We start from the raw sequence: 144179 nt of genomic DNA, 5'->3' as shown, positions 1-144179 counted from the left end.
TCTCACTTTTGCGAATTTTTCTGTTCATATAGAACCCTATCAAATTGGTCCCTAACTTTGATTTTGTGTACCTTGCAAGCTTCCTACTTTCAATTGTAATCAAGACTTTAATAAATAACAATACATTTATTCATTCTTGACATCACAAGACACAAAAAATACCTAAAGAAGAGTACCCAAACATTTTTATTTGACAAACGCTTTCACTAATATGCTGTCTATGGTGAACAAATTGATTAGCTGGGGATCAACATAAGGCACTAACCAGAACACTAAACGCTTTATCTGACTTCATACGTGTGAATCAGTGGTATGGCCCAAAAAACTACGCTACAGTCATGTATCTACACTCTACTATTCCATAAAGAAAAACATGGTTCCAAAGAACGCTAAGGACAACAAACACACCCATGCCCGAGGAGGGACTCGAACCTCCGACATGGGAAGCCGCGTGAACCGTGGCTAGACGCCTGAGACCGCACGGCTACCCCTCGCGGCATTATAAACATACTGCTGGATTTAGAACTGTATATTTAAATATTGGTTTATTATTAGATATTCTGTACCTAAACAAGCTACCAGACTGCTTATCCCCGAGCAAGAATCGATAGGAAAATGCTGCACGTTCAAGCTTAGCGATAACTACTTCGTTAACAATGGTAACTGCATGTAAGTGACATAATAAAATGTGTACGATGGGTATGTCGTTCGGTTTCGTCACATATCCGATTTGTCCAGAACACTTCATGTCGACTTCCCTGGTTTATCTCTTCTGCAAATGCCAGCAACGTAGCAGCTGTAATGCCAAAATTCCGTGATGAAGATAAAACGTTGCAGTTTCTGCTGGTGCAGATTACGTCAGCATTTCGCCTCATACACTGGTGTCCAAAATTAAAGCAAAAAGGTGCTGTTTACCCATCCTGTGTCCAGTTCACGATATAATCATACAAACTACCAACAGATGTCGTTACGATCATGTTCTGCGCGGAAGATGGCATCCCAATCAACGAATAACCACACCAGAAATGAGGTCAGGGCACCTTTCAAGTGGGGTAGCGTTTACAGGGAAGTCCTACATCCACAATCGCTGTGTACCCAGTCACAGATGGTGCACTACGGCACAGAAAAGACGCGTACAGATATTTTACTGTGGAGCGCCATAGGAAGAATAGAAGCGAGAGAGTCGCAAACTGATGTGGCCCGATGGCTTAACGTGAATCATTCTGTTGTTTCTCGGATGAGGTGAAGTTTATACCGACCGAAACTGTATCCAGGAGACCAGTACAGGGCCGACCATGTGTGACAGCAGAAAGAGTGGACCATTATTTGGCTGCGCTGCAACTGGCGTCTGACATCGCAGCATCCCCTTGACGTGTTGTAACGAGGCAAACGGTGTACAGAAGGCTCCAGCACAGTAGCCTTTATTATTGAAGACCTGTTATCTGTTTACCTCTGGCGTCTCGTTACAGATGGGAACGTCTAGAATGAAGGCGTCAACATACCACCTGGACAGTCGATCCGTGGGCCAATATTCTTTTCACAGATGAGTCCCTATTTGGTCTGAAGAGTGATTCTCCACGGATTCGCATCGAAAGGGCACGTGGAACACGATTTCGGGACCCAAAAACTGTGGAAAGAGACCGATATCGAGGACGATCCCTAATGGTGTGGGGAGGGATTATGTTGCTCACTCGAACACCTCTTCATGAAACTGTATGGGTGAATCTGCAAGATTTAACTGCTGTCAGGTACCGTGAGGAGATCTTAGGGCCTCATTTGCGGTTGTTGCGAGGAGCTGTGGGTCCAGACTTCTTACTGATGGACGATAATTTTTTTTTGAAACGGAAGATATTGCGCGCCTAGCGTGGCCTGCTCGCTCTCTCAATTTGAATCCCATAGAGCATGTTTCGGATGCATTAGGGAGAAGGGTTGCATCACGTCAGCGTCCACCAAACACTCTCCACGACTTCGAGCAGCTCTGCAGGAAGAATGGACGTTGTTGCCTCAACATGAGGTTGATGACATCATTCACAGCGTGTCCCGTCGTTGTCACCCCTGTATTGGTGCCAGAGGTGGTCACATCCCATACGGGCACATAAACCATTTGTCAGAATGCGTGTGCAAATCAGTTAAGTTGAAAAAAAACGAAGAACATTTTTGTCTACCATTATGCATGTTGCAGTTGATTACGTGCTGTATTCTTTGTATTATTTCTACTTTGCTAGCACCTGTTTAAACTATTTTTTGGGAAAATAAACGCAACTTTGTAAAATTTCCGTTTGTTGTTTCAATTTTGCGTTAATTCTTTTTAACGCACCTGGTTAGCTATTTCTTCACATCGGTAATTTCGTTATTCTATTCACACCGCCACCCCCAGTATAATCGGACTTCTTTTTTGTCCCACCTGTACTTGCTTCACACAGTTAAAGAGAAAGACTGGACATGATGAAAGCTGTAAAAGCAGTCAAATTCCTTCACACAGTGAAAGTAAAATTATGTTCTACGATTTCAAATGAACAATTTCAAATATTTTCCCGAAAATTGCGAAAAAATGTAATATAAAATAAAAATATCTACATTCAATATTGCAGTTTCGGTATCTATAGGTGAATAAATAACGCCGGTACATACGGATATTATTTGGAAGAAATATCGATATGTCGATATTTTATCAACAGCACTATTTGTATGTAGGATTTACAGCGATTATCTCGTTACTAAAAGCAATGATAGAAGTCTACTGGCTGAATCGTGTTCAAAATTAGTTACAATTCCGCTCGAATGGAATCAAAACGCCGCTACGTCAACTTCAGTTTCATTTTCGGGTGAAGATGTAATCGCAAGGACATAGGTCAGGTGAGCAGAGTGGATGGGGGACAAATGTCATGTTGTACCTTTGCAAAGAATTCCATTACAATAATAGAGATTTATGCAGGTGCATTGTAATGAAGCAGCAACTAGTCTCACATCCGTTACTCCATTTGCATCTAACATCTGCCCTAAATATCCTCGAAGCAGCGCAGCAGAACTCCTCTATGACACATGGAAGAAAATAATTATAGACTATTCCATGAATATATAGAGGAGTATCAGCAGCAACGATCACACCAGTGCACTTACAATGCCACCGAATGGCAGAGTGGCTGTTAAAACACTCAGTTAGAGGTGGCTAGCAGCGGAAGTTTGTACCGTCGATTGTTTGGGAGTCTTTTACAGATACTTGAAAAGTTTGCGTCCCACCTCGTAACATGGTTTGAAACAATGCCAAACGGTCATCTGAACACGCTTTAGATTAGATTAGATTAGTACTTGTTCCATAGATCATGAATACGACACTTTGTAATGATGTGGAACGTGTCAGGTTGATAAAAGGTGTCTATACAAGATATTACATTACACAAAATATTACATGACACTTAATATTTTCAATTTTTTGTGGGGGTTGGGGAAATTACCCACTTATTATATCCAAAAATTCGTCTAATGAGTAGAAGGAGTTGCCATTAAGAAATTCTTTTAATTTCCTGTTAAATGCTATATGGATATCTGTCAGACTTTTGATGCTATTAGGTAAGTGAACAAAGACTTTCGTCACAGCATAATTTACCCCCTTCTGAGCCAAAGTTAGATTTAACTTTGAGTAGTGAAGATCATCCTTTCTCCTAGTGTTGTAGCTATGTACACTGCTATTACTTTTGAATTCGTTCGGATTGTTAAAAACAAATTTCATAAGTGAATATATATATTGTGAAGCTAAAGTGAATATCTCTAGCTCTTTAAATAAGTATCTGCAGGATGATCTTGGATGAGCTCCAGCAATTATTCTGATTACATGCTTTTGTGCAATGAACACTCTTTTACTCAATGATAAGTTACCCCAGAATATGATGCCATAGGAAAGCAGAAAATGAAAATAGGCATGGTAAGCTAATTTACTCAGATGTATATCGCCAAAATTTGCAATGACCCTAATAGCATAAGTAGCTGAACTCAAACGTTTCAGCAGATCCTCAGTGTGTTTCTTCCAGTTCAACCCCTCATCAATGCATACACCTAGAAATTTTGAATATTCCACTTAGCTACCGATTTCTGATCGAATTCTATATTTATCAATGGTGTCATTCCATTTACTGTGTGGAACTGTATATACTGTGTTTTGTCAAAGTTTAATGAGAGCCTATTTGCAGAGAACCACTTAATGATTTTCTGAAAAACATCGTTTACAATTTCACCAGTTAATTCTTGTCTGTTGGGTGTGATCGCTATACTTGTATCATCGGCAATAAGTACCAGCTTTGCATCTTCGTGAATACAGAATGGCAAGTCATTAATATATATTAAGAACAGCAGAGGACCCAAGACTGAACCTTGTGGTACCCCATTCTTGATTGTTCCTCAGTTTGAGAAATCACCAGTTTTTTGCATATTATATGTACCGCTTATTTCAGCTTTCTGCACTCTTCCAGTTAGGTATGATTTAAACCATTGGAGCACTGTCCCATTCATACCACGGTACTTGAACTTATCTAGAAATATTCCATGATTTACACAATCAAAAGCCTTTGATAGATCACAAAAAATCCTAACAGGTGACTTCCGGTTACTCAGAGCATTTAATATTTCATTAGTGAAAATATATACAGCATTTTCCGTTGAAAAATCCTTTTGGAAACCAAACTGACATTTTGTTAAAACTTCAGTTTTACAAAGGTGTGAAGCTACTCTACAATACATTACTTTTTCAAAAATTTTGGATAAGGCAGTCAGAAGAGACATCAGATGTACCCCCTTTTTTTATGCAGTGGTTTAAGAATGACATACTTCACTCTATCTGGGAACATATCCTGCTTCAGAGAGCTATTATATATGTGGCTAAGAATCCCACTTATTTCTTGGGGAGAAGCTTTTATTATCCTGCTGGAAATGCCATCAATTCCATGTGAGCTTTTATTCTTGAGGGAGTTTATTATCTTCCTAATTTCAGCAGGAGAGGTGGATGGAATTTCAATTGTATCAAATGGTGTGGGTAAGGCCTCTTCCATTAACTGCCTTGCTTCTTCTAATCAACATTTAGATCCTATTTTCTCTACAACATTTAAAAAATAATTATTCAAAATGTTTTCGAATTCCGGCTTGTTGTTTATCAAGTTTCCATTCGCTTTGATGGTGATGCCATCATCCTGTACTCTTACTTGCGCTGTCTCCCTTGTAATAATATTCCAAATTGTTTTGATTTTGTTATCAGAGGTATTAATCTCAGACATGATGCACATGTTTCTGGACTTTTTAATAACCTTTCTTAATGTAGCACAGTAGTTTTTATAATATTTGGCTGTTTCTGGGTCATTACTCTTTCTTGTTGTTAGATACAGTTCCCTTTCGTGGTTACAAGATATTTTTATTCCTTTAGTAAGCCAAGCTTTTTTCCATGGTTACTTATAATTTGATTTAACTACTTTCTTGAGGAAACAGTTTTCAAATTCTCTTACAAGTGTATCATGAAATAAGTTATATTTTAAATTAGCATCGGGTTCCTTGTACACCACATCCCAGTCTAACTGCTGAAGATTTTCTCTGAAATTTCTAATTCTTGAGTCATTAATTGAACGCACAACTTTGGAGGGTAGTTTTGAATTACTGAATGGAGCTAAGTCATATACTGTAACTAGCTGAGCATCGTGATCAGATAGCCCATTCTCAACAGGACAAGAATTTATGTTTTTAAACCTGTCTTGGTCTATAAAAGTGTTATCTATCAATGTGCTGCTGTCCTTTAGTACTCGAGTAGGAAAATTAATGACAGATATCAAATTGAAAGAACCGAGCAAGACTTCCAGATCATTCTTCCTATTACATTCTTTCAGTGAATCAACACTGAAGTCCCCACAAATAATAATTTGCTTTCCCCTATCTGACAGATAGCACAAGAAGGCATCCAAGTTTTCCAGGAATAAATGAAAATTCCCTGAAGGGGACCTATATACTGTTACAATTATAAAAGAGCCCTCCTTCAGTTTAAGTTGACAGGCACATGCTTCTGTTGCTCTAGACAAAACATTTTTGTATCTAAGCTTTCTACACAGTGATAACTTTTGACATATATGGCAACTCCTCCTCTCACCTTATTCTCTCTACTCATATGTGCAGCTAGTTTATAACCACTGATATTTTACCTTTTCCATATCAGACACAATGTGATGAACTGAGTCTAGAGATTTCTCAAACTCTTTGAATTCCATGCAGAATGTTAACACAGTGCCATTGCTACATTTTATAATTTTGTTCACGACTTGCTGATGCTCCCGTGTGCTAATTCTGCTTCTCAAACCAGCTTACTACTTTGTTTAAAACGCATTTTTTGTGTGGTGGATGATAATATTAGTAAATACGCTGTACTTTACAGAGAGCTGGTTGAAACTCTGAAGGTTTTTGTGTCACATCCGTCTCCTTTCTTATGAAATAGACAGGTTAAAACATGTTTCCGGTTTTGAAGAATTATCTTCATTCAGAGTCGTTCTTATAATTCTGAAAGATAATTTTGTATTATTTTTCTCCAACTTTACTCATCTCTATTGTAACACCATAATCTTTGTCCAATCTTTTTCTATTTATGTGAGTTTTCTTTTGTTCATAACACTTAAACAGGTGTAACTCAACACATACTGAAAAGTGAACAAACGTTCATCGGATTAATGTCTCTTTAAATGGTCACATTCTCTCCGTCTGTGTTATGACGGTTTGTGTTGAACAAATAACGCCACAAGTTATAGAGGGGTGGTACCACAGAGATACATTATGTATAAATGTAATGTAATCTGAAGATAAAACAGAATTTGATGCAGGGAACTGATGTTTGATCCAAAACACGAGAAATTTAAGGTATTTTGCAAAGGCAGACCAAGATCTCTGAATTGCAAGATCGCTGGACAAAAATAATCTCCTCTTTGGTAATGACGTATAAAACCACGATGACGTCTGGAAAACCATGGGTAAAGACAGTCAAGCAGACACAATATTTCTTGACTTCCGAAAAGCGCTTGACTCAGTAACTCATATACGTTTACTATCGAAAGTATTACCTTGTGGGATGTTAAACGAAATTTGTGATAGGATTGAGGATTTCGCTGCATATTGTCTTAGATGGAGTGTTATAGAAAAAATGTAGAAGTAACTTCAGGAGTATCCCAGGTAAATGTGCCAGGTCCTTGCTATTCATGTTGTACTCGTATATTGATAACCTTGAAGCGAATGTAAAAAATAACCTCAGACGTTTCACAGATGATGCCTTTATCTATGATGTACTGTCGGAAAATTTTGCGTTTTGTGACTCGGAGAAAGTAGTGTCCTGTGGCTACAATATTAGTGAGTCACAGTTGGAATCAGTCAACGCATACAAATACCAAAGAGTAACAATTTGTAAGAATATTAAATGGCACGATCACACAGGCTCAGTCATGGGTAAAGTAGGTGACAGACTTTGGTACATTGCTAGAATACTACGGAAATACAATTAGGCTACAAAGCAATTGCTTACAAAACACTCGTGCGGCCCATTTCTGAACATTGCTCAAGTGTGTGGGATCCGCACCAGGAAGGACTAACAGGAACATTGAACGTATACAACACGAATGTTTATAGGTGTTTTTGACCCATGGAGAGCGTCACGGAGATGCCGAACAGTTTAAGATAGACTCAAGCTACACCATGAAATCTTACCCAGTAAGTTTCAAGAATGATGTATCTAGGAATACAAATACTTCCCCACAGGTGTCGCTCCCGTAGGGATCGTGAAGATAAGATGAGACGAATTACGGTGCGCACAGAGGCGTTTATGCAATCATTCTTCCCGCACAACACACGTGAATAGAACGTGAAAAGGCCCTAATAATTGGGATGTACCCTCTGAGAGGCACTTCAGAGTGGTTTGCAGAGTATGAATATAGATGTAGGAGACAAATGATTCTTACGGCACGCCAAGGACCTTATGATGTTCCTGGCATGGTGAACATCGATAGTCAACCCTTACTAACTCATTTCGGGCAGACTACGTCGGTCACGACTGACTTCTGACATTGTGTTCCAGGCGGCTCAAATCAAGGTACCTTGCGGGTCAGTGAAGTGTTATTGTCCTTGAAAATTGTTAAGTAACTAAATTTATTCTTTGGATACAAGTATTGCTATGTGAAAGACAGGGGTGACAATAAGGCCGTTTCCTTGCACTCTTTCGGCGTTTACGCTACATTAATTGAGTGAGACAACTTAAAAAAAGTATGCCGGTCTGGAAATGGCGTCTAGGAAATTTAGTGGGCCTCTTAAGCAAGACTCATGAACAAAGTCAAAGATTATTCAACGTATACTAAGCCTAGAGTACGAGAATTCGTTGCAACAATCCTGTGTATGAACCACATTTCTCACCATACCCTCTCACTCAGAGGGACTGAAAGTTCGTGCTGCATAGCTGCTATTATGCAAGGTATATGTCATGTACGAGAGACCTTCAATAAGTAATGTAACACTTTTCTTCTGTAAACATGTTGGTTTTATTCAACATTCTAATACACCATGTTATGCCGCACTCTTTTGGCTACAGAATCCTATTCTTTAATAGTCTCACTTCAATGCGATGGTTTTATGCTGTCTTACTGGAGAGAATCTACAAGTCCGCATTGTACCACACTAGTCGATGTCGGAGCCAGCATCTCGCTGCATCAATAGCCTTTCCATCACCGGCGAACTGCTTCGCTCGGACTGCATCCGTCATGGTGCGAGATCCGATGGGTGAAGAAGAACGGCCCAGTGAAGTTGTGTCAGCTCGTCTTGGGTGCGCAGACTTGTGTGAGGCCTTGCGTTCTCGCGGAGAAAGCGAAGTTAGTTTGTATTTTTGTGGCGACGAGCACGCTGAAGTCGTTTTGGAAAGTTCGGAAATTTGTAGTAAGTTCCTGTGGGACCAAACTGCCGAGGCCATCGGTCCTAAGGCTTGCACACTTCTAACTTAAACTAGCTTGCACTAAAGCCGTCGGCACACGGACCGTGCTGTCGAACGTCAACGTTGAGTGTACTAAATTCAACGTGCTGCTGAACGCTCAGAAACGATGCGACTTGTGCATAAGGTACGTGGGCCCCAACGTGGTACACGCGATCGCAGCGCACTCCGGCGGCAGTTGCGGGAAGTTTCTAGTTCGCAAATCACACTGATTACTGAACGGGCGCGCGTAAAATTCCCACGTTAGCTCTATTAAAACGCACATTTCTTCCATTGTCCACGAAAAGGAAAGTACCATGTCCAATCAATAAGGACACAGGCTTATAAAATTTCCATTACAAACAGTGCGACACAAATTTTCAACACTTCTTCACATAAGACAAACATTATTTCATCATTCCCACACTTCAGTAAAACCCCAAGGTCAGTCTTATTTGATCACTGTTCCTACCCAGTAGCAGAATCTTTGCAACACCTGAATTACGAAGCGTAAAAGAAAAAGGACCAAAATAGCTTAACACAAGTAGCGCAAGGTGTCCAGTAGATCAAGCCAATCGAAGAAGCCAATCAAAGAAAGGTGAACTTATATTTACATAACATCAAAAATTATAGTATATACTTACATTAAACTAATAATAAAGTAATAGAACCTATTAAAAACGCAAATGTTAGGAAAGAAATTTATGTACTGGCGAGTCGTGTACCACCACCCAAACATAAAATTTCATTAATCAATAATACTACTCACCACGCTAAACCAACATCATGAATTTGATTGCTATTCCTAGAATCTTAGCACTTGCCGAAAGCTTTAATCGTAGCTATGTTACTAACTACAATTTAATTATTACAAGTTGTACCAAGAACAATGAGTTTTGGGTGCATCCTCAGTGTATTGCTGCCTTCAGATAGCATACTCTCGTAATACGCAAGTTACAATAATTCTTTTGCCACGAATATGATGTTTCTCATTATTATTTTTTTTTTGCAACGGGTCACACAGTTAACAACGGGTTTTCCAGTGATTCTCAATTTGCTAGTGCTCAGAAACGGCATATATACGTATAGGCTTCAAATGAATGCCAATATGGCGCCCCACAACTTCGTGCTGAATTTGCATGTGACGCAGGTGGCGTTGTGTCATGTCATTGGTCAAGGTTTAGACGCACGCTCTGAATATCTGACATGCTAGATATTGCTCTGCACGTTCGGAAACACTCCCGAACGTGCTATTCCACGCTACGACGTCAGAAACTCGACACGCTCAACGCTCAACGTTCGGATCCACGGTCCGTGTGCCGACGGCTTAAGGACAGTACACACGCCCATGCCCGAAAGAGGGGGGGGGGGGGGGAGACGCGTCAACCGTGGCAAGATGCCCAAGACCGAGCGGATACCCCCGCGCGGCTCTGAAGTCGGCTTCTTCAATTTCCTGAGGATAGCTCAATACACTTTAGTGTTGATCGGTACACCATGAGGCAGGACATCAAACAGAATAACACCTTCAGGGTCCCAGTAGACCATGGCCGTGACCTGATTGGTTGAGGATGCGGTTTGTACTCTTTCTTTCGAAGAGAGGTGGTGGCGACACTCCATGGATATCCTTTTTGTTTCCAATTCTACGTGCTGGATCCATATTTTATCGCCTGTGACGATGTTCGGCAAAAACCTGTCACGATGAGGCTCGTAACGCGCAAGAAACTCCGCACAGCTGGTCCTTCGTAGCTCTTGATGGTCTTGTGTTGGGCGACAAGGAACTCAGCATCGAAGCTGGTGGGTGAGTGTGTCAGCACTACCAACAGAGACCTCAAATTGTGCAACGAGGTGTTTGTTTGTCATTCGTCGATCACTTCGAATGAGAGTGCCTGCATGATCCAACATTGCAGGTGCCACAACCGTGTGCGGCCGGCCGGCGCGCAGGAGGTCGGACAGTTTCGGACGACCTTGTTGACATGGTGACACGCGCCTCGCCCAACTATTCACCGTACTTTTGCTCACTGTCTGGTCTCCGTAGACATTCTGCAAGCGGCTATTAATATCTGCGATGCTCTGGTGTTCCGCCAAAAGAAAGTCAATGACAGCTCTCTGGTTGGAATGCTCTTCCTTTACAGGCGCCATTTTGGAGGCTTTTTATAGCGCCACAACCTATCGGAACTTCATGAAACTATGTGGGTTGAAGCGAGAATATTCCACGATACCACACAATAAATTCCACGCCAAGTAGGGCGAGAAAAATAAATGCGTTGTATTACATATTGGACGTCTGTCGCCAGCCGTGGTGGCCGTGCGGTTCTAGGCGCTAAAGTCTGGAACCGCGTGACCGCTACGGTCGCAGGTTCGAATCCTGCCTTGGGCATGGATGTGTGTGATGTCCTTAGGTTAGTTAGGTTTAAGTAGTTCTAAGTTCTAGGGGACTGATGACCTTAGTGCTCAGAGCCATTTTGAACGTCTGTCATAAAACGAAGTGCCCTATTTCACATATTTAAAATATCCGTAGAACACCACACAGCGTCGTCTAGCTAATCCCATTTCTGCATGTAGTCTCATTTTCGGAAGGCTTCTTGAGGTCAGATATAGGAAAAAATGATTAACGGCGTGTCTTGCCCTTCGATAATTAGGCAGGAATGATCGAGAGTCAAATGCGTATGGTTCTGTTCCAAACAACACTCCGCATGTCGCTGGCAGAATGGAACAGCTCATCTCCACTTTATCAATGAGCTGCGCCATTGTCTTTTGGCTCCTGAACCGGTGCACTACGGTACTCTGGCGTGTGAATTTCGATGTGTACAATGACTTCTCACACGTACCTTCAGACACAAACTTACAAATAATTAATTACGTAACTTTATAGTTTCTGGGTGTAATTAAAGCTTTGTGACCGCCCTTGGTAAACTTAGCAAGTCACAGCACAGTGCTGCACACTGTAGCGCATTTTTACGTAAGGCTCATAGATTCGAAGCTTAAGCACACTTACACCTTGCACAAGAATCGCTTGCACAACACGGTAAAAATAGCGGAAAATACAATCAGGAAATATTTTTAATAGGTAATCGTAAAAGGCCAAATGATATTAGTGCTCTTGACTCCGCACTGTAACGTGGCTTGAACGCTATAAACATCTCGGATTAGGCGTAATTTTAGGTAGAGAAATTATCAGCTGATAAATGCCCCCATCAGAGCACAAAAAAAGAAACGAAAATGTTCCCGGTTAATAGGCTCTGACTGAGAAATGGGGTACCAGCTGCCTCAGTCTACCTTCTTCAGCATTTTTAAAAATTTTACCAAAAAATTTGGCATGTCAACTTATTCGCACTCTTTGTAATATGCAATTCACCTCCCACTCCCACACACTCTCCTAACTGTGAGTCACTCACACGCATTAGTCCACTGCTGTCAGTCTCTCATGCCCATCCATTGCCACTTTTCCATTCTCAATCACTCATTCAGCCCAACTCATTGTCACTATTTCTTTGTGGCTCTCTGTCACTGTCTTCTGTGTCGCAGACCAGTTCCCTTCATTCTGTTCTACTACTACAGTCTCCTCTCACTGTCTCTTTCTCTCTCTGCTAATATCTCATCCCTTATTTCCTACTTCTCCTATCTTTTTTCGCTGTCACTGTCTCTGTCTTCTTCGTTATCATTATCATGGGCTCTGTCTCATTGTCACTGGCTCTCACCCACTTCCACTTTTTCCTTCTCCTTCTCCAGTGTTCTGTCACTGTCAACTACGTTGCACTGCCACTGTACCCCTCTCTTTCTCTGACACTGGCATTGCCTCCTTCGCTTTTTCTGTGCCATAACCATTGTCTCATATCTTTCAGTATTTATTACTTTTCTGTCTCTCTCTCGCTGTCACTGTCTTGTCCTCTCTCAGCGTAAAAAAGCGTGAATATGTTCGCAACCCAAATTTTTTTGGGAAAATTTTGAAAGGTGCTAACGAGGAAAGAAAGGAAACTGGTATCCCATTTTCCAACCCGTCTTTTAAACAGGAGCGTATTCGTCTTTTTTGTCCTCCAATAGGAGTATTTTTCCTCTGCCACAGCAGGGAATGTCTCTCATATGAAAAGAACTTTATGGATCAGTAAAATTTTGATAGTTCAACTATGTGAAATTAAGATAACACAAAATTAATTTTACACCTTATACCGGATTCTATGCGCACAAAAATTTTGCATGTGCTTCATTACAACAACATGGAGATTTCAGAAACGACCTGATGGGAACGGAGACACGTTACAGCATATTTCCGCCACTTCACAAACTACATTTTCGCGTCATACCGGATTTTACTTGTAGAACTAGCGTACTTTTGAAGGTCTTTATCACTGAACCCGATAAAGATACCAAAAAGTTTTTCAAATTTTTTTTAAGATCTGGTTCCTAAGGTTGTATAGTAAAAATTTAGCCATTTCCTGTGCATAGCTGTCTTGCAATTCGTAACTCCGTTTTGCATCGAAAAAATGGTAAAAAAACTGTTTGAGCATTGCTAAGAAACTGCCCATGAACTAATTGTGGCTCCAAGGGCTATCCAAAACACTTGTCCTTACCGTTATATCGCCAACAGAACCCGAGATATGAACCCCGGAAAAATACCGTATTTATACGCGACGTTTTGCATGATAAGTCTGTCGCAAGCGTACCGACCCTAACAGGTGGAACAAACATCACAGAATGAGAAGAATAGGAATATAGAAGTTGTTCACAAATAACAAAAATCCCTATTTTATACTATTTTCGGCCATGGCAGTGTATATTTCGGAGATAAAGAGCGTAAAGCCCACAAAAAGATTTGCTTCCCTGAGAATTTTATCAAGAATGGCGAATTTAAACTATGAACAAAACTTACTCAATCGACTAATACTACTAATACATCTTCTGACAAACGCACCTGTTTTCATTTTTCGCCTTCAAGATATTTGTTATGAAATTTTTGTAAGAGATGTCGTCTGAATTCTTCTCTGACAGCCAAACAGGACGAATTATGGGTGACACGTCGACTTGAATTACGACTGTCTCGCAGCTCCCGTTTAACGCGCACTTGTCTGCCCTGGTGTCGCTCGTGCTCTCGCGAGATATTTATCGCTGTTTCAACACAGATACCTCTCCGGTATTTGGTTTCACCAGAGCCGAAATACGTGCCTTTCCATTCTGGTGGCTTCTATCTATGTTTGCCTGGTACATAACATCAGCTATTTTTGAATAAACATTTTGCGTAGAGTTCTTCTATTTTATGCATTTTTTTACAAAAACCCAGTAATTTCTCTTACAGTGAGTAGATAATGACTTGGCAATTTCATTTATACATAGAGATATGTACCATCAAAGATATATACCATCAAATGAACCAAAAATATCTTTTTTTTAAATTTATTACCGCCTCTTAGGTATCACCAATACAGCCCGCCTCAGACCATAAAGAACAACAATTATCTGTTACATCCATTTAAGCTGAACAAACCACTTAAGTAAATTAACATATTTAGTATATTAGAATGTACATTAGTTCTTTCTAGATTTTAATTTGACCCTTTGTTATAAAATAGTATAGGAGCTTGTACACTTTTGAAGCTTCTGTCGCTGAAAGGATTTTAATGTTTATAGGCAAGGCATTTCCAGAGGTCATCAGATGCTGTATAGTATAGTTTCTTGAAGCCTTCTGTGGCAGCCAAAGGATTAATATCTCCGTCGCAGCCATTTTCAAATGAAATGTGACTATGTTGAGATGGTGAATGCAGTTTCTGTTGTATCTGTAATTTCGAAAATATTTTAAAATACCACACATTTATTCGTTGATATATTACGAACTAATATGTATGGTCTTTAATATGTTAAACTAATACGCAGTTCAATATTTTTATGGTGATGAGGCAATTAGATATGAGCAGTTGCCTTAGCTCAGTGATCGACATAATTATTCTTGTTTTTGCAAACTGCCAGAATTCAGTATTTACTATTTCAGGAATTACTTTTCGATTTGTAGCAAACCACTGAACCAAACAAAGCCAGTGATATTATTTTCTTGAAAATAAAAGAATCAATTTCGTTCATTAGAAACATCTAGAGTATATTACTTCAGGAGTTAATATTCGAGCAAGGCACAGCTTGGGAGATTAAATACCGGCAGAAAATCTGAAAAGGGAATTGCAAAGGCTCAATATAGATATAGTGGAGGTCAGCAAAGTGAATTGGAAAGGACCTAAGGATTTCTAGTCGGATGAGTATAGGGTAACATCAACAGCTTCAGAAAATGCTATAACGGAAGTAGCATACGTTATAAATGGGAAGTTAGGGCCGAATTTACATTATTCTGAACAGTTCAATCACAGGGCTGTTCTCAACCCAGTCGACAGCAAACTGACGCCGACAACAATAGTTTAGGTATACATGCCGACATCGCAAGCAGGAGATGAAGAGATAGATAAAGTATATTAGGACATTAAACGGACAATTCAATAAGTACAGGGAAATGAAAATCTAATAACTGTGGGAGATTGGAAGGTGATTATAGGGGAAGGACTTGAAGAAAGGGCTACTAAAGAATATGGGCTTGATTGTAGGAGTTCTGCAAGTAATACCGAATGCTCTGTTCAAGAATCACAAGAGGAAATGTCGAAAAGGCCTGAAGACACGGGAACGTTCCAGCCGGACTATCAGACAGAGATTACGAAATCAGATATCTGATTGTAAGGCGTACCGAGGAGCAGATGCAGCCTCAGATCACAATTTATAAATCATGAAGAGCAGCCTGTAGTTTAAGAGAGAATCAGTTTGGTTCAAATAGTTCAAATGGATCTGAGCACTATAGGTCTTAACTTTCGAGGTCATCAGTCCCCTAGAACTTAGAACTACTTAAGCCTAACTGAGGACATCACACACATTCATGCCCGAGGCAGGATTCGAACCTGCGACCATAGCTGTCGCGCGGTTCCAGACTGTAGCGCCTAGAGCCGCTCGGCCACTCCGGCCCGGCTGAATCAGTTTGAAGAAAGTGGATACTTAACTACTGAGGAATGATGAGACGTGTTTGAAGTTCGCTGAGGATGTGGTTACAGCGATAGGAATAACACAATGGGGAGTTGAACTGAAGAGGAGTGGTCGTCTCTAAAAAGAGCAATTACAGATGCAGGAAAGACCAACTTAGGCATTAGAAAGATAAATGCGAAGAAACCTTGGGTAACAGAAGAAATTGATCGACGAAAGAAAGAAGTAGAAAAATGGTTAGTAAAGACGGAAGAACACCAATATAAATCATTTAGGAATGAAATAAACAGGAGGTGCAGGGAAGCTAAGGCGAAATGGCTGCGGGGAAACTGTGAAGAAATAGAAAAAGAAATGATCATCAGAAGGACTGACTCAGCATAAGGAAAAACAAAACAACCTTCGGTGAAATTAAAATCAAGAATTGTCAACATTAAGAATGCAATGGGACCTCCACTGTTCAATGCAGGTGAGAGAGAGGATATGTGGAAAGAGTACATTGAAATCCTCCAAGAGGGGGAGGAATTATCTGATGACAGTACAGAAGAAGAAATTGGAGTCAATGTAGAAGAGATAGGGGATCCAGTTGGAGTTTGTAAGACTTGAGATTAAATGAGGCAGAAAAGACGTACAACATTCCATCGGGATTTCTAAAACCAGTGGGAGAAGTAGGAACCAAACGACTATTTAAATTGGTGTGTAGAATATATAAGATTGGTGATATACCATCAAACTTTTACAAACTATCATTCATTCCGTTTTTAACATAGCAAGAGCCGATAAGTGAGAGAATTATCGCACAATCGGCCTAACAGCTAATGCAGACAGGCTGCTAAGAGGAAGGATATTTGGAAGAATGGAAAAGAAAATTCAGAAACCGTGTATACGACTGCCAGTTTGGATTTAGTAAAGCTAAGGCACGAGAGAGGCAGTTCTGAGGTTGCTGTTGATAATGGAAACAAGACGAAAGAGAAGTCAAGACACGCTTATAGGGTTTGTCGACCTGAAAAAGGATTTGACATTGTAAAATGATGCAAAATGCTCGAAACTGTGAGAAAAATAGGAGTGAGCTACAGGGAAAGATGTGTTATATACAGTAAGTACAAGAACCAAGAGGCAACAACAACACTGCAAGACCGAGAACGAAGTGCTCGGGTTAAAGGTACACAGTTTTCTTCTCTACTTTTCAACCTATGCGTCAAAGAAGCAATGACGAAAATAAGAGAAAGGGTCAAGAGTGGAATAAAAATTCAGGGTGAAAGGGTATCAACAGAAAGATTCGCTGATGATACTACCATCCTCAGTGGAAGTGAAGAACAGTTACGGGATCTATGGAGTGGAATGAAGTTCTTATGAGTACAGAACACGGATTGAGAATAAACTGAGAAAGACAAAATTAATGAGGAGCAGTGTCAATGGAAACAGCGACAAACTTAACGTCACACCTGGTGATCACGAAGTACAAGATGTTAAGGAATTCTGCTACCTTGGAAGAAAAATAGCCTATGGCATAGTGTGTGTTGAGTTATCGTGACAGACCGTCTTTGAAGAGGATTGTGATGAAACTTAAAGGAATGACAGTGGCAAAAGTCACAGAAGAACTGAATGTCGATCTCACAAATCCTACCAGAACCAAAGCAACACGAAAGGAGCTTCATAAGAAGAGGGAATTTCAGGGCGAGCTGGAATTCCAAAACCATTCAGTGATGCAAATGGCCCTAAGCGGAAAATGTGGCACAAAAGCCATAAAACGTGGACTATTGATCAGTGGAAGAAATCCATGTGGTCAGATGGGTCTTGATCCCCCACTGTTTCGAACTTCTGACCGAGTTTACGTCCAATGAGTGAAACATGGCGGTGGTTCGGTAATGATTTGGGCAACCATGTCGTGGTATTCGGTTCCCGTCAGATCACCGACGTTAAGCGCTGTCGGGCTGGGCTAGCACCTGGATGGGTGTGCATCCGATCTGCCGACCGCTGTTGGCAATCAGGGTGCACAATAACGATATGGTTACGTAATGTGTATACATAAACATACAGTTATAAATGTCCCCGTTCGTAGTCGCTAATTTTAACAATATGTTTACTTTTGTGCTCTGACATATAGCTATAATCAGCGGTGGAAATATATTTGCGAACGCCGACCGTGTGCAGCTGTTTCATGTTGGATCGTCTGATCAGTCGGAAGTTGCATTGCAGAGGAGAGTAAATGCCTATTCAACATATAATTATTTTTGGATAGCTCAACATGAATTTCCTAAGGGACCGTAGTTTATCATGTATTTACCAGTAGAATATGGCGCGGAGAAAATATTTCGCCGCATGCAACTTCCGTCCGATTTCGACGAAAGAATTCGTGACTGTGAACTCTCTATTTGGCAGAAACATAAAGAAAATTAAATAACTTCATGAAGGAGTGAGACATAGATTCTATATTAAATAAATAGTCCATACATCAGTTCCATTTAACTCTGAATTTATGGCAATTAATAGATGAACTTACACTGCAATGAAGGATTTAACATGGATGCCGTTTTGACTGGCACTTCTCTTCTCGTAATGAAAATAAGTCCTTTGACGTTTTCACATCGTGGTCGTGCGGTAGCGTTCTCGCTTCCCACTCCCGGGTTCCCGGGTTCGATTCCCGGCGGGGTCAGGGATTTTCTATGCCTCGTGATGGCTGGGTGTTGTGTGCTGTCCTTAGGTTAGTTAGGTTTAAGTAGTTCTAAGTTCTAGGGGACTGATGACCATAGATGTTAAGTCCCATAGTGCTCAGAGCCATTTGAACCATTTTGAACGTTTTCACATACACATCGGACAATAAATTTACTGCTATGCACTATTGCACTTTTAGTATTGCACTTTTACTTTACACTAAAATAATATTATTTTTAACGATAATAATACGGCGGCAAGACATGCGCGTCCGACACAAGATACAAGAGACAAGAGAAGAATGAGTAACTGTTCATCGAGAATATCTCGTACATAAAAAAAAAGTGTAAAAGTTTTCTTCTTCTGTCCGTTTTTCGCGCCGCGGTTATCAAAGTCAGTAACTCACTGCATCTCTGACGGCGCTTCGACAATAAACAAGTTGCGTCACAGGTCGTTTACCTTGTACATTCTCGCAACATTATTTGCTAACTGCAGCTGTTGCCGAGCGACTGCTCAGTTAGTGAATGATTTAAAATGATAAGGCAGTCACATAATGTTACATCACTCAGCTCTTGTGAGGCAAACTGAGGAGCTACGTGACTGAGAAGTAGCGGCTCGGGTCTCGTAAACTGACATACGACCGGGAGAACGGTGTGCTGACCACGTGTCCCTCCATATCCGCATCCAGTCACACCCGTGGGCTGAGGGTGACAAGGCGGCCGGTCGTAACCGTTGGACCTTCCAACGCCTGTTCGGACGGAGTTAGTTTAGTATGTCGTGGTATTCCATAGGCCCCATGGTTACTCTGCAAGCTCACATTAACGCCAAGGATTATGCGACCATTTTGGTGATTATTTCCATCCCATGATATACCATCTGTTCGCCAATTGTGATTCTGTGTTTCAAGACAGGGTCCCTGACACACAACTCGCACTGTCCAGGATTGATTTTGTGAGCACGAGGATGAATTGTTGCATTTCCCCTGATCACCACAACCACCAAATCTCAATATTATTGAGCCATTACGGTCTACATTTTAAATAAACGGGAGCATATTCGCAGTTTTTGTGCTCCGATAGGAACATTTCTCCTCTGGTTCCCTTCTTCCCCCCGCTGCAGCAGGGCATGTAACTAATATCAAAAGGGAGGTATTAGTTAGTAAAATTTATATGTAATCGAAATAAATACAAAACTAATTTTGCACCTCAGATCAGATGTTATGTGCAAAAGAATTTTGTATGTTCTTCAGTACTGCAACATGGGGTTCCCAGATGATAACAGAGACATTCTACAGCATATTTCTCTGTTTTATGTTGCTTTATAAACTACGATTCCGCGTCACATCGCTTTTTACGTGCGTGTTTTATGTGTACAAGTAGGGTAACTTCGAATCTGAGGATCTCGCAAACGGCTAAAGATATGAAGAAAATTTTCCAAGTTGTTAGAGATCGGGATCTGAGTAATACACCATAGAACTTACAGCCATTTGCAGTGCACAGCCTTCTTGACATCCTCGGCTGGGTTTTGATTTACTGGTGACGGCGAAAATATAATAAAAACCCTTTTTTCGCGGTTTACCGAGGAACCGCCCACGAACTAATGGAGCCTCTAAAAGCCCATTAAGCGCAACGCAGACCACATCAAATGCGAAAAGAAGCAAGCGATTTGCTCCGTTTGCTTAAGCTGGGGGAAGTGTGTAATATTCATACTTTGACTGTGTATTGTGGGATAGTGACATGAAGACGATCCTTCTGTACGGTATAAAAATGGTTCCTAGCCCAAGGGCTACCCAAAACACTTGACCCTACCTTTTTATCACCAATAGAAGCCAAAGTATGAGCAGCGAAAAACCTTGTTTGTATGCGCGGAGCTTTGGAACATATTAGGTACGCGTGGAGTTACGTGCATACTGTTGAGGCTGTACATGTTGTGAGTTGCAAAGACATTTAATGCATAGTTTTACCTCCAACACAATGTGCTTTACTGCTAATATCAGTTTCGCAGGATTAATACTTCATCTTCATTCAGCCGTCGAATGGAATTATGTAATTGAATTAGTCAAGTTGTTAGTTAATTGAAAGTAGTTTAAAATTAATACTATACAGTTGAAAAAAGTCTCAAGTTGTGGTATCAATTTAAATTTTAATTACTTTCGGTTGATTCTGCATCTATTTACTTCTATATTCCGCAACTCACCTTATGCTGTGTGTGTGTGTGTGTGGGGGGGGGGGTAAATTGTGTACCTTATCCTGTTCCCCCCTCCCCTCCCCCTTTCTCCTCTTCAACTCGCGAAAGGTGCGCAGGAAGAACTGTTATCAGTAAATTTCTGTGTGAGCTCGACTCTGTTTTCTTTTATCTCATGGTCTTAAGTGATGTAGCCGGTATATCTGGTCATATCACAATCAGAAATGTTGCATCGTGTTTCAGTACACGTGCTTCCCATATCTGAGGTCGCTAATAGACAGTTTTGCGCTGGGGCGGGAACCAGAGCTAACTGGTTCCAATCCTGGCGGTGGAATAAATTTTCGCAGCCTGTATTTGGGAGGTAAAATAAGGAGAAATGATGATGTAAGGTTTCTGATCGCCAGACGTCACGTTGATGTCTTGTATTAAATTCCTAGCCTCCACACAGTGGCCTTTCCTCTCGTCTGACGTCTGGGAGCTCCCGTAGCGTGTGACGATGACCCCCACCCGTTGGCGCGGCTAGAAGCACCGTGTGATGTGCGAGGCAGATTACGCAGCGTATTACTCTGTCCTCCGAAACGTTTCTTGTTAACGTTCAGTTAAACATAACGAAGTCCTAACTCAACCTGATTCCTATCACCTGAAAACCTCCTTAAGAGCTACGATCCGTACTCACCAAGCGTTCACCGAGGACTGCCCCTATCTCTTTCCAGATTACTTAGCTCCTCGTGCAGCGGAAGCTACCAGGGGGGTAGCCCTCCGTCACCAACCTCAAACACAAAAACAGCCTTCGACACAGCCCACGACTAAGATGGGTAAACCTCTCTGTTCAGGTACTGGAAACCTAAGTTGGTCATCCTGTGCTCTCCTTTGAACGAGGAGCAACTTCGTGTGCTTCCAGCAGACGATGACCAATTCAGCGATTCCCACAAAACAAAACCGAAACCCACATTAAAACCCATATATAATAATCAATAGGCCTTATTTTAGTGCTTAGTCTTCCTGGAAGAGTTCATGAATTGAGCTAAAATCAGGTAGTAAAGTGAATAGGTTCTACCGAATTCGACAAGCGTCTTATGGAACGACTTCACAGAGACGTTTCAATTGGTACAAAGAAATGGTAAGGAGAGGTGAAGTACAGAGTGGTGTGGCAATTGTTGTCATAGGAAAACTGGAAAGGAGCAGAAATGATTAGTGAACAATTAACACTGCAAAAAGAAGCTTTTCATAAATTGTATTTCTCCAAATGCACGAACACAATGATGTAAAAAGAAATAGAGTCCAGCTATTGACATCACAAGGAAGAAGCACAAACAAAGGTGTTATAGCGTCGTGGCTCCAAGCCCAAGTGGGGCGACTGTCTGCTACGAGCAGCGGCAGAGGCAGAGGGCGCTTGTGGTACCAAGCCACTGGAGGTGTGACTCAGTGGGTGTGCATCGTTGGGTGTGCCAGATCCCACGCTATCGCCATCGGCGTTAACAGAAACTTAGTTATGTTGGTATGACGCGTGCCGGGTGGTATCGATACGTGATACCACAATAACAGACTCAAGGGATAAGCACACACACGCAAACACCACGAGTTTCAACTGGAATCAATGGAACTTATCGTTTTGTACAAGACCGCGCCAGTTCTGCCTAGTTGTTCTCAGATACAACCTCCAACTAGCTGATGTCCCCACGTTTCAATATCAGACCTCCGCCCATCTAGCAAATGCTCGCTCATTAAGTCGATCCCTTCCTCACAAAAAGCAGATAATATTTGTATTGCTCACTGAGGCTCACTCACTCCCGCAACACTTTTAAAACCTCGTCTCTGCTCCATTGGGCCCGTCAGTCCTGTCCTACCTTCCAGATGTCTTCTGATTAACTCCCCAATTCGCAAACTGCAAAGCCACTCCACGAACCTGCAGATACGGTCGCAGGCTCGAATCCTGCCTCGGGCATGGATATGGGTGATGTCCTTAGGTTAGTTAGGTTTAAATAATTTTGAGTTCTAGGGGACTGATGACCTCAGAAGTTAAGTTCCATTATGCTCAGAGCCATTTGAACCATTTGAAAATAGAGGAACTCCGACTAAGCAGCCTCCATAACAGAATGTGGGCAACGCAATTAGCCTTCCCTGCTAACACTCATGGAGTTCATTGTACGGGGCCATTTCCTGTCAATCCAGTGAGAAGTTTCTTTCCGAAAGTGTGTTAGAAAACACCGGCCACCACCACCATTTACTTGGATTGTAGGAAGGCCAGCCCACTACCTCCATTCTGGAATACGGCCCATGTTGCCCGAAAACCGACGCTAGCATTCACAGCGACTACCCGCCCCGATAGCTGAGTGGTCAGCGTGACGTCCTACGGGCCCGGGTTCGATTCCCGGCTGGGTTGGAGATTTTCTCCGCTCAGGGACTGGGTGTTGCGTAGTCTTCCTCATCATTTCATCCCCATCCGTCGAATGTAATAAGACCTGCACCAAGGCGGCCGGACCTGCCCCGCAAGGGGCCTCCCGGCAAATGACGCCAAACGCTCATTTCCATATTTCCACAGCAGCGACCACCACCAGCCGACGGGCGCGGCCAGGAATTGATACGTTGCAATGGAGTGAGGATGTGTGACACGGCTGGTGTGGTCCATCTGGCGGACGCCGACGAATAGCGGAGTGGCTCTCTTGTTGCTGTCGGAGAGGAGCGGGCTTTGTTCTAGCACCGAGAAACAAGTCGGGCTAGGTCACCCAGTGGTAAAGCGCCGGTCTGGAAAACGATAGACTGCCGGACGGACCATGCCATTTTTGTCTGTGTTCCGTGTCAATAATGTGAGGAGATGCCATGTGGTTAGGAATCCACGTTTCGTCAGTCGTCGGACTGGTTTGATGCAGCCGGCCACGAATTCCTCTTATGTGCAAATCTTTTCATCTCAGAGTGTCAGCTGCAACCTATGTCCACAATTATTTGCTCGATATATTCGAGGCTGTGTCCTCCTCTACTGGTTTTACCCTCTACAGCTGCCAACACTATGGAAGTTACTCCCTGTTGCTTTAATACTTGACCTATCATCCTGTCCTCCAAAAAAATGTTCAAATGCGTGTGAAATCTTACGGGTCTTAACTGCTAAGGTCATTAGTCCCTACGCTTACAAGCTACTTAACCTAAATTATCCTAAGGACAAACACACACACACCCATGCCTCCGCCGGGAGCAGCCGCACAGTGCATGACTGCAGCGCCTCAGACCGCTCGGTCCTGTCCTCCATTCTTGACAGTATCTTGCATATAATACTTTCCTCGTCGATTCTGCGGAGAGCCTCCTCATTCCTTTTCTTATCAGTCCATCTAATTTTCAACATTCGTCTTTAGCAGCATGTCTCAAATGCTTCGATTCTTCTCTTTTCCTGTTTTCTCACAGTCTATATTTCACTACTATACAACGGTGTGCTGCAAATGTACATTCCCATAAATTTCTTTCTCAAATTAAGGCCTATGTTTGATATTAGTAGACTTCTCTTGGCAAATAATGTCATTTTCGCCAGTGTTAGACTGTCATGTCCCTGTTGCTCTGACTGTCACGGATTAGTTTGGTGCCTAGGTAACGGAATTCCTTAACTTGGTCCGCTTGGTGATCTCCGACTCTGATTTTGAGTTTCTCGGTGTTCTCATTTAGGCTACTTATATTTACTTTCGCCTTTCTTCGGTTTAGTATGAATCCATTTTCTGTACTCATTAGACTGTTCATTCGATTCAGCAGCTCATGTAATTCTTCTACACTTTCACTCAGGGTTGCAATGTTGACAGTGAATCGTATCATTGATCTCGTTTCACCTTGAATTTTTCTTTTATTTCCGTCATTGCTTCTCCTGTGAATAGATTGAACAGTAGGGGCGAAAGACTACATTCCTGTCTTACACCCCTTCGTTCTTGGTCTGCTGGTCTTATTGTTCCCTCTTAATTCTTGAACAGATTGTGTATTATCCGTCTTTCCCTACAGCTTACCCTTATTGTTCTCAGAATTTTGAACGTCTTGCACCATTATACATGGTGGAACGGTATTTCAAGGTCGACAAATCCTATGAACTTGTCTTGATTTTTCTTTTATCTAAAGCCTTTCTTGCATTATCAACCGCATCATCAGAATTGCCTCTCTAATGCCTTTACCTTTTACCTGAACCTCCTTTAACAGATCCTCATTTTTCTTTTACATTCTTCTGTATATTATTCTTGTCAGCATCCTGGATGCAAGAGCTGTTTAACTGATTACGCGATAATTCTCTCATTTTCCGGCTCTAGTTATCTTCGGAATTGTGTGGATGATATTCTTCCAAGACTCAGATGCCATATCACCGGTGTCATACATTCTACAGACCAGGTTGGATAGTCGTTCTGTTGCCACTTCCCCAATGATTTAAGAAATTCTGATGGAATGTTATTGATAACTTCTGCCTTATTTGGTCTTCAGTCGCCAAAAGCTCTTTTAAATTCTGATGCTAATACTGGATACCTTGTCTCTTCCTTATCGAATCCTGTTTCTTCTTTTATCACGCCACCAGACAAGTCTTCCCCGTCACAGGGGCCTTCAATGTAATCTTTTCACCTATCCGCACTCTCCTCTGCATTTAAGAGTGGAATTCCCATTGCTCTCTTAATGTTACCGCCCTTGTTTGTAACTAAGTTTGTTTTGACTTTTCTGTATGCTGTGTCAGTCATTCCGACAGTCATTTCTTTTTCGATTTCTTCAAATTTTTCATGCAGCCATTTCATCTTTGCTTACCTGCACTTTCTTTATTTTATTACTATGTGCCTTGTATTTCTGTACTCCTGAATTTCTCTGAACATTTTTGTTCATCCTTCTTTCGTCGGTCTTCTGTTACCAACTGTTTCTTGGCAATTACCTTTCTTGTGCCTATAGTTCTTTTTCCAACTTCTGCGATTGTGCTTTTTGGATTTGTCTATTAAAAAAAAATCGGCTCTAAGCACTATGGGACTTAACATCTGAAGTCATCAGTCCCCTAGACTTAGAACTAGTTAAAGCTAACTGACGTAATGATTTCACATACAGCCATGCCCGAGGCAGGATTCGAACCTGCGACCGTAGCAGCAGCGCGGTTCCGGACTGAAGCTCCTAGAACTGCTTGGCCACAGCGGCCGGCCCTTTGTACATTCCTCTTCAACTGTACTGCCTACTGCACTGTGCGTTATCGTAGTATCTATAGCCTCAGGTAATTCCAAGTGTATCTCTTCATTACTTAGTGTGCCGTGCCCCTGTTCTTTGGACATTGATTATTCATGACTAGCGTCTTAATCTTCAGCCTACTCTTTATCGTTACTAAATTCTGATATGAGTCTATATTTGATCTTGAGTATGTCTTACCATCCAGTATCTGATATCGGAATCTCTGCCTGACGATGATGTAATCTAACTAGAATCTTCTCGTATCTCCCGGGCTTTTCCAAGTATACTTCCTCCTCTTGTGATTCTTGAACAGAATATTAGCGATTACTACCTGAAGTTTACTGCAGAACTTCATTGGTGTTCCTCCGCTCTCATTGCTATTTTTTTTTTTTTTTTTTTTTTTTTTTTCAGTCTACTGACTGGTTTGATGCGGCCCGCCACGAATTCCTTTCCTGTGCTAACCTCTTCATCTCAGAGTAGCACTTGCAACCTACGTCCTCAATTATTTGCTTCACGTATTCCAATCTCTGTCTTCCTCTACGGTTTTTGCCCTCTACAGCTCCCTCTAGTACCATGGAAGTCATTCCCTCATGTCTTAGCAGATGTCCTATCATCCTGTCCCTTCTCTTTATCAGTGTTTTCCACCTATTCCTTTCCGCTCCGATTCTGCGTAGAACCTCCTCATTCCTTACCTTATCAGCCCACCTAATTTTCAACATTCGTCTGTAGCACCACATCTCAAATGCTTCGATTCTCTTCTGTTCCGGTTTTCCCACAGTCCATGTTTCACTACCATACAATGCTGTACTCCAGACGTACATCCTCAGAAATTTCTTCCTCAAATTAAGGCCGGTATTTGATATTAGTAGACTTCTCTTGGCCAGAAATGCCGTTTTTGCCATAGCGAGTCTGCTTTTGATGTCCTCCTTGCTCCGTCCGTCATTGGTTATTTTACTGCCTAGGTAGCAGAATTCCTTAACTTCATTGACTTCGTGACCATCAATCCTGATGTTAAGTTTCTCGCTGTTCTCATTTCTACTACTCATTACCTTCGTCTTTCTCCGATTTACTCTCAAACCATACTGTGTACTCATTAGACTGTTCATTCCGTTCAGCAGATCATTTAATTCTTCTTCACTTTCACTCAGGACAGCAATGTCATCAGCGAATCGTATCATTGAAATCCTTTCACCTTGTATCTTAATTCCACTCCTGAACCTTTCTTTTATTTCCATCATTGCTTCCTCGATGTACAGATTGAAGAATAGGGGCGAAAGGCTACAGCCTTGTCTTACACCCTTCTTAATACGAGCACTTCGTTCTTTATCGTCCACTCTTATTATTCCCTCTTGGTTGTTGTACATATTGTATATGACCCGTCTCTCCCTATGGCTTACCCCTACTTTTTTCAGAATCTCGAACAGGTTGCACCATTTTATATTGTCGAACGCTTTTTCCAGGTCGACAAATCCTATGAAAGTGTCTTTTTTTTCTTTAGCCTTGCTTCCGTTACTAGCCGTAACGTCAGAATTGCCTCTCTCGTCCCTTTACTTTTCCTAAAGCCAAACTGATCGTCACCTAGCGCATTCTCAATTTTCTTTTCCATTCTTCTGTATATTATTCTTGTAAGCAGCTTCGATGCATGAGCTTTTAAGCTGATTGTGCGATAATTCTCGTACTTGTCAGCTCTTGCCGTCTTCGGAATTGTGTGGATGATGCTTTTCCGAAAGTCAGATGGTATATCGCCAGACTCATATATTCTACACACCAACGTGAATAGTCGTTTTGTTGCCACTTCCCCCCAATGATTTTAGAAATTCTGATGGAATGTTATCTATCCCTTCTGCCTTATTTGACCGTAAGTTCTCCAAAGATCTTTTAAATTCCGATTCTAATACTGGATCCCCTATCTCTTCTAAATCGACTCTTCTTCTATCACATCAGACAAATCTTCACCCTCATAGAGGCTATCAATGTATTCTTTCCACCTATCTGGTCTCTCCTCTGCATTTAACAGTGAAATTCCCGTTGCCCTCTTAATGTTACCACCGTTGCTTTTAATGTCACCAAAGGATGTTTTGACTTTCCTGTATGCTGAGTCTGTCCTTCCGACAATCATATCATTTTCGATGTCTTCACATTTTTCAAAAAATGGTTCAAATGGCTCTGAGCACTATGGGACTCAACTGCTGAGGTCATTAGTCCCCTAGAACTTAGAACTAGTTAAACCTAACTAACCTAAGGACATCACAAACATCCATGCCCGAGGCAGGACTCGAACCTGCGACCGTAGCGGTCTTGCGGTTCCAGACTGCAGCGCCTTTAACCGCACGGCCACTTCGGCCGGCTCTTCACATTTTTCCTGCAGCCATTTCGTCTTAGCTTCCCTGCACTTCCTATTTATTTCACTCCTCAGCGACTTGTATTTCTGTATTCCTGATTTTCCCGGAACATGTTTGTACTTCCTCCTTTCATCAATCAACTGAAGTACACTCCTGGAAATGGAAAAAAGAACACATTGACACCGGTGTGTCAGACCCACCATACTTGCTCCGGACACTGCGAGAGGACTGTACAAGCAATGATCACACGCGCGGCACAGCGGACACACCAGGAACCGCGGTGTTGGCCGTCGAATGGCGCTAGCTGCGCAGCATTTGTGCACCGCCGCCGTCAGTGTCAGCCAGTTTGCCGTGGCATACGGAGCTCCATCGCAGTCTTTAACACTGGTAGCATGCCGCGACAGCGTGGACGTGAACCGTATGTGCAGTTGACGGACTTTGAGCGAGGGCGTATAGTGGGCATGCGGGAGGCCGGGTGGACGTACCGCCGAATTGCTCAACACGTGGGGCGTGAGGTCTCCACAGTACATCGATGTTGTCGCCAGTGGTCGGCGGAAGGTGCACGTGCCCGTCGACCTGGGACCGGACCGCAGCGACGCACGGATGCACGCCAAGACCATAGGATCCTACGCAGTGCCGTAGGGGACCGCACCGCCACTTCCCAGCAAATTAGGGACACTGTTGCTCCTGGGGTATCGGCGAGGACCATTCGCAACCGTCTCCATGAAGCTGGGCTACGGTCCCGCACACCGTTAGGCCGTCTTCCGCTCACGCCCCAACATCGTGCAGCCCGCCTCCAGTGGTGTCGCGACAGGCGTGAATGGAGGGACGAATGGAGACGTGTCGTCTTCAGCGATGAGAGTCGCTTCTGCCTTGGTGCCAATGATGGTCGTATGCGTGTTTGGCGCCGTGCAGGTTGCGCCACAATCAGGACTGCATACGACCGAGGCACACAGGGCCAACACCCGGCATCATGGTGTGGGGAGCGATCTCCTACACTGGTCGTACACCACTGGCGATCGTCGAGGGGACACTGAATAGTGCACGGTACATCCAAACCGTCATCGAACCCATCGTTCTACCATTCCTAGACCGGCACGGGAACTTGCTGTTCCAACAGGACAATGCACGTCCGCATGTATCCCGTGCCACCCAACGTGCTCTAGAAGGTGTAAGTCAACTACCCTGGCCAGCAAGATCTCCGGATCTGTCCCCCATTGAGCATGTTTGGGACTGGATGAAGCGTCGTCTCACGCGGTCTGCACGTCCAGCACGATCGCTGGTCCAACTGAGGCGCCAGGTGGAAATGGCATGGCAAGCCGTTCCACAGGACTACATCCAGCATCTCTACGATCGTCTCCATGGGAGAATAGCAGCCTGGATTGCTGCGAAAGGTGGATATACACTGTACTAGTGCCGACATTGTGCATGCTCTGTTGCCTGTGTCTATGTGCCTGTGGTTCTGTCAGTGTGATCATGTGATGTATCTGACCCCAGGAATGTGTCAATAAAGTTTCCCCTTCCTGGGACAATGAATTCACGGTGTTCTTATTTCAATTTCCAGGAGTGTATTTCTTCTGTTACCCATGGTTTTTTCGCAGCTACCTTCTTTGTACTATGTTTTCCTTCCCAACTTCTGTGATGGCCCTTTTTAGAGATGTCCATTCCTCTTCAACTGTACTGCCTACTGCGCTATTCCTTATTGCTGTATCTATAGCGTTAGCGAACTTCAAACGTATCTCGTCATTCCTTTGTACTTCCGTATCCCACTTCTTTGCGTATTGATTCTTCCTGACTAATGTCTTGAACTTCAGCCTACTCTTCATCACTACTATATTGTGATCTGAGTCTATATCTGCTCCTGGGTACGCCTTACAATCCAGTATCTGATTTCGGAATCTCTGTCTGATCATGATGTAATCTAATTGAAATCTTCCCGTATCTCCCGGCCTTTTCCAAGTATACCTCCTCCACTTGTGATTCTTGAACAGGGTATTCGCTATTACTAGCTGAAACTTGTTACAGAACTCAATTAGTCTTTCTCCTCTTTCATTCCTAGTCCCAAGCCCATATTCTCCTGTAACCTTTTCTTCTACTCCTTCCCCTACAACTGCATTCCAGTCGCCCATGACTATTAGATTTTCGTCCCCCTTTACATACTGCATTACCCTTTCAATATCTTCATACACTTTCTCTATCTGTTCATCTTCAGCTTGCGACGTCGGCATGTATACCTGAACTATCGTTGTCGGTGTTGGTCTGGCGTCGATTCTGATTAGAACAACCCGGTCACTGAACTGTTCACAGTAACACACCCTCTGCCCTACGTTCCTATTCATAACGAATACTACACCTGTTATACCATTTTCTGCTGCTGTTGATATTATCCGATACTCATCTGACCAGAAATCCATGTCTTCCTTCCACTTCACTTCACTGACCCCTACTATGTCTAGATTGAGCCTTTGCATTTCCTTTTTCAGATTTTCTAGTTTCCCTACCACGTTCAAGCTTCTGACATTCCACGCCCCGACTCGTAGAACGTTATCCTTTCGTTGATTATTTAATCTTTTTCTCATGGTAACCTCCCCCTTGGCAGTCCCCTCCCGGAAATCCGAATGGGGGACTATTCCAGAATCTTTTGCCAATGGAGAGGTCATCATGACAGTTCTTGAATTACAGGCCACATGTCCTGTGGATACACGTTGCGTGTCTATAATGCAGTGGTTTCCATTGCCTTCTGCATCCTCATGTCGTTGACGTATGCTGATCCTTGGGTATGGACCGTAGTTTATTCAATATTTCTTTGTCAAGTAGAAGAGAGGCGATTCTTAAATTCCGTGTTGATAATTCGGTTTTTATGTTTTGATCGCGCCAAAAAAAAAAAAAAAAAAAAAACAAAAAAAAAATTGTCGTGACGACAGACAGAAAATAAAATAATTATGATCACTTCTGATTGTAAAAAAAATTGGTCTTATAGGTGTGTTTGAGCACCTCCCGCCCTTTTCGGCTCTTTTACCTGCTGACCAAGTCTCGATGTTCAAACAGGGGGATTGGTGGACCTATATTTCGAACTTTTCTGGCCGCAAATTTCGCCGCGCGCAGTTAACTGGGTACCGTCGCAGAAGTGACGCCTAGTTGAAAGACTTTGTGCCGGCCACTGATCCAAACGAAATTATTAATACGAGGTGTGCTCAGAAGGTAAGTTTCGATCGGTTGCGAAATGGAATCCACAGTGAAAATGCGGTGTAACTTTGGTCAGTGTCTCTGTTACGCCTGTTTATCGCTCGCGTTACGTCGCACTTTGTGCAGTTCTGAGCGCACAGTGAGCACGTAAAGATGCCTAGAAAATAGTGTCTCCCGCCAAGTATGGGTGCCTGATTTCGTGCGACTCCACGTAACGCAACAGCCGTGCATTTCCTTCTTCATAACAAATCTCGACCGCACACTGCAGTGGTAATGAGGACGGCCCTGCAAAGTTTTCGATGGGAAGTGTTTAACAAACAACCTTAAGGTCCGTGCGTGGCTCTCTCTGATTTTCATCTCTGGTCACATGAACCGTTCGCTGTAAAGACAGAATTTTGCACAGACAACGAACTGCAGACCAGCGTCGTGAATTGGCGGAAAGCACAAGCGGCTGTCCTTTATGACGAGGGTATTGGAAAGTTGGTGCAACGCTACGACAGATGTTTAAGTCAGAGTGGCGACTATGTACAGAAGTAGCTGGAAGGTGTAGCTAACTGTTGCAAATAAAATACTCGTATTTCTGATTTTCACAATGGTTTCCGTTTCGCAACCGATCAGGTTTTTCTTTCTTGATAACCGTCGTACAAACATGACGTATACGCTGGGCTGACAGAAGTCATAGAATCCCTCCTAATATCGTGTCGGACCTCCATTTGCCCGGTGCAGTGTTGCAACTCGATGTGGCGTGGACTAAACAAGTCGGAAGTCTTCTGTAGAAATATTGATTCATGCTGCCTCTGTAGCCGTCCATAATTTCGAAAGTGTTCCCGGAACAGTGCTTTGTGCACGAACTGACTTCTCGAGTTTTCGGATGTCCATCCTTCTGACAAAGTCTTTGGGACGACGGCCGTCTACGAATGTAAAGAAATATAAAACGCCTACAGCCTTCTCGAGCGTTCTCCTGTTCGATGGGATTCACGTCGGGAGATATGGGTGGCCAAATTATTCTCGCGAATTGTCCAGAATGTTCATCATACCAATCGCGAACGATTTTGACTTAGTGATATTGTAAGGGGTTCATTACTATTCGCTAGCGCACTTGAGCAGATGTAATTTCGATGGACTGCTCACGCGCTGCATGCGATATGGAATATCTGTGCTACAACAGAATCGCAGGTCAGAGCAGCGTTGGCAGTAAGTCGAGTTTAGTAGCTCGCAGAGAGCAGTCGTGTTTTGTAGCTCGCACAGAGCACTTGAGTTATGGAGTTCGGACAGAGCAGTCCAGCGGTTGACTTGTGTTCGGTCGGTCGTGAAGAACGATGGCAGTGCCTGAGCGATGTAGTATAAGGTAATAAGGTAAAAAAAAGTATTATTGTTCTTTGTTGCCAAGCGGATTTGTTAATTGCCAAAACTGATTTAACCACAATTGTAATGTTAAAGTCCTATGTAATTCCTTGCAGGAATGTTTCAATAATAACTTTTGTTATGAAGAAAACTTTTTCCAGTCATTTATCTGAGTTTAAAGATTTTACGAATTTTTCCTGTGCATACTCATGTTGATTATGCAAAAGAAAATCTGTTGTTTTCCTACAAATGAAAATCTAGTGCCCAGCATTGCACTGGGCTGCGCCAAAAATTTCTTATAGGAGCAGAAATCTAGATAGTGTTATCCGCGCGACATCATTGTGAGGTAAGAATTTTTCAGTTTATTCAGGATGTTTTCACAGGACCATGACGCAGCGCTGCTGACGTCAAAACTTATTAATCTCGATATGCAGTCAATCTTTAATGGAAGGTCACATTAAAACTTGAATTTTTATTACTAGAAAGAAATTTTTCTATTGGGAATTTAAACGAGATTTTTCTGTTGGGAGGTTACAGTAAATGTGAATATCATAATTACTTTTTTCTGTTGGGAAGTTACAATATGTCGCATTGTTATCCATAAAAATTCTATCGTTGTGTGGGAATATGAAGTCCACGAATGTCTGAAAATAAACATTTCTGGTCAATGATCGGTTCAGTTGGATCAAAGGACCCAGTACATTCCATGTAACTATAGCATTATGGAACAATCACCAGCTTGCACAGAGCCTTGTTGACAACGTGGATCCATGAGTTTATGGGGTCTAAGCCACACTCGAACCCTACCATCAGCTCTCATGAACTGACATTGTGCCTCATCTGACCATACCACGGTTCTCCAGTAGTCTAGGGTTCAACCGATACGGTCACAAGTCCAGGAGAAGCCCTGGAGAGGCGCTGCAGGCGGTGTCGTGCTGTTAGCAAAGTCATTCGCGTCGGTCGTCTGCTGCCCATAACGCCAAATTCCGCGGCAGTATCCTAACGGATACGTTCGTCGTACGTTCCGCAGTGATTTCTGTGGTTATTTTTCGCAGTTGTGTCTGTTAACACTGACACCTCAATGCAAACGCGCTGTTCTCGGTCGTTAAGTGCGTTGTTCGTGGTGAAAGGTAAAGTCTGACACTGTGGACCTTGGAATACTGAATTTCCTAAAGATTTACAAAACGGAATGACCCAGGCCTCTAGCTCCAACTACCATTCCTCGTTTAATGTCTCTTAATTTCCATCGTGCGGTCATAATCACCTTTTCACATGAATCACCTGAGTACAAATGACACTGCCGTTTAATACCTGGAGTACGCGATATTACCGCCATTTGTTTATTATCATATCACTAATCCACCTCAATGTATTCTGATTCTCGGGTATGAACCAGAGTTTAGAGGGTACGAGAGGTACAGTTACTACATTCCTTGTTTTTCTACATCTACATCTACATGGATACTCTGCAAATCACATTTAAGTGCCTGGCAGAGGGTTCATCGGACCACCTTTACAATTTTCTGTTATTCCAATCTCGTATAGCGCACGGAAAGAATGAACACCTATACTTTTCCGTACGAGCTCTGATATCCCTCATTTTATCGTCGCGATCATTCCGCCCTATGTAGGTCGGTGTCAACAAAATATTTTCTCAGTCGGAAGAGAAAGTTGGTGATTGGAATAGAGGACGGACAAGCGTAGTGCGGGCATTCTCCTTAGTAGGTCTGTTACATTTTCTAAATGTCCTGTCAATAAAACGCAGCCTTTGGTTAGCCTTCCACACAATTTTTTCTATGTGTTCTTTCCAATTTAAGTTGTTCGTAATTGTAATACCTAGGTATTTAGTTGAATTTACGGCTTTTAGATTAGACTGATTTATCGTGTAACCGAAGTTTAACGAGTTCCTTTTCGCACTCATGTGGATGACCTCCCACTTTTCGTTATTTAGGGTCAACTGCCACTTTTAGCACCATTAGATATTTTTTCCAAATCGATTTGCAGTTTTTCAGATTGTTTCCCAAATTGTTTATATAGATAAGGAACAGCAAAGGGCCTGTAACACTACCTTTGGGAACGCCTCAAATCACTTCTGTTTTTCTCGATGACTTTCCGTCAGTTACTACGAACTGTGACCTCTCTGACAGGAAACTGCAAATCCAGTCACATAACTGAGACGATATTCCATTAGCAAGCAATTTTACTACAGTGTCAAAAGCCTTCCGGCTTAATTTGGTTTTTATGTTTTTTATTGTATTTTCTGAAGATTCGATCTAAAGTGCAAAATCTTGTAATGGCGACGGACAGAAAGTAAAACGAGAACTTTTAACACTGCAGCGCGTCACCAATCGTGAATAATTTAATGATTATAAAGAATCCGTCTCGACTGCAAATAGAAACCGGATGTTGACCTAGGTTTCGGCGCGGATAACCACGTCTTCTTCGGAACACTACTAACTGCCTAAAGAGGTAATGCAATGATGTTTTTAATTACAAGTCCGAGCTCTGGCCTAAAAATTAGGAAATAAATCCTTAACCTTTTTTAAAAAACGTTGAAGTGACGTTGTACATCTCTTCACGCAAATACACATAACTTTTCATACCATTTTGGTAACACCTGGTATCACCTTGACGTCTGTCGGTCAATAAGGGGGATGAAAGCGACGTTGTACGTCCTTTCACGCATGTATATTAAACCAGTTACATTATTTAACCTTCCACGTCAACAGCTATTAGAACGTAAAGGTAGTTTGTCTGGTCCACGCTATATGGGTTCACAGACCTCACTTGATTAAGCTTCATGGTTCAGTACCTCAAGTACCTGATTTTGAGAAACTAGTTTAGCTTTAGGTTCTTTTTACAATATTTTGATACATATCCGATGCACTATTCAAAATGACCTCTGTCTGTCATTAGATATTAAGGGCGCTGAAGGCGACATTGTACGTCCTTTCACGCAATTACATTAAGACTGTCATACTAATTTGACCTTTTCTGGCCAATAGCGCTTAGTATTTAATATAGTACATTTACACGCTTATCCAAGCGTAGTCATCAAATACTATCACCGACCCCAAGTAATTGAAAAATGGGTTATTCGTCCCCCATATTTTTAGCCTGCTTCTAGCTGATTTTTGCCTGTCCTGCGTGCATGCGTTTTGACCATCCGTGGAATTTGCTATCCCACATGTATAGTTTCAGGCTATCCACGTTCTATAGTTCTATAAAATCGTCCTCGAGCTAGGACATTATATATACATACACATTAACTTCCTGCGCCTTTGACCCGGTCATCAGATCACATACGTAACACATTTTATGCCAATCACATGGAAGAAGACGATTTCTCAATTTTCGCATGAGCGTTCCTTTCTGACATTCTCACAGCCTAGTTTACCTGAGAGCCCGCAGCCCACCGAACGTTGGCTGGGGTGAGGAAGCACGCTTCAGACGTTTGAGTTAAGTACAGCTATTGACATGGTACACACGTACCGTTTATTTTACATTTTATGCGAGCCTTTTGCCCTTTTGAGAATACTGTATGAATGTTGGACCATGCCTCTTTAGGCAGTTTGTAGTTTTAGTGTGTCCCGAAGAAGGCGTGGTTATCTGCGCCGAAACCTAGGTCGACATCCAGTTTCTATTTGCAATCGAGGCGGATTGTTTATTATCATAAAATAAAATAAATTATGATCACGTCTGATGGTAAAAATTTGGCATTACAGTTCTTGTTCGAGAGTCTCCAGCCCTTTTCATGAGTACACTACATAAGAATGGTAGGCTCTTCTGCCTACCGGCCAAGTGTCGGAGTTCAAACAGGACGATAAGTGGACTCTTCCCCAACTGTTCTGGTCGCAAATATCGCTGGGCGCGGTTAACAGGACACCGTCGCTGAAATGACGCCCAGTTGATGGAAGGAATTGCGTCCGGCTACTGAACTACTGTAACGTTGTTGGTTTAATTTGTGGTGTAAGCGGTGCTGATAGACAATAAAAGCGGGTTAAAAGCTGTGAGCTATCTGAGGAAGTTAACCTTGCATTACTGCGCAACTGTTTCACCAGGTATCCAGTCTAGCTTACCAAATTCCCAACCAGCGTAACATTAATTATAATCTTTTAATAGTCATATGACAACCAGTGATATATATATATATATATATATATATATATATATATATATATATATATATATATATATATATATAAGAGAATTTAAATAAAAAGAAATAAATCAGTTTATATTTGGAAATTTATTTTAACATTGATCATTGAAATTTCAGCATATTAAACTTGAGTCGTAACTAAGCTGGTGCCTTATTTAGGATTGTGAAAATGTGAGATTGTAATCTTACGGAACACATCAAATATGGAGCCAAGATTGGGAGACTGCGTACAACACTGCATTCATAAAATAACACACAAAGAACGTTGAAACATATGCAAGAGGAAATTAACCACAACCAACCGATTCAATTTTCACCCAAAGAAATTACGTTCGTAGCACAATCCTGTCCGTCATGTAATTACCACACACAGGTATACTAAATTCATACTAACTCTCTATGAAATCTTCCCAAAAAGAATAGCTGAGGGCTACTTTGATGATTACACCACATGCTTCACGTGGTCAACTTGGTTTACACAAAGCGTGTAACTCCACAATAATTTTGATAATTAAAATAAATTAGATCGAAAAGCAATTTACAAAAGAAAAACCTCGAACTGGTTACTAACGTCTTACTATTAACCTAATGGGTCAAACAATTATATAAGCACGTGGTAGTGGTCTCACAAAGTACACCCCACGTGGGTTGAACATAAAGAAAAGTTGCTATATTGAAAAATATTGTCAAGACGAGATGTTATAATCTCACGCACACTCGCATTTAAGATTGATGATCTTAGTTAGAGTTACTGCTCAACACGTGGTTCCACTTTACTCACAAAGTAGTGACAAAGCAACTACTGGAAAATATTCTGAACTTCACACTCGAAATACACTGCGTTGCAATTTAAGATAACATTAGATATTTTAGAGCTAAACCTGAAATAAAGGTGATTAAATATTCAGTTAGGCTGAACTTAAGAAATCCATTGTCCTACGGACTTAGCAGACATGCGCTTAACTGGAGATCTTACCACTTCAGACGCTCGCCACGGACAGACTGCCGTGGTCCCTTCCTGAGGGTGGCTCCCAAATACAAACGGAAGTGGCCAGAGGGGCAGCTTCCTATACCAACAGGACAAGGGATGGACAGGACCATACTAAGGATAGAAACCTCTTTGCTTTTAGAAAGCGTAGCTACCTGTTCCGACGTTGGTCGTACTGTTCTCTAGCAGACAGGCTTGTCTGCTACCCTCAAGCATGCAACTAGAAATACATTTGCTCATTCATCCTCTCACACAGAAGAGAAGGGGGATGACAGTATCTTATCATATACAGTATATAAAAGAAAGCGGATGTAGGTTCCGTATGAGACTGTGTGACATGAATTACAGATAAACTGTGTTTTAAAGTGTAGTAGTGTGACAGATCGTTCTTGTTTATGTGTAAAAGTAACACGTTTCACTGCTCAGTCTCCGCCCAGATAGTCAGAAACACCACAGTAAATTTAGAAGAGGAATTTATGCCGTAAATGACAACAGATTTAAGAAATTAACATGAAAGGAATCCAACAGAGAACTTTCATAACCCCAACGCTCCGGGAAAAGACTGTGCAGGTAATTTTCTGGCCATGCTAGGACATTCCCAAGCAGGCTTCTCACACCCTACTTAAACCAAAAATGTAAAGAAAAGGCAAAAAGTCAGCAGCTACTTGCTAAAACACAATAATTTCAACACATCTTTAGAATCTACCAATTTGAAAGAGAAAAAATAAAACAATCTGCGACACCTATTTAAAAGATAGTGTAGACCTAATTCGGTCAGCAAGTAAAAACAATGGTTCCTGTGTCATTAATATGAAAACAATTTCTGGTTGTTACCCTTAAGGAGTTCACCAGTATTTGCTCATTGCAAGAGCCAATTGATCACAGGAAAATTTATGACTGTTTATTAACGAGTAAAATTTATGAAAATAGCAAAGGTGCCACAGCAATTAAAAAAAACATGAAAATAACATCAGTATTATAAAGCAGAACATTACAATGCATAATCCGCAAAAGCAAAAAAAGAATAAGAGAAAAAACATGTTTTACAAAGTGGTTATCGCAAAAGAATTCTATATCTTATAAAACTAATAATTTGTAGAATTAAAATAACTATGTGGCACTAATTTAATGAATCTACTATATTTCAATTAGTCAGCAAACAATGAGCACTGTGTCATTGTACTGAAACTATAATAATTATGTGATTGTTACCCTTAAGGGGTTCCTCACAATAAATATGCCCCATGCAAAGGCTAATCGATCACAGTCCAATGAGAATGAATAGCTATCTGACTGATAAACGAAGCAATGCCACTTGAATGAATTTACGAAACAAAATATCACAAATATAATACATCACACAAGAACAAACATTGATCAATAAAACAGTACAATAGTCAACATCTAAAAAAAACACTAATAAATAAAACACCTGCAAAATACAAGAGCCAAAGTCTAAAAAAAATAACAATAAATAGAATACCTGCAAAATACAAGAGTCAGTCTAATAAACATCAATAAATCGAACCCCTGCAAAACACACGAGTCAAAGTTTCTCTGACAGAAACACACGTATATGCATTGAACTAAGAACCGTATAATCACTGTTCACTGACGCACTCAGTAGTTATACTGTTCCGAGGCACAATATAAGGGGAAGGGGGGGGGGGGTTTGTCGCCACAGCTGTCAGTAGGGATTCTTGTCCATCTGTTGCGTGCAATCCCGCCATCTCTGCCCTCTCAGGAAGTTTCTCTTGGTGGCCTGTGTCACGTACATCTCGATTTGGTTCCATGTTTGTGTTGTGAAATTCGTGCGGTATCCTCGATTGACACGCCAGGTTGATATTCCTGGGCAAGGATGACACTTAATGGCTCTTCTTTGTGCCACCCTTAGCGACCAGAGAACATCGAACTATGATTTACTGTCACTTGACAGTGGGCATCCGTCAGGAAATGTTGATAGGCGTCGTTGAAGTCTGCCATTTTCTCTGGACAGTACCTGTCAAAAGGCTCCACGTCCCTTTGTCCCCTGTTTTCTGTCGTTTCACCGCGCCCGTCTCGCCACGGTCGCGTGCGTGTGGTGCGTTGCCAGCAGATGGGTTTCCGCGCGGTGGACCGCTCGCCCATCTCAGGTCATCGCCTCCACGACTGGGGCGGCCGCCCATTAGCTCCAGGTGCAAGGGAAAGTGTTTGTCGCGTGCCCTTCTTTTGTTGTCGACCGCGCTCCCGAAGTGGCCTGGTTGACAGCATGTCCTGCTGGGAATCCCGCTAGTTTACAACTAGCCCTCCTCCTTGCTGCTCCCGCTGTCTCGTAAGAGTTTAGCCGGTTCGCTTTCACGTTCTCAACTGCATTCACAGAAATTGTTCATCATAGTTATGTGATTAAAAAATGTCATACATAATACCGCTTAGTACTGTCTTTCACAATTTGTAAGAACAAAAGTGAGACTTATTCTTTTTTTTAAAATAAAAAAATTACATGAATCGACAATATAAAAAATAAGTGTTAAATTACTTGACAATATAAAAAAAATAAAAGTGAAATGGCTTGACAGTATAAAAATTAAATTTAAATGAACTGACAATATAATATCTAAATCCACATCACTAATGTGGTTCACTTGAGTTTTAAAAAACCAAATGCTACTTATTAATCCACTAAAATGAATAGGATTATGCCTTGTGGAAGTATAGGTCAGGACAGCATAGGGTTCACATGTTATTTACACACACACAAATGCACACCTGTTGTCTATACTACAAACTAACTACCCATAAACATGTATTACTCAAAATTCTACTTCAATCCACTACTAGTTAAGCCAACAAGCTACTTCAATGCTACTTCAACACCGTGTTTATACCACTACAACATTGTTCTAATTCATCCTCTTCTTGACGCTCGCAGCATACGTCTTGTCACATGATAAACATGGAGAAACGTTCCTTAAACATACATAGTAGAAAGAACGATGGTTATTTGCACGTCAAAACATTTGTACCAGTTGACACACCTGATAAGAGACTCGCAATTATTCACACATAAAACAGTAAGAAAATTTCATCTAAAATTACGTTATCACAAGAATTAATCACATAGATGACTCTGAGAAGGGTAAAAACATTTTCATTATACAGGTTATACTACATTTTCTTACCCATTTCGTTCCTTCTTTAAGTTACCTTTCGCTTCCAAATCAGTTATTTAGCCTGTGGTGGTCATTCTGGATTCATTTCTCATGAATGGCAAAATTGTGGTCACCTCTATTCTGTAAAACAGTTTCATCTTAACATATTGAACTTACAACAGACACAAAAGATCCGAATCCTCCTGTAGTTTGAATGACAAATGTTTTGCTTCATCCTTATTACCTTAAACCAAGCTTTCCTTCGTTCCCATAATCAAAATTATGCAATCTTCCTCTATCTTCAAGAGGGAAATTTCCTCAGTACAAATCATATAGGCTGCAGTGCATCCCGAACCAGCGAAAACAGGAAGCTGTAATGCTCACAGCATCAGCAAAACACATAAACGTCGCTTTTCTAGGACAAGTATTAACGCAGAATAATTTTTCAGGCTCAGGCTCAACATCAATCAAGGTTACAAAAAGGATCCATATTTCTGTTCCATTCTCCATTTGCTGGAAAACTGATCGTCATTTGACTGCCATAATACTATTTCAGGGCCACGTAAATTACCCAAACCACAACTCTTCTTTCACCTTGAAGGGAATCAATCTACTTACGAAATCCACAGGCAGCACTTTACGTACTCAGCTATAAAGAACAATAAAAGACATATATCATCAATATTAACATATCATCGCATCTTGGGAAGCCAATGGTTAAACAATCGTATTATCGCATCCTGTTTTCAAGATTCTAAACTTACTCATTCCTTTCTCAGAGTTCTCCTATCTTAAAATATTCATACGGCACGCATACTATAGTAAGAGATCCTCATTTATACTGACAGATATAGAATAGTAATAGATAGATAGTAGCACTGAAAGCAGAAAATCGGAAACAAGGCTACTAACAGCTGGAGACCTGGGTTTGCCAGACCCATAATACCCACAGATCGGATATTCCCCTGAGCTTTGCATTAATTCAACACAGATCTTGCTTCTCTCAGGAGCGACTCGTTTCAATTTACACAAAAAAAAACATAAACAGCATTTCACTCGTTCACAAAGAAACCTTTTATCTTCACCTTTGAACCAACCTAAATCCCAATTGCACAAGGAAAGAAAAAAAATTTAAAAACATCACTTGAATCAATCACATAGAAACATCTTTATCATTATTTTTACCAACATATTATTCAAAATGCATACGTCACAAATTTAAACTAATCAATTCTTTCTCCTTACCGTCCTCTCTACTTCTCACTGTCCTTTCTACTCATTTGCCATGTCGCTCATTTGTTCCGATTGGGCGCCTTCTGCGCTGATCGTTTGTCATTGCCGGTTTAGTTCATTTCCATTTGCTGGATTATGTCTAGGGTTAGCCGGCCGAATTTCAACATCATGTGGGGCTCCGTCTACAGTCCTGTTCCCACCGTGTTCATCGTAGTATCGATTCTGGTTGCCGTACCTGTTGCGTTCACGATCTTGTCCACGTCCTCGATCATTTCCGTTGTTCCACCTGTGTTCGCGACTGTTACCCCAGTTCCTATACGGCCGTTCCCGATTACTGTTCCGTACGCGTCGCGACGACCAGTCACGCCGTTGATTAGTACTACGGCCACGACTGCGGTCGCACTGCTGTGCCCCGTAATAACTTTGTGCCTGATAAGGCGGGCATTCTCCTGTATTATACTCCAACTCTTGGAGAAATGTCTTAAACGTTTCCAAGTCCTCTTTGCATCGTCCCACAAGAGTGACGTGGCGCAAGTGCATCGGAAATTTGGTGATGCATATCCTAATTAGTTCTGCAGGCCCGTATGGGTCGTATAAAAATTGATTTGCCTGCAGCATGTGGTCGAATAGGCGTGCTGGGCTGCCGAAACCAGACTGGTTCAAATTTGGCAGCATAATTGTGCCATGTTTGACCCTATCTTGTGCCGCTTCCGACCAATAGGCGGACAGAAAGGCTTGTCGAAACTCCCGAGTGGAGTTGCAGTGACGCGGTGCCTACCTCATGCGAATCACCGGTTCGCCTTCCAAATAGCCACATATATATTCTATCTTATGTGAACTTGCACAGTCGGGGGGAAGACAAAACTCATACTGCTCGAGCCATGCTCGTGGATGTATTCCTTTTTGCGAATTTCGAAATATCTCAAACTTTCTCACCGTAAGAAAATGTTTGAAATCAAATCCCCGCATTTCCTCCTGGCGAGGCCCTTGAATGTTTCTATTTTTCTCATGTCTGCCCCTCAAAATACATTCTTCCCTGTCGTCAAAATCTCCCTCGTGGCCGGAGTCCCTCTCTGCACTGTCTGTATGGCTATTTTTAGTGCTATTGGCGAGTTCGGAATCACACGCCATGCGTTTTTCCAGATGCGCCACGCATTCTTGTAATTCGCCTGTTACAACTTTGTGCCGCCTGTTCACTTCGAACTGTCCCTTCTGAAACCTAAGAAGCGAACGCACTTCTTCGGTCTCTGCGGCCGCTACCGGTGTAGTATTGTTCTCGCTTTCCGTCACTTTCATCGTGCCTACAATGTCCGCTAGTGCCGCAATCTTATCATGTATTTGTCTGTTGTCCTCCGCCCCAGTCTGCTTCAATTGTTCTACTTGCTGTTCCAGTGCGTGAATCGCTTGACTGATGTCCGCTACTGTGTTGCTAACGGACGCTGGACAATGCGTTTCCGCCTCCTGGACCCTCGAGAGTACCTGCTGGTGTTCTCTTTGGCATTCTTCTCTCAGCGCTTGGAAATTCCTAAGTAGCTGTTCTTCGCTCTCTTTTGATTCCGCATCGCGACTCCGCTTGCCCTGTTCTAAGGCTTGCAGACGGTCATCGATTTGTTCAAATGTACGGCCTAATTCTTTCATAATATCACTTTTTATTTCACTTGCCAGATTGTTTATTCTTTGTCAGATATCATCGGACACTCTCTGCATCGACTTGTCGACTTTATTTGTCTGCTGGAGTAGTTTTTCGTCTATTTGTTCGCCTAGCTCTCGGATCGATTTTTCGGATGATTCTTTTTGTTCTCGGAACGATTTTTCAGATTTCTGCGCCGTTTGTTCGCCTAGCTCTCGGATCGATTTTTCAGATTTCTCTGCGTTTTCTTTATTTTGTTGCAAGAAGGCTTTCATGAGTTCTGCCAAATCAATTTGGTTAGTTGGAGGCAAACTAATTTCTGGCTCTGATGTGAGCCCATTCGTCCTGTTTTGCATTTCCTCTGAAGTATTCCCCATTGCATTTTCGGAACCGTCTGGCGTGTTAATATTCGAAATCAAATTATCCCCATGGTCCATGTTGCTTAAGTTGTTGGACCGCCTACTTTTAGCTTGGTTACGAGTCTGCATTAGTTCAATTTATACCCGGTATGCAACACACAAATCAGAATAAACGCATCCCCCAAAAATTACGACAGCCACACGAAAGGTACCCAACCTAGTACGCACTTTTTCACACGCAAAACAAATTTATATCTTTGATCGAAGTCAGTGAAATTTACAAGCGAGAAAAAAAAACACATACATATAAAACAAACAAATATAGAAAACAGAAGAAGACAAACAACACAACGCCGCTCAACAATGCCGTGAATCTTTTGAAAATATGCTCAGAAACAACGCAGAAGTTATTTGAGCGCTGTAGGAAAAAAAATTAAGATTATACAATGCTCGCAATCTAATGTTTCAGAGATTCCAGAGTCTAGCGGAATCACAGAACAGGGTCGCCATGTGTAACGTTGTTGGTTTAATTTGTGGTGTAAGCGGTGCTGATAGACAATAAAAGCGGGTTAAAAGCTGTGAGCTATCTGAGGAAGTTAACCTTGCATTACTGCGCAACTGTTTCACCAGGTATCCAGTCTAGCTTACCAAATTCCCAACCAGCGTAACATTAATTATAATCTTTTAATAGTCATATGACAACCAGTGATATATATATATATATATATATATATATATATATATATATATATATATATATATACATATATATATATAAGAGAATTTAAATAAAAAGAAATAAATCAGTTTATATTTGGAAATTTATTTTAACATTGATCATTGAAATTTCAGCATATTAAACTTGAGTCGTAACTAAGCTGGTGCCTTATTTAGGATTGTGAAAATGTGAGATTGTAATCTTACGGAACACATCAAATATGGAGCCAAGATTGGGAGACTGCGTACAACACTGCATTCATAAAATAACACACAAAGAACGTTGAAACATATGCAAGAGGAAATTAACCACAACCAACCGATTCAATTTTCACCCAAAGAAATTACGTTCATAGCACAATCCTGTCCGTCATGTAATTACCACACACAGGTATACTAAATTCATACTAACTCTCTGTGAAATCTTCCCAAAAAGAATAGCTGAGGGCTACTTTGATGATTACACCACATGCTTCACGTGGTCAACTTGGTTTACACAAAGCGTGTAACTCCACAATAATTTTGATAATTAAAATAAATTAGATCAAAAAGCAATTTACAAAAGAAAAACCTCGAACTGGTTACTGACGTCTTACTATTAACCTAATGGGTCAAACAATTATATAAGCACGTGGTAGTGGTCTCACAAAGTACACCCCACGTGGGTTGAACATAAAGAAAAGTTGCTATATTGAAAAATATTGTCAAGACGAGATGTTATAATTTCACGCACACTCGCATTTAAGATTGATGATCTTAGTTAGAGTTACTGCTCAACACGTGGTTCCACTTTACTCACAAAGTAGTGACAAAGCAACTACTGGAAAATATTCTGAACTTCACACTCGAAATACACTGCGTTGCAATTTAAGATAACATTAGATATTTTAGAGCTAAACCTGAAATAAAGGTGATTAAATTTTCAGTTAGGCTGAACTTAAGAAATCCATTGTCCTACGGACTTAGCAGACACGGGCTTAGCCAGAGATCTTACCACTTCAGACGCTCGCCACGGACAGACTGCCGTGGTCCCTTCCTGAGGGTGGCTCCCAAATACAAACGGAAGTGGCCAGAGGGGCAGCTTCCTATACCAACATGACAAGGGACGGACAGGACCATACTAAGGATAGAAACCTCTTTGCTTTTAGAAAGCGTAGCTACCTGTTCCGACGTTGGTCGTACTGTTCTCTACCAGACAGGCTTGTCTGCTACCCTTAAGCATGCAAGTAGAAATACATTTGCTCATTCATCCTCTCACACAGAAGAGAAGGGGGATGACAGTATCTTATCATATACAGTATATAAAAGAAAGCGGATGTAGGTTCCGTATGAGACTGTGTGACATGAATTACATATAAACTGTGTTTTAAAGTGTGGTAGTGTGACAGATCGTTCTTGTATATGTGTAAAAGTAACACGTTTCACTGCTCAGTCTCCACCCAGATAGTCAGAAACACCACAGTAAATTTAGAAGAGGAATTTATGCCGTAAATGACAACAGATTTAAGAAATTAACATGAAAGGAATTCAACAGAGAGCTTTCACTACACGAAATTAAAAGCATGTCAGCACACTATACACTCAATACAGAACTCAATCGTTTCGCTAAGGAAATGTGTCGTTGTGCACAAAGAGGGAAAAATCTTTCCAATTACACTACTGGCCATTAATATTTCTACACCAAGAAGAAATGCAGATGATAAACGGGTATTCATTGGACAAATATATTATACTAGAACTGACATGTGATTACATTTTCACGCAATTTGGGTGCATACACCCTGAGAAATCGGTACCCAGAACAACCACCTCTGGCCGTAATAACGGCCTTGGTACGCCTGGGCATTGAGTCAAACAGAGCTTGGATGGGGTGTACAGGTACAGCTGTCCATGCAGCTTCAACACGATACCACAGTTAATCAAGGGTAGTGATAGCGTATTGTGACGAGCCAGTTGCTCGGCCACCATTGACCAGACGTTTTCAGTTGGTGAGAGATCTGGAGAATGTGCTGGCCAGGTCAGCAGTCGAAGACTTTCTGTATCCAGAAAGGCTCATACAGGACCTGCAACATGCAGTCGTTCATTATCCTGCTGAAATGTAGGGTTTCGCAGGGATCGAATGAAGGGTAGAGCCACGGGTCGTAATACATCTGAAATGTAACGTCCAATGTTCAAAGTGTCGTCAATGCGAACAAGAGGTGACCGAGACGTGTAACCAGTGGCACTCCATACCATCAAGCCGGGTGATACGCCAGTATGGCGATCACGAATACACGCTTCCAATGTGCGTTCACCGCGATGTCGCCAAACACGGATGTGACCACCATGATGCTGTTAACAGAACCTGGATTCATCCGAAAAAATGACGTTTTGCCATTCGTGCACCCGGGTTCATCGTTGAGTACACCATCGCAAGCGCTTCCGTTGTGATGCAGCGTCAAGGGTAACCGCAGCCATGGTCTCCGAGCTGATAGTCCCAGCTGCTCCGCAAACGTCGTCGAACTGTTCGTGCAGATGGTTGCTGTCTTGCAAACGTCCCCATCTGTTTACTCAGGGATGGAGACGTGGCTGCACGATCCGTTACAGCTATACGAGGCCGTTGGGATCTAGCACGGCGGTCCGTATTACCCTCCTGAACTCACCGATTCCATATTCTGCTAACACTCATTGGATCTCGACCAACGCGAGCAGCAATGTCGCGATACGATAAACCGCAATCGCGATAGGCTACAATCCGACCTTTACCAAAGTTGGAAACGTGATGTTGCGCATTTCTCCTCCTTACAAGAGGCGTAATAACAACGTTTCACCAGGCAACGCCGGTCAACTGCTGTTTGTGAATGAGAAATCGGTTGGAAACTTTCCTCATGTCAGCACGTTGTAGGTTTCGCCACCGGCGCCAACCTTGTGTGAATGCTCTGAAAAGCTAATCATTTGCATATCACAGCATCTTCTTCCTGTCGGTTAAATTTCGCTTCTGTAGAACGTCATCTTCGCGGTGTAGCAATTTTAATGGGCAGTAGTGTACATCTACACATATAAGTACAACTACAGCATACTCCTCATGAGGCGGTACCTCTGGTAGCACTAGCTGTTCCCAATTCCCCGTTCCACTCACGAATAGCGCGCGGGAAGAACGTATTAGGCCCAACTACCCCTCTGGCTCTCCCAGCTAACCACGCTACAATAAATCTACGGACGCAAGGCGTTACTAAACGTGCTACACAGGAGGTCTAGTTGTCATTGTCTCGCCTCGGGCCGTTCTTTGTACGACAAAAGCCCCTTGTGGCCGAGCCAGGCCCTCAGGGGGAGAGTGTCGGTGTTGTCCGGCGAGCGGCCGTGTGGAGGGGGCAGCAGGTGCCTTACTGCACGTTTCCACGGGCCCGTCTCAATGGTGCCATTTATACACCGGCCGGCGAGTGGCTACGCAATGGCGCCCCCCGACATTTCTGGCGGCTCGGTTTGGCTCCGCCGGCCAGAGGAGGAGAAATATTCTTTATGATATTTTTAAGCGTCGCGGCGCCGGCTACGGCGCGGAGTCTCGGCGCACACACACACACACACACACACACACACGTGGGCGTATGGTGCCGAGGTCGCGGACATGGGGGAGCGCTTCTGGAGCGTCCGACTTGGCAGGACCGGATGGCGGCGCACATCTGGTCTCTCCCGAGCACAAACTGGCTGTTATGCTTGCGACATTTCAGCGGGGACGACACCTCTCAGAAACTAGCGCTTTGAAATATAAGGACGGCGAACGGCAGCCGTCGGCATGTCATCGTGGCTACTACCGCTCGTACTGTTTCAGTGGAGCTCCTCATCCTCTCGACTACACTGTCTGAGAATGAAAGCCTGCCTCTCCCTTCTTCTTCTTCTTCCTCTTGTTCGTCTTTAGTACATCAAAGAGACGGTCACGAGGTCCATAGCCCGTTTGTTAAGGAAGGAAGGAAGGTTCAAATGGCTCTGAGCACTATGGGACTTAACATCTGAGGTCATCAGTCCCCTAGAAGTTAGAACTACGTAAACCTAACTAACCTAAGGACATCACACACATCCATGCCCGAGGCAGGATTCGAACCTGCGACCGTAGCGGTCGCGCAGTTCCAGACTGAAGCACCTAGAACCGCTCGGCCACACCGGCCGGCAAGGAAGGAAGGAAGAGGTACAAATTTACTGCCGGCACATCCCATAAAATAGGAGATACATCGTCAGATTATGCCATTAGTGGTGAACTTCTAAAGTTTTCTAAGAATTCACAGTCTCGCGGATGTAAGTTCTCAGGCTCCTAGCTGCATCAACTGGTTAAAATTACACAATCATTCAAAGAAACACTCCTTCCCCATTGCCAAATTGAATGACTGGCAGTGGACTGGTGGTACGCCCTGATACACGCTAGCTGCCGGCTCTGACGTTACTGATGCTTGCGGCATCACCATATATGGGCATACGTGGACTTTCTCTTCGACGTGCCCCCCTCAACCACACTATCGCTGGAGCCCACGTTGCTCTGGGTGTTGTAGGTGACTGTCATTTTCATGACTTCTTTAGTTACATTGTCCGAGAAGTAGTTAGTGCGAGCCTCTACGGAGGTTTCGCCAAATTTCATCCGGTGACTGGTTTGTTAAGCATGCTCAGCTAACGCGGATTTCTCGGGGTAGCGCAGGCAATGAAGCCTCTCATGGTCCTTCCTGCGTTGTTTCACAGCGCGTACTGTTTGTCCGACGTGAGGTTGGCCAAATTCATAAGGCATCTTGTAGACCCAGGTGTTCTGAGACAAGCTGAATCTCTAGCTGGTCTCAGTAATTGCTGGATTTCGTCGGAGGCCTGAAGACTGATTTCATCTTGTGTCTTATACTGCCCGATATGGAGACACAGAACAGCAGCAAAAGCAAGTTTCTTTCTTGCTCCTCGTCGGTGGTCTTATTGTGATTCTTACTTGAGACCACGCCGGGATATGTTGAACGCTATAACCATTGTTTCTGAAGACCACGCGTAGGTGGCTCAAATCGCGGGGCAGGTTATCGGCCTCTCATATTGTTCTTACGCGATGCACCAATGTTTGTAACACAGTACGTTTCTGTGCCGGCTGATGACGGCTGATGGCGCGCAAGTAGAGATCGGTGTAAGTTGGTTTTCTATAGACACTGTGCCCTAGGAATCCATTTCGTTTGCGGCGTACGAGGACGTCGAGGAAGGGCTGCACGGTGAACTGGAAGTTGCTGTTAAAGCTGTCGACGTGTTCCAAGAACTCATCGTCAAGTTACTTACGTCCGTGGTGTCAAATGACGAACATTTCGTCAACGTATCTCAAGCAGTGGCTTAGCCTGGATTTCCCCCTCCCCCCTCTCTCTTTTCTCGCAATTACGCAACAAATAATACTCGTTTAATACTTATAATCAGAAGATGGGTATGTTACAATGTATTGTAAGTGCATACATCTCATCTCTGCGAATCAAGCTCAAGTGATGGGCAGCGGGTTCCTCGAACCACCTTACAATAATTCTCTCGAACAGCGGGCGGAAAATTCTTTCCTTATTTTATTATGATCGTCTCTCTCTATTTAACAAAATATTTTCGCATTCGGAGGGGAAAGTTGGCCATTGAAATTTCGTGAAGATACCGTCCCAGCGAAATGCACCTTTGTTTTAATTATATCCACCCCAAATCCTGCATCTCTCTCTGCCCCACTGCGCTAACACAAGACGTGCTGATCATCTTTGAACTTTGTCGATGTACTTCTTTGATCCTATCTGATAAGGATCCCACACCACGTAGCAGTACTCCAAAAGAGGACGTACAAGCGTAGTGTATGCAGTCTCTTTAATAGACATGTTACATCTTCGAAGTGTTCTGCCAGTAGAACACAATCTTTGGTATGCCTTCTCCACAATAGTTTCTGTGTGTTCTTTCCAGTTTAACTTGTTAGTGATTGTAATTCCCAGGTATTTAGTAGAATTTACGACCTTTAGATTTGACTGACTTATCGTGTAACGGATTCCTTTTAGCACTCATGTGGATGACCTCACACTTTTCGTTAATTAGAGTTAATTGCCAATTTCCTCAAAATATAGATATTTTTCTAAATCGTTTTGCAATTTGTTTTGATCTTCTGATGAGTTTACTAGACGATAAACGACAACGTCATCTGCAAACAACCTAAGACGGCTGCTCACATTGTCTCCTAAATCGTTTATATAGATATGGAACAGTAGAGGGCCTACGACACTAACTTGGGGAACACCAGAAATACTTCTCTTTCACTCGATTACTACAAACTGTGTCCTCTCTGACAGGAAATCACGAGTCCTGTCGCATAACTGAGACGATGTTCCATAAGCTTGCAGTTTCATTACAAGCCGCTTGTGTGGTTCAGTGTCAAAGCCTTCTGGAAATCTAGACGTACTGAATCAATTTGAAATCCCTTGTCAATAACACTCAACTCTTCGTGTGAGTAAAGAACTAGTTGCGTTTCACAAGACTGCTGTTTTCTAAATCCGTGTTGAGAGTGTATCAATAGACCGATCTGGTCGAGGTAATTCATAATGTTCGAACACAATATATATTCCAGAATCCTGCTGCATATCGACATTAATGATATGGGCTTGTAATTTAGTGGCTTACTCCTACTATCTTTCTTGAATATTGGTGTGACCTGTGCAACTTTTCAGTCTTTGGGTACGGATGTTTCCTAGAGCGAGCGGTTGTATGTGATTGTTAAGTTTGGAGCTACTGCGCCAGTATACTGTGAAAGGAACTTAATTGGTATACAGTCTGGACCGGAAGATTTGCTTTTATTAAGTGATTTAATTTGCTTCATAACTCCGAGGGTAACTGCTTCTAAGTTACTCTTGTTGGCAGCTGTTCTTGATTCGAATTCTGGAATATTTACATTGTCTTCATTGGTGAAGGAATTTCGAAAGGCTGTGTTTAGGAACTGCTTTGACAGCACTGTCGTCGATAGTATTTCCATTGCTGTCGCGCGGAGAAGACATTGATTGCGTCTTGTCGCTAGCATACTTTACATACGATCAGAATCTCTTCAGATTTTCTGCCAGGTTTCGACACAAAGTTAGGTTGTGGAAACTATTGTAAACATCTCGCATTCAAGTCCGAGATAAATTTCAAACTTCTGTAAAAGATCACCAATCCTGGAGATTTTTAATTCTTTTAAATTTGGCATGCTTTTTGCGTTGTTTCTGCAATGATTTCCTGAGTGTCTCTATGCTTTCCTTTGTAGTGAACAAATCGTTTTCGAAGATTATTCGTATGACTATTTGTGTGAGTTGTCCGTAATAGTAGGAATAACATTACATATTTAAGACAGTTTCAACAATGAAAATATATGTAAATTCACCCAATGAGAAGTAGCTAATTTGCTACATCTGAACCTACTGGGAATGGGCTTTCATGGAAATAAATTATTCTTTTCTGATTTAAGTTTGGGGAGTACTTCTACGTATATCAATTCTGTAATAGTTTCTTGACGAAAGGACCTCATCAGATATTTCCACTGCCCATTACACGAGGAGGATCCAGTCTGCGTCGGCTTACCTCTAGCTGACGGGATAAATCCAGGTACCCCTAGAGCACGAAAAGGAGGAAAACGTTACACTGCTACTAGACCAGTATCTGCAAACCGCTGGAGCCAGGCAATAAATGATTCAGCTACTGTTAATAACGATGTTTGCCATGAAAGTACTCAAGAACACGTGTCGCTCACGTGTACAGTTGGCGGGAACCGCGAAAAGATACCGACTGAAATCGTAAATGTTACGAGGGTTCTGTAATCTAGGGTTAAACCAGGCTTCGTTGGCTTCAAGAGAACTTCACCACTCATAAGGGCTTACACTGACGTATGAACTTTTCGAGACGTTAGACTGAAAATAACTGAAACCGACAGTCACGGCAGGAAGCGAAAGGAAGGACTAAAGTGCTTGTAGCAGGGAGAGAAGTATTAATAGCAGAGGAGAATGTGAATGTGTAAGTAGGCTGTTTAGGTTTTTATGTTGGTGACGCCAAGTAGTGCTGTGCTGTGTGAAGTCTGTGGCTGGTTTGCATTGTTGGAATATTCGCTATTGTAATGTTTGGCAGCCGTATGTGAACAGCGCGTAGCGTTGCGCAATTGAAGGTGAGCCGCCAGCAGTGGTGGATGTGGGGAGAGAGATGGCTGAATTTTAAGAGTGGACGATCTGGACGTGTGTCCGCCAGAAAGAGTAAGTTTGTAATACTGGATATCATGGTCTGATATTATATATATATATATACACTCCTGGAAATTGAAATAAGAACACCGTGAATTCATTGTCCCAGGAAGGGGAAACATTATTGACACATTCCTGGGGTCAGATACATCACATGATCACACTGACAGAACCACAGGCACATAGACACAGGCAACAGAGCATGCACAATGTCGGCACTAGTACAGTGTATATCCACCTTTCGCAGCAATGCAGGCTGCTATTCTCCCATGGAGACGATCGTAGAGATGCTGGATGTAGTCCTGTGGAACGGCTTGCCATGCCATTTCCACCTGGCGCCTCAGTTGGACCAGCGTTCGCGCTGGACGTGCAGACCGCGTGAGACGACGCTTCATCCAGTCCCAAACATGCTCAATGGGGGACAGATCCAGAGATCTTGCTGGCCAGGGTAGTTGACTTACACCTTCTAGAGCACGTTGGGTGGCACGGGATACATGCGGACGTGCATTGTCCTGTTGGAACAGCAAGTTCCCTTGCCGGTCTAGGAATGGTAGAACGATGGGTTCGATGACGGTTTGGATGTACCGTGCACTATTCAGTGTCCCCTCGACGATCACCAGTGGTGTACGGCCAGTGTAGGAGATCGCTCCCCACACCATGATGCCGGGTGTTGGCCCTGTGTGCCTCGGTCGTATGCAGTCCTGATTGTGGCGCTCACCTGCACGGCGCCAAACACGCATACGACCATCATTGGCACCAAGGCAGAAGCGACTCTCATCGCTGAAGACGACACGTCTCCATTCGTCCCTCCATTCACGCCTGTCGCGACACCACTGGAGGTGGGCTGCACGATGTTGGGGCGTGAGCGGAAGACGGCCTAACGGTGTGCGGGACCGTAGCCCAGCTTCATGGAGACGGTTGCGAATGGTCCTCGCCGATACCCCAGGAGCAACAGTGTCCCTAATTTGCTGGGAAGTGGCGGTGCGGTCCCCTACGGCACTGCGTAGGATCCTACGGTCTTGGCGTGCATCCGTGTGTCGCTGCGGTCCGGTCCCAGGTCGACGGGCACGTGCACCTTCCGCCGACCACTGGCGACAACATCGATGTACTGTGGAGACCTCACGCCCCACGTGTTGAGCAATTCGGCGGTACGTCCACCCGGCCTCCCGCATGCCCACTATACGCCCTCGCTCAAAGTCCGTCAACTGCACATACGGCTCATGTCCACGCTGTCGCGGCGTGCTACCAGTGTTAAAGACTGCGATGGAGCTCCGTATGCCACGGCAAACTGGCTGACACTGACGGCGGCGGTGCACAAATGCTGCGCAGCTAGCGCCATTCGACGGCCAACACCGCGGTTCCTGGTGTGTCCGCTGTGCCGTGCGTGTGATCATTGCTTGTACAGCCCTCTCGCAGTGTCCGGAGCAAGTATGGTGGGTCTGACACACCGGTGTCAATGTGTTCTTTTTTCCATTTCCAGGAGTATATATATATATATATATATATATATATATATATATATATATATATATATATATATATATAAAGACTTTTGACCATTATTAAGGTAAATACATTGTTTGTTCTCTATCATAATCTTTCATTTGCTGACTGTGTCTATCAGTAGTTAGTGACTTCAGTAGTTAGAATCTTTTATTTAGCTCGCAGTAGTGGCGCTCGCTGTATTGTAATAGTTCGAGTAACGAAGATTTTTATGAGGTAAGTGATTCATGAAAGGTATAGGTTATTGTTGTTCGGGGTCATTCTTTTGTAGGGATTTTTGAAAGTCAGATTGCGTTGCGCTAAAAATATTGTGTGTCAGTTTAGTGATGATCAGAATAAACAAAGAGAGTAATGTCTGAAAAAGGAGCACTTGGAAAGGAAAGAACAGTAAGAAGGGACTAATAACAGTAACAGCATACATAATTTTCTTTTTAAGTACTTGGTAATTTTTTTGTAGAATAAGTTGTTGTGGTGCACCACTTTAATGACATAGACATTAAGATGTGAATAGACATTTCTGCATTGTCTTTAGTGTACTATTTTTTCTGCTTGTGGGTTTGTTATGTTTAAATATTAGTTATTATATTTGCTGTTGTTGTTTGCCTGGCATAGTGCAACTGAATTTCACTTTGTATTACTCTGTTAAGCCAGTTTTACTACTGATTTACTTTTCTTGTTGCTCCACATTGGCTCATATTAGTTGTAATGTTGCATTTGCTCTGCTAATTTAGATTTACTGCTGCTTGCTTTTGCCAGTTTGCATTTTTTGTCATTGCCGTTTGTGTTAATTGTTTTGTGCTGCTGCATTGCCTCGTCCCTTAGTTGATGCAACTGGGCTCAGTAGATTTAAGTTAGCTTAAGAGGGGCTAGGCTATATAAGAGAATGAGTTTTGAAGAATAGGAAAAGAATGCATTGAGAAGTTACATGAAAAAGATTTGGGCCAAAATGAGTATTGTACAATGGGCAATAATTATTTTGAAAGAGGATATGAACAAAACAGTAGGGCTTAGGGACAACAGGTATAGATAGGACTTTTCGGGAATAATGATGAACTAAGGGAGATCTCCAAGACGTTCAGAAAGTTTTGTTTGCAAAACACTGAAAACAAACCCTGTCCTTTCTTTTTGTGTTATCCCACTATGTGTTTGTGTACCCTTGTGTATTTGTGTTCTTCCTGTCTTTATATGTTTATCTGATAAGAGTAATGTTGTAGAATTTTTCCAATACTATGTTATTTACTTTGTAAAGATGTTTAGACATTCTGTTCAGTTTCAATGCTCATGTGTGAAATTAATGTTTCGAAAACTATTCTGATTATTTTATTTATTTACTTAAGTCATAATTCCTGTAACACTGATGTACATGTTTGTTTATATTCTTTTGTAAAGCCTGTATTACTACAAATGTTACCTGTATTGTTATGTTCTTTAATGATGTATTTTGTACCTTTGTAATTGTATTCTCATTTCGTAAATTTATAATTGTATAGAAACTAGTTCTTCAAATTAAATTTCATTTCACTGCACATGTTTTTGTTGGTCATAGTACATGCACAATATGTGAGAAACAAAAGGGGACTGTTAGCATTCGCACGTGTGTTGATAATTCAGCAAGGGACTGGTTAACAACATTGCTGGTTCGAAGTACATACCAAAAAGTCTGTGAGTGCACAAGTGGTGGTTTATGAACTTGCTATATTGCCCGCAAGACTCTTCGATGGTGATTGTGCACCTGCACAGTCGCAACAGATGGCTGCTGGCCGTCTCCTCAAGGACTGCAGTGGGTCTGCACCTTTGATGGCCCACCAATACCATACTTTCTACAAGGACTACAGTGGGTCTGCACCTTTGATAGCCCACGAATACCATTATTTCTACAAAGACTACAGTGGGTCAACACCTTTGATGGCCTATCAACACCATTATTTGTACAGGGACTGCAGTGGGTCTGCAGCTCTGGTGGCACATCATCAAAATCTCTACCAGGACTACAGTGGGTCTGCTCTGTGATGACCTACCTACCAATATTCTTCAAAACTTCGACTGACTCTGTGGTGGGTTTGCTCTGTTGTGGCCCATTACCTGTCTCCATGTCAAGAGTCAGCATTGTCTTTCCGTTGGAAGGACAACACTACTCAAGACTGTGTGGAAATCCACTACTTCCGTGTGCATTTCTTTTACGTCTCAGACTTTGAGAAAAAAAAGAAAACTGTAATTACTACTGTGAAGAATGATCAGGACTGTCTTTATGAGAACAATTTTTGCTTTTGAACAACATTGCATCAGTAAGTATGTGCATTTGATATCTTTGTTATTGTAATTATGAAAAATTTTATCAAATCATTACTGGCCACTGCCCAAAACAATTTGTAACATTTTTTGTGGGGCGCATGGGGGCTATGTAAGTAGGCCGTTTAGGTTTTTATGTTGATAACGCCATGTAGCGCTCTGTATGAAAATTACTGACTGTGCTGTGTGAAGTCTGTGGTTGGCTTGCATTGTTGGAATATTCGCTATTGTAGTGTGTGTGAACAGCACGTATATATATATATATATATATATATATATATATATATATATATATATATGACTTTTGAACATTATTAAGGTAAATACATTGTTTGTTCTCTATCAAAATCTTTCATTTGCTGACTATGCCTATCAGTAGTTAGTGCCTTCAGTCGTTAGAATCTTTTATTTAGCTGGCAGTAGTGTGCGTCTTACGTCACCTGGAACACAAGGGCGTTCTAACGGACGTCGCGAAAAGAGGAAAAGGAACGTCTCAACTTCGCTGTGTTTTGGATTCGTTCATCTCTAATGTCCCAGGAACATTGTTAAACAGAGAACAAATAAAATTGTATTATTGACATCAAAATTATGAACATCGTATATGTAAGTTTATATTTTACATCATTCATGACGAGCCCATTTCGGCAAAGTATCATCATCATGTGCTCTGTAAATACATAGGTAAGCGATGGTCTTAATGTAATGGTCTGTAACTATGATCGGAAAAGCTAGAATACGTCATTAGTTGTTTTTACCTTACATGTAACATCGTTGCTGTCATGGCCTGTCTTTTTTAGAATCATTAATTTCTCGTAGGTGTACACTGGAGACCTGTATCGGATTTTGTTTGGTTTACATGTATGCTACTTTTTTGACAGCTTAGAGGACAATGGATCAGCGATATTTCATGTTTACATAGTTACCATTACAAATAACTGGTGTGAAATTCAATTGTTTTTATTATTTTTATAGGTTTGGTTTTTCCTAGAGCTTGTTTTAGTTTTGAGATTTTTATTTTACGTTTTTAATTTTTTCGTAATAATTTTATTATTGTCTGTGATTTATGTTGGTGTTATGTCTCTGTTTTATACTCTTCATGTCGTTATCGCTGTAACTATGGGTATGTGTTATTTAGCGTCTGTGATTTACTAGTTAACCCGTTTTATTGATTTATAATTGAATAAAGTTTTCTATGTAGTTTTTGTGCTTTAGGTAGGTTTGTTCATTTAGTAAATTTGTAGGGTCGCTGTATCCATGTGAATATATTTCTATTTCCTCGAGGATGTCCATGAATGTTCCCTTCTGCGTAATATGGAGGATTTCTAGTGCTTCGTTTATAGGTTCTACGTCGTGTTTTTCTGCTTGTAGATGTTGCAAAAGTGTGGATGGGTTGTTTTCCTTTTCTCTGGTGTGCTCTTCATGTGTAACTTTGAAGTTCCTACCGATTTATCCCACGTAGAGTTTGTCGCATGTGTTACACGCCCGGGAATGTTCCGTATGGGAATTTCCGAGCAGCTTTTGTGAATTTTGTGTATAAGACTGCTTGTGTTTTGACGGTATGTATAAGCACCTAATGCAGTTGGTTTATTACTTGTAACATTCTTCTGCTTTACACACACACGCACACACACACGCACACACTATTATTTACAACGTCATTGTGTCTGCCATGGAAAACGTACTGCTGTGTTTGGAAGCAGTGGCATTGATCTCTGTATGTTGACTAGTACTTGCAAAAAGTAATAATAAAGGGAATGAAATTTATTAAACTTATTCTTTAATAGTTTTACGTGGAACTGGAGGTGATCTTACAAAAAAAAATCATTTTTCATTGACGCCAAGTGTGTTGTGGACCTTTTTCCGGTCTATATTTCGCAAATACATTTTAAAATCTGAAATACTCCTCATTTTTAAACAAAACTGAGTTCATAACTGATAAGATCTTAAGTCACAATGCCCTAAAATATTTCCCATTTTACACCAAATTGTGACCTAAGAGTGAATATTAGGTTACCTGACTTCGATCAGATCCATATATTCAGACGTAGGATGCATTTTCGTAGACAAATGAAAAATATAAGGGGAGCTTGACCATATATTTAACAGAATGAAACGTTATAATCATACCTTTTGATTTCCTAGCAAATCTGTAAGGGTCTTTGTGTTTTCCATTATAGAAACACGTGACACGAGGATGTGAGGTCTCGCTTTGTAAACCCAAGAACATATTCAGACATGAACCTGGAATGCAGTAACCACATCAGACATTTTCAGCATCGGCAAAAAGTCTCAAGTTCACGAAAGCGCTAACTTACCTTATAGTGGTTATAAAATGTATGCGAAATAAAAAAAAGTCTCTGATACTGGATGTCGCTATTTCAAATGGGTTCCAAAAGAAACGTCTTTCTTAAATTAAAATTTTATTCTGCGCAATTTTTGCAACGCAAACTCTCTAATACATTCGTCAGTACCTCTTGTTCGGTAGGCAAAATAGCTAGATTTGTTAATCGCATTGTGGACATTGTAGATCTTAAATAATTTTTAATCTGTTTCAATTTAGAGAAGCTTCCGTCGCAACTAGCATTACTTATGGCAGCTGTGAGGAATATTATAAGCGTTATAACTGTATTAGGTAAACCGGCTTCAAATGTGGACTCAAAATAAATTTTAGTAAACCCAGTGGGCAAGCATCAATGTTCTTTATTACAGCCTGTCGTAGATACGAAAGCTCGTAGATGCACGCTCTCAAGCTTAAACGCTTCTCTCAGTATCTTGAGAAGCTTGATGGAGGTTGCATTCCTCATCATCAATGCCTAGTGTTGTTGCAAGCTGTCAGGAAGATATATTTTTCAGCCAAATTCTGGAGCTGTTGGAACCTTTCCCGAATTTCAGAAGTTTCTCCATCTAATGAAGAAAACATTTTGCGTTTCAAATCGTCTTCATGCGACATGCGACAAGCCAGAAATGTGCCTCCACCTAATTAGTCTTGTAGGTTCAACAGCAATTGCAAGCGCCAAGCTAATTTTTAGCGTATCTTACAGCCTCGTCTATGAATTCCAATCGCTTCTCTTCTGTCTGTACGGTATTTGTTTTCTGATCTTACTGACCTACTGCGAAGGCCCCCCGTACGCAAATAATTTTGGGCATCATTTCACTTCATTCAGCTTTGATAGACACTCAACAAACATAGGAAAGAAAATAATTACATCCCGACTAACAACGTTTTTGCGTCCGTTCATATGTGCAAACTTTCGTCTGTTTCTGTTACCATCTCTAGCGTTGTCAAAACCATTTTTGTAATGATTTTGTGTCATGTTTATTGCCTCTTGCGCTCCACCGTGTGTCCTGAATCCTCTTCAAACTCTGAAGCGGAAGCCAGTCAATCTGCTATCATAGCAATTATTGGCTGGAACATTTAATCTGAAATTAATGTCCTCCACACTAGAGATTTTGAGGACCTAATAAGAAACACTTGCGGAGTCTAGAGCACAGGTAGACATTCTGTGGGGTATGGGAAGCAGCTGGTAGATCTTTTTTCTTCCAGCTCTGATTTTGACTTAAAACTGAGGAAATTGGCCTGAAAGCGGTCGAGGTGTTGCTCATCAGTCTAAAATTCTGAGTCAGCACAATACACCAAAACGTCTCGATCAAGGAAATACAGAATACATTAAATTCAAAACGCTTCAAGAATTTATCAGGAAATCATATTTTTATGTTTTCAATCAGCTGATTGCGTCACTCGAGAGTAGATTCGACAATAACTATGCCAAGTGTCAAGCTAGTTTTTGGCATAACTTGCAGCCTCGTCTATGAATTCCAATCGCTTCTCTTCCGTCTGTACGATACTTATTTTCTGATCGCTAGAAGTCACTGGTAAAATTTACTGTTGGATATACCGCAGTCGTCGATAAAATTTCACAAAAATGTTCTGATGGAGAGAGACCGATAAGCCATAGATACAAAATAAGCAGGAAAAGAACTTGAGGGAAGTTGTGGTGTTCTTAAAAAAGTTTTAGTGGACATGAGGATTAATTCCAAGTGTTTGTGCAATTTGTTCATTTGATTATTACAATTCCCTTATCATTGTGTTCTAATGAACGACTTTTTGCTTTTTACCTCCATCCAAAACTTATTTAAGGTCAAGTATGTTGCATGATCGACTCAATAATATTGTTATTTGACATAGTTACTGAGATATTGCCAATAAACTAGATTTATATGATTTGTTAACTACACTTATTTCGTGACACACAAAGTGCAATACAGATTTTACATCATGAACGTGACTTTCTGTACTGAACAGAATTTAATAAAATAAAATAATATTTTATGAACAATTTTGAATTGTATTTACAAGGTGAGACCCTGTTTTGGACAACTACCCCCTCACACAAAGCATGAACCGCTGGTACCTATAAAGTGACTTCAAAGTGACTGTAAAAAAAAAAAAAAAAAAAAAAAATGGAAAAAGAAACTTTCTTCACAAGTTTTTGAGATATTATTTTTCAACAGCGTCCTTCCCATTTTTAGGGAAAAATGCATTTCCAGACATTGTTGATGGGCTTCGACTGCCCTCGTCTTCTGTTTGGTAATTACTCAAAAACCCTTGAATTAAATAAATTTTACAAAGAACAATCAAGTTGTGAACATGAATGTATTTTATGGACAGCATAAGTCCACAGAAATATCGCATTTTATGGTTGGAGATGTGATTCAGTGTCATTTGAGCCCAAATCATATGACGAAACAATGTGCTAAAGTAGGTCTCTTTTGCATGTTATGTTCAAAATTTTTTAAATCAACATGTTTATATAGTTTTCTTCATAAACACATTAAAAGAGTACGGATAAAGTTGTAAAAGGTGTGAAATTTGAGAAAAGATCTCCTACAAACCATCTGTATCCTTTGATAATTGCGGAGACGAAAGTTGAGGAAGAAACGAAACAATAATTTTTCATTTCTTGGACGAGCCAGAGAAAGCCTCTGGTGGCCAATACATGAACTAACAAAAATATCCGTACTAAAGACACTGCTGCTACCTACTGAGAAATCGTAGTTGTAACACTCTCATCAGTAACTGTTGCCTCTGACAACAGACCAAAACATTTTTAGCTTTTCTGGGCTGAAGATTACACTGACGGCTCAGATAACCGTAGTTTACGGTATAATTGTTTGGATCAAATCTAGCAACTCCATTCTGAACCCTTTCCATTTGTCCAGTTGCCTTGAAATTCTGTGCAGATATACACTCCTGGAAATGGAAAAAAGAACACATTGACACCGGTGTGTCAGACCCACCATACTTGCTCCGGACACTGCGAGAGGGCTGTACAAGCAATGATCACACGCACGGCACAGCGGACACACCAGGAACCGCGGTGTTGGCCGTCGAATGGCGCTAGCTGCGCAGCATTTGTGCACCGCCGCCGTCAGTGTCAGCCAGTTTGCCGTGGCATACGGAGCTCCATCGCAGTCTTTAACACTGGTAGCATGCCGCGACAGCGTGGACATGAACCGTATGTCCAGTTGACGGACTTTGAGCGAGGGCGTATAGTGGGCATGCGGGAGGCCGGGTGGACGTACCGCCGAATTGCTCAACACGTGGGGCGTGAGGTCTCCACAGTACATCGATGTTGTCGCCAGTGGTCGGCGGAAGGTGCACGTGCCCGTCGACCTGGGACCGGACCGCAGCGACGCACGGATGCACGCCAAGACCGTAGGATCCTACGCAGTGCCGTAGGGGACCGCACCGCCACTTCCCAGCAAATTAGGGACACTGTTGCTCCTGGGGTATCGGCGAGGACCATTCGCAACCGTCTCCATGAAGCTGGGCTACGGTCCCGCACACCGTTAGGCCGTCTTCCGCTCACGCCCCAACATCGTGCAGCCCGCCTCCAGTGGTGTCGCGACAGGCGTGAATGGAGGGACGAATGGAGACGTGTCGTCTTCAGCGATGAGAGTCGCTTCTGCCTTGGTGCCAATGATGGTCGTATGCGTGTTTGGCGCCGTGCAGGTGAGCGCCACAATCGGGACTGCACACGACCGAGGCACACAGGGCCAACACCCGGCATCATGGTGTGGGGAGCGATCTCCTACACAGGCCGTACACCACTGGTGATCGTCGAGGGGACACTGAATAGTGCACGGTACATCCAAACCGTCATCGAACCCATCGTTCTACCATTCCTAGACCGGCAAGGGAACTTGCCGTTCCAACAGGACAATGCACGTCCGCATGTATCCCGTGCCACCCAACGTGCTCTAGAAGGTGTAAGTCAACTACCCTGGCCAGCAAGATCTCTGGATCTGTCCCCCATTGAGCATGTTTGGGACTGGATGAAGCGTCGTCCCACGCGGTCTGCACGTCCAGCACGAACGCTGGTCCAACTGAGGCGCCAGGTGGAAATGGCATGGCAAGCCGTTCCACAGGACTACATCCAGCATCTCTACGATCGTCTCCATGGGAGAATAGCAGCCTGCATTGCTGCGAAAGGTGGATATACACTGTACTAGTGCCGACATTGTGCATGCTCTGTTGCCTGTGTCTATGTGCCTGTGGTTCTGTCAGTGTGATCATGTGATGTATCTGACCCCAGGAATGTGTCAATAAAGTTTCCCCTTCCTGGGACAATGAATTCACGGTGTTCTTATTTCAATTTCCAGGAGTGTATAAAAGGGTCACTTCAAAAGAAATGCACACTATTTTTGTAAAAATACAATTTTCATTCTGCGTGTGTGAAAGTTTTACAGTGTGTAGATACATCCTTCCCGCTTGTTTTCAAACTTAGTTCAACCTGTTCCCGTGAGTGGCGCCATCACAGCATGTCTTCAAGATGGCTGCTACACTTGACGTTCGTCAGAAACAATGTGCTGTCATAGAATTCCTGTGCTGTGAAAACGAGACATTGGGAAACATCCAGAAGAGGGCAAAAAAGGTGTATGGAGATGCTGCTATCGATCGCAGTACAGTTAGTCGGTGGGCAAGCAGTTTACGTGATGAAAGCGGGCCCGGCAATATTGAGGATTGTCCTCGCAGCAGCAGGCCTCTTACTGCACACACTCCAGAATATGTGCAGAGAGCTAACGAATTGGTGACTGCTGACACACGCTTCACAGTGAACGAACTGTCACGCTACGTTGGGATAGGGGAAGGAAATGTTTGCAGAATACTGAAAGTGTTGGCGTTAAAAAAGGTTTGTGCTGGGTGGGTTCCCAGGATGTTGACAGTGGCTCACAAAGAAACAAGAAAAACGGTATACCAGAATGGTGGAGATGAATTTATTGGGAGAATTGTGACAGGTGAAGAAACATGGCCCCATAATTTTTCGCCAGAGACGAAGAGGCAATTAATGGAGTGGCATCATGCAAATTCACCCAAGAAAAAAAAAAATTGAAAACCACGCCTTCTGCTGGAAAAATTACGGCTACCGTGATTTTAGATTCCGAAGGACTCTTGCTTGTGGACATCACGCCAAGTGGAACCACCATAAATTCTGATACATATGTGACGATACTGAAGAAACTTCAAGCTCGACTGAGTCGTGTTCGACCACATCGGCAAATGCAGGATGTTTTGCTGTTGCACGACAATGCACAGCCACATGTCAGTCAAAAAACCATGGAAGCGATCACAAAACTCAGATGGACAACACTGAAACACCCGCCTTACAGTCCTGACGTGGCTCCATGTGACTATCATATCTTTGGGAAATTGAAAGACTCTCTTCGTGGAACAAGGTTTGAAGATGATGACTCCCTTGTGCACGCTGCCAAACAGTGGCTCCAAGATGTTGGTCCAGAATTTGACCGTGCGGGTATACAGGTGCTGGTTTGCTGGTTCCAACCTGCCGTAAGGCAGTTGAGAGGGATGGAAATTATGTGGAGAAAAGAAAATATTGTTCCTAAAGGACGTATCTACACACTGTAAAACTTTCAAGCATATAGAATAAAAGATGGATTTTAAAAGAAATAGTGTGCATTTCTTTTGGAGTGACCCTCGTATGTAGTCCCGATGAAAAGCGTTAACTGATGTAATGAGCATGCAGACAGGATTAACGAACTTGGACGCTCCCTGCCGCCGCCCCCCCCCCCCTCTCATCTCTTCACCTTCACGCTACGCCACAGATCGGAAGAAACAATTAGGCTTTAATAGCTCTGTGTCTAAGGCAATATCGTCGATATTCTCCATGAAGGGATTTGCAACAGCTGGGGCTGACGGGTATCCCATCGCACCGCCTTCCGTCTGATCGTAATGCTGGCCGTTTTATAGAAAACAGGAAGACGTAATAGTGTGTCTAAACAGCTCTACCACGTCAATTAACAAAGAATTGGGATACTGGACCCATAGAATTTTTGATAATCGCATTCGTAAACAGCGCCACCACATTAAAACTGAGCATAATCTCATCCTCGCTATGTCAAAGGTGGTTTATTCGGTTGATGAATAGGGTGAGTTCTTAATATGATGTTGACAGCGTCCTACTTGGAGCGAGCCGGCCGCGCCGGCCGAGCGGTTCTAGGGGCTTAGTCCGGAACCGCGCGATCGCTACGGTCGCAGGTTCGAATCCTGCCTCGGGCATGGATGTGTGTGATGTCCTTAGGTTAGTTAGGTTTAAATAGTTCCAAGTTCTATAGGACTGATGGCCTCAGATATTAAGTCCCATAGTGCTCAGAGCCATTTTAACCATTTTGAACTTGGAACGAGAAGACTGGCCAAGTACGAGAATATCCCCAGCTTGTATGTCTGTGAGACAACTAGATAGTATAAGCAGTACGTGATCTAGTGCCTAAGGGAGAAGATTATTAACATTATCTTCTTCCACCATAGAGCGCTTCAGAATCTCGGATGATTTTCTAATTATTGTCGATATGGTAACTACCTTCGTCCAGTGGCGCGCAGATCTTGGTACCTCAGTCCGCATATTCCATCATTGCTGTTGCATTGCCCTAGTCAGCAGCAAGCACCTCAATTCTCTCACCACTGCGTAGTGCACAGAGACCATTGCCCTCGGCCCTGTTCGTACTAGGTCCAGGTAGATATGCCTCCGTGAGAAAACACTTCGTTTCCGGCCGAATTGTGTCCGCTGCTCCACTGGGGAGCTTGTGGAATGGCTGTTCGGCGTCGCTTATGATTTCACAGACGGGAATGTCCCGCGGCGAAGGCGCGAAGTTAAGTCCTCTCTTAAGTGCCGACATTGCACCCGTGTCTATGTCTCTCCCCATCAAATTGGTCACCGTGTGTTTTAAGGGGCTGTGGTCCGTGCCGTATTGCTGTTGTGAAAAGCGGTTGAATTTCCCTTTCTGCTTCTCTGTAGTTCGTTTCCCATTACGTTTGTTAGAAAACCGTTGCTGTGTCGGCCCAATACCAGTCCAAAGCTGTGAGCGTTATTGAAAGCTGCAGATGAAAGGCGACGAGAACACGTCCATTTACATCCATGTGCTGCCTGGTGTTGAGTATCCTTTCCCGTAGTACGACGCAGCAGCGTATGTCATCAGTAGTATGGTATCCTACGTAGTTTGGTTACTTTTTCCGGCACTTAAACAGGGAATTTCATGACAGACAGTAATAATGGATAATCTATGCTGCACAGCCCGCGCTTGCAATAAAAAACAACGGACAACGGAGTGTGAATTACATCAGATTTACTCAATAGATTCACAGTCGTTAAACAGCTGTTAAGACTCAAGCCTTGGGCCGGAAATCCATCTGCGTACTGCTCGCTAGCACATCCTGACAAGAGTGCAAGAGCAGAAAGGCAGATAAAGTATAATCGTATAAAACAAATGCTGGGAGACAGAATCGCACCAGCTATTGAAAATCATTTGTGACGAGGATTATAATTTTTCCAACAGAGATAAACTATTCAAGCTAAAATTATACAAATGTCTGTTGAAGTACTGAAAGATACCACACTAGGCTGTGAAAGCTTTGTGCATTGACATGTAAATCAGTATGTATTGACTGTCAGTAAACAGCGTGGTCCAGCAGCAGTTCTTATTTTCGTTCAAGGAAAACTTCTTAAAGGCAATTTTCCTTCGATCCCCATCCATCTCGAATTTAGTGAGCGTACTATGCATATGAGCAATGGACAGCGGAAGAGCTTCGATCCCATGTGTCCAGGTCATAAAGATGTCGTCAGTCTAACGAAAGGAGGGAGATAGACGAAGAAAAGCTGAACATAACGCGTTTATCCATCAGTCATAGTTATCTCAAGGATACGAAAAACTTAGAGTAAAAAATTCTCGGGTTTGTAGCCGCGCCAAGTGGTTAAAATTCACGAGCTTTTGACCAAGAAATCTTTGGCCATTGTCAAGTGATATGACTGCCAGTGGCCAGTTAGTACGCCCCTATATGTGCTATCAACCAGCTGTGACGTCACTGGTGCTCGCCGCATTGCCATAATTATATGGGCAAGCACTGATTTGCCCTCTTCAGCTGTGCTATCGCTGTATCCCATCGTAGCTGCTACCGCCGTGTCTGTTTAAGGTGTTATCGGTGATTTTCGTTTCGGTGGCCTCTTTAATTACACAAATTCAGATGTCGTTACTGCAAGCTACGAGAAAGGTTTCGTCAAATTTGATCCTATGACCGTTTTCTAACGCATGCTCAGCTATCGTAGATTCCTGGGGGTAGCGTAGGCGATAACTCTAATGCTCCCTCCCGTATTGTTCTACAGCATGTACTGTTTGTCCGACGTAAGACTGACCGCACCTGCAAGATATCTGGTAGATCCCAGGTGTTCTGAGACCTTTTGCGTCTTAACTGGCCTCAGCAATTTCCAGATTTTTGTCGGAGGCGTGAAAAGCGATTTGGTCTTGTGTCCTTTCAGCAGGCGGCTTATCTTGCCCGACATGGAGACACAGAACGGGAAAAAAACTAGTTTATTTTCTTGCGCCTCGCCTGTGGACTTCCTGTGATTATGTGATTCTTGCTAGAGATCTCAAGCGTTAGAAAACCTCTCGTGGCTCGTAGTAACAGCTTCTAGGATAGTGCATTTAAAGAAAACATAGAAATAAAAATCACCGAAAACACCCGTAATAGAAACGGCAGCCTGGAGCTTAGTGCGGCGTGGGATCCAGCGATCGTGAAGTTAAAGCTGGCACTGCATCAAAACAAGTGTTCAGTTCCTAGTACTGTGAAATGTGGAAAAAACCCCAAGTAGCAATTATAAGAAGAGGAACGGCACCAAAAATGGAACAGAAACATAATATGTAGAAAATCGTCCACGAAACTTGTAAGTAGAATTTAAAATATTACTTCATCATAGTAAAAACCAGCCATCAGCACGGTTAATAAGCTATATGTACATTGCCCCAAAATGTAAACTAAATAGTAAAAATATGTACATATTCCAGGCCACTGAAGATGTCTTGCAGAGAATAAAGGAGAAACGCTTGTGGTATGAAAATTATGTTTCATTCAGTTGTACTCAGACGGTCCAAAAGTAAAAACTATCATTATACCGTAATGTTTAATTTCTGTAAAATTTTCATTTGAGTACCGAAGTAATTGAGCAAGTTGTAAAGAAATCACGAACAGGTATAACGTAAATATAATTAATTAAGGAAAACATTTAAGGTATCACGTGAAAATTACTGTTGTAATATTACAAAACGACGATAAACGTAAAAAAAATTTAAATTAAATAAAAATTAAATATTTTCGACGCTATTTTGCTTCTGAGGCGAAAACGAGTATAACATTCATGTTTACCTCGTCAAGCTACTCCAGAAAAAATACAAAAGAATTTTTATACGTGGTCTAGAAGCCGAGATGTGAAGGATTTTGCAGATCGCTGGCCGTTTAGAATTAGTTTTCAGAGCGAGCGCTCTACGATTCCCCAATACTCCGTTGGCCGCTCCAGCTGCCACAATCCGCACTTTCATGTTTCACTTTATCACTCAATTACTAATCCTAAAATTCAATGAAAAATATCCTCGAATTTTTTCTTGAAAATATAAGTATTCAGTACTAATTTCCGACAAGCGCATCTCTGTAATATGTTAATTGGGTTACAAGATTTATTTAACTTACCTCGGCTCCACATGGTCGTAGAACTTTTTGTTTTAAGGGGAGTTGAAACGCCCTATCCTCGCAATGTTAAATTTAGTGACTTGGTTTCCCTGTATAGCTGGAACCACTGTAGCCATTGACATGAAACTTTTACAGGACATTAAACTATATGTTCTGCGTCTACAGAACTACAATAATTGCATTTCAGCCACTGCATTCGGAAATACGATTTTTTAATTACGCAGCTAAAATTTTGTGTACTTTTTTGTACGTTATCCTAAATAATTTTAATTATACATAACATTATGTTCTCCTTTTAGTTCAGTAAACTCAGGATATGTATGTTATTACTCCCTGAAAATTTGCATACTAGACTCGAAGTGGTTTCTGAGATATAGGGGAAAATACAACAGAAAATGTAAATTTTCAGGAACGGCTTCTAAAGTTTCAAAAGACTGTAACTGTCTTAATATATGGCTTAATTTTTCATTTTTAGTCACTCAGAAGCACCCTGCAGCATACTGTATATCATGCTCGTGATCTTTTTGCAACTTTTTCTTCTTTCTAGACTCTTTAGTGGCCAACTCTGCTGCATACTCTGTTTTATCAATACTCCGTTCAAGTTGTATGATGCAGCTTTCTCCAGGATTAATTCCGATATGCTGTAGAACTTTCATCCTACCAGCGTTGCCATCATTAAAATCAATAACAGAATCACTGACCCCCCCCAATTTAATGTCTTCATTCCAACAAAAACATATTTGCTGAATGTATTCTAGTCCCTTTGTCTTCCTCTACTGTTTTTGCCCTCTACAGCTCCCTCTAGTGCCATGGAAGTCATTCCCTGATTTCTTAACAGACGTCCTGTTATCCTGTCCCTTCTCCTTCTCAGTGTTTTCCACATATTCCTTTCCTCGCCGATTCTCTTGAGAACCCCCTCATTCCTTATCTTATCACTTCACCTAATATTCATCCTCAGAAATTTATTTCTCAAATTAAGGCCTCTGTGCGATATTAGTTCACTTCTCTTGGCCGGCAATGCATTTTTTACCAATGCTAGTCTGCTTTAGATGTCCTTACTGCGACCGTCATGGGTTATTTTGCTGCCTATATACCAGGATTCCTTAATTTCGTCTACTTCGTGATCACCACGTCTGATGTTAACTTCTAGTTTCTGCTACTTTCGTCTTTCTTCTATGTACTCTCTGTCCGCATACTGTGCTCATTAGACTCTTCATTACGTTCAACAAATCATATAATTCTTCATCACTTTCACTGATGACGGTAATGCCATCAGCGAATCTTATCGTTGATATCCTCCACCCTGATTATTAACTCCACTCTTGAACCTCTCTTTTATTTTCGATGTTGCTTCTCCTATGTGTATGTGAACAGTCCCCGTCTTGCGCCTTTTTATTCCGAGCACTTCGTTCTTATTGTTCCCTCCTGATTCTTGTACATACTATATATACTCGACTTTCCCTATAGCTTACACCTATTTTTCTCAGAATTTCTAACGTCTTGCACTATTTTACGTTGTCGAACGGTTTCTCCAGCTCGATAAATCCTATGAATGTGTTTTGATTTTTCTTTAGTTTTGCTTCTATTGTCAACCGCAACGTTTGAACTGCCTCTCTAGTGCCTTTACCTGTCTAAATCCAACTAATCATCAGCTTTCTGTTCCATTCTTATGTATATCATTCTTGTCAGAAATTTGGATGCAAGAGCTATTAAGGTGATTGTGTTATAATTCTCGCGTTTTTCGGCTCCTGCTATCTTCGGAATTGTGTGGGTGATGTTTTTCCGAATGTATGATGGTACACCGCCAATCTCGTACATTCTACACACACACGTGAATAGCCGTTTTGTTGCCACTTCTTCCAATGAATTTTGAAATTCCGATGGAATGTTGTCCATCCTTAGTGCCTTATTTGCACTTAAGCCGCTCAAAGGTCTTTTAAATTATGACCAATACTGGATCCCCTCTCTCTTCCCTGCTGACTCCTGTTTCTTCATCTGTCCCTCAGACAAGTCCTCCCCGTCACAGAGACCTTCAATGTACTCTTTCCACCTATCCGTACTCTCCTCTTCATTTAACAGTGGAATTCATATTGAATTCTTAATGTTACTGCTCTTTCTTTTAATTCCGCCGAAGCGTGTCTTGACATTTGCATATGTTTATTCAATCTTCTGATAGTCATCTCTTTTTTCTATTTCTTCAAATTCTTCCTCCTCGAACCAGAAGTCCTTGTCTTCTTTCCATTTCACTTCACTGGCCCCTAGTATATCTAGATTGGGCCTTTGCATTTCCCTTTTCATATTTTCTAGCTTCCCTATCACATTCAAGCTTCTGACATTCCACGCGCCGACTCGTAGAACGTTACCCTTCCGTTGATTGTTCAATCTTTTTCTCATGGTCGCCTCCCCATGGCAGTGCACTGCTAGAGATCCGAATGGGGGACTATTCCAGAATCTTTTGCCAATGGAGAGATCATAATGACACTCTTTCAATTACAGGCCACATGCTCTGTAGATACATGTTATGTGTCTTTAATGCAGTGGTTTCCATTGCATCTCCATCCTCATGTCATTGATCATTGCTGATTCTTCCGTCTTTAGAGGTAATTTCTCACCCCAAGGACAAGAGTGCCCTGAACCTAAGTCCGCTTCTGGGCCCTCTTTGACAAGGCTTTTGGCAAAACAAGGATGACTTCCTACGATTTTTATTTAAATTTTAGCGCATTGGCGACTTTCGAACTCGGGACAGAGGACGGTTCGATTACTATTCATTTTCTTTCCTGCATTTTGTCATTGTTCTCAGCTATTGGTCGGGTGAGACGTCACATGACACCCCCTCAAGTTCATCGTTGAGTACTTCTCTCAGATTTTTTTTTTAATTACAAAAAGCAGCCAGCCCTCTGACCGAACACGCTGAGCTACCGTGCTGGCGTTCCTAGAGCATGGGTTTCTGCGTATAGTTCCACAGAAATAACTAAAAGAGATCTAACTGATTTTACATTTAATTATTTGCCACATACTTTTAATATTTCATCCTAAATATATTAAATGTATTGACTTGCTCTATGATCAGCTTGTTAATTTCGATCTTAATACGCATAGGCTGGTGTCATTGTCCTTGATTTTATCTTCGTAATGGAGATGTTCGTATTGTATTCTCTGGCCATTTTACTTATAATGAAAACAGTTTCTGGTAGGTCATTTTCATTCTAACTATTACTTGGTCGTCAGCAAAAGTAAGTTTTCTAACCACATTAGTTTTAAAACTTTTTATTGTCTGTTACCAAGTTTTGGTTACATCATCCGAAACAGATCTATTGGAAGTTTGTTATTTGCATTTCTGTAATTTGTACATACTATGGATGACTCAAACGTTAAGCGACAATTTTCAATCGCTTATTATTCGCGCGTAGTCTTTGGTCAGAGTATCTGTTTCGCTGGAAGATGTGATTGTTTTTGTCATCGCTGTTTGACCGCGAGGAGCGCGGGAGTTCTATCGTTAGAGGAGTATCGCTTATTATTCGCGCGTAGTCTTTGGTCAGAGTATCTGTTTCGCTGGAAGATGTGATTGTTTTTGTCATCGCTGTTTGACCGCGAGGAGCGCGGGAGTTCTATCGTTAGAGGAGTAGTGAGACAGACGCCGAGCAGAGGACTCATGGCAATGTAGACGTAAAGTTAAGTGCATCCATATTTAAGTAAACTGATTTGTGTTTGAATATTGTGAAACAGAGGAGAAATATTTGATTAGTGATTTAGAATGAAATGAGATGTAATCAAATTACAAACGAGTACGAAGAGGAATGAAGGTAATATTTTTTATTTAGTGGCGCTGCACTCGCACGTATTTAGAATCGTTGTTGAATGATACTTCCATATCAGGGAATGTTAGATTTTTCCTTAAAGATTACGTAATTTTCACTCTAGGGAATTTTTCATGTTTATTAATTATTTGGCTAACATTTGTGAGAGTTAAGAGTTTGGTATCAATGTTGTCCTTTGTCAGTGTTAATGAGTGGTGTAACATTAAATGCGACCAAGTGGATTTTCTGACTGTGCTTGCTTTGATTCACTCTTAGAGTCATTATATTTTATCTATGACTAACGGTCTTCTTATCAACGGTGTTACCTATGACGCATGTGTGAAGACAACATGAATTTGGCCCTGTTTTATAATCTTTCCAAAAAGTGTGCAAACGATTAAATCTTGAACTTTAATATTAATCTCTTTAATTAAACAAAGTGGTCTCTGTGCGTTAATGATCTGCCTAATAATGCTGTTCATTAAATGGTCCACGTGCGTTGACAATTTTCGTGGCAAACTGTAATGCAATGAAAATATCTTACCTCGTGATGTAAGTGGTTGGAAACGCGATGCTTACTATTCTCTGTATGCCAGCTGCAAATTTCTAAACAGTTGCTGAGAGCTTAGTGCAATGCCCCAGACAGCAAGCAAACTATTTTATACACGTCATTGAGAGAGACACTCATTTAAATAAAAATGACTTGGACCGAGGATGTAGACGTTGAAACATTCCTTTAACAAATTATTTGTAAATTATCTGATATACTTTTATTTGGTTTCTGTCGCAGTTGGAAAGGCACAAAGGCGCCCAAAGCCTAGCAACAACATCAATATTATATGTCCTGTTCCCTGTTTGTATTTTGTTATACATGTATAAACCCTGTAAAGCTCTTATAAGATGAGATGGGATCCTTCTATTTGTCAAAATATTCCACAGTTTCTTTCGATGTACTTTATCAAAAACATTTTTGTAGTCATTGAAGGTAAGGAAAGCTGGTAAATTCAATTTACGGTGTTTTCCTATTATTTATATCATAGCGAATATACAGTCTGACCATAGTCTTCCTTTATGAAGACCACGTAGGGCATCAGATAATACAGTTTCAGCGAAAATCGTTTTGTTATATTTCATGCATACAGTTTACAGCACGTACATAGAAGGCTAAAACCTCTGTAATTCCGACAAATATGTCTATTTCCTTTCTTATAAGTTGGGGACGCTCGGACTGTATTTCCTCTTTCAGGTGTATAACCACTTTCACAGCAGTTATTGACAAATCAAGTATTCTTATTTTTGGAATGTTTAGTGGCTCAAATGGTTCAAGTGGCTCTGAGCACTATGGGACTTAACATCTGAGGTCATCAGTCCCCTAGAGCTTAGAACTACTAAAACCTAACTAACATAAGGACATCACACACATCCATGCCCTTGGCAGGATTCGAACCTGCGACCGTAGCAGTCGCGCGGTTCCGGACTGAAGCGCCTAGAACAGCATGGACACCGCGGCAGGCAATGTTTAGTGAATACCCTATCAGCTCTATATTGATTTTACCACATCCTGCAGCCTTTTTGTTCTTGCTAGACGTTATTTCATACAGCTGTTCCTCCAACGTTATCAAGTCTACATTCCTATCTGCTGCAGCCAGAACCATCTATGTATCCTGCACATCTCCCCCAAAGTGTTTCTTAGTATTGAAACGAATTAGTTTCAGATATTTTCTTTATTTGTATACCGTCTTTATTTTATTTGTTCAAATGTTAATTATTGTGTATGCTTTATCTTGCCCTTCCCTTATACCATGTTCAGTATCTGTAATATATTTTTTGGCAACCATGATTTTCGAGTTGCTTGTCTTTCCTTTTCACTAAAATTTATATTCTTTTATAATCTAGACTCAGATCTTCATCATTTGGGGAATTTCACATTTTTAAACATGCCCCCTCCTCCGGCTCCCACCGCCATCATTGCTTCAACCATCGTCGCCGGTGGGACCAGCCTCGTCTCCTCCGGGCCTGTCTTCTGACGATGCCGATTGCCCACTCGTGTATCCTTGATGACTGCACGACACAAAGCTTTACGCCTCGCATAGACCCATCAACACCGATATTGGACTGTTGATGACTGTAAACATCCATTGTGCATTCCGACGGACTTGGGCAACTCCAGGAGGACGATGCGACACCCCACACATCCAGAACTGCTGCAGAGTGGCTCCATGAACGCTCTCCCGAGTTTAAACATTTCCGCTGGCAACCAAACTCCCCAGACATGAACATTATTGGGCATATCTGGTATGCTTTGCAACGTGCTGTTCAGAAGAGATCTCCACCCCCTCGGACCGCTCTGCAGGATTCATGGCGTCCATCCTCTCCAGCATTATTTCAGACATTAATCGAGTCCATGCAGCGTCCTGTTGCGGCACTTCTGCGTGCTCGCGGGGGCTCTACATTACATTAGGCAGGTGTACCAGTTTCTTTGGTTCTTCAGTGTATCAACCGCTGACTGTATCAGTGCGGGCCGGCCACTAGAGGCCGTCTGTAGGAAGCGTGCAGACGGCACGGTCTTCGCCACACCGTCTACGGGCGACTAACGCCCACACATGCGCGAGGCAGCGCTGACTCACTCTCGCTACGTTATTTCAGTTTCTACAGCTTACATCAGTTGCTCTGTGTATCGCTTTGGTTGCACCTTCTGTATGAATTTTAATTTTAATAATCAACAGCCTCAGTTGCACCGTTTACCTAGAATTTAACTAGGTTTCAGTCGGGATAACCCAACCGTGATTCAGAATAACAGTAACTACCGTTTGTCCGTAGTGGACATCGTTGATTATTAAAATTAAAATTAATATTTATACAGTTGCTGACAGGGCTGCGAAATGTTGAAGATATTTATTTACCTTCTGTATAATTCTTTTATCTTATTACGCGTGGAATCACGAGAGTTATTGTTCAGAATTTTATGGATAAAGCCATACTTGTGTTACTTGGATCGGTTTTATGTATTACTTGATTGCTACGGATACTTAGAAAATATTGTCTCCAGCCAACTATGAGTGTCCACGGAGAGATTTCGCCTGATTTCATGCAACCCTACATAACGTAACTGTCATATATCTCCTTCGCCATGACACCTCTCGGCCGCACACTGCAGGGGCAGTGAAGGCATTTCTGCAGCGTTTCTGATGGGAAGTGTTTGACACAACCCGGACACGGCTCCCTCTGATATTCATTTCTGGTCGCGTGAACCGCTGGCTATGAAGACATCATTTTGGCTCAGACATCGTGCTGCAGACCAGCTTAGAGGATTGGCGGAAAGCACAGGCGGCTGCCTGCTATAATGAGGATATTGGGAAGTTGGTACAAAGCTACTTAAAACGTTCATGTCTGTTCGACGACTATGAACCGACGTAGCCGGAAGGTGTAGCTAATTTTTGCAAATTAAACATTTCTGATTTTCACTTGGGTGGCCATTTAGTGATGGCTCGAAGCGTACGTTCTGGACAACCCTCGTACGTCCACATCTTCCGTGACTGCGCAGCAATTCAAACTTAAATGCCTGGCGAAGGGTTAACTGAACCATCTTCAGCCTATTTTTCTACATTTTATTCCCGAACAGCACGCGGGAAAAACGAACACTTAAATCTTTCACTGCGAACTCTGATTTCTCTTACTACATTACGAGCTAAGCGCTATGCTACGATGACAGTTTGTCCATATATAGATGGACGTCAAAAAAACATTTTCACATTCTGAGAAGAAAGACCGTGATTTAAATTTTCTCAGGAGATCACTTCTAAAAAAAAAAAAAAAAAGAAAAAAAACAGGACAAAAACTGTCTGTTTTAATGACTGCTATCCCAAACCGCGTATCATATCCGTGACACTGTCTCCTTGTTTCGCAGTAATACAAAACGAACTGCCCTTCTTTGAACTCTTTCGATGTTCTGTGTCAGTCCTGCCTGGCAAGGTTCTCCAGCCGCGCAGCAACACTCCAGAATAGGACGGACAAATGTAGTGCAAACAGTCTCTGTAATGGACATGTTGAATCTTCTAAGTGTTCTGCCAATAAAATGCAGTCTTTGATTTGCCTTACTTTCTCCCGGGGAAAAGTTAGGGAATTTATTACGAGTTTTTTTCGCTCTATATTTTCAGCTGAGTTTACACCTGTGGTCCACGGATAGCGTCTTTGACTACTAATCAAAACGTCCTGGGTCCCGGGTTCGAAACACAGATTCTCAAAGCATGAGCAATGGCAGCCCCAGACTTTCGGCATAAGAAGTCACCCTCGTTCTGCCAACGGTCTTGTCAAAGAGGGCGGAGTAGCGGACAGAGATTCAGGACACTTTCTTGCTCTTGAGATGGGAAACTGTCCTTAAAAAGCGATAGATCAGCAATAATCAACGGCACGAGGATGCAGGAGGCAGTGGAAACCATTGCATTACAAGTATTATGAGTACCCACAGGACAGGCCGGTAATTGAAAAAGTCTCTTGATGGTCTCTCCATTGACAAAACATTCCGGATTAGCCCTCCATTCGCATCTAGAGGAGGGGACTGCCACGTGGAGATGACCATGGGAAAAAGAGGAAATAACCAACGACGGGGTAACATTCTACGAGTCGGAGCATGGACTGTCAGAAGATTGAACGTTGTAGGAAAACTAGGACATCTGTAAAGGGAAATGCAAACGGTCAACCTAGTTGTGGTAGGGGACAATGAAGTGAAATTGAAAGAAGAAAAGTGAGCCATGGCGCCATTGAGTTTGTAGACCTGTCTGGCGCCACTGGCTCAAGGATAGTATCGACTATCCCTCTCGCGTCCCCATTGCCAATATCTGTGAGAAAGAGATGGTCTCTGTGAGTTGTGTCCTTAGAAGGTGTTATCTTGCCGATATATACACGGGGTTCGCTGGCCCGAGAGGGAGGCACGAAGTTTGTGGGACTGGCGATAGCGTCGCAATAAGAGGTGGTCACGAGGTCCGAGCGGCCGAAGCCACGAGCTGCCCAAGGAGGGCCTGCGGAGAGCGAAGATACCGGAGTACTTCACCGGGGCCAGCATAGACTACAAGCAGCAGGCCGACATCCCGTCGGTTGGTTGGCAACATTCGTGTCGGACGACCGCGCGTGGCCTGGCTGCCCTCTCCTACCCGGCTTTCATCGGCACCACTCAGTAACCGCTGCGACGCACCGTGGATCCATGGAACTGCTTGCAGATGAAGGGGAGTAACATTCTGTAATCCTCGTGATGATTTGTGTCACTGTCTACCTGCCCTCCTTATTATTTTCTGGTTTGTACCCGACCCTCAGAGTTTTACGCGGTCGGCTCTTTGGTCGTAAATATAGGCCGTAGTATTGTACTAAGACACTAGTTCAGAAATGGTTCAAATGGCTCTAAGCAGTATGGGACGTAACATTTGAGCTCATCGGTCCCCTAGACTTAGAACTACTTAAGCCTAACCAACCTAAGGACATCACACACATCCATGCCCGAGGCAGGATTCGAAACTGCGACCTTTGCAGCAGCGCGGTTCCGTACTGAAGCACCTAGAAACGCTAGGCCACAGAGGCCGGCAAGACACTAGTTTTCGTTTAAAAATTCGTCCCACTATTATGTTGCCTTCCCTTTCCGGTTTGTACCAGATCATTAATGTTCTAATGAATCAGCTCCTGGTGGTAAATACAATTGTACTAAGGCACAGGTTGCCGTTAAACAAAAGAGGGACCTTGTGGTTAGATTTAGATGTTAACCAGTTCAATTTCTCAGTCGTTAGCTATAATCTGAATAACCTGTTGTACTAAGTGTGGTGTCACCGCCAGACACCACACTTGCTAGGTGGTAGCCTTTAAATCGGCCGCGGTCCGGTAGTATACGTCGGACCCGCGTGTCGCCACTATCAGTGATTGCAGACCGAGCGCCGCCACACGGCAGGTCTAGAGAGACGTCCTAGCACTCGCCCCAGTTGTTCAGCCGACTTTGCTAGCGATGGTTCACTGACAAATTACGCTCTCATTTGCCGAGACGATAGTTAGCATAGCCTTCAGCTACGTCATTTTCTACGACCTAGCAAGGCGCCATTATCATTTATTTATCTTGTGATGCATGTACCGTCAGACCGATGTTCACCAATTATGGATTAAAGTTAAGTATTCCAGCAGCTATGTACCTTTTTTGCTAGTCTCAATTCCTTGTCATTTTCCAGACCTCACGCCAGCCTGCGTGAGCTTAAACGCGTACCTTTCGGCTTCCTCTCATAGTGGATTGGCGCTCTTGCCAGTCCACAACACTAAGATGTTCGTTCCTGTGTTTGAAAGACCAGATCTTTATTGCTGTATTTTAGCTGGATATTGTGGTTCCGATGAGTGAGTTCTCTTGTAATAAGTACTCACAAGTAATGTTTTAAGGCGTTCCTCTAACTTTGAAAATATTTACAGCCAACTGTTACCAGGGCTTTAGTCAAAATAAAATTGTCAGAAGGGACAGGTTGGGATCCAGTCGCACCTCGGTTGGCGACTGAAATTAAGAGGCTGGTCGCTTTGAAGTAAGCCTTATCATTGTCATATTGTATGCTAATATGTTTAACCTTTAAGCACAGGTGCGCATCTTAACTCCGAACCTTTAGAAATACAGCTTTTAAAATAAAAGTTACGTCACCTGTTCTGAGTAATTGAATCACTCCTGTCCTCAGTGGTGCTTATATAGTTTTCATGTGTTGCAGAAGGGCATTTAATAAGGCAGACACTGCCCAGCGCGGTGGTAAACACCGCTGTTTTACCCGATAACGGGCGGACTGCACGTCCGGCCGTCTTGTAATCATTGTCGTATTGTTTGCTGTTTGCAATACAGCACTTCTGATTTCTTTTGTGATAGCTTATTCAACTTGAGGTTTAAGGCTAAAAGAATTTTGCAAATTTGTTCATTTTGTTACAGAAAACTTTATGGTTATATATTGTTAAAGAAACAGGTTGAGTGAAAAGAAAGTTATATTGGTGGGTCCTCCTTTCCACGTTTTCCTTAATTCCAGTAAGTACCACGTAACAAAATGTGTTTCTTGTCAGATGAATGTAGGGTAATATCAACAGCAGCAGAAAATGATATAAATGGAGTAGGATTTGTTATGAATAGGAAAGTAGAATAAACAATATGTTATTGTGAGCAGTTCAGTGATGGAGTTGTTCTCATCAAATTCAACAGCAAACATTTTCGACATCGATAACGCAAGTATACATGCCAACCTCGCAAGCAACAATGAAGAGATAAAGTTTGTGAGGACACTGAACGGTAAAGGAAGATGAAAATCTAGTAGTCATGGGGGATTAAAACGCGATTGTAGGGGAAGGTGTAGAAGGAAGGGTTAGTGGAGAATATGGGAGGGGCAGTAAGAATGAAAAGGGAGAAAGTCTAATTTGGCTGTGCAATAAATTTCGGATGGCAATAATTAATACCCTGTTTACGAATAACGTGAGGAGGAAGTATATTTGGAAAAGGCTGGGAGATGCTGAAAGTTTCCAGCTGGATTACAGCATGGGCACACAGAGATTCGAAATAAAATATCGGATTGTAAGGTGTATCCAGGCACACCTATAGACTCAGATCACAATGTAGTACTGATAAGACTGAAGTTTAAGTGAATCGTCGTAACGAACCAGTGTGGAGGAAATGGGATATTATGAATGACGAAATGCTAACAAAATTCGTCTACAGTACCTACCAATACGAAGCGAGGGAAGACAGTCACGTGACGCTCCGGAGGTTGCAGGCAGAAAGTACATCTCAGAACAGCTGTCTTTCTGCCTTTCGTACAACATTACCTATGCGATCGTTTCATTTTAAGTTGTTCGTAATTGTAATCGCTAGGGAGTTAGTTGTACTGACAGCCTATAGGTACATATGATTTATCGCGTAACCGAAATTTGACTGATTCCTTTCAGTACTCTAGTGGACATTGTGGGTGACCTCACATCTTTCATCAATTAGTTAATTGACACTTTTCGCACCATAACGAAATCTTGTCTGAACCATTTTGCAATTGGTTTTGATTTTCTGATGACTTTACTAGACGGTAAAGGACAGCATCATCTGCAAACAATCTAATCGGGTTGCTCAGATTGTCTCGTACTTCGTTTATACGTATAGATTAGGAACAGTAAAGGGCTATAGCACTTTCTTGGAACTCTAGATTTCACTTCAGGTTTACTCCAGAACTTTCCATCAGTTACTACGAACTGTGATCTTTCTGACAGAAACTCACGAATCCAGTCGCACAACTGAGGTGATGCTCCACAGGCACGCAATTTGATTAGAAGACGCTTGAGAAATGATGTCGGAAGCCTTTTAAATCTAAAAATATGGAATCTATTTGACATCCCCGTCGACAGTATTGTTTATTTCTTGAGAATGAGAGGCTAGTTGTGTTTCACAAAGAAAGATATTTTGTGAATCAGTGCTGTCAGTAAGTCGTTTTCTTTTCAGTACTTCATGATGTTTGAATACAATATATGTACTGAAAATAGACGTGAGTGACATGAGTCTCGGCAGTGTGCTAAAGAAGATGGCCAGTCTGCACTTTCTAATTAACAACCAGAAGTACCTCATCCGCGTTTACAGGGCAGCCGGACATAGATATGCATTTCACTATCATGAAAGAAGCAAGCAATAAGAAGGAATTCGGAATTCAGAAACAGAAATAAGAATCAAGAATAACACCAGACTCTCGCATTGGAAATTACAAAGCTTTGCATGCCTCTCTCAATCACAAGGTACGGCACAGTGCAGAGTGTAATGCAAAACGAAAAAATATTCTACCCAGTCCTACTTGTTGTTACATTATACGCTTCCCAGGAAAGCGTCTCCTACTCCCCCTGTGACGTCATCGTGTACAAGACAAAGAGCATTTCTCTTTCCTACACGTTACTAAAGTCACTGCGTTGTCACACTAGGTTGGGAATTTCCATAAAAACTAAACAGCAAAGTTCGGGGCAGGTGTTTCATGGTCCCTCTGCCGAAATTATTAATATTATTTTGTTTTTCAGGAACCTCGCCTCCCCAGCGTAGGTTGCGGAACGCGTTTTACCCCTAATGTGCTGTGAAATGGCGACGAGAAAACTTGTATAGAATATTCGCCGAACCAGGGTTGTGTGGCCTCTGTGGAATTGCAGTGTTTGTGTCACCGGGTGGTCTTGTCTCCACGGCGTCCTCGCCTGGCCAGGTTTGAGGTCAGATACACTGATGAGCCAAAATATTATGACCATCTGCTTAATAGAATGTTTGTTTTCGTCTTTGGAACGAAATACATCACTGATTCTGCCTATCAGGGATCTGACACTTTTTTCGTAGGATTGTGGAGGTATGTGGCCTTCGATGGCTACGCACAGGTCATGTAATTCGTGTAAATAACGGGCTGCTGACTTGTGTACGCGGTGATGGCGCCCGACAGAGAATCAAATGGGTTCCATAGGATCTACATCAGGCGAATTTGGTGGTCGAGACATCAACATTAATTCACTGCAATGGTCCTTAAACCACTGTAGAACCGTTCTATCACCGAAGCACGGACAATTATATTGCTGAAATATGACATCGCCGTCGCGGAAGACATCAACATTGAAGGGGTGCAAGGTGGTTCGCAGCTGACAGTGTGTCTTCGATTACTACCACAGGTCCCATGCAAGCGCACGAGAATGTCACCCACAGCATGACACTGCTCCCAGCAGCCTGCGTCCGTGGCGCGCTGCAAGCTTCGAGACGCCGTTCACCTCGATGACGGCGTTTGTGGAGACACCAGCTACCTAGTGTATCAAAAATGTGATTCACCCGAAGAGCCGACACGTTTCCATCGATCGACGGTCGAACCCCGATGGCCCCATGCGCACTGCGATCGTAATGGTTGCGGAGCACCATATTCAACAATGTACGGTGAACGGTGTGTTCCCAAACACTTGCGCGTGCACCAGCATTGTGTTCTTTTGGCAGAGATCTGTCCTACTTTACAGAGCAGACAAACCACCAAACCTCACGTTCTCTGAAGAGCGGTGGACGTCCAACCATTTAGCACCTAATGGTAGTTTCAGGTTACTGCTACTTCTTTCCATAAATGCTAACGATAGCATCACGTGAACATTTCACCAGCCACGTTGTTTTCGAGATGCCCGTTCAAAGGCTCTGCTTAATAATATAAGCTGCCCTTTGCGATTGCAGGCTTTCTCGGCGTATTTCAGCTATGAAATCTTCACGGGTTATCAGCTGAGTGGCGTCGTCTTCTAGTCGCAACGTTTCAATGGACTGCGTATCCATCATCTTCAAGCGAAGAAGATGGATACGCAATCCATTGAAACGTTGCGACTAGAAGACGACGCCACTCGGCTGATAACTCGTCAACATTGTAAATCTGCCCTTTGTCAAAGTTGCGCATCTCAATGGATTTCCCTATTTGCAGTCCATATCTTCGCTAGAGCGATCCCCGTCTCCGTATACTGCGCTTACATACTTTTGTTACCGCATCTCGTGCCCACAACGCCACCAGATGGCATCCAACGTCTCGCTGGACAGTGGTCAAACGTTTTGACTTATTAATGTCTATGGAAGGCGAGGACTTTCCGTCCATGTGAAATTTGCTCGGCTCCTCTGCTAGTGCCAATTGATTGCAACTAAAATCTGAACGACAATTGTCGTAGGAAGTAGAAAGAAGGTTATTGAATTAAAGGGTAAAGAGAGTAAGAAGGAGAAAATATGTGCACGCTCATAGACTGTTCATACCAGTAACATAACAAATTTGCATAGCCTCCCGTTTTAATGCTCTGTAAGGCACTAAAAAAGGTAGTTTTAAATTAATAAAAATATGAGAAATGGTGATCCTTTTCAAAGTTTCTTTTGTTTTGGGCAGTAGGTAGAGCAAAAACATCGACAGAAGTCGCTGTTGATACGGCCGGCCGTTGTTTACCAGCCAGCGTGAGCGGGAGATAATGGCGAGATTGTTGGCGGGCTGCCAGGTGCATTGTGTGATGTGTAGTATACGTCACGGCGGGCAGGCCGTGTCAGAGTGCCGTCAGTGAGAGTACGACGTGTCCGCCATGCTGACGCTCCGCCTGCTGCCGCTGCTGCTGATCAGTGCGAGGGCTTGCCTTCTAGACGTGAGTCTACAACATGTCGCTTCAGTAATTCATTGCTCTCCGACTGATCAAGCACGCCTTGGTTACTGCAGAGACCTAGAGTAATTTTAGATTAAGTGCAGTACAGGAGAGATTGCACTCCTGCTTCTGTTTTCAAAACGATATTTTCTGACGTTTTGGACGAGCCCCACAACTACTTCCATTGTCAGAAAAGTTCCAGGAATTTTTTTTTTACTTCTGAGTCTGCAACACTAAACAGGAACAAATGTTGTATTTATGTTACACGATTTGTGTGCGTCCTTGAAATGACCTTGGCTATGTTTCCGCAGAAGCTCACCAGTTGACAGGGCAGTGCTAGCAACACACTGTTTGGGTTCTTGGTGCATTATGTGTGGTGCACAGTGGATGCTGATTGTGAGCGAAGAGTGAACATTAAGTTCTGGGTTAAGCTCGGGCAAACGCCAAGTGAAACGTGGAGAATAATTAAGCAAGCATATCCAGGCGAGGCAGTCTCAAGAAATCGTGTTTTCGAGTGGAACAAAAGATTTCGTGAAGGCAGGGATCCAAAGCAAGACGATCCCAGAGCTGGTCTCCCGTCTACAGCACATACCATTGCAAACACGGAGCGTGTAAGGCAGTTATTGGAAGCCGACCGTCATGTAACAGTGAATGCGATATCAGAAGAACTTAATTTGAATTGCGATGTGTGTCATAAGATTTTACGTGAAGATTTATGGAAACGAAAACTTAGTGTAAAACTCACCCCTCACACACTAACAGACGAACGGAATGAGGGAAGACGAAGAATTTCTGATGAACTTGTGGATAGAGCCAGACGTGATCCCACATTTCTGTCAAAGGTTATTGCTGGGGTTGAAAGCTGGCGCTACCATCACTTGAAGCGTCAATGTGCTGTATGCCGGAGTCCTGGATCAACAGCCTCGAAAAAAGTCAAACGACAACTTTCGAGAACAAAGACAATGTTGATCGCGTAGATCGATAGTAAAGGACTACTTCTTCATGAGTATTTTCCTCCAGGTCAAACAGTGAACCACGCTCTTTACATCGAAGGTTTCAAACGTTTGCTACAAGGAATTCGATGTCACCGCCATGATTTGTAGCATTCTCAGGACTGCTTCTTACTGTATGAGAATGCACCGCGTATGTGGGCAGACAGTCTGTTATCGCCATCCCACATCCGCCATATTCGCCCAATCTCTTGTCTTGTGATTTTCTTTCTGGTTTCCGCGAGTGAAAAGGCGGCTGAAAGGAAAACTCCATCAAGATGTCGCAGACATCTAACGGGCTGTGATAGATGAGCTTACAAGCACTGAAGTTGAGAATTTCCCTGTTTGCTTTCAAGACCTCCAGAAACTTTGGCAGCTGTGTATAGATTGCCAAGGGGACTACTTTGACAGGAATTAGGATCATTACTTGGTATGTACAAATTTCTATTTTTAAGAAGAACCTATCCTGGAATTTTTCTGACAAAGGGAGTATGTAGCTGTATTCACCATATTTACCAGTAGATATAAACTGGCGGACTACCTTAGTTGATCTGTTGTTTTACTGGACCGTGTCCTCAAGATTCGGTTGATTCCATTAACTGTATTTGGTGCCGAATAATCCGCGATCTTGAGGGCGCTGCGGCAGATGAGATGTGCCATGTTCGCTAAATTCCTCGTCTGTTCCGGCTCCCTAAGTGCCCTTCAGTCCCTGCCTATGAAGTAGTCCAGGATATCCAGGACGCCCTGGATCGTGTCCTCAAGATTCGGTTGACTCCATTCACTGTATTTGGTGCCGAATAATCCGCGATCTTGAGGGCGCTGCGGCAGATGAGATGTGCCATGTTCGCTAAATTTCTCGTCTGTTCCGGCTCCCTAAGTGCCCTTCAGTCCCTGCCTATGAAGTAGTCCAGGATATCCAGGACGCCCTGGATCGTGTCCTCAAGATTCGGTTGACTCCATTCACTGTATTTGATGCCGAATTATCCGCGATCTTGAGGGCGCTGCGGCAGATGAGATGTGCCATGTTCGCTAAATTCCTCGTCTGTTCCGGCTCCCTAAGTGTCCTTCAGTCTCTGCAACGCTTGTATCCAGCCTATGAAGTAGTCCAGGATATCCAGGACGCCCTTCTCCTCTTACAAAGGCTGTGGAAGGAGGTGTCTTTTCCCTGGGTGCCGGGGCACCTGGGTATTGTGGTGAATAAAAGGACGTATGCAGCATCCGAGGAGACGTGTAACGATCCTTAGTTACTTCACTGTGCCATACCCCTGCATGCTATCGCTTCGCATTTCAGTAACAGAGTCATGCGTCGATGAGAAGATGGGTGGCTGGAAGTGACAGACGATAAGCTGCGTCTAGTGAATCCCACAAGGCGGCCGTGGAGTACATACTTCTCGCCACGCAGACGGGACAAGGTCGTCCTTACTCGTCTTCACATATGCCACAGCCCTGCGAGGCTTCTTGCTCCGGCGAGAGGACCCTGCAATGTGTAGTGTTTGAGACGTGCACATCACTGCTCGCCACATTTTATTTGTTTTTTATTTATATACCAGAGGGCAGCGGCAGATTTTCTGAGAGATCTGTCCTCTATTTCGAGTAACGTCTAAACGAATATGGTGAGAGCTTTAAGGCTTTGTGATTTGTCCAACTTGTTTCCTAAGATTTTAGGGAGATGCTCTTAATGTGTTAACAAGATGACTGGCTCATTTATGTTTATTCTAAATTGTCATCCAGTCACATTTCGCTGTGCCTTCCTTTTAGCTCCTTCGTCGCGTTATTTATGTTTAATCCCCGATGTGGCACCTTTCATCCTTGCTCCGTTCTTTTAAACCACGTTAAGATGGAGTGAGGTCAACGGGAGTGAGCTGGGAGTGAGTGTATGTGTGTGATTTCATAGATTTCCTCCTAGGGGAACGCCAGAAACCGCTTCTGTTTTACTCGATGACTTTTCGTCAATTACTACGAACTGTGACCTCTCTGACGGGAGAGTCACATAACTGAGACGATATTCCATAAGCACGCAATTTCACTACGAGCCGCTTGTATGGTACCGTGTCAAAAGCCTTCCGGAAATCCAGAAATACGAAATCGATCTGAAATACCTTGTCAATACCATTCAAAACTTCATGTGAATAAAGAGCTAGTTGTGTTTCACAGGAACGATGTTTTTTAAACCCATGTTGACTGTGTGTCAATAGACCGTTTTCTTCGAGGTAATTCATAAAGTTCGAACACAATATATGTTCCAAAAGCCTGCTTCATATCGACGTTAACGATATGGGCCTGGAATTTAGTGGATTACTCCTACTACCTTTCTTGAATATTGGTGTGACCTGTGCAACTTTCCAGTCTTTGGGTACGGATCTTTCGTCGAGCGAGCGGTTGTATATGATGGTTAAGTATGGAGCTAATGCATCAGCATACTCTGAAAGGAACCTAATTCGTATTCAGTCTGGACCAGAAGACTTGCTTTTATTAAGTGATTTAAGTTGCTTCACTCCTCCGAGGATATTTACTTCTACTTTACTCTTGTTGCCAGCTGTTCTTGATTCGAATTCTGGAATATTTCCTTCGTCTTCTTTTGCGAAGGCATTTCGGAAGGCTGTGTTTAGTAACTCTGTTTTGACAGCACTGTCTTCGATAGTATCTTCATTGCTATCGCGCAGAGAAGGCATTGATTGTTTCTTACCGCTAAAATACTGTACTTCACATACGACCAGAATCTCTTTGGATTTTCTGCCAGGTTTCGAGACAAAGTTTCGTTGTGGAAACTGTTATAAGCATCTCGCATTGAAGTCCGCGCAAAATTTCGAGCTTCTGTAACAGATCGCCTATCTTGGGGATTTTGCGTCTGTTTGAATTGGGCATGTTTGTTTCGTTGTTTCTGCAACAGTGTTCTAACCCGTTTTGTGTATCAAGGAGGATCAGCTCCGTCGTTTGTTAATTTATTTGGTGGAAATCTCTCAATTGTTGCCGATACTATTTCTCTAAATTTGAGCCACATCTGGTCTACACTTGTATTATTAATGTGGAATGAGTGGAGATTGTCTCTCAGGAAGGCAAATGTATTTTTAACTGCTTTTTTGAATAGGTATATTTTTCACTTATTTTTGGAGGATTTGGGGATTACAATATTCAATCTCGCTACGACAACGCTATGTTCACTAATATCTGAATCAGTTTTTATGCTCGTTAGTAACTCAGGATTATTTGTTGCTAAGAGGTCAAGTGTTTTTTCACAACCGTTTACTATACGGCTGGGCTCATGAACTAACTGCTCGAAATAATTTTCGGAGAATGCGTTTAGCACAATTTCAATGATATTTTATGCAATAATATGACAATAAGCAATAATGTGACAATAATTTTACTCATTTTATCCATATTAGTATCCTTTATGTGTAATGGCGCTGATAGCCTTGCTGTTGAGCGTCCTTAAGTTCCACCCCCCCCCCCCCCCCCCCCTCCCCCACACACTGGATTTTCATCTATCAATATTCCTAGTGTTCTAAAAGTCCACTAAAATTTTGTCCTGATGGAAATGTGATTCATAGGGAGCAGATATCTTTCCTAGCAATGGTGGCGCGATGGTACAGGGCTCGACTTTGTGAATGTGCTTATTCACGACTCAGATTTCCTTTATGTTAGCGGATGCCGTTTCAATCGCCATAACGATACTTCAGCATCGCATATACCTGAGAATCGGATAAATTTTGTTATCTGTGTTTGCTAATTACGCATCTGAGGTAGAGATGAGGAAAGTACTACGTGCACTGCTGTTATTTCCCATTTGTGCGAAAAGAACGAATTCCTGATTTTTCCGTCAGGACGACTATGCGAAACATCTGGGATTAAGTTATATCACAGTACAGCAACAGTCGTGACACTCCTACTAACATTTGTTATAGCCTACACTGCGATAGCAGCACACCAATCGAACAGTAAGCTACACTGTTCAATACATCTAATGAATGCGAATCGTACATCTATATACATACCCTCCAAGCCACCGTAAGGTGCATGACCACTGCTAACCATTTCCTCTCGCAAACAGAGCAAGGAATAAACGGCTATATATACGCCTCCGCACGAGTCCTAATTTCTCATATGTTATCTTCGTGGTCCTTACGTGACATGTATGTTGGCGGCAGTAGAATCGTTCTGCAGTCAGCTTCAAATGCTGTTCCTCTAAAATTTCTCATTAGTGTTCCTGGAAAAGAACTGCACCTTCCCTCCAGGGATTCTTACTTGAGCTCCCGAAGAAACTTCGTAATACTTCCGTGTTGTTCGAACCTACAGGTTACAGATCTAGCAGCCCGCCTCTGAATTACTTTGCTGCCTTTCTTTAATCCGACTTCGAGCAGATCCCAAACGCTCGAGCAGTATTCGCGAGTGGGTGTCAGTAGCGTCTTTACAGATGAACCATGCCTTCCTAAAATTCTCCCAATAAACCGGAGTCGACAATTCTCCTTCCCTGCCACAATACTCACACGCTCATTCCTTTTCATATCGCTTCACAACGTTACGCCCGTCTGTATTGATTTGTAACCTGCTTTGTACAAAATTGCGGGTACATAGCACAATAAAGTGTACTAATGCAAAAAAGAAGACAGCAAATTTTCTCATTACAGTTAAGAAACAGCACATTTCAAGACTGTCTAGTTACGATGTTCTTGTAACCTACAGACATTAGTTGAAGAATAACGTTTTAATTTAAGAAGGAGAAACAGTAAACAGCAGACACACGGCACATATCCGTGCAGTATTTTGAAGTTTTGTTAATTCACTTCAAAACAAACCATTTTATGAATGCATAATAATGAAAGTTGTATAAAATGCGGTAAATACGTTATTTAAAGTACCAGATAACCCACCTTAACTACAGGTAAAGAAAAAATTATCACACAGGCGTAGTAATAAACTAGTGTAAATAATAAAACTGTTTCCCGACTCAAGACAAATCTGTAATTGTTTCTACATCAAAGCCAAAAACGTCAGAATTTTTCAACACAACCGTCTTTTGAAGAAATAATTATACTGAACAAATTTTCGTAGCTTCCGAAGTCGAGTGGAACAACCAGCAAATCTTTAGGCTTAGTGCAAAATTATTGCACGTCGAAAAAGTACCAATCATAAAAACAGTAAGCAGGCGATACATATACTTATGTCATATTCGCTCGATTTCGGTGGAATAATTTGCAAATGTATGCAACTTCGAGAGTATTTCTTCACGAAGACACCGCACCTTACGTCATTTCATTCACGAGGTTTCGTTCTTTTTACGTTTATTTTACAATCATTCAGGCCTTTTGATATTTTACTATCGGTTGAAACTCAAAAATATAATAACCCCTTCCACCATTTAGCAGGCAAAGAGTTAAGTAACAAACGCTAGTCTTGCAGTACATATGACATTAAGTGGTGAATGGCTTTCTTCCACTTGGGACGCTAATGTGCTTTTAGCTGTCAGATGCTAAGAAGTTCCAGAGCATGAGTGTCGCTACCACGCTTGTAAAGCAAAACTAGACTCCCCGGGGCGCTGCAGGCGCGAAATATTTAGCACCTTTAGCTGGACGCCGTTGTTCTGGTAGGGCGCAAGTAAGCAGAAGTTTGTTGTCGCTTGTAAGGACACACATCGAACATAATATATGTACAGTAATTCTTGTCGTAACTGTACTGCCTACATATGCCAGAGTAAGGGAAGGAAATTGGTGAAGAAATGGTTAACTGTACAAATAAATTCAGGGAAGGAATTCGTATTACCTTCCACAGGTATTTTTATATCTTTAGATGTTTTGTATTACGGACTTTTCATAGCACTTGCATTTACATCAATGACCTTATATCCTTTTAACTGTAACTGCTATTTTTGACAGTACTGGTGGAGGCTCAAACTTTTTTTGCGCTATGGAATAGCTCAGATATGAGAACACCACACAGTCAGGTATAAGGATTCACCTACCTACTGCATATGGCACAAAACAATAATAAGTGCCGTAGGGTACCAGATATTGAAAAAATCATGTGATACTAAATTCACCTCACTTAAAAAAGTTCGAGCATTAAAGAACTTAATGCTACAATTGAAGCTCATGCTAACCTAATAAGCTGTGTTTACTGTAGTTGTGAAGAAACAGTACGATGAGTTCCTTGTAGTATGTAAAAAAAATCGCTAAACAGCAACTGGTCGCCGTTTCTTTACAAATTAAATTCGCTATCTTGTAGTTACACATTTACATGAGACATAATGTTTGTGTTATAGCTCAGTGGGAGATGTCTGATAACCAAAGACGACTACTTTTACAACCACAGTGGCTGCTGAGGCGCCTTTCAAATTGTTCACTGTTCATGGTAGACCACTTATGACATTATAGGGCCTTGGTCGCGACTATATGTGTTAGACAGTCGGAACATGCTGCCTGCCTCATCTTGGTACATACAATCTTTGAATGTAAACAGTGAACCTCTCTTGTAGTGTCTGCCACTGGAGTGTGTAAAGTGTCGCTGGTTTTGTCCTACTTAGGAATTGCACTTTAATTGACGTCACCTATCAGACCTTCACAACAACGTAGTTTTATGAACTAGCATCAAACATTCACCTTGTTATAGATTTTAAAAACTTTTCACCTTGAAATCCCTTAACATTGTCTGTAATGCCTTTATTTCTATTACAAAAGATTTTGGGAGGAAAGTCGGATGTTGTACTGCTAGCTACACAATCCAGACCAAATGGGGCTAGAGGGATGGAACAACAATAAAGAAAAAATCATCTGACATTCGCGGACACAGTTACGTGTAGTAGTCAGTAGCGCAGTGGATCCGTAAATCACGCTAGGGGTGGAAACAAGGGGTGTACGGACCATCACACTATCCAATTTAATTAGAGGGACCTTTAATAAATATTTTGGAGCGCCTGTGGTACAAGATGGAGGGGAATGTACCGTCCTATGGTGGCCCTAGAACAGGGCTGGCTACGGCGTGCCAACTACACGCGTGCAACGTGTGCAGGCAGCCTGCTCGGTTTTGCTCGGTCCTTCTTGGAAGTACCCGGAAAAGCGTGACACATCATTTAGCATTGCGGTGCGGTATTTTGCGGTCGGCCCAAGTCTCTGAGTTCGGCAGGATCGTGGCATCAGTGCTGTCTATCCTTCGATATTTGATCATTGTATGAGAGACGTTCACAGTTCCAGAGGCAGTCTAGTGACCTATTATCACAATTTTCTAAAATGAATGGGAGTGGCAGAAGAGAGGGATGAGAATTCTCATTTGACGTAAGCGGCGGGTACTGATTATTTGCTACGAAAGGACATTATACACTGCAGCACCAAAGAAACTGGTATAGGCATGCGTACTCAAATACTGAGATATGTAAACAGGCAGAATACGGCGATGCGGTACGTAACACCTATACAGACAAGTTCAAATGGTCCAAATGGCTCTGAGCACTATGGGACTTAACATCTGTCATCAGTCCCCCTAGACTCAGAACTACTTAAAACTAACTAACCTAAGGACATCACACACATCCATACCCGAGGCAGTATTCGAACCTGCGACCGTAGCAGCAGCGCGGTTCCCGACTGAAGCGCCTAGAACCTCTCGGCCACACCGGCCGGCAGACAACAAGTGTGTGGCACAGTTCCTAGATCGGTTGCTGAGGCTACAATGGCAATCAACGAGATTTAAGTAAGTTTGGTGTTATAGTCGGCGCACGAGCGATGGGACACAGCATCTCCAGGTAGCGATGAAGTGGGGAGTTTCACGTACGTCCATCTCACGAGTGTACCGTGAGTATCAGGAATCCGGTAAAACATCAAATCTCCGTCATCGCTGCGGCTGGAAAAAGATCGCGTCAGAACGGGACCAAGAACGACTGAAGAGAGTCGTTCGACGTGACAGAAGTGCAACCCTTCCACAAACTGTTGCAGATTTCGATGTTGAGCCACCAACAAGTATCATTCAGCGAAACGTCATAGATTTGTGCTTTCGGAGCGAAGGCCCATTCGTGTGCCCTTGATGACTGCACAACACAAAGCTTTACGCCTCGCTTGGGCCCATCAACTCCGACACTGGACTGTTGATAACTGGAAACAAGTTGTCATGTAGGATGAGTCTCGTTTCAAATTGCATCGCGCGGATGAGCGTGTACGGGTATGGAGACAACCACATGAATCCATGGACCTTACATGTCAGCAGGGGATGATTCAAGCTGGTCGAGGCGTATGCAGTTCGAGTGATATGGGACCCTTGATACGTCTAGATACCCCTCTGGCAGGTGATACGTACGAAAGCATCCAATCTGATCACTTGCATCCATTCATGTCCAATCAGCATTCCGATGGACTTGAGCAACTCCAGCAGGACAATGTGGGAGCCCACACGTTCAGAATTGCTACAGAGTGCCTCCAGGAATACTCTCCTGAGTTTAAACACTTCCGCTGGCCACCAGACTCCCGAGACATGAACATTATTGAGAATATTTGGGATGCCTTGCAATGTGCAGTTCAGAAGAGATCTCCCGCCCCCTTCGTTCTCTTACGGATTTATGGACAGTCCAGCAGGATTCATAGTGTCACTTACCTCCAGCACTACTTCAGACATTAGTGGAGTCCATGCTACGTCGTGTTGCTGCACTTCTCTGTGCTCAAGAGGGCCCTACACGGTATTAGGCAGGTGTACCAGTTTCTCTGGGTCTTCAGTGTAGTACCATGCATGAAGAATTTAAACTCTTAGATGACAAGCAAAGAGCAAAAAATTACTACGATCGACAGACGAGCTTCATCATTCTCTACGCCAAGGAGCACTTCGAGCTACATTTGCAGGTATGGAACACTCTAAGAAATTGCTGCTATGAACAGTAAAATTTCTGAAGTCGTACCCATTATTCCATTTTCACTTGCAACAGTTTTCAATGGAAATGAGCTAAGAGTATGGAAACTTCATACATTACTGCAAAGAGCGTTGGTTAAGCCAAGGGACAAGGCTGGAATTATTTTTCGATTCAAATCTCCCTATTGTTAAATTTATGAAGGGAAAGGGAATGTAGGAACGAAAATTAGAACATCGAGAATGGATTCCAGATTTCAGATTTTAGTGGACTTGACTGCACACTACCCACACTAAGACACCGCGAAGCAACTTCTTTCTGATTTGATGAGGATGCATTTAAAATGTAAATCGCATTGTGTAAGGGACACATTCTGACGCAGAGAAACGAGTTCCCTAAGCTTATAAGCGTTTCAAAAAGCGCGAGGTTTGAAGTATTCTTTGTGGCCTTGCAAGAATTACAACAGTAGTTTTATGAACGTCTTGAGAACAATGTCAGTCTTAGATCTGTTTTTGAGACCGTTGGCCATTTCAGCTGAAAGCGACCCTGCGCTTGTGCAGATGTAACTGATTGACCTGCAAGGTAATTCCAGTTTTAATTACAAATCTTTTTACGTTAAAATTGTCCAGGATATCTACACTGCTTTCCATAACGCGGTTGCAAAAGTGCTACAACATTTCGATCGACATATTTGTTTGGAAGCCCTTTTTCAAAGGTGAAACTAAGTAAGTCACGATTATGTGGCAACTTGAGTGCGAATCTCTGTGAAGTTGTCTGCGGCTGTCTGTAGGCCGACAGTTTGTACCAGACAAAAATTATGTCTTCTGCGCGCCAAAAATAATTAGCTAATACCGAAGGTTGTTTGTGACCTTTATTGTTGAGAAAAGTGAAATATAAAACCAAGTAGTATGCAGCAAGACTCTACTGCCATTTAAATGCGGCACGTTTGCTATTTTCCCCCCTTCCTCCTCCTTTCGCTAACAGAGCGCGCTGTGGTGGTGGGGGAAATGTGAAACGAAGTTGAGCACTTTGGCACTCAGGCCCGGGCATGGCCTGCGAACCGAAATCTTGGGGACCCCTGCCCTGTAAGGATGATGGGGTTGCATTCAAACACACACACACACACACACACACACACACACACACACACACACACACACGCACACACACTGTTTACTGCAGTTATATGCTTTAAAATAGTACGATACCAAGTACAATGAATTCTCCAACAACAGAATAATAATAATCTCTCAGTGCAGGGAAGATATGTAAGCTAGCTGTGGTGTCTTGTTACTGATGTTCGGAAAAACAAACATTTATGTAAAAATGAAACACGTTGCACATTTAAACTAACTTATGCCAATCATTATAAGCACTTGGTATCGTTATATTGATTCAGTAATTTGCAAACAGATGGAACAATGTCTGTTAACAATGAATTTTGCCGATAAGAATTTCTGATTCATTGTAATTATACTTTGCATCTGGCAGCACCACAGCTTTAAAACCATTTTACGTTTTTAGTATCATAGCCTCCTGGTATTATGATCATACCAATATCATACATGTGCACATTACTCATTGTCTCAATTCCATGAGAGGTAATTACTTTCAGCTACAGTAACACGTGAAAAGTTGTTTTAACTCTAGAATTATTAGATTAGAATTGGCTGTGACGTTTCGTACAAAAAGAAAGAATGTATGAAAAATGAGGTAACTGGGAATAAGTTAAATACACAGAAACTTGCAAAAATAGTTTTAAACAAGTTATTATTGTTCTAAGATCACAAAAAGTTCGTGACAGCTCGTCTTTGCAAAATACTGAAGTACTTAACTGTAGATTCTTGTTACAACATGTCATAACTATTATAATACAGCACAAAAAACAGGTTTCGAGAGCTTGTTTCCATGCAGCCACCTAAACGCTTAATAACCGATTGTAGAATGTTTCTCCAACTTTCAAGATCAGTTCTTCTAATAATAATCAATACCTATAACTACTGCGAGCTCCTCATATGTCTGTTAGCTACCAGAGCCGTCAGCGAAGTGGATTGTTCACAATACAACTCTTTGCTTTCGTGTTCTTTTATTTATCGTTGACGTACTCAACTTTTCTTACAAAATGTATGAACAACTTTGTCCCTAGCACGACTCGCTCATAATTTCAAAAACAAATACTTACAAATGTTTTCCTCTGGTAGTTGTAAACGTACTATTAATTATGTGATGATAAAAATTGTACAAAACATAATAATTCTCATTCTTAACTCCATAAAAATAAAATATAATCTTTTGCACAAATAATATTCACAGTATGTTGTAGATACAATGGTCACTCGTAGGTGATAGAGGCGTAGGAGCCCATGAAATTTTGATGGGCATTTGGTGTTATGTAAGGGTGCGTAGTAAACTAAGCCGTGACGAAATGCTCCTCTGTTCTGTGGAGCTTACCTCTCTCTTCTACCAGTCATACTTGGCAAGTGTCCCAGACAGACTAACAGTATTCAAGAATCAGTAAAAGGAGTGTTTTCTAAGTCACATCTGCCGTGGGCAAATTATATTTTTTTTTACGATTGTTCTAACTAATCTTAATCTGTTAACTGATTCTCCTGTCGCTGTTTCATAGGAAAAGTTCATAATTATAAACGAAAATCACAAAAGAGTGGACGGTCTACAGTACTAGCTCATTTACTTAACCAATGTTTGGCTTACAATGCCATCGTCTGACTATAACTGATTATCGTTTTCAAAGAGGACACAGTACTGTTTAACAACACTGAAAAATGTTTTGCATGTGGAGAGTGAAACGCAAAGAAAGTACAATGGCAACGTAATTTGAAATATCTTTCGGTACACTATTCCTGAGAAAACAAGATCCAAATTAAAATAAAGGATTTTTTTAAAAATAAAAACAGTCTAAGGTCGCATGTAAGTTGTTGAAATATAAAATTATTTATCAGGTGGCTGGTTTCGATCGTGATATAATCGCCCTCAGATCATTAACACTCTGTGAAAAGAGTAATACAAAGTTTCAGAAGAAAAGACATAAGTATAAAGTAATCTAAGTAACATAACTAATTAAAAGTACGCTGCCATATCTACCAATGATGATTGCTGGAGAGAGTGGCGGGGACAGTCCTTTGTTTAGCGGCAGTAAACACCATTGGATAACGCATGGACGTCTGCAGTTACGTATGAAATTTCATAAGAAGACTGCAATAAATTGTAATTATTTAAAAAAAAGACACGAAACGATATCTGAACTATGCAACGAAAAGAAATTTTATTTACGATATAGAATCGAAGGAAGTTGGTTGGTTGTTTTTGGGCAAGGAGACCAGACTGCGTGGTCATCGGTCTCATCGGTTTTAGGGAAGGATGTGGAAGGAAGTCGGCCGTGCCCTTTCAGAGGAACCATCCCGGCATTTGCCTGGAGTGATTTAGGGAAATCACGGAAAACCTAAATCAGGATGGCCGGACGCGGGATTGAACCGTCGTCCTCCCGAATGCGAGTCCAGTGTCTAACCACTGCGAATCGAAGGAAGGAATATCCTACAATGTACGGTATTTAATCGTCGCCGGCCCTCTGCAGGAAGTGGCAATAGCTAAACGTTGTCCAAAGATGGCTAACCGGACGCCAAGTGGCTACCTAGGAGATGAAACGTGAATCGTTACATGGTGTTAGCGATCAGCGATATTATTTATGGAATCAGTGCCAGTCTGACGCAAGTAAAATAAACAGGAAATGCGTCGTCATTATACACTGAAGCGCCAAAGGAACTGGTATTGGCATGCGTACTCAAATACTGGGATATGTCCACAGGCAGAATAAGGCGCCGCAATCTGCAATGCCCGTGTAAGTCAACAACTGTGTGGCGCAGTTGTTAGATCAGTTACTGCTGCTACAATGGGAGGTTATCAAAATTGAAGTGAGTCTGAACGTGGTTTTATAGTCGGCGCACGAACGATGGGACAAAGCATCTCCTAGGTAGCGATGAAGTGGGAATTTGTCTGTACGACCATTTCACGAGTGCACCATGAATATCAGGAATCCGGTAAAACATCAAATCTCCGTCTTCGCTGCGGCCGGAAAAAGGCCCTGCAAGAACGGGACTAACGACGACTGAAGAGAATCGTTCAACGTGACAGAAGTGGTACCCTTCCGCAAATTGCTGCAGATTTCAGTGCTGGGCCATCAACAAGTGCCACCGTCCGAACCATTCAACGAAACATCGTGGATATGGGCTTTCGGAGCCAAAGGTCTACTCGTGTACCCTTGATGACTATACGACACAAAGCTTTACGCGTCACCTGGTCCCGTCAACACCGATATTATACAGTTAATGACTGGAAACATGTTACCTGGTCGAACGAGTCTCGTTTCAAATTGTATCAAGTGGATGGACGTTTACGAGTATGGAGACAGCCTCATGAATCCGTGGACCCTGAATGTCAGCAGGTGACTGTTAAAGCCGTTGGAGGCTCTATATTGGTGTGGGGCGTGTGCAGTTGGAGTGATATGGGACCCTGATACGTCTAGATACGACTCCGACAGGTGACACGTACGTAAGCATCCTGTCTGATCACCTGCATCCATTCATGTCTATTTTGCATTCCGACGGCCTTGTGCAATTCCAGCAGGACAATGCGAGACTCCCTAAATCCAGAATTGCTACAGAGTGGCCCCAGGAACACTTTTCTGAGTTTAAACACTTCCGATGGCCACGAAACTCCCGAAACATGAACATTATCTGGGATGCCTTGCAACGTGCTGTTGAGAAGAAATCTCGACCTCCTCGTGCTCTTACGGATTTATGGACAGCCTTGCAGTTCCCTCCAGCACTACTTCAGACATTATTCGAGAGCACGCCACATTGCGTTGCGGCAGCTCTGCGTGCTCGCGGGGGCCCAACAAGATATTAGGCAGGTGTACCTGTCTCTTGGCTCTTCAGTGTATATGACCCGTTTAGAAGTCTTCAGTTCACTCAAGATTTATTGTTGTAACAGTGCATATGTAATACGTGAAATGATTACATTTACAGATCAATAGCACAAACAGTCGTGGGGTACCAGCTATCGACCTGTGCTGAAACGCCCATATGAGTATGTGGTGTGGACTCCACGAACGGCAATGCAGGCGCTGACTCTGTCATCCAGTCGAAAGTACAGATGGCGAATACTGTCCTGGGATACATAATACCACGCCTGTTCTACCTGTTCATGTAGTTCTGTAAGAGGTATTGGCTGACGAATTGCACGAGTCGCTTCTTTTTCCATCATATCCTACACGTGATCGATTGGCGACAAGTCATGAGATCGCGCAGGCCAGGGAAGTTGCTTTACGTCTTGCAGGGCACGTTGAGACTGTCTCTGCATCAAACATCGATCCTCTGAAGGTCGTCCTGCATTTGCCAACAATTTTATGGTGTCGTTTTGTTTTGTTTTAGGGCAAAAAAAAAAAAAAAAAAAAAAAAAAAACTAGGTTCACACGCGCCCATGTCAGAACTGTAGAACACGAACACAAAGATAGGAGTTGAAAACGACTACACGTTAATCCCGATCGACGGAAGAAAAGACAGCTAAAAACGGGGGCTTGCAGGGAGGTCCATAAAATATGCCATGGAGAAACGGAGGTCCTGAAGATTTAATGTCCTGCGCCATATTGCTACGACGGATAAAAAGTAAAACTCTGTCGACAGCCAACGCGTCGTTTGCTAAAATGGTCGATAACGTAAGCGGTTAAAAACAGGGCATTACGTCAGGAAATGGCGGACTGTCAAAGGTTGGGGGCAATGAGCACAAATTCGTGGGGGAAGTACCACTTAAAAACACAACCTAGCTAAAATGATCTCCTCACGGCGAGAGGGCCGAGAGGAGGTCGTCCAAGCCGCTGGGCAAGGCTTAATAACCTGGAGCTTGTTCCTGTGAAGGGAAGATCAGTAGTGATGCCAAAGTGACACCATCTGCTTACAGACGGCAACACAGACATCACTGGAGCGAACGTAAGAACTAGTGAGCAGGTGACAGCTTTCCTAGACCCATTGCACTAAGGGGTGACGGTGTACGGCACACAGAGGCTTTGAAGGCCACAGAGAGTCGGAGCAGATGATGCAATTGAAAAGTCTGTGTCGCCCGATGTACTCCGTGGGCTGATATACAGTGAAGAGCTTTGCTATAAATACTGAGCAGTGTTCCGGAAGTTGATATCGAAAAACTTCGATGACAGTGACGGAGGCATGCCCAGCATCACGGTCAGTCCGAGAGCCATCAGTGTGCGCAAAGATATTATCGCGAAGTTACGTGCTAAGGTCGTGAAACTTACGGCGATAGAGCCAGGCTGGAGTAGTTTCCTACCGAGGATGCTCCCCAAGAATTTCTTAGTTTCAACGAACGGAAGAGCAACAGGCGCAAGATGAACAGAAGATGCAAGAAACCAATTGCCCTGCCAGAAATTCATACAAACAGTTTTAATAATGTAAAAACAAAAGCAATTGTCGATTCTCCTTGGGAAAAGACGATCGAGACATCGCTGAAGACGCTCCTCAATGAGACAAGTCCGTGGAGAACTGCAATGTATGGCAAAATCGTCAACTAAAAGGGAGCCACAGATGCCCGGCGATAGCAAAGAGAACGACGCTCAGGACGGAACCCTGAGGCACACAGTTTTTCTGAATAAAGATGTCCGATAAGGCAAAACCCACACAAATCTTGAAAACTCGTGCCTTTTAAAAATTCCTGAAGGAAACAGGGCATCCGGCCATGGAAGTCCCACATGTAGAGAGTACAGAGGATACCAGTCCTTCAAGAGGTGTCGCAGGCTTTCTCCAAATCAATAAACACGGCTACAGTTTGGGATTTACTCAGAAAAACTTTAATGGCATGCGTGGACGAAATGACTAGATGGTCAAAAGCAGAACGGCGCGCTCGAAATCAGTGGTTAATAAATTGCGAGGCTCGAACCACCATAACAGCCAGGCATGAATCATACGTTCCATGACCTTGCAAACACAGCTAGCGAGAGAAATGGGGCGGTAGCCAAAGAGGGAAAGTGTTTGTCCTTACCGGCCTTGGATATGACAGTGGTTTCACGCCAGCATCTGGGAAACGAGCCTCTGCTCAGATGTGATTGTACATTTGAAGGAGAAAATGCTTGCCTTTAAGAGAAAGCTACAGTAACATGTGAATGTGAACATCGTCTGGCCCTGGAGCAGAGGATAGGGATGAAGTGAGAGCATGACCCAGCTCCCTTATAGTAAGGGCATAATTGTAGCACTCACTATTCTGAGAAGGCTATCGCCTGAGCCGCCTCCTAAGGTTTCCGATGGAGTAACGCAGGGCGATAGTGGGAGGAGCTCGAAATCTCCGCAAAATAGCGGTACAAGGTGTTGGAGACAGAAATAGGGTCCACTATGACATCGTCTGCTACTGTCAGACCGGAAATTTGGAACGGACCTTGATCCCAGAGAGCCGTTGGAGGTTCGCCCACATGACGGAAGAGGGTGGATCCGTTAAATGAACTAATAAATGGAATCCAGCTAGCTGTTTTGCTATCCCGAAGAACGCGACGACAATGTGCACGCAAGTGTTTACAATGAATGCAGTTTTCCATCGTAGGATAAAGGTTATAAAGGCGGGGAGCACGTCTCCGCGCGCGAATTGCACAGAGGCACGCCTCAGTCCACCAAGGGACTGGGATACGGCGTGGAAAAGATGATGTGCGAGGAATGAAACGTTCTGTGGCGGTAAGGACCACGTTTATAATATATTCTACCTGGTCATCACAACTGGGCAAATGTAGTTCGTCGAACATCGCCAGGGAGGCGTAAAGTCTCCAGTCGGCCTTAGAAAGCTGCCATTTTGGTGTGCACAAAGGTGGGTAGGAGTCAGTAGAAGGGTATCAAACGAGAAATAGTCACTCCAGTACATGGCAAAGAGAACAGACCATTCGAAATGCTGGGCAAACTGGGCAGGGCAAAAGGATAGGCCCAAATGGTAATAGGTGTGCGTGGAGTCTGAAAGGAATGTGGGTCCTCCCGTGTTAAGGCAAATGAGTTTGAGTTGATGAGAAGGTCAGGCAAGAGGGCACTTCTCTGACAGGTTCTAGGAGAACCTCAAAGGGCATGGTGTGCATTAAAGTCACCAAGCAGCAGAAAGGGGTGAAGTAGCTGCCCAGTAAGCTGGAGGAAGTCTGCCCTGGTGACATCGAATGATGGAGGGATGTAAATAGTACAAAGGGAAAATATGAAGTGAGGAAGGAAAATGCGGACTGCAACAGCTTGAAGCCGTGTAGTCAGGGGGATGGGTTGACTATGAACTACATCCTGGATGAGCAGCATGATTCCCCCATGACATGGAATGCCGTCCTCAGGGGATGGCCAAAGCGGACTTGGAAGAAATGTGGGAGCTCAAAGCGGTCGTGAGGATGCAATTTTGTTTCCTGGAGGCAGAGAACAAGCGTACGTCTCAATTCTAAGAGCAGCTGTAAATCCTCTTCGCTGGATCGAAGGCCTCGATCGCAAGAGAATCATGATGGGGGAAGAAGAAGAGGAAAAAATGAAAGGGTAGCACCTCGGCGGCTGCCGTGTGCCAGTCTTCAAGAGGAAAAAATGAAGGGGTGTCACCTCAGCACCTACCAAGTGCCAGCATTCTAAGTCTCACTACTACAGGTCGCAGAAGCTGGAGGAACCTGCTCCATGAGATCTACAGAGGTGTTGTGTCAGCATTCACCCCCTGTCGGCCTACAGAGTGCAGCGCAGCAAAATGGTTGGCCATGTGCACCTGCCAACGGAGGTCGGCTGGGCGAGTATATCATACGGCGATAACGCCTAAGATGATCCACAAGTTGGCGAAGGAGAAGACCGTTTCCCTCCATTTGACTTCTTGGAGCCTTTCCGGTTGGCAGAGGAATATTCAGATGCGTGTTAGCCGGAGTAACATAGGAAGTCTTCGCAGGAGTATTTCTTATGCCCTTTCCACCCCGCAAGTTGCGTAGTAAGTTTCTTCAGCCCGTGAGGCGAAAGTTTGGTGGCTTTTTCCACAGCTCATGAGGAGACGGGAATGTTATCGTGACACTCGGCAATTTTAAAACCATGGTGAAGGATTTGAAGTCACATTTCTGTGTGGCCATACCCTTCGTGGGGCAAGGTGTAACAAGAGCAGTACTGCAAGTGTCAGATGGTATAACGCAGGGTTTGCGACTAACCAGTAAGCTGTGAGCAAACAGGTAAGGCACTTTTTCCTTTACTCGGATTTCCTGGACAGTCCGCTCATCGATATATGAGGGACGATCTCGAGAGGAGGCAACATGGTCGCCATTACAGCTGATACAGCGGGGAGAAGGATGTGGAGAAGTGCCCTCGTGAGCATCCCTACCAGAGGTTACACATTTGGCCAGGTGTCAACACGACATTGAGTGTGGTTGTGTGATGAGTCTGGTAGCAGCACATCAGGTTTGGAATGTACGGTCAGGCAGTGATAACTTCATAACCTGCTTTCATCTTGGATGGAAGCACCACCCTATCAAAAGTGAGAAAAAGAATGTGTGTCGGCACTAAGGATGAATCTACCTTTTTCATCACTCAATGGACTGCAATGACACCCTCATTAGAGAGGTACATTTGGATTTCTACCTCGGTCAGAACATAGAACAGACCAGTGTAAATAACAGCACGGGAAGAATTCGGTGTTCTATGGGCCTCGACACAAACATGATAACAATGGAGGAGTGAAGCAGCAAGCAGTTGTTGCAGTTGTTGTGCTTGAGAATCGTAAGTAGTCTCTAAATGCAAAATGCCTTTGCATAAACGAGAGCAGGATTTCACAGGACCAGCAATTGCATTAACACCTTTTGGAATAAGGTGCGGATATACTGTTGCTAAGGACTGACCGTTTTCAGTACGTGAAACCACGAGGAACCGTGGTGCAGCTGGTATGGTCTTTGAATCGGGAGCTTCATTCCATATACGTTTGGTAGACGTTGGCTGTGAGGAAGATGACTGGTTCATTGTGAGGAAATCCCCCATGATTGCCATTGTCTCCGATGGTGTGCTCCTTCCAACTGTGAGATGTCTCTGAGGGAGGGGGGTCACCCACCTTAGGTGACTGTTCACATCTCAGGTCACACCTCCCGAACACCTGACAGAGGGACCAATCGGGAATTTTGGAAGGTGGCAGCTCAGACAATTCACCCTTCCCGGGCCCAGCCTCTCCCAGGAGTACATACGAACCCTACCTGTCGACACAGGGCTGGGAATTACGCGTTACCCAGTCACCTGTTGCGCTTGGGCGGCCTTTACGAGCGCACACTGAGGAAGAATAAAAAGAGGAAAGTCAAATGCCAAAGTGGGGAAGGATAGAAGAAGATGAACAAAGAAAGAAAAAAGGAACGGAACAGTGGTGAGACTGTTCTTATGGCAGCTACGGAAAATGCGGAACACTTTCACAAAAACATCCCAGACGTGTTCTCAGAGGGAGGGGAAAAGGAATAGGAAAAGGACAGACATGCAACACACAAGAGAAAAGATGCTGCTAAGGCTGGGGCCCCGTGGTAGCCAAGCACGATCCCGCCAAAGAGCGGCGAGCCCCATGATGGGTTCTGGTGTTGTAACATCCCGATACGGTGTATGGAATATCACTTCACCTTCCTGTTCCAATAACAGGTCTAACAACATTCTACACGTACCTAGCGCTGGTTAGCGTCTGCTCCAGAACTATCACAGGTGGACTATAGTTACAGCTTATCGCACCCTAAGCCATAGGGCTTGAGTTGGGGCCACTGTGTCTTGGACGAACATAGCGTACGAGAAAGTGCTCAGCAGTTCTACATCAGGGATCACAAGCCCTTTGTCCGTACGATGATCCTGGCAGGCGTCTTTGTTTCATGGATATCCAGCAAGTCGTGTACGGGTGCCAGAATGTTCATGTGATCACTGATACACATATCATTGCACAACTGACGCAGCGCGTCCAATTTGTGTCGTAATTCTCAATGAAGGACCTATCCACCACTCGGAAGGCTGAAATTTGACCCCTTTCAAACTCGCTCAGTTAGCTGTAGGGAGCACAGGTGTGTCCCCATGCATGGTTGCCTGCTTCCTTCACACATGTTTGTACCACAGACATACTTCTGGCTGTGAGCATTCCATATCAAAAGGTAGGGACAGATGGCCCACTGATAGCTATGCCACTCACTATCTGTTGCGGAAGACGCTTAAACATTATCAGTACATATACTATTCCCCAGGTGGCATATGCCATCATTGTATGAAAGTCGACGTCGTCTTTCTGGGTGCACTAACTTAATTTTCCCTAGTATATTAGTATGAAGGAAAACGTTGATAGCAAAATTCTCGAAAAGTTCGTGACAGATTTACTTCAACACTAATGAATGAACATTCCATATATATATATATATATATATATAGGGGTTTCTTGTGCAGTTCGCAAAACATATATAAATTTGGGCCAAAAGCATTCCATAGGAAAAAATAAAAGCTCCTCCTCGCACGACAAATATTTTGAACACTCGACGAATACATTACACAGACATTCAACAAACAAAAATAAGATGGCTTCACACGACCACCAAGTTACGAGAGCGCATAACAAAAAAAGGCAAATTTATTGAGCACTTAAACACAACTACACTATTGGCCATTAAAATTGCTACACTACGAAGATGACGTGCTACAGACTGTGATACGCAAATACTTAACTTTTCAGAGCATTCACACAAGGTTGGCGCCGGTGGCAACACCTACAAGGTGCTGACATGAGGAAAGTTTCCAACCGATTTCTCATACACAAACAGCAGTTGACCGGCGTTGCGTGGTGAAACGTTGTTGTGATGCCTCGTGTAAGGAGGAGAAATGCATGCCATCACGTTTCCGACTTTGATAAAGGTCGGACTGTGGCCTATCGCGATTGTGGTTTATCGTATCGCTACATTGCTGCTCGCGTTGGTCGAGATCCAATGACTGTTAGCAGAATATGGAATCGGTGGGTTCAGGAGGGTAATACGGAACGCCGTGCTGGATCCCAACGGCCTCGTATCACTAGCAGTCGAGATGAGAGGCATCTTATCTGCATGGCTGTAATGGATCGTGCGGCCACGTCTCGATCCCTGAGTCAACAGATGGGGACGTTTGCAAGACAACAACCATCTGCACGAACGGTTTCTACGACGTCTGCAGCAACATGGACTATCAGCTCGGAGACCATGGCTGCGGTTACGCTTGACGCTCCATCACAGGAGCGCCTGCGATGGTGTACTCAAAGACGAACCTGGGTGCACGAATGGCAAAACGTCATTTTTTCGGATGAATTCAGGTTCTGTTTACAGCATAATGATGGTCGCATCCGTGTTTGGCGAGATCGCGGTGAACGCACATTGGAAGCGTGTATTATTCATCGCCATACTGGCGTATCACCCTGCGTGATGGTATGGGGTGCCATTGGTTACACGTCTCGGTCACCTCTTGTTCGCACTGACGGTACTTTGAACAGTGGACGTTACATTTCAGATGTGTTACGACCCGTGGCTCTACCCTTCATTCGATACCTGCGAAACCCTACATTTCAGCAGGATAATGCACGATCGCATGTTGCAGATCGCGTGCGGGCCTTTGTGGATACAGAAAATGTTCGACTGCTGTCCTGGCCAGCACATTCTCCAGATCTCTCACCAATTGAAAACGTCTGGTCAATGGTGGCCGAGCAACTGGCTCGCCACAATACGCCAGTCACTACTCTTGATGAACTGTGGTATCGTGTTGAAGCTGCATGGCGAGCTGTACCTGTACACGCCATCCAAGCTCTGTTTGACTCAATGCCCAGGCGTATCAAGGCCGTTATTAGGGCCAGGGTGGTTGTTCTGGGTACTGATTTCTCAGAATCTATGCACCCAAATTGCGTGAAAATGTAATCACATGTCAGTTCTAGTATAATATATTTTTCCAATGAATACCCGTTTATCATCTGCATTTCTTCTTGGTGTAGCAATTTTAATGGCCAGTAGTGTACGTCACACTAAATGGCTAAAATAGGAATAGGAAGATTGCAGTTCGATAACTAGCAGCTGGATGTGGAACAGTCATTTCCATTGGAGAAACATCGAAATTTGGACAAGAGCAATTAAAAATATTCAATTAGAATCCTGTGTTGTACGTCATATGTCAAATTTTTCTTGCCAATCATGACAATATAAACAAATGTGTCTATCGGAATTTTATCATTAAAAGTCGCACATAATTTCATTGTTTTTTGTGCAGTTAAAACATTCATTCTTCGAGTCATATTTATAACAAAAATAGGATAATTTTCCAAAAATTGAGTAAACTCACACTAACATCATCATTCAATTGTGAGATTTTCTTAAAATCACAGAAAGCATCATAAGCCTTCAAAAAGTTATTTGGTGGATCTAGATTCCATAGTTCTTGATGAAAAACTTCGTTTTGTCCATTCTTTATACAGATGTTCTGTAATTTAGCATGAGCGATAAAAGAAGAGCCAACTAGCTGATTTTTTCGATTATTTTTAAGAATAACAAAAACAAAGTAAGGCATATCAAATTCAGTAGCATTATAATAATTAGTATTTTCTAGCTCAAAATTTCTTTTATGAATTAATCCTGCAATCTCGATGGTTTGTGGCTCAAAGAAAGATATAAGAATTTTCGTTTTTTTTTTGTTTTTTTGTTTTTTGTTTTAGCCTTTGTTGCTCAAGCTTGGGTGAATATTCTGGCTCATATCTAACCACAGGAATATGGATTTCCATCGATTCTACTACAATTTTACCTTCGTTTGGGAGAGTATCTTTTATTGCAACTCCAGCGTCATTTTTATCAGCCCAATGAAGAACTGCTTTTTCTGTAGTTGGACTCAAAGTAAAAATTACAGTGTAAATCGCTTTCCTACATGACTTCATTATAATCTTTAAAAATTCGCCGAATAGTTGTAAAGGATAAAATACTTCCTTTTTCTTACTTTTTATTTTCCCATTATTAAGTATGTGGTTTCCATAGCTAACTCATCAGCTAGAGATGAGGTCAATAAGAGCAGATGAAGAAATGAAAGGATACTCAATCCTAGAAAAAATATTGCTTCCTTCCTTTGTGGTGATGACCTCAAACATCTATGCCACTTTGTTATCAGTTTTGTACTGGATTTTCCAGCAAATGTTGGATAAAACGTACCATCGGCAACAGTAATACTGAAACTCATGTACAACAGAGCATCATTAGCATTTATTTTATTTACATTAATAAATACATATTAATAAGTAAATAATTTATATTAATCTCTGTGTTCTTGTTGGGGAGATTTAGATTAATTTTAGTCTTCTCATTCACAGGGAATGAGTACAACTCGTAAATCTCGACTTTGTTCATTATTTGTTAAGGAGAAAATTTATTTAGTAATTTAAAAAATAACTGAATGAACAACCGACCAGCTGGCCAAACAACTGATGCAACTAATTTACTGACTGACCAATTAAATGACTGAACAATTAAAAAAATTTTCCTTCTATAGTAAATATTTTCAAAATACATCCCAGAAGTTGTTAAAAAAGCTAACAAAACTGAAAGATGTATGAAAAATATAAAACAGATCAGCGTTCTATTGATGCAATCGAAAACATTAAAGAAGGAAACATGTGTTCAGGTGATAATGTTTTGAGAGCAGTTAAAGAAAACAGAGATATTGAAAACTAAATGGTTAGGTTAGGTTAGGTTAGGTTAGAAGAATTGACTGACATACCACCAGAATGAGATTTTCAATCTGCAGCGGAGTGTGCGCTGATATGAAACTTCCTGGCGGATTAAAACTGTGTGCCAGACCGAGACTCAAACTCGGGACCTTTGCCTTTTGGGGGCAAGTGTTCTACCAAGGCAAAGGTCCCAAGTTCGAGTCTCGGTCTGGCACACAGTTTAAATCCACCAGGAAGTTTCGACATACCATCAGTTAAACAAAATGATAGATATTACACATTAAGTGGATCAGAAATACAGGAGTTATTGAATAAATATGAAGAAGAAAAGGGAGATTTCAAAAATTAAGGACAGTGATAGTAAAAAAATATATATAAGTGTAAGAATGCTAGAATATGTTAACTACAGTGAAGGTGCTGTTTTTGTATTAAGGCCAGTTGGCGCCTTTAAATATGTAGGAAGATTACTCGTGACATTTGAGGGAGATAAATTAACTGTTAGTGAAAAGACATATAAAGGAACTGAAGGTTTAATGAATCTATTAACCAAAATACAGATTGCCATTAATGATACGGGCAAAAAATTCGATTCAGCTTATTTATTAAATTTTGCAGATATATTGTTTAATACAGGAGCATTATATATTTAAGAAATTCAAATGGAATAAAAGCGAGTGGAGACATCAAATATAAGGGTTTGATAAAAGAAATGTTGGTCTTTTCATTGAAAAAATTACAGTCAGATTTAGGTTCATGTGTAGATGAAAGACTTGGTGAAGGCTTAATTGAAAAGTATACAGAAAAACCAGCTGAGTATATCTGGATTAATGATGTCCACCAATTAATTGATAGATTAGCTGTAATCCAATTATCATGATGAAAAAGTTGGCATAATATCAATGTTAACAAATAAATTTGGTGATTTCATATTCAACAATCCAAAGGGAATTCCATATACAATCTGATTTCTCAATAATCTTCCCCACTGATTTTGGAAAAGGGAGAAGTGTGGTAGAGGAATAGTAAACTGGGCTTTCAAAAATCTGCCAATGCCAAATATGCATTTTCCAGGCTACTCGTACTGTGGTCATTTTTCTAAACTAGAAGAAAGATACAGCAATAAATAAATAAGATTAAGACTGTAAAAAACATGATACTGCTTGTAGAGGTCATAAAGATTTAGAAAAAAGACACAAAGCAGATAAAGAACTTCATCTTGCTGCAAAAGAGAGATTTCACACAAGCGATGCTTTGTTAGGAGAAAAATTAATTGCAGTTAGAGGAATAATGTATAGAAAGAGAAAATTAGGTATGGGCTTAGGTGTGAATGAAGATGGTTGGGGAGCATAAAGATATTAATCCTTATAACTATTTTATCTATAGAAATGAATAACTTCACAGTTAATTATACTGTGCTACCTAGTGGCAAGACTTAACCAAAATCAATTAAAATTAAACTCAATAACGACCATTTATATAGTGTTGATAGATTTAACTGATGCACAAGAAAGAATAGTGAGAGAAACTGGTCGAAATTTACTTATTACATTAAGTATTCCAGTCGTGAAAAGATTATTGAATATCTAACAAAAACAAAACAGATTTTGAAATCACAGAAAATGGAGGTGGATATCTTCCATTAATATTAGCTGCATTATCATATCTAGCAACTACTGTTCACTCACTGGTGGTTCTCCAGCAATCTAAAATGCAGTAATAAACAAGAAAAAAGCTAATAAAGACATAGAAGAACAAAAAAGGCATAATTTAGCAATGGAAAAGAAGGGAAGTGGAGTGAAAAAGTTTGCAGAAAGTAATCCATATGTATCCTAATCCATTAACTAATTTTGATCTAGAAAACTTGCTAAACTATTAAAAATTAAACACATTTGTAGAGTATATACAATTAACAAATTACCTAATGAAACAAAAAAATTTGAGTGTGGAATAGTAAATTTAGATACATATGATCATGTTGGTATTGATTGGATTTGTTATTACAGGAATAAAGATAAAAAATTAGTATTTGATCCATTTGCAGGAAATATTCTAAAAGAATTAGCTAAATATCTCGGTTCAAGTGAGTTGTACTATAATGGACAACGAATTCAGAATTTTGATGAAATAATGTGGTCATTTATGTCTATTTGTTTTAAAACTGTTACTGGATAATTGTCAATTTTATGATATTTTAGATTTTATAAATGTTCTTTTTGGAAATAACACAAATTAAAAAAGTAATGGAGAATGCAGAAATTGAATAAAATGAATTCACTTGACAGTTGGGTAAATAAGGAGGATGTAGTTATTTAATTATCTTTTTAATATTCATGATATCTCTTATAAGAATATATTCAGTTAAACTTATTTTGAACTGAAGTCCTTGAAAAATTACTGGTAACCTTTCTTTTGTTACTTTATATAGATTTATTGAATTTTGTTTTTTTATTCTTAAAATTATTACCATTTCTGAATAATCTCAGAATTCATTCAATCTAGAATTTATAGAAATATTTTGAGTTCTCATATCATAATATGTATATTCCCATGTATGATTTTTCTTTATTGAAATAAATTCACTACATTTATTTAGATTAACTGTTGGAGCAGTAGTTTGATATTCAATAATTTCATTTTTCTCTGGAATTATATATCTAGCAACATTGAATATTATTCTATTACTATCTTTCATACTTTCAGCTATATTTTCTAATTCTTCAACTTTATTTTCTAAATAATTAATTTTATTTTGTAGTTTATATTCCACCTATTTTTAATTGATGGTAAAACATCATGTGTAACCTTTTTTTTCTAAATAGCTTGGCTTCTTGCATTTTTGACTTTAAAATTAATGTATACTAGCCAGGTTAATTAATAAGTAGTGCTCATTTTCATTGCCTTTTATCCCTTCCAAACTTGATGGGTTTAATTTTTCTAATGTGATAGTATCTTCATCGTCAATAAGTTTAAATGCTTTATGTATTTGATTATATTCCAATATCTACATTCCTGGCCATGAACCATGAGTTATTTTCCTTATCAACTATCACAAGTATTTCTGTAGGAATATATAATTTCTTTTCTTATCTTATATTCACCATATTCATGAAGTGATGGTAAGACTTCTTTAGTTACTCAATCTGTAAATTTTTCAGCTGAAATCATTTTAGATTTGAATTTATTTATTTATTTATTTATTTATTTATTTATTTATGCATTTATTTTACCTGGCAAGATTAGGGCCTTCAGGCCCTCTCTTACACCTAACCAGACATACTCAGATTCAACAAATTTCAGTGTCTACAGAAAATTAGGACATATAACATGTTATACAGTATTAATGTTAAAGAAAAAAATAGAGATTATAAAAGTAGTACAATGATAATTATAACAATCAAAAAATAATTATAACAATCAAGAATAATAAAAATAATAATAATAATGATAATAATAATAATAATAATGACTATGTATATGAAAGTAAACATATTTTTCTTATATGAGTGTCAGTCCTATTGCTAGTTGGGAATTTTCTCGTCATATTCTTGCAGCTTGTAAGTTATTCTCATCAAGCAGAGACATAAGACGATGGAATGGGGTGAAAGAGATATAGAAGAGGTAGATAGGTTAGAGGAAGAGAAATAGAATGGTAAAATTCGAAGCTATGATGGAGAGGAGAAAGAAAAAGATGAGGGGGGCGGGGGCACAACAATGGTGGCTATACCGTCCCTAATATGTAAGTCTTAAGTTCCCTCTTGAATGTTGAGTGGTTTTGGATAAGACGCAGATCACAGGGGAGCGCGTTCCATAGTCGTATGGCTGAGATGGAGAATGACACGGAGAAAGATTTTGTGTTATGTAAAGGTACAGCCAAGATGCTAGACGTATCCGATCTGGTATTGCGGTTGTGGAATGATGATAGGTGTTTAATGTGAGAAGATAAGTATTGGGGGCACCAGTGGCTAAGAAATCGATGAAGTAAGCACATCGTGTGGAGATCGCGTGCCTTATGTGGGCGTATCCAACCTAGCTGGGAGTATGAAGGACTGATATGATCATACAACCGTATGTTGCATACGTATCTAACACAAGCATTCATCACTAGCTCGAGGCATCTCGAATTTTCATTATTTGTGCCATGTTGAACTACATCACAGTAGTAAAGATTAGGCAAGACTAGTGTTTGGACTAATTTTTGTTTAACATGGGATGGAAATATTTTTCTAAACTTTTGAATTGCATGTAGGGAGGAGAGCGATTTCCGGCAAGCTGTGACTGTTTGTTCTTCCCAGTTTAGGTGTTCATCCAAGATTATTCCAAGGTCTTTTACTGTTTTTTGGTATGGTAGTTGGGTACCATTGAGGAGTATTTGAGGGACTGTTTCGCGAAAGTACCGACTGATTAACTTTGGATGAGATATAAGTATGACCTGGGATTTCTTGGGGTTTAGTTTCAGACCTAGGTTCTGTGCCCATCGAGAAACAGAGCAAAGATCTGCGTTCATACTCGCTACTGCGTCAGCAATGTTCTTGGGGCTTGCACTTATGTACAGTTGGATGTCGTCGGCATATAGATGGTAGTTGCAGGAGTGAATCACTGAAGAAATATCATTAATGTACAGTGAGAAGAGTAATGGACCAAGGACGGAGCCTTGGGGAACTCCAGAGCGCACGTTTTTCCATGATGACTTTTCCGACCCACAAATGACTTGTTGACTTCTGTTTTTGAGGTAGCTGTCGAACCAGTGTATTGCGCTGTTTGAGAAATTCAACTGCTTCATTTTAATTAGTAATATATCAAAGTCAACTGTATCAAAAGCCTTGCTAAAGTCAAGCAGTGTTAGGATGGTAGCTTCACGTCTGTCCATAGCATGTTTAATGTCATCAGTTACTTTGATTAATGCAGTTGCTGTACTATGGTGCTTTCGAAAACCTGACTGATATTTGTTGTGGATGTTATGAGTTTTGAGGTAATCTGTCAGCTGTTCATGGACGATGTGTTCTAGGGCTTTAGATATTGCAGGAAGTATGCTGATCGGCCTGTAGTCACCTGGCGACTTAGGGTTGTCAGTCTTGGGTATAGGTTGAATTAAGCTTTGCTTCCACTCAGTAGGATATGTACTACTGACAAGAGACAGGTTGAAGATGTCTGTGATAACTGGAGTAATAGTGTTTACGACGTTCTTAATCATGCCAATGCTCACTCCATCATTTCCTACTGCCTCAGAAGAGATTCTCATAAATGCCTTGTGTACTGTGCCGGTAGTGACATGTTTTAGGAAAAACTTGTCTCTCGAGAGACTGATATCTTGGGGCTGGTAATTTGTCGCTGAGTGGCAGTTTACGGCTGTTGAGAAGAAATCGTTTAATTCTTCAGCAGACGCTTGATAAACAGCGTCAGATCTTCGCTTCCCTATACCGAAACTGCGCAGCTTTTTCCACAGTGCGGCAGGTTTTGATATGCCACATACGACAGAGCGGGCATGTCTGATTTTGGCATTCCTCACGCTTTGCTTGGTTCTATTTCGGAGTTTCCTATAAGCTTCGTGCGCCTCGGGAGTTGGGTTACGCTTGAAGGCCCTATGTGCAGCATCACGTTCATTCATTAACTGGCGTAATGCAGTGGTGAGCCACGGAGCGGGAGCTCTCTTTACCTTGACAGTGCGTTGAGGAGCATGTTTATCATACAGTGCAATAATTTTGCGACATAATTCCCGAATTTTTCCGTCTAAAGTCGGTTCATTGCTTATATCATGCCAAGGGATGTCTGAGCAATCCTTTTGAAGAGCGTCATGGTTAACATCTTTTAGGTTTCTGTAGGTTACCAGGTGAGATTTTTCTTTGGTAGTATGTACTGAGTAATTTAAGAAAATCACGTCATGAGCAGAGAGTCCTGGAGCGGATGTCTGATTGGCGCGAATTATTTTATCTGGTCGCTTTGTTGCTATTATATCTATGAGTGTATGGCTGTGTGGCGTGTGATGAGTTGGGTCCAGCGGTGCTAAACTCATATCATTGGAGTGGAACAGTCTCCTAAGTTTTTCTGCAGAGGGAGATTTTAACTGTAAGTCGATGTTTGTGTCGCCCATAATGATTATGTGTTCATACAGTGTCACGAGCGAGGACAGGGCAGACTGAAAGGAGGACATAGCACCGACGTTTGGAGGTTTAAAGATTACTCCAATTAGCAGTTTCTGATTTGATGTATTTATTTCGAAAAACAAGAACTCTGCTTCTCCTTCGCCCTTTGCATCCGATGTGCATAGTATAGTAGGTCTCAGATCAGAGCGAATATAGGCACCCACACCACCCCCGCGTCGTGTTTCACGATCTGCCCTTAGGAGAGAGTAACCAGTGATTCGGATAGCGTCGGAAGAAATGTTTGGTTTCAACCAAGTTTCAGAGACGAGGATAATATGGAACAGCGATTGGCAGAACAGGTCACAGAACTCGTCGAAGTGAGCCGTTAGCGACTGAGCGTTCGCGTGGGCCACAAAGAGCCCGCCTCCGGAACCGGTCCGTCCCATTGTGGCCGCCTGTAGGACCGAGCGCGCTCCGTCTACCTGCTGGCCGGAAGAGGGACAAAAGCTGGATTTCGCGGGGGAAGACATATTTACAGGTGTGTCCAAGGTCGTGACTGACTCAAGCGTCTGTGGGCTAAAGGTGAAAGACAGGCTGGTGGTATCGGAGAAGGGAGCGAAAAGAAAGATGGAAAGTGGCAGTAGTGGTTACGATAAAGATAATAGTAGTAGTAGTGGTAGTGACGAGGATGAAAATAAGATATAGAAAGGCGGTTTCAAGGAGATTCCTGTTAATGGAGAATGTTAATTCCCGTTTGACTGACAATATGAATATAAATGAGCACTTATGATAGGCAACTAAAGAAGCAATATTTATGTGAAACAATTGACTGATTTTAAATAGAGTACTTATGGTACATATAGAAATAACTAAGCAATATTTACGTAAAAAAATGAAAAGAAAGAATAAAAATTAACTTATATTAGACAGAGTAAAATATGAGACTTTGTGTCTCGCGAGATTTCGCTCAGTCTTTCAGTTCGGACATGTTCGTCACCGTTTTCCTCCCTCCTTCCGTCTTGACTACGATCCTGCCATCCTGGGTCCATACATTTTGAAGGCCGAACTGTGTGATCGCAGTGTTCAAAACTTTTAGTCTTTCGCGCGTCAGATCTTCCCTCAGGGTCACCCCACTCTTGGCGAGTTTTCTTTTCTGAGCAAACACTTCAGCTCTTTTCCGGTATGACACAAATTTAATTATTATGGGCCTGGGTTTCATCGCACCTGGTATCCTGCGCCCAACACGGTGGCTTCTGTCAATATCGGCCACGTCGATCTGCACGCCAAGTTTCTCACGCACGAGGCTAATGGCCAGGTCGTCGGTGTTTTCTCGATCGTTTTCAGCTACCCCGAACAAGCGCAAGCTGTTCCTTCGCTGATACTGCTCAATTTCATCGGTGGCCGCAGACAGTTTAGCTTCTAGGTCGGCGGCTTTTTTCTCTTGTGCGGCCAGGGACTTTTTAAGAGACTGGATTTCGGTGCTGTTGCGCCCGACAGACTCTTGCAGTTTGTCCATGACCGCGGCCGTCACAGAGTCCGTGATGGATTGCACTATTACGTCTAGCGTGTCTTTACTGCGCAGCGCCGCACTCACCTGGGACCGGACGAGCTCCCCGATGTCGGGAAGCGAGGCCTCACCTGCCGCCGGAGACCGGGCGCCCGCGCTGCCTGCGCCCCTGTAGCCTCGCCTGCTGCCGCTTACTCGTGCTCTTCCCATTTTTCACTCACTTATCACTTGTGGTAATCAACGGAGAGCAACACACCACGGCAAGTGACACTTGTTTAGTCGGATGTACACGTTGTGGACTGCCGCACTTCTCTGTAACACCTTCAATGAGCGGAAGAACTCGCGAGCCAAAGAAACGCGCGTCACTCAGTGGCCGCCATCTTTAATTAGTTTGTAGACAGCTAATACATTGATTAAAAAAACCGTTTTTACAACAATGTTGTAGATGTCATTGTGAACAATGTAAAAGAAAGTTTTAAAGTTTTGCCTGTCGTCTATATCAACATTTTTAATATTGTATCTCTGCTGTCTTGTTATTCTAAAACATCACAAACATCTTTGGCTTCAAACTATGGATTGTTCTGATTATCAGTTATCATATAGATTTGGAATTCCTTACTGAACAGTTAAAATATCATCTGTAATTAAATCATTTTGTAATTAAAAAAGGAATCCAAATGTCTTTAAATGAGCCACTTTCGTTAATAAACTTTAGCTACCTAGATTTTATCATGTCCTTGTGGTAATGTATCTATTTTATTTTCCAAGACATATCTCTTGTTCTCATGCAGGTCAACTCTTTCTTATTGACTTCAGCTATGTAGATTTCGCGTTTTTCACTTTGAATCAGGTTCATCAACCTACAAGTACAAATAATGTTGAACAGACAGTACTTGTAGTCTTGAAGGCATCTATTGTTCTTTATTTCACATTTCTTGACAATTTTCGACTGTTTTGTCCTCCTTCTCACCAACCTTATAGGCATATCTTTTTTCTCTCAAACCACAGAATTTTTCCATTATCTTGCTATTACATTCATCCTTCATTTTGCCTAAACCTTTCTTGTTTACTCGTGAAATGTTGTGCATATTATCCTCTGGATAATCACTTGTATCAAAGTAATCAATCATCGATTTCATGTCTTTGTAGAAATCATCAGTTTTTATATTGTAAATGTAACTGTCCATATCCAGATAACATAATTCAAGATTTTTCCATATTTTGTTTTCATTATTCTATAGCGAAAATCTTACATCAGTTCTTTAGATAGGTCGAGTATGTTAATGCCAAGCTATATAGGTTCATTGAAAATAATTTTTGTTTTATTCATGTGCTTGGAAACAAAGTTTTCTTTAAATATCTTTACTTCTTTAAGGTTATGTCTTGCAATGAGTTTCTCACATTTCTTTACATCTTGCCAAACACTGAGTTATTCATCAGCTCATAGAAATCTTTCTTGAAGTCATTTGTAGCCTAGGACCTCATCTGTGTGTTCAGATCTATATATTTCTTTAGCTAATCAAACTGCTTAAATTTTAAGACTGTATTTTTGTGAGGTTCATTCTTAGAGAGAGGCACTGTTTGAGATTTCTGTAGTGAACCACACATTTCTGTTTGTCATTAAGTGTTGTCACTGATTTGCTTTCCTTCGTTCCTGGCACAATTTTATTCTCTGGCACTAATGATAAATCTTCATGCAAATCATGAAGTTCCCTCAGATGTTCTAGATCTGCTTCAAATATGTATCCCTCTCAAGAAGTGTTTGACATTTCACTTATTTTTGCAGAATTTTTGGATTATCCCATTCAAATCCTGTGAATGGTCAACATTGGCTCGTAGCCCACCCATACAGACTGTGCAGGTTGTTTGCATCTAAATAAGCTAAATACCATGATACCTTAGTCATATTAAAATCCTTCAAATATTTGTTGTTTACCTTCACATTTCTCTTGCACCACTGGGATATGTCACCTTTTGTACCTTTTTCCTGAATTAGAGTTATATCATAAACATGTATTAAATTGAGTGGTTATCTTGTCATTTTTAACATTGATTCCCATGATAATCCTTGTGCTGTGTAGTACCAAGAAGGAGCAAGATCATACAGTTTCATGCAAAAACACTACACCAGTTTTAAATACAAATCATGATAGCAAGATTTTTCACATTAAATTTTTTTAAACTAATTTTGCATGTTTATAATCTTCATCACTTATTTCACAATCAGTCAGTATATTATAAAAGTCCTTTTTGGTTGGTAATTGTGTGTCTTCAAATTTCTTCCAAGAATCCATTTAATCATATGAAAAACAGCTTTTCTGATCACATGATTGAATAATTCTTTTGAGAAAAATTATCAAATATTTTTCTTTTGATCCTTTTTCAAATTTGATGAAAATTTTTGAAGCGAAAGAGCCATAAATTTAAATGTGTCAAATCTCATTTCCCAAGCTTTCTGTCCTCTTACCAAAATTAATATACTTGTCTTCATTATTTGGCATTAAGTGTGTTTATTATCGTAACCACATACTTTTGGAACAGATGTTAATCATATCCTGATAAATTACCTAAATAAATAGGTACAAAGCTAGGAAGCTTACGTTGCAAATTACAATTATTGCACAATGGGGTCATGTATTTACCAATTAAATGAAAGTGGTGATCGACTTTTTTATTCATTTTCTGAAAGCGACATCTGCATAGTTCACGGATTTTTGATCTTGCATGCATTCATTGTTCCTCAGGTGCTAGCGGTTTCATTTCTTTGATTTCAGAGTAAATTCTTCAGATTTCTCCAACTGCTTTTTTCATATAGTCAATAAATTTTTGAGTGTTTAGTCCTCTATATACAACTGGATTTTTATAATGTTCATTAACGTACTTGGTACAATAACAGAAACTCTTCATTCTTGGGTTGGGTTGGTTTTGGGGATGGAGACCAAACAGCGAGGTCATCGGTCTCATCGGATTAGGTAAGGATGAGGAAGGAAGTCAGCCGTGCCCTTTCAGAGGAACCATCCCAGCATTTGCCTGCAGTGATTTAGGGAAATCACAGAAAACCTAAATCAGGATGGCCGGACGCTTAATTGAACCGTCGTCCTCCCGAATATCTTCATTCTTGTTTTTTATATTTTGTAGTTCATGGTTCTTCAGAGTTTCATTGATTTTTGTCCATCTTTTGGTGTACACTTTGAAAATGTGCATAAATAATGAATGGAACTTTCTGTGTGTGTTGATAATTTTTGGAACGAACATATGAACCTTCCTTTGGCATTTCTACTTGTAATGGTTTGTTGATTAATCAATTTAGTGTGTGATTATCTAATTTTTCTTTGCTACTGAAATGGAGAATGCACACGTCCCAGAAAATTTTTGCTCTTTATGCTTTGTTATCTGAGCTGAAACAAGGTGAGACAAATCTTTTATCCAACAGTAATGTGAATTTTCATCTGTTTTGAAATGAAGCAAATTTATACATTTTTCTTTCTTGCATTTCACAATTTTTAAAGAATATGTTTCATATATTTCATTAAACAAATAGACGCTGATAGATACAGTAACTCAATTTTAAATTTTCAGAATGTTATGACCACTACAGGAAATTCAAACCTTTAGGAGTTTTTCATCTATTTCAAGATTAATGCAGTGGTATTTGCTTAGCCTTTACGGATCGTTCTTTGCTGGATATAATGCAGAATTTATTGACAACAGAGAGCATTTTCGATCATTATTTTTCATATTGATGCAGGTTTTCTTGGTATTTATTTTTTATGGAAAAAAATACGGTTAATTCCTACTTGTAGACTGAAAATTCTGTTTACTGTCCATCCTGATCCTCGAACTTGAAGGTCAGATATTTTTGCTAGGATAACTTGCTTCCCATCCTTGAATGTCTTAATCAAATCCTTCTCTCTAGTGATCGTACAGTATGGTGTTTGAAATCAAACTCCATGATTTTTCCATCTGTTTGAATCTGGTATTCGCAGAAAAGGATGAAATTTACATTCACTCCCCTATGAACTTTTAGTCGATTCTTAACGGTTTCTATGATTTTTCGCTTCGATGCATTCAAGAAGTAGTTTAGATTGTTCTCAAAATTTATTGTTTGCAATCTCTGTGGAAATGCTTTATTAACTAGATATTGGGTAACTGATGGTCTGTCTCTAAGTCTCCGAACACGTTGGTAGAAAATGGAAATACTTCGTTCAGTGGTTTATCCTCGACACTTTTGAAAATACGATCACTACTTTAAATTTTAGGGAAAGGCAGTTTTCTCCAAAACCTTCTATTAGTCATTTTTTGAATGATTTGTTCATCTATAAAATTAATTAAGTCTGCCATTCTCATATTACTACATCCTTTCCAACCTTCTCTCCTAGATAAGGAGCGAAGATCGACGATGATGATTGCGCTAAATTTAAGTACGTTTTGTGAGCTGCACCAGAAACCCCCTTATGTATCTACTTCTACTCAAAATTTTCCCACGATAGTCTAATAAACAATCAGACAACTATGTACAGGTTTTCTGTTAAAACCGACTGTGGCAAAGCAAATGCTATGCTATACTGTGCTGAAAAAAACTGCGCTTTCGTTATCTGTATCGCAGTCAGTTTTAACCAAGGTAAAAGCGCATTAGACAAATTGTTTCTCCCAGATATATTCTTTCTTCTTTTAACTATGTACTGTTTTGCTTTCTTTCTCACCGTTCGTTCTAACAAAAAACAGGAAAGTTGTATTTATGGCTTATTCGCTTAAGGTCATAGTACTATGGAATCCGAATCGTCCGAAACTTCGTAATTCAACCCGTTTATAGATTAAACCCATGATCCCAACTATTTTACCCACTCATTTTAAGCGACTTCAGTTATCAATCATGGTTTCGTTGCAAGCAACAACAAACAAGGGTGAAGATTAGAGAAAGACGGGGAGGGTGGAAGAGGAGATGGACAGAGGGGGAAGGATGGATATAGAAAGGAGAGGGAGGAGATGGACAGAAGGAGGTGGGAGGAGGAGGAGGAGGTAGTGGAGAGTGAGGGAAAGGAAAGGACATTAGGAGGCATACCCGACTCCCATCATGTTTGGCAATTGGGTAGCTATTATAATACGTTGATCATACCACAGAAATGTAAAAAAAAATGACAGCTGCGTTTACAAATTATCATATCAACGTATACAGTACATTTACAGAATACGCGGCGGATGGTGAGGGGCAAATAATTACCATCATCATAAGAGGAGATGTAGGTGTCGATTGAACAGTCTGATGGACTACATACCAATTTCTTGAATTAATAATCTCAACAAATGTTCTCCACTTGGAAAAGGGGAAAACAGAATCTGTTGGAAGCCCTGAGGATCCATAAACATCTGGCGCACAGTCCTCATTAAATGATCAAAGACAGCCCAACTCTCCTGTCTTCTAAACCAATTTACTCTAGCTGCAAGGTGGCACTGCGCCATAACGAAGTGACGACTAACTCTATGAGGTCGTTCCATCTTAGTAGCTCATATCTGGTTGCCACTATTTTCAGTGACTGATTGAGTAGGTTGTAATCAAACAAAAATCGTTCTTTCTGCGCAATAGGCTACGTTTATTTACGCTGAGAGTCAACTGTCTGTCTCTGCATTATGCATCGATCCTCTTTAGATCTGCCTGCATTTGCCAACAATTTTCTGGTGTTGTCACATCCCCATACATATTAATATCCTTCAGGGAAAAACTAACAGAGTACCTACATCATTTATATGTATGATGAATAGTAAAGGCCGTATTAAACTCCTAGTGCTACTCGCTAAATTCGTTTTACACCTTTTTACACCAATCAACTTCGTCCTAGTAAGAACATTTTGATTTCCATCCGCTAGGAAGTACTAAAAGCAGTTACAAATCTGGTGCGATACTCGGTAAGCTTGTATTTGGTTCACCAGTCGATATTGCGGAAAAAGGTACACAGCGTCCAGCTGGAGGGCGTTATCTGCGACGTTCTGGATCTCATGGACGGACGGAGCGATCTGAGATTCACTTCTGGGATCTGTTGCTGAGATATGCAACCGAAATCCCCCCCTGCCCCCTTAGCTGAGACTGCTCAACAGTGACCTGTCGGCGATTCTTCCTTAAGGCCGATGGACTCCGCGTTCACTGTCCTGTCACATTAATGCGACAAACTGTCAAAAACCTGATTAATCATCTGTGGCAGCGCGGAGAACGTTGAGAAAGAAATTCAGTAAGGTTCTGGAAGGTTCCGACAGGGATATGGAGGCATGTCGACGCCAGCGCCATGATCAGCTGCGCAAGGCTTCTCGGTTGAGGATCTGTGGCGCGTACAACCCAACTGAGGTGGTCCCACAGATTCTCATCTGGGTTTAAATCCGGTGAGTTTATGAGTTTGATGGGACAGTAAGCTTATCCTGGTGCTCCTCGAAACACGCACGTATACTGCGAGCTGTGTGACACACTGCCTGCAGGTACCATAGTGCTGAGGGCATGCAAACTGCATGTTGGGGTGGACATAGTCTCCAACGATATATGCATACTTGGGTTGAATCATTGTGCCACCCCCCCGCCCCCCCCCCCCCACCATAACGCGCTCCTGCTTCCAACCTGGACCGTTACGACGATTGTTGCAGGGTGTTCACTTTCAGACGTTTCACGCCGTACGTGCCGACGGCCATGTATCCAATTGAGCATGAAACGTGATTCATCTGAAAAGCTGCCGATTTTAGATAGCGCCATTTTGCCGTCGCTCCAGTTTCGTATTACGGCAAAAACTACACTGCTTTCCGCATCCCCCTACACGCTTTGTATACCCTCCATTCACGTTGACAATAAACAGAGTCCGTGGCCAATTTAATGGGACTGGACCATGTTTCTTCACCTGGCATCTTGTCTGTCTTCCATAAAATCGAATTCTTGTTAGTAAACATTGTTGCGCCACCGAATCAAATGCTCCTTGTGAGTCAAGAAGAACTACCTCAACTTCATTGCGCCTGTACATGGCTAAGGCACACCGTGTGAGAAAAGCACCATTTCGGAATCTATGGTCGTCGGCACGGAGTAGGTTATTTTATCTGAAACACACAGAAGCGCCAAAGAAACTGGTACAGGCATGCGTATTCAAATACAGAGACATGTAAACAGGCAGAATACGGCGCAGAGATCGGCAACGACTGTATAATACAACAAGTGTCTGGTGCAGCTGTTAGATCGGTTACTGCTGCTACTATGGCAGGTTATCAAGATTTAAGTGAGTTTGAACGTGATGTTATAGTCGGGACACGAGTGATGGGACACAGCATCTACGGGGTAGCGATGAAGTGGGCATTTTCCCGCACGACCATTTCACGAGTGTACCATGAATACCAGGAATCCGGTAAAACATCAAATCTCCAACACCGCTGCGACCGGAAAAAGATCCTGCAAGAAAAGGACCAAGAGTGTCTAAAAAGAATCGTTCAACGTGACAAGTGCAGCCCTTCCGCAAATTGCGACAGATTTCGATGTTGGGCCATGCAACGAAACGTGATCGATATGGGCTTTCGGAGCCGAAGGCCCACTCGTGTACTCTTGATGACTGCACGACACAAAGCTTTACGCCTCGCTTGGGCCGGTCAACACCGACATTGGAGTGTTGATGACTGGTAACACGTTGCTTGATCGGACGAATCTCGTTTCAAATTGTATAGAGCGGATGGACTTGTAGGAGTATGGAGACCACCTCGTGAATCCGTGGACCCTGCATGTCCGGAGGAGACTGTTCAGGCTGGTGGAGGGTCTGTAATGGTGTAGGACGTGTGCTGTTGGAATTGTATGGGACCCGTGATATCTCTAGATACGACTGACAGGTGACACGTACGTAAGCATCCTGTCTGATCACCTGTATCGATTCATATCCATTGTGCATTCCGACGGACTTGGGTAATTGCAGCAGGACAATGTGACATCCCACACGTCCAGAACTGCTGCAGAGTGGCTCCAGGAACAGTCTTCTGAGTTTAAACGCTTCTGCTGGCCACCAGACTCCACAGACATGATCATTATTGAGCATGTCTGGGATGCCTTGCAACGTGCTGTTCAGACGATATCTTCACGCCCTCGTACTTTTACGGATTTATGGACAGCCCTGCAGGATTCATGGTGTCAGTTCCCTCCAGCACTGCTTCAGACATTGGACGAGTCCATGCCACGTCGTGCTGCTGCACTTCTGTATACTCGCGGCGGCCCTGCTAGATGTTAGGCAAGTGTAGCCGTTTCTTTGGCTCTTCAATGTAGTTCATTACCTTTGAGTTCAGTATTTCTTGGATGCTGCAAATTAGTAGAAGTATTTAAATTCAGTCTGTTCAGTGGGGGTTTGAGATACAGCTATGGGTTGTCGAATACATTGTGGGCACAGGCGTGCCAGCCGGTGTGGACAAGCGGTTCTAGGCGCTACAGTCTGGAACCGCGCGACCGCTGCGATCGCAGGTTCGAATCCTGCCTCGGACATGGATGTGCGTGTTGCCCTTAGGTTAGTTAGGTTTAAGTAGTTCTAAGTTCTAGGGGACTGATGACCTCAGAAGTTAAGTCTCATAGTGCTCAGAGCCATTTGAACAATTTTTTGAGCACAGGCGCCCTGGCCGTGGTTTGGTCTTTGGTCGCCCCCGCGGCGCCACGCAGAGTTCTTTACTGTACTGACCGATAGCACGCGGTGGGCCTTCCGCCTTCCACTACCCGATATAACTTGAAAAGCGCCGGCACTGTTGCGCCCTCCACTATCTGGCAACGCACCCTCAACTCCGGTTGCCTTCGATAAACCTACACGGCTCTACGAAACTTACAAGGGGACTGTGCCTACTCGTCCTTCTTCGAATTTATAGCATATGTAGGTGCTGGCCAGAAATGAGAGTGACAGAAGTGGAAGCTCGAGAGGACAAAGCGTTTAGGAAAAAATATTTTTAGCACGGGTCACGCGAGGTATAATCTACTTACATTACCGTATTTTCCAAGCCGCGGTCGGCGCTACAGAACGGTAATCCGAGGATCGTGAGGTGGGGTCGCTATTCAGATTTTTTTCCATTTTATGCGTTACTTACATTGCAAATAAACCGAAATAATGTTCAAATGTGTGTGAAATCTTGTGGGACTCAACTGCTAAGGTCAACAGTCCCTAAGCTTACACGCTACTTAATCTAAATTATCCTAAGGACAAATACACACACCCATGCCCGAGGGAGGACTCGAACCTCCGCTGGGACCAGCCGCACAGTCTATGACTACCGAAATAATATTTTAATAAAAGGCATAAAAAGGAAAACCAAAGGAAAACTTGGGATTGCAAAGAAATTTCCAGGAAGGGATCGTGAGGCGTACAAATGAATTTCGTATCTAAAATTAGATAGTTCTACCATTTTACAATTGATGACTTGCAGTTCCTAGGGTGATATTCACCGTCAAAATAGCGGAAGCGTAATTATCTCCGTGTCTTCCACACTTTGTAAGCGCCGCATTTTTACAATTACATGACTGTTTTCAAATTTATATAGGAAAATAAACTTATTTACAGTCATAAAATGTTCTCTTATCACACAGATTGGCAGCAAACCACGCGTAACGCATCATTTCGCCAAATGTTGGTGAGGATTGCTGGTGATATACAATTGAATGTATTTGGATGCCGACTTCTCGGGACTTTTGTAGCTTCTGGATCAAATTCTTTACCTGAAGACAGAAACAGACATCGCAGGGTTGCGCTAGATGAGTCCATTTGCGGGAAATCCCTATATACTGCACGGTGGCAAACATTCTTCGTCTTGAAAAATCTCGTCGTATAGTTGTGGATTTGTAGGTCCTCCCTACGAGTCAATTAACATCAGAATTTATTCTCTTGCATATATGGCATCACCACATCGGTCAAAAAATTCATTTTCACAAATTTTATTAAAATATTAATAAACACAATGCATTGAACTTTATTTCAGTGTATTTGCAATGTAAAAATCGAAAATTAAACGAGTTCCCGCATAGGTATTCGACTTCCCTACACCCGGATTACCGTTCTGTGCTCTTTCCGCTACGCCGAGCGCTGCCTGGAAAGTACTTTAACATAAATAGCTCATGCCTCGCCCGACCCGCGCCAAAAATGCGATTTTCTCTTATCGTTTGACCATCTGGGGCTCCCATTTCTGTCTCTTTCATTTATGTTCAAGCCCTGTCTATTCTATAAATTTGGGCGAAATCAGTGATGACGTGTAGGCGCGGCCCCCTTGTTCGTCGCCTGTTGTCTGCGTTTCCCGATTACGACTGCGGAGCGGAACCTTGTCGTTGTTTTCGGCCAAGACGTGTGACCTAAGGTACTTTCACAAAGGTCATAAATTTTGGATATTGCCGATGATGTAGCACGCCAATGTCGCCAGCCGGTTTGCAACAACATGTTGGACTACGTTGGTGGACAGTTGTCCGATAATGTTTTCAGCAATACATTTCCGGTCCGGAAGTATTCACACGAGTCCCGCTATAGCCGCGAAAGCGAGCTAGCGGAAGCGAGTACGGTCTCCTGCATTTCTACTCCTAACTAAAAAGTTAGCAGGAAATAGAAAAATCACGCTTTGTGAATCTATACTTCTTTCAAGTAAGCGAACTCGTTCCGATACTTTAACTCGTTGACTGATGCCTGATACATCTGTTTTTCACAATGCTGGAACACTATTTTGAATCTACAAACAATCCTGTTGACAGAACATCCGCAACTGGGGATTATAGCAGAGGTTGAAAAGACCGCTTCAGTTGTAAATTACTTTATTTTCACACGACCGGTTTCGGACTGTTATAAGCCCATCCTCAGGTCTCGTAGCTCTTCTGTGGTCCCCGAGCGCTCATAGGCACCACACCGCGCTCGGGAACCACAGCACAGCTGCGACACCTGAGGATGGGCTTATAACAGTCCGAAACCGGTCGTGTGAAAATGAAGTAATTAATAATATATATGAAGACAGTAACTGTTCTCGAAAGAAGCTTTTCGCTGGAATAAATGATGACTAACTGAAATCCTCAGCTGACAACAGGTGTTGTTGATATACCTCGATGTGGACAGCTGAAAATGTGTGCCCCGACCGGGACTCGAACCCGGGATCTCCTGCTTACTTGGCAGACGCTCTATCTATCTGAGCCACTGAGAACAGAGATGAATAGCGCGACTGCAGGGACTTATCCCTTGCACGCTTCTTGTGAGACTCACATTCCAAACTGTCCACATATATATATAGGTAATGTACCTTATAGACATCAACAATACCTGTCGGCAGCTGAGAGTTTCAGTTAGTCATCATTTATTCAAAGTAATTAATAACTGAAGCGGTATTTCCAACCTCTGCTATTTTGAATGTTTCGTTCAAAATCAATTCATTTGAATACTGATAAGAATATGAAAGACCGTATACCAGTTACAACCAGAATAGCGCTCACCCTTCAGCTTTTTGTTACTGGTGATTCACACAGAATTGAAACGTATTTTAAAGTGTACTTCTCATCGACATGTCTGATGATACCGTACCTTTCATTACAATTCATTAAATTAGTGTGAAACAACAATGAAATGTTATTTTCGATTTTTTGTTGTAGTCCAGCATTAAACTGAGATAACAATGAATTTCATAAATTAAATGTAAACTGTAGGTGACCACTGCTGTCAGCTGCAGCGGGACATTAGGCGGAAACAGCGGCGACGACCGAAAATGTGCACCGGACCGGGAATCGAACCTCGGATCGCCTGCTTACTAGGCAGGTGCGTTAACCATTGCGACATCCGGGACACAGCGTTATCGCAACTGGGTGGACTATCTCGGCACTCCTTACGGCCGATCCACATTCCCGCCGATCGCCACCTATACGCAGTCCCTGTCCATTTACTCACAGTTCGCTACTCAGATACCCAGAGGAGGGAGGACGTATTTATGCTTCCACAATGAAGAAAGTGGTTCATTACCCAACTAGGCATTACAGTTATATGAATGCGTGGGGTCTGTTCTTTCGGACATCGATGAGCGATTTGATTGTCTGCTCTTTTCTTGCCTACTATTGAGGAGAGTAAAAGGGCTGCTAACACAGGCAGAAGGCACGGTGGCAATGGCTGAGTTTCCTCCCGTCCATGCAGAGGTTTTCCAAAAGTGGGGATTAAGCTTTAGAAGAAGATAATTTTGCGCTTTTGCCGTGGAGGAAGACAGACTTGCCACCCAGCTACACAGTAAGAGAGACTTTGGACTTGGCGCCGACTGGCGCATACTTCTGAGTAGTTCGCAATTTGTGGTACTTGCTACGCACCTTGTGTTGTCTCATTAATTGTATTGTTTCGTGGGTCTTGGACTCTTTTACTTTGGTTTTACGAACTGCACAGACTAGGAAAGCTTGTAGCGTATTCCAAACAGTCTTCCACGTAGCTAAGGTACCTTCTCAGTCTTAGCGGGACATTCGCGATTAAACTGAGCTTCGAGAGAGCATTATGTTTCAATATTTTAGGTGACTGTGGTTCAAATGGCTCTGAGCACTATGCGACTTAACTTCTGAGGTCATCAGTCGCCTAGAACTTAGAACTAATTAAACATAACTAACCTAAGAACATCACGCACATCCATGCCCGAGGCAGGATTCGAACCTGCGACCGTAGCGGTCTCTCGGCTCCAGACTGTAGCGCCTAGAACCGCACGGCCACTCCAGCCGGTGGTGACTGTGATAGTCCTGAAGTTAAAATCTTCTGGGTTATTAGACCGCGTCATGTTTCTTCTAAAATGTTCGACGCTTCGACCCCTCTGCTGGGATCAGTGTTCTAGCAGTAGTGGACACCAAAAGATCCTGAAGAAGATCCCAGCAGAGGGGTCTAAACGTCGAACATTTTAGAAGAAACATGACGCGGCCTAATAACCCAGAAGATTTTAACTTCAGTGACAACGGCCACGAAAGCCTGCAGACTGTGATAGTTCTGTTGGAGAAGTTCCTCAGTCAACAATATGACTCATTCTCTGTAATTTTAATGTGGTGTTTATAGAGATCTTAGAGTAAGTAAATGACTTATTAAACTCGGACTTGATCTAAATTTTAGTGCAAAACTATTGTTTTACAACTGATCCTGATTAGGTGACCGTCTAAAAGCAAATATTATCCCTGCTTCCCTAATTTGTTTATCTCCCTGTGACGGTGTTTCACTGCAAAGCAGGTGCCAAGCCTTTTTGTTTAAGTGTTAAATGTGAGTGTATTTTGATTTGTGGTTATGACTTTCGATTTACGAGCATCGCACTGAGCTCGTCACAGATATTTTTAACGCAGGCTTTACAGAGACATTCAACTATAATAAAAAAGACAATTGGCGATGCTACTAGTGGGTTACAGACCACATCTAAGCTCGTTTTCCGTACCAGTCAGGAATCTGAACCTAATCTCATTTATTTCACAATTACAGATGGAGATAATGAGTTGGAAACTAACATCCACTCCGAGTGACTAAAATCTACGCAAATCGAATTGTGAACTTTTAAGGCCAGAATTCAAGATGCAGCCACTGCAAGGCGGTGGATTTAATGTTGACGCCAAAGCGGGCGCATTGGTGCGAGCGCTACAGACGGCGCAACAGCTCTTGCAGTCTTCGGAATTGTGTGGATGATATTTTTCCGAAAGTCAGATGGTATGTCGCCAGACTCATACATTCTACACACCAATATGAATAGTTAGTTTGTTGCCATTCCCCCAATGATTTTAGAAATTCTGATGGATTATTATCTGTCCCTTCTGCTTTATTCGATCTTAAGTCCTCCAGGGCTCTCTTAAATTCTGATTCTAATACTGGATCCCCAATCTCTCCTAAATAGACTCCTGTTTCTTCTTATATTACATCAATAAAACTTCCCCCTTGTAGAGGCCTTCATTGTACTCTTTCCACCCATGCGCTCTCTTCTCTGCATTTGACATTTGCAGAACTGGTGGAGACAACAGATCAGTACGAGACGGCTAAAAGAAAAACAGATATATTCTTGCAAACACATGGAAATGAGAGGCAGTCTCGATAAAGATAGAGGGCAACTAGCCAATCCACAATTTGGAACTACACAGGCAATCCGTATGCTAGCTGTGGGCCAAGCCACATGCACATTGAAAGACACACGAACAAAGGTAACGATAACTATTCCAGTCCCTAGAGAGAGTTTCGCTGCAGCTTAATAGAATCGAACTCCAGGTTTCGAATCACAAATTAACATAAATATCCATGATTAGAAATATTTTGCGAGCACCCCGGACAGGGGCAGCACGAAAAAGGCTACCGAATTAACATTAATAAAACCATGTGGCTGATCTCTCACGGTAAGAACCAAATATCTGCTTCTCCAACACGGTTGACTTTGCTGTGAGCGTTCTACCGCAAAGTTGATAAAAACTGAACCTAATTGTGCATGGTTGCTTCCAAGGCGATGGAAACGAACATGTGAATCACAAAATGGAGGTTATTATTGCGGAACTGCTGCTCACAAAGTAAAGCGTATCAAGTACTGCCACGAATTGAGGGAGAGAGGTCGTCTCTCAGTAACTTTGTAAACTCTAATCGCCGCACGCTATATGCTTCCTCGGAGAGAAAATGGTCCCTGATGCCAACACGAGTGGGGTAGGTTTTTGGAACTAAATTAACCGATGGGTGAATCCAGAAATTTCTCCGTCGCCACCAGTTGATAGTCCTGTGCTCTGGCAAATTATCTGTGGTTACAGATTGCTTGCGAAAAATACATTCAATGTATAACTATTAATTTTCTTCTGGGTTTGAGGCCGCACTGTCATCTGTAAAATTCCGTCGTTTCCGCGACTGTTGCAAGGCGCTTTCCTCAGGGTGTCTTGCTTATTGACTGTGACTACGGCCGCGGAAGCCTATGTTTACATTAAAAGAATTGAACTCAGCGTCCTTTTAATAAAGGAGGTGGTAAGTTCTTATGGGGCCAAACTGCTGAGGTCATCGGTCCCTAGGTTTACACAGTACTCAGTCAAACTTAAACTAACTTAGGGCAAGGCCAAACACACACCCACGCCCGAGATAGGACTCGATCCTCCGACGGGGGAAGCTGCGCGGACCGTGGGAAGGCGCCCAGGACCGGGCGGCTTAATAAAGGAGAGTGCAGCCCTGTGCCTACAACAACTCAACCCTATAAGCAACTGGAATCTGTGATTGGAACAGCAGTTTTAATTTTGTTTTATTCTCTCTTTACTCAGGGACTGGGCTGTACCGCTATAGCGACTTATACATGTGCTAGAAATGTCCCTCGAAAGTTTCTGTGTTACAACATGCGACCACTTGTTCAGTCTGCTGCCTCACAACAAGAGCTGGGATAATGTTAAGGAAAAAACACGTGGAAGGTGGGGCCACAATTTTCGTCATTTGTCATTAATGAAATACACGTTATTACTTAACAACAATTGTTACGATTACAAATTAAAGACCTTGTAAAAAAATGAAGAACAACGCTCACAATAATTTAAAGAACTTGAACAGGAACAATCCACTAACAAAAACATTTTAACATTTTGTACCATTAAGAAAAGGGCTTAAACCCAGGAATATACGCTAGTCCCCAAATACAAGTAAGAATTCGCATCAAGCAGGTGTGACTGCAAGCTGGTTCAACAAACTGAGTTTTACCAGTAAAATGAAGTACAAGTGACTGCCACTAAAAGTACGAACAGTTCCCAAACGTGAATAAAACTTTAAACAAGTAGATAACGCCCAACAAATATACAGAAAGGATAACAAGTCACACCACTGACTGTGGCTGTTGGAAAGCCCTTAACAATTCATAAACCTTAATGAAATCCCTCAATCAAATACACAACCCCCAAAATGCAAGATTAGCTTTGACGGCATACAATTTGAAAGTGACTCCCGAATGGTACACACCAACAGAAACATTAATACTGACCCTTAAAAAAATATACAATCCCCAAAAATACAAGAAAGATGACAAATTACAGCAACCAGTTATCACAGCAACCGTGCAGCAACCATGCAAGTTTGACAATGAATGCAGCTAGCTAATGACTGTGGAGGAAAAAGCTTGACAGTTCATATTCAAAAGTAAAAGCCTTTGAAACTTAACACGCTTCAGAACTAGTAAAACAGGGCCTGCAAGCTTTAAACAAGATGTTAGAGTGCAAATGTAGTAGCCGGCCGCGGTGGCCGTGCGGTTCTAGGCGCTTCAGTCCGGAACCGCGTGACTGCTACGGTCGCAGGTTCGAATCCTGCCTCGGGCATGGATGTGTGTGATGTGCTTAGGTTAGTTAGGTTTAAGTAGTTCGAAGTTCTAGGGGACTGATGACCTCAGATGTTAAGTCCCATAGTGCTCAGAGCCATTTGAACCATTTTGAAAATGTAGTCACAACGTACCTCGGACTCTCAGAACACCCCTTAAGGCCTGTGTGCTTGCTCAGCTCTCAATATTTGAATAGATCAAGAGTTTCGGAATTAATTGCTTGACACTCTGTTGTGGCACGTACAAAAACAATCAGATTAACTTAACTTGAGCTAGCACGAGGCAGCTGATAGAGGCGCCTGTCTGCGGGCAGACCTAGAGGTGAAATGATAATTAAATCAAGACCCTAAGCTGTCCACAGGCGTTGATACACATCAACTGGGACAGTTGAAAACGTGTGCCCTGACCGGGACTAGAACCCAGGATTTCCTGATTACATGGCAGACGCTATCCAGCTGAGCCACCGAGGGCACCCGAGAACAGTGTGACTGCAGGGATTTATCCCTTGCACGCTCCCCGTGAGACGCACATTCCCAACTTAATGTCCACACACTACATTCGTAGTGATCCTGCTCATTACACTCATTACTCACGGCAGACAATCTTACCGAATCCCGTAAGAGTTCGGGCAAAGTGTGTGCATCCAGCACAGAAGAAGAAGGTCAATGGCCGGTTAGCCTTAACTATATGAAGATGGTATCTGTTCTTTCAGACATGTCCGAAAGAACAGGTACCATCTTCATAAACCTAGTGGTTGTGCGACGACGGAAGTGTAGCCGCAGCAGGAAGAAAAAATCTCTCCTCTGGGCCCAGGAAACAGGAACGCCTCGTCCGCTGCCAGAACTGCCCTGCCAACATGTATCAGAAAGAAAACAGTAATCTGCCCAAATAAGGCTACGAATGACAATATCTGAGATGTAGGAAATATTAACTTATTGTGGACGTTGTTACGCCTACAAGTCACGAGCTTGACGTTCCTTAATCTTACATTGAAACTGACGACGTGGACTACAGCCACCAGAAAATCTGAATACCGGGCACACCTTCTTTTAACAGCGCATTACCTTCGACACAGACTATACTGCAGTCCCAATTACATCTACTCAGTTTGTAACAGACAATATTCATACACTTTCAATGAATATGATCAGGAACAAACAGATTAAAATCAATTGCAGTGACCAGTGACCATCCATACAAGACTCGGGGGCGCAATGATAATAACAAGTCTAATTCAGCATTGATGCAGACGTCGGCTTACGATAACAAGTACCAATACAAGATCAACACTTAACTCCACTCAGATGCGAAGGAGCCATGGTGTGTTATTGCCTCCAATCCATGCAGGTGATCTGCAGCTGCCGTGATGTTGAAGCCTCTAGAGGTGACCCAGTGCTTGTTGACTAGGTTGTATGCGGCGTCAGCTGCCCTTGCTGCAACTCGGAGCTATCAATACTTAATCCAGCAGGAAAACTTTGGCTGGGACCGAATTAACAACTCACGGATTCACGTGCTCCACGCCCAGGCAGCAGCAGTGCTGCAAAAACGAACTCGCCAGCCCCGTGGCCACCCGCTAACTGCCCATACCACGACCCCCCAATCCAATAACACACTTCTCGACCGAAGATCCTAGCCCTGGCATGAGCCGTAATGGATATCGGCTGTACAGGTAGTTAGTACCGCCAGTGGAATGGCATGCCCGCTAAAATTTAAGCCTCCACGGCTCACCGTTATTTTGACAACCTCTGCCATTTAATAGAAAATTAATGAAGAGATTAGGACTAGTCCGTGAAGACAGTCACTAATGTTGCGCCGCAAAATGACGTACATAGCGCGGCCGGGGAAGAATTAGAATGTCTCCCTCGGCCACTGCCATAAGCCAGAGAAGCAGGTCAAGAAAGACGGCTCAGCTAAGTTTCACCAGAAACGTTTGCCGATACAGCGAGTACTGTCACAGAGGCGCCAAGGCGGTTACTTCGTGTCGTCGCCAAACAGAGAGACCAAAGGCGCGGCAGAGAGCTGGAGCCACACTGACTCCACACACGGTAAACCGGTTCGGCTCATACACTGAGCCAAAGAAACTGGTACACCTGCCTAATACCATCAAGGGCCCCAGCGAGCACGCAGAAGTGCCGCAACACGACGTGGCATGGACTCTACTAATGTCTGAAGTAGTGGTGGAGGGAACTCATACCTTGAATCTAGCAGGGCTGTCCATAAATCCGTAAGAGTATGAGGGAGTGGACATCTCTTCTGAACAACACCTTACAATGTATCCCAAATTCGCTCAATAATATTCATGTCTGGGGAGTCTGGTGGCAGCGGAAGCGTTTAAACTCAGAACAGTGTATCTCGAGCCACTATGTAGCAATTCTGGACGTGTGGGGTTTCTCATTGTCCTGCTGGAATTACCCAAGCCCGTCGGAATGCACTTGAATGGATGCAGGGTGCATAGATTCATGAGGTTGTCTCCATACCCATACACGTCCATGTGCTCGATACAATTAGAAAAGAGATTCGTCCGACCAGGCAACATGTTTCCAGTTCGTCAACAATCCAATGTCGGTTTTGACAGGCCCAGTCATCAAGGTTACACGAGTAATGGAAAGGCGAATTGACGACTTTGGTTTATTTGGAGAATTTTAGAAAAATGTGGTTCATCTGTAAAGGAGACTGGATGTAGGACACCAGCGCGACCCATTTTCGGGTACTGCTCGGGTGTTTGGGATCCTCACCAGGTCAGATTAAAGGGAGACATCGAAGCAGTTCACTGTTGGGCTGCTACATTTGTTACTGGTAGGTTCGAACAACACACAAGTATTACAGACATGCTTTGGGAGCTCAAATGCGAATCCCAGGAGAGAAGACGACGTGCCTCTCGAGGAAATTTAGAGAACCGGCATTTGAGGCGGGCTGGAGTACGATTCTACTGCCGCCAACTTAAATTTCGGGTAAGGACGAAGAAGATAACACAAATTAGGGCTCGTGCAGAGGCATACAGACAGTGTTATTTTCCATTTTTGGGAGTGTAATAGGAAAGGAAATGACTAATGGTGGTACAGGGTGCCCTCTGGCATGCTCCGTACGGCGCCATGCGGAGTATGTATGTAAATGTATATGTAGAAGGAAGGAAATGTCTTTTGTAATGGAAGGTAGACCATCAGTCTCGAAGAGGGACCTATGTACGTCTATAAATCTATGTGGCTCAACCAGTCACCCTCTTCGGTCTGTGACTGCTAACTGTTGCACTGCTGCTGGTGCCAAGTCCGGTCTACTTGCTGGCTAGGAGTGGGAGCGGGGGGAGGGGGAAGAGCGGCGGGCTGTACCAGCTGCTGCCGGCTTCCACTGAGGAGGTATCTGGCTCCCCCTCAGCCACGTGCAGCCACTTGCCCACCCATCTGTAGTGCGGGAAAACTTCTTGCTGCCTACCCCTACTGGCACGGACCGACTCTGCTGTTGTGAGCTGCCTCTTCCACTCTGGGTCTACGGCACGGATCGGCTCCCTCCGCTCGCCTCATCCAGAGCTGCTGGATTGCCTCCAGGCAGCGGCAACGACTTGCGAGGTCGCTGACGTTGGCACCACTACTTGCTCAGCCACTGCCTGCCGTGACCACGCCCGCCTGCTGATTACAGGGCTTTCCTTGATGGGTATGCTCTCTTTACGTCCTGTGGGTGCTGGCATTCCGAGCAACGACACGGCGGTTGTACTTCGAGTAGTAAATGACTGTTGTTCCAACGCTGTTTCTCTGACTTCCAATCGGACATCTACTGGGCACCCACTCACCAAAGCAACCCTCCTCTTAGGTTGTGCTGTTCTGACATTAGCTGGCCACACAGGAGCTGATATTTCCGACGAATTCTGCAAAATCTGCAAGCCCCACCTTTGAGTAAGTGGAGGAGCGACCGCCAGGCTGTTACCCGCGGTTTTCTGAACTGGCGATCCCTCTTTCCCAGCTGGGCACACACGTGCGGATTTCTGTAACGGGCTACGTCCGTGGATTTTCCTGTGGTTTTTGGATGACACCAAGTGTTAGTTGCTACAAATAAAGTAAAGGAGCAGATCAATGACAGCATCTAAAAACTTATACAATTGTACCTCAAAATCTACTTGTGGAAATTGACACATGAACAGTACACCAACAAAAATGTGACAAACATGGTGTACAAACAGATGTTTGCAATGTTTGTTGACAGTTGTAAACAGTCTTCACGGGTTTGCGGCCGGATGACGTTGTGCAAATTCCACAGTATTTTCTTGGAGCAACTGTCCGACATCTTCAGGTGGTTCACCCTTGCTGGTAGCTAGGGATGACTGGCGGTATCCGCTTTTATTTTCTTCTTTGTTTATTTAATTTCGATTCCCTCCCCCAAAGCGGCCGGGCTGGCAGCACCTTAGTATGCTGCTCTTCAGCCTACAGAATTTTTAAAACATAAGAAGACAAGAAAAAATAAAAGCTCACGATAAAACGGTGACGTAAATTGTAAAACGGCGGAAAATTATGGAAAGTGAAAACATAGAACAAAGGGTGGGCGATGCTAATAAAATACACAGGAAGCAGACAAGTAAAATTTTAGACAGACAGTTAAAAAACACGGCGACAATCTGCTTTCTGTTCGCAAGAGATATAAAAAAATCACACCCAGCGACAGTATGATGTCCATTCGCAACACCACGGAAAAGACGCTCAACACTTAACAATCACTGGAAACACTGCACTAAAAAGTCGGCTTAGAAGATGACACACCACAGCCAAGAGCAGATGGGGTGGGGGGGGGGGAGGACCCGGACAGATGAGGGGGAAGAAAAGGGGGAGGAGAGGAAAAATGAAAGGGGGGGACCGATGGAGGGAGAGGACTCCTTAGGGGCGGGGGGTGGGGGGCAGGGCAGACGCGAGAGGGAATGGGGAAAGGCAGAGGAGGGGAACACAAAAGGGCTCGGGGGAGAGAAAGGAGGCAGAGGCGGGGAAAAAACAGGATAGAAGGGGGGGAGAGGGAGCCCAGGGAAAGAACGGAGGAAGGGAGGGGGAGGTGAGGATCAGAGTTGATAGGAGGGATAAATGGAGAGAGAGAGGGCATCATTCAGGAGGGGGAGTTGACAGAAGCCACCCTGGGAAAGGAGAGGAAGTGTGTAGACGGTATCCGCACGTCGACGTCCTATATAAAGAACACGCGCCCAGAATTCGCTGACGTGGAAATCTCGCATGCGCTATAAGTTGCAGATTGATGACGCCATTCTACAACGCTCTCTGCCGAAAATCGCAGAGCGACCCTCCTGCCCGTGCGCTGTACGCTGTGTTTACTAACACCGCGGCCAGACGTCTCTCACTAAAAACTATACTGGACCAGCGTTATGATGGGTCTGTTATCGAAGAAATCTTGATTTTCTCGTCGTGATTTAATAGCAGCCAATGCAGGGTTCCAGGCTGTGCTCACTCGAAATCCCGCATCCCTGTTGATGAGATTATCGGCTGTACGGATACGTGTTGCTTCCTTAATGACGCAATCTCAGAAAGATGATGCCGGGGATTAAACTTCCGTCGTTTCACAAATCATGTGATGTCCTGTATTCAGACAGTGTTCCGCAATCGCCGTAGGCGTGTATGACGCTGATGTTCATCGCAGCGTTCTTGTACTGAGTGACTTGTCTGGCCTATACACGCTGCCCCACACTGACAGGGCATATTGTACACACCGTATTCCCTCAGGCCAGGATCATGCTAAACCAAACCCAACAGGTTCCTCCGTTTTTCAGATGGTCGAAAAACATACTTGACGTCATATCTTCTGAAGACTCTTTCGTGACTTGACGACATGGCACCAAAATACGGCAAAAACGCCAAAGTGGTTTTTTTTTCGTATCTTCATTCTGCTCCATAAATTGAATTCGCTTGGGCCTGAATGCATTACGTATCTGTCTTTCAGAATAACCGTTTTGTCGGAACATTGTGTTCAAATGTTGTATTTCACTCGACAGGCTTTCAGCATCAGATACCACATGCGCTCTATAAACTAACATATGTAATGCGCTATCGCATTGTGCTTGATGATGACAGGTTGTGTCCTGCATACATAGATTTATGCGTTGTCTTGCGTTAGATGCTGTGCCGCAATGTTCCATCTGCTTTCCTTCACACCAAAACATCAAGAAAAGGCACAGAAAAAAAAAAAAAAAAAAAAAAAAAAAAAAAAAAGGGTTCAAATGGGTCTAAGCACTATGGGACTTAACATCTGAGGTCATCAGTCCCCTATACATAGAACTACTTAAATCTAACTAACGTAAGGACATCACACACATCCATGCCCGAGACAGGATTCGAACCTGCAACCATAGCAGCAGCACGGTTCCGGACTGAAGCGCCGAGAACCGCTCGGCCACAGCAAAGGTACAGTACCATCTTTTTCCACTTCCATTGTGAAGTTTATGTTCGAATTGAGTGAACTTACATTCTGAAGGAATTTTGGTAGACTATCAAGTGCTTGTGGCCACACCACAAATGTATCATCCACATAACGCAGAAAACAAGATGATTTGAGAGTGGCTGACTGTAGCGCTTTTTCTTTAAAGTCCTCCATAAAATAACTGGGCACCGTAGGAGACAGAGGGCTGCTCATGGCGACACCGTCCACATGCCCAAAATATTGGTCAGGGAATAAGAATTATGTTGAAGTAAGTACGTGTTCAAATGATGCCACTATGTCCTCCTCAAACTTCTTGCTAATGAGCTCTAAAGAGTCCTGCAAGGACACATTTGTAAATAAAGACACAGCATTAAAATTTCCTAAGAGATCCGACGATTGCAATCTAAGAGTTTTCAGACGACCCATGAAATCTTCAGAGTTTCGAATATGATGGTTGTACTTGCCTACGAGAGATTCCAATAGTGATGCCAGAGATTTGGCAACAAAATAAGCATGTACTCCTACGTTACTTACAATGGGACGGAGAGGCACCCCATTTATATGGATCTTGAGTAGGCCATCAAGTCTAGGAAGTGCTGCAGCCTGTTGACGCAAACCCTTAGTGACTTGCGCTGGAATCAATCTCTTCCTGATGAGGTCCAAAGCCTTTCTCTGGATCCTACCCGTCCTCTCCATCAAAATGGTAATTCTGAGAGACAGGTATGTGATGCATTGAGACTCACGCGAATTCAATTTATGGAGCAGAATTATGATACCAAGAAACCCACCTCTTTGGCCTTTTTCCCGTATTTTGGTGCCATGTCTTCAACTATCAGAAGAGTCCTCGGAAGATACGACATTGTGTTTTTCGACCATCTGCAAAACTGAGGAACCTGTTGGTTTCGGTTAGCATGGTCTTGGCCTGAAGAGACGAGGTGTGTACAAGATTCCTTGTCAATGTGGGGCAGCATGTATAGGCCAGACAAATCGCACAGTACAAGAACGCTGCGATGAACATCAGCGTCATATACGCCTACTTCATCCGGAAAGTCGGCAATTGCTGAACACTGTCTGAATACAGGACATCGCATGATTTATGAAACGACGGAAGTTTTATCCCTGACATCATCTTTTTGAGATTGCGTCATTGAGAAAGCAATATACAGGGTGGTCCATTGATCGTGACCGGGCCAAATATCTCACGAAATAAGCGTCAAACGAAAAAAAAAACTACAAAGAACGAAACTTGTCTGTCTTGAAGGGGGACACCAGATGGCGCTATGGTTGGAGCGCTAGATGGCGATGCCATAGGTCAAACGGATATCAACTGCGTTTTTTAAATAGGAACCCCCATTTTTTATTTCAGTACGTAAAGAAATATGAATGTTTTAGTTAGCCCACTTTTTTCGCTTTGTGATCGATGGCGCTGTAATAGTCACAAACATATGGTTCACAATTTTAGACAACAGTTGGCAACAGGTAGGTTTTTTAAATTAGAATACAGAACGTAGGTACGTTTGAACATTTTATTTCGGTTGCTCCAATGTGACACATGTACCTTTGTGAACTTATCATTTCTGAGTACACATGCTGTTACGGCGTGATTACCTGTAAATACCACATTAAGGCAATAAATGCTCCAAATGATGTCTGTCAACCTCAACGCATTTGGAAATACGTGTAACGACATTCCTCTCAACAGCGAGTTGCTCGCCTTCCGTAATATTCGCACATGCATTGACAATGCGCTGACGCATGTTGTCAAGCGTTGTCGGTGGAGCACGATAGCAAATATCCTTCAACTTTCCGCACAGAAAGAAATCCGGGGACGTCAGATCCGGTGAACGTGCGGGCCATCGTATGGTGCTTCGACGACTAATCCACCTGTCATGAAATATGCTATTCAATACCACTTCAACCGCACGCGAGCTATGTGCCGGACATCCATCATGTTGGAAGTACATCGCCATTCTGTCATGCAGTGAAACATCTTGTAGTAACATCGGTAGAACATTACGTAGGAAATCAGCATACATTGCACCATTTAGATTTGCCATCGATAAAATGGGGGCCAATTATCCTTCCTCCCATAATGTCGCACCATACATTAACCCGCCAAGGTCGCTGATGTTCCACTTGTCGCAGCCATCGTGGATTTTCCGTTGCCCAATAGTGCATATTATGCCGGTTTATGTTACCGCTGTTGGTGGATGATGCTTCGTCGCTAAATAGAACGCGTGCAAAAAATCTGTCATCGTCCCGTAATTTCTCTTGTGCCCAGTGGCAGAACTGTACACGACGTTCAAAGTCGACGCCATGCAATTCCTGGTGCATAGAAATAGGGTACGGGTGCAATCGATGCTGACGTAGCATTCTCAACACCGACGTTTTTGAGATTCTCGATTCTCGCGCAATTTGTCTACTACTGATGTGCGGATTACCCGCGACAGCAGTTAAAACACCTACTTGGACATCATCATTTGTTGCAGGTCGTGGTTGACGTTTCACATGTGGCTGAACACCTCATTTTTCCTTAAATAATGTAACTATCCGGCGAAGGGTCCGGACACTTGGATGATGTCGTCCAGGATACCAAGCAGCATACATAACACACGCCCATTGGGCATTTTGATCACAATAGCCATACATCAAGACGATATCGACCTTTTCCGCAATCGGTAAACGGTCCATTTTAACACGGATAATGTATCACGAAGCAAATACCGTCCGCACTGTCGGAATGTTACGTGATACCACGTACTTATATGTTTGTGACTACTACAGCGCCATCTATCGCAAAGCGAAAAAAGTGGTCCACGTAAAACATTCATATTTCCATACGTACTACACGAATATGTAATAAAAATGGGGTTCCTACTTAAAAAACGCAGTTGATATCCGTTTGACCTATGGCAGCGCCATCTAGCGGGCCAACCATAGCGCCATCTGGTTTCCCCCTTCAAGCTAGACGAGTTTCGTTCTTTGTAGTTTTTTCGTTTGATGCTTATTTCGTCAGATATTTGGCCCGGTCACTATCAATGGACCGTCTTTGGACTTACGTACGTCTCCCTGTATTGCTGCAGTTGTCTGTCGCTGCACATACACTAACGGGAAAAAAATCGCAACACGAAGAAGAACCTGCGCGACATAAACGAAAGTTGGTAGGCGTGTTTCTACAGGTGAAAGATGATGTGTATTCCAGTTTCGCCAGATGCAAATCAGGTTTTGCTTTAAATACACGCTGTAACGATCGTGAACGTTAGTTACCTTTGAGACTGTACGCGGAGAGTTGATGTTACAAAGAATGCCTTTAAAATAACAAGGACGCAATTATCAGTACCTCAACGAGTTTGAACGAGGTCGTGGAATAGGGCTAGGAGAAGCTGGAAGTTCTTTCAGCAGAATTTCAAAAAGACTTGGCAGGAATTTAGCCAATGTGCATGACCCGTGACTCGGTCCGCTCTTGCATCAACACGTCCGTGTCACATCAACTCGTCCGTGTCACGCTCCGAACTCGGCAACACCTCCGGCGGGCCACCGAGACGTACGTCATCGGCAGTTGGGTAGGAACTTCTCGCTGTGACGCTTCTCCGAGCGGACTTTCCTTCTCCACCACAGCCAGTACATGTCCGTGGCTGGCCGTCGCAAATCACAATACTTCGACATCCTCCACTACATAAATATGTAGGGATATGTTTGTTAAGGACGATCCGCACCTGTCGGACGCCGTTTGACACGGGATAGGTGCTAAAACTCGCTCACTGTTCAGGCGTATGCCTGAGTAACGTTCCAAATGGTCGCAGCGATTTAAGAACTATCGATTCTGGCACCTCAATCGGCATTTCAAAGATCCGAATGACCCTCACTCACAAGCCATATGGAGCTACTGTTAAATCGCTGATACTCCTTTGAGAGTGTCGGAATTTAAATCCCCTTTGAGCAGCGGTGATAATTCTTTCACCCACAGCGTCATCGATCATCTTGACGTACATTGTGCTGCTTATAATGGATAGGTGTATCCCAACTAGGCCCGTAGCAGGTAAACGAAATTCTACTCTCAAAGAACTCTCTGTTTCAAAGGCATTGCGTCTGGCGTATCATAGTGGTTGTCAAACCTATATTGGAGCATAGTCTTTCTAAAATTGTGTGCCATGACGATGTATTCAAACACGCGCGAGTATCTGCCGTGTAAACACTTCCTCTTCCACGCGCACCCACCGCTAGGACGACAGTTCCAAGCCAACCTGTCTTCACTAAAATTTTTGGAAGGTTGGATACTTGGTACTGAGAGAAGTAATCTGTGAAGACAGGTCCTGAGTCGTGCTTGGGTAGCTCAGTAGGCACAGAATTTGTCCGTGAAAGACGAAAGTCTCAAGTTCGAGTCTCGATCTGGCACACAGTTTTAATCTGCCAGGAAGTTTCACAACTTATTAGTCAAGAAGTATCAAGATTACGAAAGACGCTACAAAGGCCATCCGGGCGTCCTCCACAGCCTACGCCCCCCCCCCCCTCCCCCATACCCCGTGTACCCCTCGTGGACGTCACCATAGTGTTAGACAATTGCACGCAAGTTCAGCACCCCACCCTTCGAGCAGCTGTATTTAAGCTTCTCGTGATAATACGCTTATAAAAAGAAAACACTAGGATATGACGTAACTATGGCCTCAATCATCGTTTTTCCAGTGTTCCACCGCTCCTGTACAGTACATACATCGTGAAGCGCCAAGAAATAAAGAGCAGATCTTTATGGCCTGACGCCTGGGAACGAGCATCTCTGAATTTGGTCGGCTGTACACATACTACGGTCGTGAGCATCTAAAGAAAGCAACTGAAGGAAAATAAAACCATGAGCAGGTGACAAGGTATTGGATGTCCATGACCCACCGTAGAATGTTGAGACTGGAGTCTTGCCTACCGTGTAAAACACGACAGGCAGCGATCTGTGGCACATCTAACGAGAGTACAGTACAGCTGCAGGCACAGCAACTGAAGGAGGATGAAACCATGAGCAGGTGACAAGGTGTTGAATGTCCATGCCTCATTGCAGAATGTTGAGACTGGAGGCTTGCCTACCGTGTATAACATGCAGACGGCACGAAGTGTTCTCATGTCGATACATCGACATCGATAATTAAGACTGCAGTGGCCACGGGAAAGTCCAGATTGGAGGTGATTGGGTAAATCACGTTTCTAGTTACAGCAGGTCGATGGTCGTGTTCTGCTACGCCGTCATCAGGGCAAAAGGCTGTATGAAATGTGCCCATTGGCACGGTCGCAGGTCACTGGAGGCAGTATCTCGTTATGGGAACATGCACTTGGGTCTCTTTGGAACGCCGGCCGGGGTAGCCGAGCGGTTCTAGGCGCTACAGTCTGGAACCGCGCGACCGCTACGGTCGCAGGTTCGAATCCTGCCTCGGGCATGGATG

Source organism: Schistocerca serialis, chromosome 2 (assembly GCF_023864345.2).
Source record: "Schistocerca serialis cubense isolate TAMUIC-IGC-003099 chromosome 2, iqSchSeri2.2, whole genome shotgun sequence".
Classification (NCBI taxonomy): Eukaryota; Metazoa; Arthropoda; class Insecta; order Orthoptera; family Acrididae; genus Schistocerca; species Schistocerca serialis.
The sequence above is the reverse complement of the archived record's forward strand: the minus strand, read 5'-3'. Positions refer to the sequence as shown.